The sequence below is a fragment of the Acomys russatus genome, chromosome 3 (genome assembly GCF_903995435.1).
Source record: "Acomys russatus chromosome 3, mAcoRus1.1, whole genome shotgun sequence".
NCBI lineage: Eukaryota > Metazoa > Chordata > Mammalia > Rodentia > Muridae > Acomys > Acomys russatus.
Genome location: NC_067139.1, coordinates 81,581,064 through 81,722,037, shown reverse-complemented (window position 1 = coordinate 81,722,037; position 140,974 = coordinate 81,581,064). Strand labels below are relative to the sequence as shown.

The 140,974-nt window shown below is 46.6% G+C and overlaps 5 protein-coding genes and 1 pseudogene across 24 annotated transcripts; 4 read left to right on the top strand and 2 right to left on the bottom strand.

Moving 5' to 3' along the window:
* The first annotated feature begins 15,954 nt into the window (after positions 1–15,954).
* Positions 15,955–37,174, top strand: Hnrnpc (heterogeneous nuclear ribonucleoprotein C). 8 transcript variants are annotated; one of them, XM_051143046.1, is made up of 8 exons: positions 15,955–16,810; positions 27,840–28,116; positions 30,527–30,641; positions 31,175–31,222; positions 34,308–34,468; positions 35,861–35,974; positions 36,219–36,376; positions 36,464–37,174. In XM_051143046.1, the coding sequence occupies exons 2-8, from the start codon at positions 27,876–27,878 to the stop codon at positions 36,545–36,547; spliced, it is 921 nt and encodes a 306-aa protein (XP_050999003.1). In that variant the 5' UTR covers positions 15,955–16,810; positions 27,840–27,875; the 3' UTR covers positions 36,548–37,174. The 8 variants fall into 8 exon arrangements, with proteins under 8 accessions (XP_050999003.1, XP_050999002.1, XP_050999006.1 ...); XM_051143045.1 differs by having other exon boundaries at positions 36,216–36,376; XM_051143049.1 differs by having other exon boundaries at positions 15,956–16,810; positions 30,527–30,602.
* An 11,370-nt stretch (positions 37,175–48,544) lies between these two features.
* On the top strand, positions 48,545–49,172 carry LOC127187152 (60S ribosomal protein L11-like; annotated as a pseudogene).
* A 17,237-nt stretch (positions 49,173–66,409) lies between these two features.
* LOC127187151 (olfactory receptor 5AU1) lies at positions 66,410–94,808 on the top strand. Its single transcript, XM_051143363.1, is given in 7 exon segments — positions 66,410–66,446; positions 66,449–66,733; positions 66,736–66,793; positions 66,795–67,206; positions 67,208–67,309; positions 72,907–72,944; positions 94,559–94,808. Coding segments are annotated over 7 exon segments (1,182 nt in total).
* Znf219 (zinc finger protein 219) lies at positions 93,878–107,930 on the top strand. 9 transcript variants are annotated; one of them, XM_051143033.1, is made up of 5 exons: positions 93,878–94,083; positions 104,428–104,516; positions 104,781–106,209; positions 106,496–106,627; positions 106,859–107,930. In XM_051143033.1, the coding sequence occupies exons 2-5, from the start codon at positions 104,511–104,513 to the stop codon at positions 107,470–107,472; spliced, it is 2,181 nt and encodes a 726-aa protein (XP_050998990.1). In that variant the 5' UTR covers positions 93,878–94,083; positions 104,428–104,510; the 3' UTR covers positions 107,473–107,930. The 9 variants fall into 9 exon arrangements, with proteins under 9 accessions (XP_050998990.1, XP_050998997.1, XP_050998995.1 ...); XM_051143038.1 differs by lacking the exon at positions 93,878–94,083 and adding an exon at positions 94,252–94,405; XM_051143036.1 differs by lacking the exon at positions 93,878–94,083 and adding an exon at positions 94,897–95,026.
* Tmem253 (transmembrane protein 253) lies at positions 95,022–97,292 on the bottom strand. Its single transcript, XM_051143041.1, has 6 exons — positions 97,185–97,292; positions 96,701–96,811; positions 96,550–96,606; positions 95,990–96,100; positions 95,745–95,891; positions 95,022–95,423 (listed from the first exon to the last, which is right to left on the bottom strand). The coding sequence occupies exons 1-6, from the start codon at positions 97,290–97,292 to the stop codon at positions 95,343–95,345; spliced, it is 615 nt and encodes a 204-aa protein (XP_050998998.1). The 3' UTR covers positions 95,022–95,342.
* A 532-nt stretch (positions 107,931–108,462) lies between the features above and the next one.
* On the bottom strand, positions 108,463–130,111 carry Arhgef40 (Rho guanine nucleotide exchange factor 40). 5 transcript variants are annotated; one of them, XM_051143030.1, is made up of 24 exons: positions 129,945–130,111; positions 127,368–127,565; positions 125,341–126,580; positions 125,051–125,218; positions 124,346–124,472; positions 123,512–123,608; positions 123,318–123,398; positions 123,078–123,194; positions 120,981–121,076; positions 120,772–120,887; positions 120,314–120,440; positions 118,593–118,715; positions 118,379–118,522; positions 117,415–118,025; positions 117,083–117,317; positions 116,697–116,783; positions 113,956–114,171; positions 112,684–112,854; positions 111,652–111,829; positions 110,322–110,426; positions 109,966–110,109; positions 109,330–109,460; positions 109,029–109,075; positions 108,463–108,890 (listed from the first exon to the last, which is right to left on the bottom strand). In XM_051143030.1, the coding sequence occupies exons 1-23, from the start codon at positions 129,945–129,947 to the stop codon at positions 109,034–109,036; spliced, it is 4,557 nt and encodes a 1,518-aa protein (XP_050998987.1). In that variant the 5' UTR covers positions 129,948–130,111; the 3' UTR covers positions 108,463–108,890; positions 109,029–109,033. The 5 variants fall into 5 exon arrangements, with proteins under 5 accessions (XP_050998987.1, XP_050998985.1, XP_050998984.1 ...); XM_051143028.1 differs by lacking the exons at positions 123,078–123,194; positions 123,318–123,398; positions 123,512–123,608; ... (3 more) ...; positions 127,368–127,565; positions 129,945–130,111 and having other exon boundaries at positions 108,463–108,954; positions 109,330–109,472; positions 120,981–121,133; XM_051143027.1 differs by lacking the exons at positions 123,078–123,194; positions 123,318–123,398; positions 123,512–123,608; ... (3 more) ...; positions 127,368–127,565; positions 129,945–130,111 and having other exon boundaries at positions 109,330–109,472; positions 120,981–121,132.
* Positions 130,112–140,974: the final 10,863 nt, after the last annotated feature.

The following is a 140,974-nucleotide window of genomic DNA, read 5'->3' as shown; positions in this document are numbered from 1 at the left end:
GAGAAGGTAAATTAAGCTAGGTTTCACAGCACATACTTCTAATCCCACTAGTTAAGAGGCCGAGGCAGGAGGACTGAAAAGTTTTTATGCCCTCTGGGCAACTCAGCCAGAAACTGTTTAAAAAAGAAAAGGATCTTGGCATAATAGCGCACGCCTTTAATCTTAGCACAAAGACTAGTTTAAACTCTTCCCTCTGCCTTCTTCTCCCTCCCACTCCTCTCTCCTTCTTATCTTAAATGTTGATTATATTTAATTTTATGTGTATGGATGCCTGCATATGAGTCCAGGGACCTGTGGAGGTTGAAAGAGGTGCAGATTCAGGGGCTGGAGAGACGGCTCAGTGGTTAAGAGCGCTGCCTGCTCTTCCAAAGGACCCAGGTTCAATTTCCAGCACCCACATGGCAGCTCACAACTGTCTGTAACGCCAAGATCTGACACCCTCACACCAATGCACATACATTAAAACTAAATAAAATATTAAAAAAAAAAGAGGTGCAGATTCCCTGGAACTGGAGTCAAAGACAGTTGTGAGCCTATGTGTGGGTGCTGGGAACCAAATAGAGGACCTCTACAAGAGCAGTAAGTGCTCTTAACCTGAGCCATCTCTCCAAAACCGCTTTCTTTCTCTTTCTCTCTCTCTCTCTTCTTTTAACTTGTTGACTTGCTTGCTTGCTTGTTTTTCAAGATAGGGTCTCTGTGTAGCTTTGGCTGTCCTGGAACTTGTTTTGTAGACCAGGCTGGCCTGGAACTCACAGAGATCCACCTGCCTCTGCCTCCCGAGTGCTGGGATCACAGGTGTGCACCACTACCCCCGGCACACATTCCTTTCTGTCCTGAATAGAGAAATCCTCTCTGTAAAATGTCTCATGCCTTGGTCAATACTCTGCCCTGGTTTTAGATACTGAGTACAAATATGCTGCTGCGTCCTAAATTAGGTCCCCAGGCTCAAGCCTCACAAGATACTTGATGTCTTTTAAACATCTTAACTTGCATGGCTCCTGGGTATCTCAAACTCAGCCTGACAGGCGGAACTCTTGTTTCTCTGATCTCTATTCCTGTCTCTATGTGTGGTGTCCACACCCCCAAAGCCTGGATACCTCCCTCCTTCCCCGCTCTACCCCTTCCAGTACCATGTTGTCTGGTCTCCTCCTCAAGTCACAGGTCACATTCTCTTCTGCTGTAAAGTCAGGAACCTGTGTGTGGTTCCTCAACTACCATGTTTTCAAATGCTGTCTTTCTCTCTAACCTCCATCAGTTCCCCCTAACATATAGTAACGCATATGCATAATGCTTAAAACTTCCCAGTGGGTTTTCGGTACCTTCATACAAAATTTGAACTTTCTGCCAAGGCCCTTAGGAGCCTGTACCAAATGGTGCCTTTCTCATACTGCCCCAGCCAGGCTTGTGCTTCCTCGGTCAGCTCACCACCCTGCTCTTTCCTGGTCCTCTCTGTGGCTCCAGCATCACTCTCCTTCTAGTCTCTATGGCTCTTGAACTTTACTGGACTGCTTTTTCCCTTGCTCTTTATCACCACCATCATCAACATCTTTATCATCAGCGCCATCATCATCATCATCTTTATTTTATTAATTTATTTTTGAGACAGGGTCTCTCTACAGAGCTCTGGCTGTCCTGGAACTAGCTATGTAGACCAGGCTGACTTTAAACTCAGAGATAACGCCTGCCTCTCTGCCTCCCGAGTGCTGGGATTAAAGGTGTGCACCACCACGTCTGGCCCTGCCATATTCTCAATATTCAAGTATCATTGCCACTTATTTATAGTTATTTGTCTGTGCTCTCTATCTAAGATCTAAGGGCTTTGAAGGAAGAGAATCAGCGTTGACTTGTTACACTTGTATACCCAGTACAGGTCCTAAAGCACTTCCTAGAAAACAATAGGAACCAAAAAGCATGTGCCAAATAAATGAGAGAGAGAAGATATCATGAAGGGGCCACGTCAAAACTCCTGACTTTTTCTTCTTCCTCTTCTTTGATTATTGTATTTGTTTTCTTGAGACAGGGTCTCGCTACATATCCCGGGATGGCCTGGAATGTTCTATGTAGATCAGCCTGGCCTGGAACTCATATTTCTTTGCCTCTCAAGTGCTGGGATTAACGGCTTGTACCATCCAGCCCGGCTATCTTACTTTTGTGAAACATGGTCTTCTGTGGCCTGGGTGGCTGCCCCTTCTGGAACACAAGAATGGACATGGCTGCCTTGCTTAGACTTGGAGGACATTTAGAAAGAGGCATTTCCCCATCCTTATTAGAGAGACACAGGAGGACAAGTCTGAGGCTAGTCTGGGCTACATAGTGAGGCACTGTTTCAAAAACTGATTAATTAAGCTGGCGATGGTGGTGCATGCCTTTAATCCCAGCACTCACTCAGGAGACAGAGGCAAACTGATCTCTTTTTTTCTTTTCCTTTTTCTTTTTCTTTTTTTTTTTATTTTTTATTATTAATTTATTCTTGTTTTCTTTTCTTTTTTTTGTTTTTTGTTTTGTTTTTGTTTTTTAAGACACGGTTTCTCTGCGTAGCCTTGACTGTCCTGGACTTGCTTTGTAGACCAGGCTGGCCTCGAACTCACAGCCTGCCTCTGCTTCCCCAGTGCTGGGATTAAAGGTGTGTGTGTCACCATGCCTAGCTGCAAACAGATTTCTAAGAATGAGGCCAGTCTGGTCTACATAGTGAATTCCAGGGCAGTCAGAGCTATTTAGAGACCCCGTGTAAAAAATCAACAACAAAAAACCACCACAACAAACCCCAAGAATTCCTCTCCTTTGAACAAAAGAGCAATAGAGGTAAAACTGTGGCATTTTGGGAAAATCTTCCGTTATTAGTAAGCTGGAGAGAATGGAGGAAAGCCTGGGTAGGATGGCATATTCCTGTAAAGCCAGCCCTCGGGAGGAGACAGGAGGATTACCACACATTCTAGCCTAACTTGGTCTACATAGTAGAGTCCAGGCTAGCCAGGGGTGCGTAGCAAGACCCATCTCCAAGAGTGAAAAGCAATCAAATAGTGAGTATGGAGGAGAGGACGGTGCTAGGGAAGCTAGGAAGGGTGGAGATCGGAGGACAAAAGAGCGGCATGCACGTAAGGATGGATGTGGGACAGACCTGGGAAAGTAGCACGATTAAAGGTGACTTGGTCTTTAATCCTAGCACTTGGGAGGCAGAGGCAGGCAAGTCTCTGTGAGTTCAAGGTCAGTCTGGTCTACACGTTAGTTCAGGACAGCCAGGGCTACATAGACAAACCCTGTCTCAAAAAAAAAAAAATTAAATTTAAAAAATAAAAATGTGACTTGATACCTCGGAGGCTGGTAATATGTTACAAAATGAATACATTTATTTTGCTCTCCTCAAAAGTATCAGGATAAAAAAAAAAAAAAAAGAAAGATTATAAATATATACTAGATATAAACTTACAGTATTGGCTCATTCCAGAGAATTCTGTGCAGTTCTTCCTCCTGGATCCCCTGCGGTCTCTAAGGCCCCTGCCTCCAATCGGCTTGTGTGGCTCCAGGGGACACTAATCCAGGCCTGTAACTGTTAACTCTTTGTAGGTCTGGTTTTTAGCTCGCTCTCCAGTGAAGACTGAACTTGTTCTTGATGTTGAACTCGGAGAAGACAGCAGCCAAAGCATTGCTTAACCCAGGAGCTTCTCCCTGAAACTAAAGCTGGAAAATACGCGTTTGGCTTAGGGTGAATAGGAAGGAGTTGGTATTGGGACGGTGACTTTTACATCTGTTGCTCAGGAGCCAGGTGCAGAGATGCCTGTCATCGCAGGACTGGGAAGCAGCCCCACGGAGTGCTCTAGGTTGGAGGTCAGTAGGGCTATGTAGTGAGTCTGTGGCTAGCTTGGGCTACATGGTAAGGTATTGTCTTAACAGACAAACAGTCACTGGAGGGCCCTCAGATCTCTTTGAGAAAAAAATGACCCTATGGGATCAGTATCTCTGACTGAATCTGTTGGACCCAGATGAATTCAGATAATGTAATATTCTCCCACTAAAGCTTAAGGTATTCCTCCATCTCTCTGCCTCGTTTATTCATTCTTGATTTTTTTTTTTTTTTTTTTTTTTTTGAGACAGGGTCTCTCTGTGTTAGCCTTGGCTGTCCTAGACTCATTATTGATTTTTGAGAGTGTCTCTGTATGTAGTCTGGCCTTCTCGGACCAGCCTGGTCTCAAACTCAGAAATCTGCCTGCTTCTGCCTCCTAAGTGCTGGGACTAAAGGTGTTTTAGACAGGATTTCACTATGCCACTCTGGCTGCCTAGAGCTGACTAAACTAGGCTGAGCAAACTCAGAGATTAAAGGCGTGCACAGCAAGACCTGCCTATGCTTTTTGTTTTGAGACAGGCTTTCTCTACATAGGCCTGGCCATCCTGGAACTCACTATGTAGACCAGGATAGCCATAGAGAATTAAGAAAATTCCCACAGACTTGCCTACAGCCCAATGTGATACACATTTCCTAAAGTAGAGTTCTCTCCTCCCAGATGACCCAGTTTATATCAAGTTGACAAAAACAAAACAGAAACAAAACAAAAAAGCAAACAAACAAAAAACCACCACCACAACAAAACTAACCTACACTAGCCATCTCAAAGTACAGACTGGAATGCCAGGAAGGCAGTGATTTACAGGTGGTCTGGTGATAACAAAATTGAAAATAAGCCCAAGGTTATAGGCAGGGGAGGCAGGTCTGAGTGAGAATAGGGGTGGAAAGGTGAGAGGTGGGGGGAGTGGGGGGAGCAGGCACCCCCTGTAGTATCTAGGCTCTTGTGACCAAGGACAGAGAGCTAGACTCCTATCTCTCTCATGTTTGGGGCTTTGCTTGAGAATGCTTTGTTCACTTGTGTGGCACCCAGGGAGGGATGGAGTCCAGTCTCTCTGCCAACAGGCTTTGGCTGTCCTGGACTCACTTTGTAGACCAGGCTGGCCTTGAACTCAGTGATCTGCCTGCCTCTGCCTGCTCCCCCCTCTGCCTCCCACTCAGTGCTGGGATTAAAGGCCTGTGTGCCACCATGCCCCGCCCTTATTTGGGTTTCTCATATGTCTTCCTCCCTTCTTCACCCCAATCCTTACCAACACCAGGGAGGAGAGAAAGAAGGTTAGCGAGGAGAGGGGATGTGGGGTTCTCCTTAGGTACTTCCTGCTGGTCAGGGGGGTCGGGGTCCTTGGGAGCAAGTCCAATCTTTGTTTCAGAAGATCTCCAACTTTTCATAGAACCTGTATCATCAGCAACCAGGAGCAGCAGGGAAAACACCAGCGCTCTTCCTTCTCTAGCCTCCCCATCTCTTTCTCTCTGTGGGGTCTGGCATTTTTTTCCCTCTCAGAGTCCTCAGAATTAAACTATCTGTAGCTGGCAAAGAGCACTCACCCTCTCCCAGGCCGCAGGAGGCAAATCGTTTGCTGCTGTGGACAATCTAAATCAGCCCCATGTCCCACACCTGAGGTTAAAGCAAAAAACATGTTTACAATAACAACTGAGTTGTTTGGTTTGGGTTTGAGTTTTCTGAGACAGGGTTTCTCTGTGTAGTCCTGACTGTCCTGGACTCACTTTGTAGATAAGGCTGTCCTCAAACTCACAGGATCTGCCTCCTTCTGCCTCCAAAATGCTGGGACTAAAAAGGCGTGTTTTGTCACCACACAACTGAGGTTTTAAAGACACCACTATACACCTGGAAGGGTCCAGACTGAACAGGATCATGAGAGGAGAGGGAGAGAGCAAAGGAGGAGGCCAAGAGGGCTAAGAGAGTGCGTGGGAACTAAGAGCCGAGAGGGACCAAAAGAACGAACTACCAAAATGGCTAAGTTACATACGGATCAGAAGTTGTGGGGAAGAGATGCAAGACCAGCCCCTGACTGGGGAGTTTGTTTGGGTTGGGGTGGAGTGGGGGGGCGGGGGCGAGAAGTGCTGGGAGGAAACACAGGGGCTGAGTGATGCTGACAGGGCCTGCACCTTTTTAAAATGTGTTATAATGTACCTCAGGTAGCCGCCATTTGTCCCGGGTTTCTTTGAGACCTTCCAGAAAGTTCAGGCCCAGGACCATCGTTTGGATTCCAGCTAGTACTCCTTGCTGTCCACAAACTGAACGTGATGGTGGGAGATGCTGGGAAGACCCCGTGGTACAGCTCCATGAGGCTGTCTCCATGGGGGTGGGGCGGGGCCGGGGGGGGGCCGGGGGGGCGGAGACAGGGGCGGGACCGCCGGTGGTGGAGCAAGCGGTGTGGGGTCACTCAGATTTCTGCTCTGTAAGCAAGCTCAATAAACTGGCAGGGAAACCAAGCTGGACTTGGGATCCTTGGTCTGTATCTTCCAAAACGACGGTTACAGCTGCTACAAAGCACTGGGGTCAATATGATCCTGTCTCAGCCGGGCGTGAGGCGTACACATGCAATCCCAGCACTCTGGGAGGCAAAGGCAGGTTGATCGCTGTAAATTTGAGGCCAGCCTGGTCTACAAAGTGAGTCCAGGACAGCCAGGACTACACAGAGAAAAGCCTGTCTCCTGGGGCTGGAGAGATGGCTCAAAGGTTAAGCAAACTGACTGCTCTTTCATAGGTCTTGAGTTCAATTCCCAGCAACCACTTGGTGGCTCACAACAATCTGTAATGAGATCTGGTGCCCTCTTCTGGCCTACAGGTGTACATGCAGGCAGAGCACTATATACATTTAAAAAAAAGAAGAAAAAAAACCCTGTCTCAAAAAAAAAAAAAAAAAAAAAAAAAAAAAAAAAGCCTCTGTGTGTCGATTTCATAATGGAAAACTAAGTAATTTTATATTAAGAGATATGAACCCCCAAAAGAGTTCATAGTATTTTTTAAAAATAACATTTAGATGTTTCCTCAAAAGTCAGCCTGGTCTACAAAGCGAGTCCAGGACTGTCAAGGTGACACAGAAAAACCCTGTCTTGAAAAACCAAAAATAAATAAATAATAATAATAAATAACTAAATAAAAAAAAAAGCACTTTTCAACCTGTGCAAAGATTAGTTACAAGAAAAACTGTCAGAGGATGAAGTGCTGTGCTTCGGAGCCAGAACAACAGATGGTGGCCGTGTTAAAGAAGGCTTAATCTTTAAGAAGCCAGATTTAGGTCATGGCTAGGATGAGGGAGAAGAACAAAGGAGACAAGGGAAGCATTTGAGAAAAACGTAGCATACAAGGAAAAAAAGAAAGCTGGGCATGGTGGTTTGACCCAGCACTCAGGGAGGCAGAGGCAGGCAGATCTCTGTGAGTTCGAGGCCAGCCTGGTCTACAGAGTGAGTCCAGGACAACTAAGGCTACACAAAGTGACCCTGTCTCAAAAGCAAACAAAACAAGACAAAAAACCCGTAGCTGATAATTAGCTGATAGCCCACTCCTTTAATCCCAACCCAGGGGGAAGAACTGGAGAATCTCTGAATTTAAGGGTAGCCTGGTCTACTGAATTTCAGGAAACCCTGTGGCAAAAGAGAAAAAAAATGAATTAGTAAATAAATAAATACATAAATAAATGCAGCTAGCCCTGCAAGGACCTAAATTCCATAAATTTCTCTCATTTTGTAAATTTCTTTTTTTTTTATTTTTGCTTTCTTTTGTTTTTGTTTTTTTCAAGACAGGGTTTCTCTGTGTAGCCCTGGCTGTCCTGGACTCACTCTGTAGACCAGGCTGGGCTTGAACTCACAGAGATCCGCCTGCCTCTGCCTCCCTAGTGCTGGGATTAAAGGTGTGCACCACCATACCTGGCACTTTGTAAATTTTTTAGGCAAATCTTTTAATCTCCTCTACTTGGTAAAACATTTGTTTACACAAATCTTCCCACCTTTGTCGTCCTGGAACCTGATGGCCTGAAGCCATGCCTGGGTTCAATACTCAAGATTAACTTGGTGTAAGGTGTCAACCACCTAGTGCAGGTTTTCTTTTGTTCCCGGTAAATGATCCACAGAGTGACCTCCAAAATAAATAAATAAGATGTAAAATAGGAGCTAGACATCGTGGCCCACACTTTAAATTCCAACACTCAGAGGCAGGCAGATCTCTGAGTTTGTTGTTTGTTTTTTTTAAGATTTACTATTAGTTAACTGCCAGGCGTGGTGGTGCACGTCTTTAGTCTCAGCACTCAGGAGGCAGAGGCAGGCGGATCACTGTGAGTTTGAGGCCAGCCTGGTCTACAAAGTGAATCCAGGGCAGTCAAGGCTACACAGAGAAACCCTGTCTCAAAGCATTAAAAAAAAAAAAAAAGCCGGGCGTGGTGGCGCACGCCTTTAATCTCAGCACTCCGGAGGCAGAGGCAGGCGGATCGCTGTGAGTTCGAGGTCAGCCTGGTCTACAAAGTGAGTCCAGGATGGCCAAGGCTACACAGAGAAACCCTGTCTCAAAAAAACCAAAAAAAGAAAAAAGAAAAAAAAAGATTTATTATTAGTTGGGCGTGGTTGCACACCCCTTTAATCCCAGCACTGGGGAGGCAGAGGCAGGAGGATCGCTGTGAGTTCCAGGCTAGCCTGGTCTACAGAGTGAGTCCAGGAAAGTAAGGGCTACACAGAGAGACCCTGTCTCGAAAAAAGAAAAACAAAACAAGACAAAAAAAGAAAAAATAGGATTTATTATTTATTTTTATCTTAAGTATACAAGTGCTCTACACCTGCACACCGGAAGAGGGCGTCCGATCTCATTATAGTGGCTCTTCCCCTAACACCGACATAGAAATCTCTACTCTTTCTCTGTTTCTGTCTGTCCCTTATTTTGTGGTGCATGTTCTGCAAGCTCCCTGTCACTGAGCCCAGCACTCAGTGTGTCTTTTTCAATTTGTAAAGTTTTTATGTGTATGTGTGTTTTGCCTGCAAGTATGTGTATCATGTGTGTGCCTGGTTCCCTGGGAGCGGAGGCCAAGAGACTGCTGGAACCACCTGGAAACTGGAGCTACACGGCCGGGGAGCTCCATGTGGGTGCTGTCAATTGACCCTGGGTCCTTTGTAAGAGGAGCATATGCTGTTAGCTGTGGTCATCTTTCTGGCTCCCCGTATGTATGTATGTATATATGTATGTATGCATCTAGTTATTGTTTTCTTCAAGGCTGAGTCTCTCTGTGTAGCCCTGGTTGTCCTCTCAATCTGTAGACTAGTCTGGCCTCTAACTCAAAAGATTCGCCTGCCTCTGTCTGCACAACCACTGCCTAGCTCCAAACTTTAAGAAACAAAACAAAACAAAAACCCTTAAAATTGGGAGCACATAAATTCACTGAAGTAAATACAAATAAACATAAATAAATCTTTTGAAAATGCCAAAGGTTGGGCTGGAGAGATGGCTCAGAGGTTTAAGAGCACTGGCTGCTCTTCCAAAGGTCGGGAGTTTGCTCTCTTCTGTCCTGCAGGTCCACATGCAGGTGTAACATTGTATACATAATAAATATCCGCGCCCCATCCCCCCGCAGGGGTTCTTTGTGTAGCCTTGGCTATACTGGAACTCGCTCTATAGACCAGGCTGGCTTCCAACTCACAGTGATCCACCTGCCTCTGGCTCCCAAGTGCTGGAATTAAAGGCATGAGCCACTACTGCTCGGCCTTAATATATAAATCTTAAAAAAAAAAAAGAAAGAAAGAAAGAAAAGGAAGAAAAAGAAAATGCCAAAGGTCCAAAAGTCTAAAAAAAAATTAATTTTTTAAAAATCGGGAGGTTGCCTTATCTCTGGGGTTCTTTGATCTTTTTCTCAGTAGGCTGTGCTGAGTGCTAGTTTCTATAGTTTCACTGGCTTTTACTGGCAGACCAGACCTGAGGAAATTAAGCAGTATTGGGCTATTGCGGGAAGTGGGAAATTTAGTGGCTGGCGATCCGGTTTGCAGACTGTGTGACGACTTGGGCCCAGGTAATTGCTCCCATAGGAGAGGCCCTGGGAAAGCAGAGGGTTTGGAGGGAGTCCCCCAGCACGAGGGACTGAGAAGGCCACGTCCTGCCCGCAGCTTATAGAATCTGGCAAGGAGAAGGGATCTGAATTTGAAAAAAAACAAAACCCTGCAGGACTGGCTAGTTATCTACACTTAAGGCGGCCAGGCATTCGCTTCCTCCCTACTCTAAGGCTTCTTTGGTGCTTTCCTTTTTCCAGGCCCGGGGCGAGGGTAGGGCCTTTGCACCCGCTACCAGACTCCACCCTGACTTTCCCACCCCCGCGCCGCGGAAATGCGGTCATCTTGGCCGGACCCAAGATCTCTAGAAAGTTCCGATAGGACGAGACGGCCGTCATTCAGATCCGCCGGATACCCGGATGAGAAGTTGTGCGCGATACAAAGGCAAAAACTCCACCCTGCTTTCCGTCGGGCACAGTGACCAATGACCGCCCGTCACACGCTAAATGACAGGAAGCCTAGCCAATTGCTAGCCAGCTTCTGCTACGCAGGTGGAAATTCTCTTAATCAGCCCAACCCACCTCTCACTGTGATTGGGTAGAATTGTGAGGAGCGGCTGTGTTATCAAATTAGGAGCGGGAGCGAGAAAAGTCACAGCCAATAGGAACGCCCCCGGGAGCGGGGCGGGGGCTGGACCTTCGCCTCGGCGGCCGAGGAGCTCGGGGGCCATTTTGTGAAGAGACGGCGAGCGGACGGTCGAGCACTTCCGAGCTTGCTGTGGCTTCGGCATCTCGGCGTGGGCCCGCGGTACGGGAGGCAGCCTCCTCTCTCTCTCTCCTTCTTCTTGGTAAGCCGAGGGGCTGAGTGCAGGGGAGGCCTGGGTCCCCGGGCCCCGCGAGGGGGTGTGGGGAGGGAACGGCCTCGCGGCGGGGACCGAGCCCGGACCGGGTCTGCCCGGTGCGTTGGGCTCAGCCCACGGGGCCTCGGCGCTGGCGCAGGCTCAGCGTGGTGACCTCCAGGCCGCGGGCGGCGCGGGCGGCAGCCTTGTCTGCGCGCTCGCCTTGTAACGGCCACTTTGATTTCCTTCGCCCATTAGGATTCCGTGGTGGGGGGTGGGGGGGGGGGGAGCGCGAAAGCGAAGGAGGAAACGCTTGTTAATATAATTGAAGCGAATGTCTTAACTGATTCCGTTATTGTCTCCTAAGTTAAACGTCGCGCGGGGGCGGGGGTTGGGGAGCGAAACCGTGGTGTGGTGTACTACTGGAAGCTTCTGAATTTCGGGCGGGCCACATGGCATCTGAACGGCGTTTTAACAATAGGTTGAGTAGCCATTACTTTCTTCCTCCAGGAGTAAACGGTAAAAGTCGAATGTTTTGTGTTTGGAAAAGGAAGTGCGGAAGATTAATTGCAATAATTACAGTTTACTTTTTATCTGCAGCTTACAAATCATTTGAAATATGTAAGTTAGTTGGAACTTTGCGCGTGAAGTAGGTACTGCTGTCTTAGAAGCGAGACGTAAGAGTGGTTGACACCACAGTACTAAATCAGTAGTCAAGCAACTAAAATATTTTTAGGCAGGTCAAGAATTTTCACTGAGTTACTGGAATAGAAAAATACAGTTAATCGCGGCAGAGGCAGGGGGATCTCAGGTTCAAGGACAGCCAAAGCTACACAGAGAAACCCTATCTCAAAAGCAAAAGAAAAGCAGTTTATATTATAGCTAAGTGTGGTAGTACAGGCCTGTAATCCTTGCACTATGCCCCCACCTTTTTAAAATTTATTTTTTATTTTTGGTTTTTCCAGACAGGGTTTCTTTGTAGCCTTGGCTGTCCTGGACTCACTTTGTAGACCATGTTGACCTCTCACAGCGATCCACCTGCCTCTGGCTCCCAAGTGCTGGGATTAAAGGTGTGCGCCACCACAGTACACCCTGCTACTATGCAGGGTCTTGAGACCGGATCAGTACCCATTGTAAGGCCACTCAAGACTACATAGTAAAACTGTGTTTAAAAACAAAACAGATAAGTTGAGGTCTGTAGGTATTGAGTTTCTGCTAAAGTAGCCCAGTGAAAGCCGGGCGTGGTGGTGCACGCCTTTAAATCCCAGCACTTGGGAGTTTGAGGCCAGCCAGGTCTACAAAATGAGTCTAGGACAGCTAAGGCTACATAGAGAAACCCTGTCTCGAAAAAACAAAACCAAAACCAAACCAGAAAAAAGTAGCCCAGTGATTGTTAGGGCTTAGAATTCAAGATGCCCTGGAGTCAAAAGCCCAGCATTAATAGTGTAGGGTTTGTGTGTGTGCGGTCGTGTGTGTCCTGTAAACTTAACTGACACTTGGTTTTAATGTCAGCACTTGGGAGGCATGTGGATGTCTTGAGTTTGAGGCTAGCCTGGTCCACCAAGTGAGTTCCAGGACAGCAAAGGAAATCTTGTCTCTTAAAAACAACAAAAAATTGGCTTGTTAATTCATGTTACTGAGCTTAGTTTAAACTAAACCACACAAATTTAACCCTTAAGCATAGTTGTTAGAATGTGGGATGCCTTCCCTACTCCTGTGATTTGAGCACTTTGGGCAATACAGGTAGGAAGAGAGTTCAAGGCCATCCTTGATGTATATACAGCAAGTTTAAGTCCAGTGTGATGTAGGTGAGACCCTGTCTTAAAAAGAAGCAGAGGCAAAACCAATCTTTAGCCTCCTACTTTTGGTTTTTCTGGACAGGGTTTCTCTGTGTAGCCTTGGCTGTCCCGGACTCACTTTGTAGACCAGGCTGGCCTCGAACTCACAGTGATCCACCTGCCTCTGCTTCCTACTTTTAAGGTGCAAACATACATGTGCCTAAGAGTAGATAGAGTTTTGCTTTAGTGAACAGTGAGAAATACAGTCAGGGGAATAACTACAAAGTCATCCATCACAAATAATTTTGTAAATAACTGTCAGAAGTTAGTATGCAAAATTAGTTGAAACTTACCTGCTGCTAGGAGTTAGAAATGAGCCAGACATGGCGGCGCACGCCTTTAATCCCAGTAGTAGGGCAGCAGAGTCAGTTGGATCTCTGAGTTCGAGGCCAGCCTGGTCTACAAAGTGAGTCCAGGACAGCCAGAGCTGTTACAGAGAAACCCTGTCTCAAAAAAAAAACAAAAAAACAAAACGTGTTAGAAATGTAGACAGAAGCCGGGCGTGGTGGCGCACGCCTTTAATCCCAGCACTCGGGAGGCAGAGGCAGGCGGATCGCTGTGAGTTCGAGGCCAGCCTGGTCTACAAAGCGAGTCCATGATGGCCAAGGCTACACAGAGAAACCCTGTCTCGAAAAACCAAAAAAAAAAAAAAAAAAGAAAAGAAAGAAATGTAGACAGGCCTAGTGGTGCACACCTTCAGTCCTGGCAAAGCAGGCTGACTGCTTGTAACTTTGAGGCCAGCCAGGCCTGTGAGACCATGTCTCCTCCCCCTTAGCCCCTTAAAAATGTAGATTCCTGAATATATCCTGGTTTAAATCTCCAAGTTAATATCTATTAGGTTTTTTCAGCCACAGACTGTTTGAAAGGGTTGTAGATGACTTCTCAACTAGATGAGCAGTGACAGCATTCTGACTTGACTAGAGAGGAAGGGGCTGTAATTGACTCAAGTTGCAAGTTTTGGATGTTCTCATTTGTCAAAGTTAAGCCATTTTCAGAAAAGCGTGGTACTGATTACCATTCCTTCTGTAGAGAAATATATCTTGTGCTTGCAATTTGATCTCTAGAGGAATTGGATTGTGATCTTGTAATGGATGGGCGTGGCTGTTACAAGCAAGCAAGGTTTGTATTCCTAATTAGTTTGTTGCTAAAGATGCTCTTTAATGGTGAGTTTTTACCTAGGGAGTATAACAGTTGAGAAATAATCTGGGCCTGAGTAAAAAAGTGTATTATGTTAATTGTAACCAGTATCCAGTAAATGACTTAAATGACCTAAACTACCTACTTTTAATTTATGTAGAAAAACTTGAATTCTCATTTAACCCTAGTCGTTGTTGAAAGAAGCTGACAAAATGCAAAAAGTTGTTCATTCTCTGGTTGCCTTAAAGTATCCCTGCCTGGCAGTGATTGCTGTACAGCCCAGCACTTGGGAGCAGAGGCAGGCAGATCTCTGAGTTGGAGGCCAGCTTGGACTAAATAGTCAGTTCCAGGCCAGCCAATGTTAGATGAGATCCCTTTAAAAAAAGTCAGTGGTACTGACTCGCTTAAAAACATGACCAACAGGGGTCAAGTAAACTTACTGCTTTTTGTTCTTACCATTAATTACTTATATCTCACACATTCAACTTTCATTGGAGGGATTATGTTTTTATTTTTTCTTTCTCTGTGTAGCCTTGGCTGTCCTAGACTCACTTTGTAAACTAGGCTGTCCTCGAACTCACTGCGATCCACCTGCATTGGCCTCCAAGAGTGCTGGCGTTAAAGATTTTGAAAAGCTACTGAGGAGTTTATAGTTAAATTTCAGTTCTCAAAAGACTGATAGAATCAGAGTTAAAACAGACTGCTGGACTCTTTACTACCAGTTTCTAATTTACTCCTGTGGTTTCCTAGACTTGAATAAGTACCAGGTGATGATTCTTGCCTTGATTCATTTGCAGTAACCTTTTAGAGGAGCGCATCCAAATCTTAATGTGCCTTTTGACAGTATAACCCAGAAATACTTTTTAAGGTTTTTATATTTACTTCTGTGTATGAGTGTTTGCATGTATGAATGTAGATAGAGTCCTTTGAAACTAATTAGGTTGTGAGCTACCATGGGGTGCTGGGAATCAAAGCTAAAACCCCTAGAAGTTCTTAACTGCTGAACCATCTCTCCAGCTTGTGTACACATTGCTCTTTATTGCTTTTTGTTTTTAATCCTTCTGGGATTAAAGAGGTATGTGCCACCAAGCCTCATTCAACATTTTGTTTTTCTTTTCTTTTCTTTTTTTTTTTTTTAATTTGAAATTTTAATTTTGTTTTTTGTTTTTGTTTTTGTTTTTTTTTTTAATTAAATTTAATTTTATTTTTTAGACAGAGTTTCTCTGTAGCCTTGGCTGTCCTGGACTCCCTTTGTAGACTAAGCTGGCATGGAACTCACAGCAATCCTGATCCTCCTGCCTCTGCCTCCCGAGTTCTGGGATATAAAGGCCTGTGCCACCATGCCTGCCTGGCTTTTTGGGGGGGGGGTGAGCGGGGAGCCCTCTTGAAGATTTTTGTACTGGGTTCAGGGTTAGTAGTACCAAATAAGAATTTTTCCTGAAATTAGCTCCAAAATACAGGTGACTTTAAACTTCTATTCATAAACTTATTCTGCAATGTTTTTGTTTTGTTGTTTTTATTTATTTATTTATTTTGGTTTGTTTTGGTATTTTTGAGACAGCGTTTCTCTGTATCCTTGGCTATCCTGAAAACTCAAAAAGATCCATTGCTCCTGTCTCCTGAGGGCTGGGATTAAAGGCACCTGGCTATTATATTTATATAAGCTTGTCTATTCGAAATTGACACTTAATCTTAAGAGTTTACATTTACAGTACTTGTTCTGTTGGTAGGCTTTGGTATTTTAAAATAAGGATTTGCTTGATTAATACTTTTTAAATGTTTAAAATTTAACTTGGGAGAATAAGGCTTCATGTCTTAATGAAGTTGGAATGCAACCAAGTCTTGTTTATTTGCACAATGAGTAGATACTAACTGCATTTCTTTTTCTTAGCTGATGAAACAACCAGTTTGTGTCATGTACATTATTTCAGTTTTACATTATGTGTCAGATTCTTCATACCTTGGAATCAGTTAGGTACATTAGATAAATGGGACACAAATCCATAAGGGCACAATTTTTATTACCTGTTTCATGATAGAACCTGTTCATGGACCCTCCATCTGGATGGTTTTTCACTAGTAATGACGAATAAAAAGGGCTGGCTCCTTTTTAAGGACATCTTTCACTCTGTAGACCCTTACCAGACAAAGTCTCATGCGGTCTTTTACTCTTTGTAATTGAGAATAGATGAATCACTTTTAGGGTATGTCTTTATGGTAAACATTCACTCACCTTCAGCCTGGGTTAGTCATAGGAGAAGACCACAAGGCCGTAGATTTGAAACTCATGAATTTGTTTGACCTGAGTTCACTTCATCTCCATTTGTTGGCCTAGTTTTCCTGTATTTTTGTTGCCCAAACTGCTGATTACAAAGCAAACATTCAAATGTATACTCCTATCAGTTCCTTTAAAAGGGGACACAGACCTTATTTTAGTTAACTTCAGCCACATACTGATGTTGGTGAGTTGTGGAAAAAACAGTCACTAATAGAAGTGATGATTCTCTAAAGGCTCTCTCCATCCCAGTGAAAATGTTAATGTTTTACCAAAATGTGTTAGATGCAAAAGACAGTTTTCTGTCTTGGGTTTAGGGCACATTTCTGAGGAACTATGACTCAATCTGTCCCTTCTCCTTTCACAGGGCAGCAAGGCGAACCCCATCCTTACTCACTGGAGCTCAGCTTTGATTTTTAACTTCCCTTCCCCACCCTTCCAGAACACACACATTCCCATTCCAAAATTGATTTTATAAAGACATTTTAAACATACTGATGCAACTTGGTGTGCACTACAGCAGATATACAGGTGTTTTTTTAAAATTATTTCCAAAAACAAAACAAGCAAACAAACGGGACCTGGATTTAAGATGTAATTTTTAAAATTTCTATTTCTATTTTTTCTGCAGCAGTTGGGTTAGAGGAGGAGCCTTTTAGCCTCATAAACTGACCTCTCTACTACCTCGTGTATTTTTAAGATTAACTGATGATGTGGAAAGGGCTTTGCTTGTCTGCTATTGAGAACATTACCCTTGCGGTTTTTGTGGAAACTGCTTTTGAAAAGAAAAGGAATGAACTTTACTGACTTGACATTTTTAGACCTCCCGTTTTTCTAATCTGGGCTATTTTTATTTTTGTTTTTTTACAGTGAGATTTTTTTGATCTTCAGCTACAGTAAGTTATTACAATTTTTTTTTTACATTTTTCCTGACTTTCGCTGGTTTCCTTTTTATTGTTGTTACTTACTAGTTATTATTATTACTATACTTATAATGGTGATGATGATGATGATAATGATGATTTTTAACCGGATTAAAGTGGAGTTTTTCTGAATGTTAAGATTTCTTCAGCCTCCTGATTGACTTTGGAGTTTTCCATCTTGGGAGAGAAAGTGAAGGTGTTAGCATTTTTAAGTAGTTCGGTCACATAAACCTTTTCTCTCCCAACCCCCACCCTTGCCCTCAACCCCTTCCCCACACTGGAAATAATTTTACTGGCTGTTAAGTCTTTGACCTTATTTTTCCTGATCTTTAACTTAACTGTTTTAGAGCATCTCTGGACGTCTGTATTTTTAATTTTTTTTATTTTTATTTTTTTTCTTTTTAATCTTTCATTTGTTAAATTTTTAAACTGTGCTGCAATAAAATGTGTGTGGTACTATTTAACACCTATAATGGTGATGGCATTTTCCCAAAAAGCCATCTTCCTACTGTTTCCCTTGAAATCCCATCCTGCTTTTCCTGTACACTACCCCTCACAAACCACAAGCCGCAGCAACATGGATGCCCAGCCTGGAGCAGCATCAGCCAGGATGACCTGAAGCCAGGGGGGCCTTCGGAACAGATGTACACCCTTCCTGGGTGATGGTAAGAGGTGTGAGGTCCACTTGGTTTCATTGCAGAGACTAGGAAATAGACATTTAAGTTTAGTTAGTGAGTCTGTAGAGACCCTGCGAGTGCCTCGATCTAGACAGTTCTTTCTCAGGTTCTCTGAGCTGTTTAGAATAATCTTTGGGATCTGGGCATATACTTAGTAGACAGAGTGCCTAGCATACATCAGGGCCCTGAGTTTTGATTCATGGCACTCCAAAACCTGGTCCTGGTGATAGCACATCTGTGATCTATGTAGGTGTATAAGCTCGAGGCCTTCCTTGGGTTACAGTTTGAGGCCAGCCTGGAATACATGACACGTTGCCTCAAAACAAAATGTAATTTCCGAGCCTGGCGTGGTTGGCACATGGTTTTAATCCTAGCACGAGGGAGGCAGAGGCAGACGGATCTCTGAGTTCAAGGACAGCCTGGTCTACAAGGTGTGGTTCACAGAGAAGCCATGTCTCAGGGGGAAAAAATGCAATTTCTGTATAGCTTTAGATTATATTTGTCTTAAAACTTCTATTTTTAAGATACTTACATGATGGCAGATGCCTATAATAACAATAGTTGAAACACTGGAAAAAAGCGCATGGAACCAATCATAAACACGTAATGTCTATAGCACCAAAATGCTGTGTCTCAGAAGGGTTTTTAAGGATTTAAGGAAAAGGTAGGCACTCGGGGCAGGTGGATTGCTGTGAGTTCGAGGCCAGCCTGGTCTACAAAGTGAGTACAGGACAGTCAAGGCTACACAGAGAAACCCTGTCTCAAAAAACAAAAAGCAATAACAACAAAAAATAGAGACAAAGCCTCTATAAAGCTCTCGCTGTCCTAGAATTAACTGTAAATCATGCTAGGCTGTCCCAGACTCTGTGTAGACCTGGCTGGCCTTGAACTCACAGAGATCCACCTGCCTCTGCCTGCCTGGTTCCCACGTGCTAGGATTAAAGATAAGCACCACCATATCTGGCCATTGGTAACCATTTTAGAGTTAGTCTACTAAGTTTCAACCTGAAAAGAGTGCTGTGACACTTGGGTATATCATATGCTCTCTCATATGTAAAAAGCAAAATCTAGGATAAATGAACACCATAAGCAGCATCAAGAAAATCTGAGGTCTAAAAAAATGAAATCTTTTAAATAATTGATGTTTCACATGAAAACTCTTATTTTTATTCTGTATTGTGTTACAACTTGGTATTAGGGTCAGTTTGATTTCTTGTTCTACAAGTTCATTTTTTAGGGTTAGGCTTTTCTTGTTTGGGGGATCTAGTACCTCATAGGAGCCTCAACCTATTCACTGGTGACAGATGGAGTGAGAAACGACGCCGTATGATAAGATTTATACACAGCTCTGTAGAAGAACGCGGTAGTGGAGGTACCAGGAGGCCAGTGACTTAAAAAGAAGTGAATTGAATCTTAGGATAAGGCCAGATAAAAAAATTTGAGTACTACATTCAGGAGTACATTTAAAAATAGTCAGTGAAGGGAAAAGTAGCAAGTGACGTGGAAGTTTCATTTTTAGAAATTAAAAAAAAATTGGGTTTTTGCATGTGTGTATGTCTGTGACCTGGTGCTCTTGGGAACCAGAAGGTGGCATTAGGTCACCCTAGAACTGCAGTTAGAGACAATTTGAAGTTGGCATGTGGGTGCTGGTAATTGAACCTGGGTCCTCTGCAAATGTTTGTGACTGCTGAGCCATCTATCCAGCCCCAGAAGCAAGCACTTTAAAAAATAAGTTTTACAGCCAGGCGTGGTGGCGCACGCCTTTAATCCCAGCACTCGGGAGGCAGAGGCAGGCGGATCGATGTGAGTTGAGGCCAGCCTGGTCTACAAAGCGAGTGCAGGACAGCCAAGGCTACACAGAGAAACCCTGTCTCAAAAAACAAACAAAAAGAAAAAGAAAAAATAATGGTCGAGATCTGTTTTACTAAATACAGTCTATTTCTCAGTCCTCACCTCGCTCGGCCTTTATCATCTAGCTGCCTCAGGCAGTGGTTCCCAGCCTTCCTAATGCTGCAGCCCTTTATACAGTTCCTTGTGTTGTGACCCGCAACCATTAAATTATTAGTTTTTTATTTCTATTATTTTTTTGATTTTCGAGACAGTTTCTCTGTATAGCCTTGGCTGTCCTGGACTCTGTGTAGACCTGGCTGCCCTTGAACTCACAGAGATCCACCTGCCTCTGCCTCCTGAGTGCTGGGATTAAAGACGTGCACCACCTTGCCTGCCCCCATTATTTTGTTGCTATTTCCTAACTATAATTTTGCTACTGTTTTAATGGAAAAAATTTTAAACGCTAAGATTTATTTATATATATACAGTGTTCTGCCTGCCAGAAGAGGGGAGCAGATCTCAAAGACCATTGTGTGCCACCATGTGGTTGCTGGGAATTGAACTTAGGACCTATGAGCCATCTTTCCAGCTTCCTATAATGGAAGTTTCTGATGTGCAGGACATCTGCTGTGGGTCAGGATCCCCACAGGGATTACATATCATTTTGGTTGAGAACCCTTGACCTAAGCCATTGTGAAGTCCCATCCCCCCACCCCCAACCCCCGGTTTTTTGAGACAGGGTTTCTCTGTGTAGCCCTGACTGTCCTGGACTCACTTCGTAGACCAGGCTGGCCTCGAACTCACAGCGATCCGCCTGCCTCTGCCTCCCAAGTGCTTAGATTAAAGGCGTGCGCCACCATGCCAGGCCCATTGTGAACTGTTCTTTAACTGTCACTCTCAGTTTGGCCTTCATTTTGTGCTCATTCCATAAGATGTTTTAGTCCTATGGCTTTTATATATAATCTGAAGTGATTGCTGTCAAATTTAAGTTATCAGCATCGACTTTTCACTTGTAGATTTGTATCTCTTCAGTGTCTCTTCAGTTACATACCCGGTAGGTTCACTTGAATATCATCCATACCAACTTGAAGCAGGTTATGTTGACTTATTTGCAATGCAGGACCAAAATTGTCACCTTGTTTCCAAGATCAGCCTGGTGGCCTGTGATGTGAGACTGTCTCAGAAAAGGAAAACAGTTACTTCAAAGACACTATGTAGACTGTTACTTCAAATTGGTTTGTTTTGATGTCCTCAGTTCATCGAAGTGCAGTTTTCTTGTCACTTAGGCCAAAGACTGGTTACTATCATGTCATCAGCTTTTCATTTAAAACCATTTACTGCCATCTTTATGTCAGTTCATTGTCTCTAGTGTATTGCAATAGACATCCATTTTTTTTCTTTCTCCACACTAGTCTACTCTGAAGTGGCAGCTACACTGATTGAGCTAAAATGTAGTGGTTGAAAACTGGGCTTGGTTGTCCTATGCCTATAATTCAACACTTGAGAGGGATGTGCAGCAGGATCACGAAAGAGTTTAAGGGTGTCTTAAGCTGTATATAGTTAAATGATCCAGAAGACAGGCAGCGGTGGTGGTGGCGGCGGCACACACTTTTAATCCCAGCACCTGGGAGGCTGAGGCAGGCAGATCTCCATTGAGTTCAAGGCCAGCCTGGACTACAAAGGAGTTCCAGGACAGCTAGAGCTGTTACACAGAGAAACCCTGTCTTCAAAAACCAAAAGAAATAAAAATCTAGAGTCTCAAAAACCTTTTAAAAATGCATTAGTTACAAGTTTTTGACACAGGGTTTCTATACTTCTCTATAGCTCTGGCTGTCATGAACTGGCTCTGTAGACCTCTGACTGAGAGCTGCCTCTGTAGTGCTGGATTAAAGACATGCCACCACACCCGGCACTTTACCATTTCTTTAATGCCCCTAAACGTAAAAACATTTCATAGTTGTCTATTTTTTGTACACATGGCCTTCTGGTGTTCCAAGTAGGGGGGTGGTTTTTGTTCTCTTTGTGAAGCTCTGTCTAGAAGCTCTGTAGACCAGGCTGCCCTCAGGGCTGATCATCTCGGGCACCCCTCCCACCCCCCAAATTCTGAGGCAATCAGGTCTTTGTACTTTAACTATATCTATAACCATCCCTGTTTATTTATTGAGTTTTAAAGACTATAGTCATTGGTTTGTGGTGTCAAATTGAGGGCCACAGTTGATGATATTCTATTATGTGAGATTGGCATTTTACTGTTAAATCTCAGTTTTAGATAGGCTATTTCCTTATTCAGGTACTTAAGTATCAAGAATATGGTAAGCTAGATGTTCATATTAAAAGTAACTTAGGTTTGCGTGTATTAGTGTTTTGCTTGCCTGTGTGTCTTCGAACCATGTGTACCTGGTGGGCTTGTACCTGGAATCCAGCGTAGGGTGTCATTCTCAAGAGCTGTGTGCTTTTCAAAAATTAGATGTGTGTGCTCTTGTGCCATGCCATAGGACAATCTGTGAGTTGGTTTTCTATTTACTCAATAAATTTATTTAAGTGTGCGTGCATGCCACATGTGAGGGATATGATTAAGGCATGTGTTAACCATGCCTGCTTTTTTTCCCAGTTTTATTTTTGTTTCATGTATATGGGTGTTTTCCCTGCATGTGTGCTTGGTGTCTGTGGAGGTTCATCTGGGGCTAGAATTGTAGAGTTGTGAGCTACCAAATGGAGGTAGGGAGTCAAACCCAGATCCTCTGGAAGATCATCCTTAGACTCTTAGCAACCATTCTCCCTGCCTCAGCAGTTTATAAATACATTAGTTAATAGTTAGCCTGGCGTGGTGTTGCATGCCTTTAATCCCAGCAGAGGCAGGTGGATCGGTGAGTCTAGGACAGACCAAGGCTACACAGAGAAACCCTGTCTCAGAAACCAAAAATAAATAAATAAACCATTTTCCTCTAAGCTGTGTGTGTGTGTGTGTGTATGTGTGTGTGTGTTCAGATAGAACCAAGAGTCTTATGCATGCTACACAAGTGTTCTGCTGAGATATAATTACAGTCCTTCAGTGTTTTAATTTTTATTTACTAGCATGTTAATTATACATGATATATTCATCTCCCATCACTTATCTTTATCCTTTCCCACTTTCCTGCTTCCCTTCCTCTTAACTGTCTTCTATTTCTTTGTGATCTGGTTATTCACAGTATCGATGCATCGCTGAGGGAAGTTTCTTAACTTCTCCGAGCAGACATTGCTGTAGGTCCTCAGGAAAGGGTGGGGCCCCGCTAGCTTCCCCTGAAGGTAATCAAAACTGCTTTGACTTAGGTCAAGACAGTGTAATGTCTGGAAAAGACCAGTTCTTCAACACTCAAACCTCATTTTCTGATACTTTCTGAGCATTCATGAGTTTTATTCTTACTGTGTTGACCAGAGTGCATTTATAAATATTTGACAGGTGCATCAGTAGCTTTTACCACTTGTCTATAGTTTCCCTAGTCTGCTCTTTTGGGCAGGTTGACAGTACAAGACTAGGAATGACCTCAAACCCAATGAGAATGTGTTTAGTTGCCCCCACAGCAGTCATGCCGTCATTACAGCAGTGGGCACATTGCCACTGCCAGTCAGTAGGATAATATAGCATGTAGGCAGATTCGTAGATGGGAGGGCTACTCTCCCACAGCAGTGTGCCCAACATCTTGTGTTACTGTAGAACTGTTCCAGTATGATAGTAGAACCTTCAAGCCTGATCTTTGTCTTGTACAACCAAAGTATTTATAGTAATTTTCAAAGAGATGAAGAAAGTATCTATACTGTTTTTCTAGAAGACCCAGGTTTAGCTCCCAGCACTCACATGGTGGCTTACTGGTGTCCTAGAGGATACAAAGCCCCTAGGTGGTGGGACTAGACATAGAAGTGGTGCAGTCGAAATATCCACATATTTTTTGTTTTTAAAGATGATTACTTTGAATGTCCCTGGCTGTTCTGGAATTGGCTATGTAGAGCAGGCTGGCCTCAAACTCAAGAGATCCTCTTGTGTCTGTCAAGTGCACTGGGATTAGGGGGTGTGTGCCACCCCACCTGACCTAAAAAGTGGTATTTTTTATGGATCTGGAATATTCTGTCACAGGGATTTAAGCAATTTATTGTTTCAAACAAAACATAGTATAACTTTAATTAAGCTGTTTAATTAACACGTTGAAGTACTTTTCCATTACTTTAGCTCAAGATTCGAACAGGTTCTAGCGCCAAGGCACAACTTCTTTTTCAAGTGACATAGAAGTGGAAGTCTGTATATTGTTTACCTAGCAGTGGACACACCAATTTTCTCTTGCTTTTTTTCAGTTATTCATTCTGGTAGCCCAGGCTAGCCTCATTTCATCTTCCTGCTTCAGCTACCCCAGCATAAGTTATAGGTGTGAGGCACTGAAATTGAGTTTTGTTGTTGTTTGTTTTTTAAACTTGCTTAGAACTGGGTCTCTTTGGTTTCCCTGTGTAGTCCTGCTGTCCTGCATTCACTTTGGACCATGCTGGCTTCAGATTCAGAGGAATGCCCCTGCCTTTCTGATTAAAGGCTTGTACCACCATACTCTGTTTAGAACAGGGTCTCTTAATATATAATCCTGCTTGTCCTGGAACTTACTGTGTACACCAGGCGGCCTCAAACTCCCAGAGATTTTGCCCACCAGTGCTCTATTAAAGCCTTTTGTCATCACATCCAGCCCAGTTTTGTGTTCTAAAGCTAGTTTGAACGTATTAAATCTACATAGCACTTTCCCTGTTAAAGCTTTTCTTTCTGTTAGGTAGGAATGCTAGGTTGCTGCTTGCTCACTACATTTTCTGCTGCTTCTAGAAGACCTTACTTTATAGGGACAGGTTACTGTCTACTGAGAATAAATGTAACACTACTACTAAAATACTGCCCAATTCCATAATACCATAGCTCGCCTAACATTCTAAAGTTCTGTAGTAGTCACAGAAATGCTATAGTATATTTTAGTAACCAGTCACAAGTTCCTACTTAGCTTTCCTGGGTGTTGGCCCAAATCTATAGTCCCAGGACTTGGGAAGGTAGAGGCAAGATGGATCTCTGCTCCCAGCTATGGTGTTGGAGGTTTATTTTAGGTAAGGGAGACTATAGCCAAAGGGCAGGGTCATCAGAGAAAGTCCAGAGTGAATATGACTCAGCTGGGCCACGTGAGAGGAAAAGAGGGAACCAGAGAGTGAAAAGTAGAAAAATCCCAGGAAACAAAGTGCCTGAAGAATATAGAGAAGGGCAGCTGGGGGACAGCATCCCAAATTCTGGACTGGATATGCCAGCCATAATCTGTACCAAGTGGAGACTGAGGGGATGCTGGGAGAACCTATTGGCATGTCTGCTTTGATATGTTAAGTAGACACCTGGGGTTGAGACCTAACATTGGAGAGAGTTAAAAAAAAAAAAAATGTGGTCACCAGGTAGGGTAGCATATGCCTTTAATCCCAGCACTCAAAAGAGACAGTGGCTTGTGGAGTTGGAGGCCAGCCTTGTCTACAAAGTGAGTTCCAGGACTGCAAGGGCTATTAGGCAGAAATAGTCTCCAAAAAGACCAAAAAAAGTTACCTTGTGTAATAATAGTGATGGGTTTTGTCAAGTCAGTTCAGGGTTAGGCTTTTGTTTTTAAACTAAATGGTTTAGTTGGTAACCTTCAGATCTGTACTCTTTTTCATGCCTGCCTAATTTTGAAACTGTAACCTCATATTTACAATGTATGTTTTGCACCATTTTAAAAACTGGTATTTAAAATTTTTGATTATGTGATGTGTGTTTATGTGAGTGCAGCCTCCTGATGTTGGATCCTTAGAGCTGAAAACTGAACTTTGGTTTTGGAAAAGCAGTGCCTACTTGTTTTTTTATTTTTCCCAACAGGGTTTCTCTATAGACCAGGCTGGCCTCAAACCCTCAGAGATCCAGCTGCCTCTGCCTCCTGAGTGCTGGGATTAAAGGTGTGTACCACCACTTCCCTGCCAGTTCCAACTTGTGTTATCCTCTCCTTATTCCTTCTCTCTTTCTCCCTTGGTAGGTTGAGTATCCATTACCTGTGGGAATAAAAGTGAACATTAACACATAGGCCAGTAACTGAGGCTTATATTAACAAAATTAAACTAACTGGCTTTTGGTCATCATATAGGCAGTTCACTGTTAGCCTGTGATGATAGAAAAAAGAGGGGCTGGAGAGACGGCTCAGGTAAAGAGCACTGACTGTTGTTCCTGTTCAGAGGTCCTGAGTTCAGTGGACCTGGAACTCTTACTAGATTCTAGTAATCAGAATTTCCCCCTTTTAATGTGAGTGTTGGGAATGGAATTCTGGTCCTTATAGGTCTTGGTTTTTCCGTGGCATATATACGTTTTACTGAACCCCACTGTCCCTGAGTGCATAAACATTTGAACCTCATTTATATACTTTGTTAACTTTTTTTTTTTATACTGGTGGTGGCTTCTGCTAGTGAGTAATCGTAAACCAAAGGGCCTTGCTTTTGCTGGTGAAGTTATGTATTGCTTAAGAAACTGTTTTCACGTACTTGTTTTATTATTACCAGCAGGGTTTAACCACATAGTCCTGGCTGTCCTGGAATGCACTGTGTAGACCGGGCTGGTTTTGAACTAACAGTGTCTAATTTTTGTTAAGGCTGCCAAGGCTTGAGTTAGACTGAAAGATCACAGACTAGATCTAAATGCTGAGGGACCACTGACTTAGCATGCCCCTACCACTGAGCCCTTCACATTTTCATTTGTAAGATGCCTTGGTAAAGGGGCATCGGTCCTTTACCTGGTAAGTAGAGGATTTATCTAGGCCAATGTGGCACACCCGTAATCTCAGTATTCAGAGAAAGGGGATAATGAATTTGACGCCAGCCTTATCTAACCCTTGTCAGACAGAGAAGGGGTGGAGTGTGCATAGTAAGAGCTAAAAAGGAAATAACAACCACAAAAAAAGAACTAAAAGGACATACCAAACATTTTATTAGACATATTGCCTAGGGGCAGTGTATTGAAATGATGGCTGGTGTTTTGTTTTTTTGAGACAGGGGTTCTCTGTGTGGCCTTGGCTGTCCTGGACTCTCATTGTAGAGCAGGCTGGCCTCGAACTCACAGCAATCCGCCTGCCTCTGCCTCCTGAGTGCTGGGATTAAAGGCGGGAGACACCACTGCCCGGTGACAGTTAGTTTTGTGTTTGCGCCTTTTTTTTTTTTTTTCCCTTGTTGTTTTGTTTTTTAAATTGTTTGCACCCTGGTCATCCTGAAATTTGCTCTGTAGACCAGGCTGGCCTCGGTCAGATTTGCCTGCCTTTTCTGTGTCTAGGATTGAGTCCCGTGCCACCACCAGTGATTAGCTATTTTAAAGGATGTTTAGTGTTTCCTTTTACTTCTTTTAAAGTCTGTAAGTAATGCTAGATAGTTGACTCCAGTTGACCATTTTGGAGTTCTGGTGGTGGTGATGACTGCCTAAAATTTAGACATATTTTATTTTGTATTCATCATAGGGTACTGATTATATTTCTTCACATTTTACCTGTCACTTACCTTACTCAAGAAGTAAGGTATAGGGTCAAGCAAGAAGATTTAGTGGGTAAGGTTGCTTACTTTCAATCCTGACTACTTTAGTTTGATTCCCCAGAACCCATATGGTGGAAAGAAAACTTTGTTTTGTTCTGTTTTTTGGCACTGGGGTGTGGGGGGCCGTGTTGACATCAGTAAAATATTTAATGACAGCAGACTATATCTGTTGTGCTCTTAGTTATTTGATGAAACATACAGAAAACTGAGAAATAGTTTGTCATGGTTGACATCAGGATAAGAAAGATGAAAAATACTAGACTCATTAAAGACTTCTGTTCTTTTCAAGAGGCATAGGGGTCTATAAGTTACTGTTATGATTTAAACTGTTGGATAGGATTTATATTGAGTGGAACTGTCTGAAAAAACCCAAAACTTAAGAAAATTGTGTTTATCTGTTCTGTGTTGTACTGGCTAGTTTATCATCATCACCATCTAATATTAATATTCCAGTTGTAAAAAGTGGTTTTAGAATAACTGTACCCTATGGAAAGAGGGCATATGCTAAATCCAAGTGAATACCTTAACTTAGTTGGAAGTTTTGCCTTTGTGTAATTATACTTGAAAGATAAAGATTTTTTTTTCAGGGTAGAATTTGGAGTTGGTCTGTTCAGAGAAAACTAAAGCTTAATATGTTAGACAGAACGAATTATAGAACTCTTATAATCATGAAGGCAAAAAAGGCTGAAAACTTTCGTAGTAAAGGTTTTAGGGAAAAAGAATTTGTTCAACTTTAAGAAGATCACTTGGAATTAATATATAGGAGAATTGTGCTGCTAGGACGTGAGAGGGATAAAAAGAGTATTACTATACTTTGAGATCCATTTAAGTTGAACGAAACTCTAGGTAGTCACATTGGTTCAAATGAAACATCATTAACATCTGTTAACCTGAATGCTTCTTTTTCATTCCAGTTTTCAGCTTTGTGAGATACCTTATCATCAAAGGAGATGGCTAGCAATGTTACCAACAAGACAGACCCTCGATCCATGAATTCCCGTGTATTCATTGGGAATCTCAACACTCTTGTGGTCAAGAAGTCTGATGTGGAGGCCATCTTTTCAAAGTATGGCAAAATCGTGGGTTGCTCTGTGCATAAGGGCTTTGCCTTCGTCCAGTATGTTAATGAAAGAAATGCCCGGGCTGCTGTAGCTGGAGAGGATGGCAGAATGATTGCTGGCCAGGTTTTAGGTGAGTTTATAGTTGATAAAATTCAATTCTGAGTTATTTCCTTTTTTTTTTTTTAAGGTAAACATACTATACTTGGCTTTTCTTTTACATCGCAATATTCTCTTTCTAACTTTGATCCTCAAGTCTGTAGAAATAGTCTTCAGATATTTGATGTTGTGGCTATAACAGCAACACAGTGGTTTTCTGTGCTATTTTTTTTTTTTTTTTTTTTTTTTTGTTTTTTGAGACAGGGTCTCTCTGTGTAGCCTTGGCTGTCCTGGACTCACTTTGTAGACCAGGCTGGCCTCGAACTCACAGCGATCCGCCTGCCTCTGCCTCCCGAGTGCTGGGATTAAAGGCGTGCGCCACCACGCCCGGCTTCTGTGCTATTTTTTAAAAGCAGAAACTGGTCAACCTTCAGTGATACTGAGTGAAGTGCAGCACATGATGATGGCATTTCTTACTGTGGAACTGTTACTCCGCTTTTGTAATCACAAAGCTATAGCTTAGTCTGTGGGGTGAAGGTTCCCTGGGATTTTTTTATCGCAACTTAACATGTGTTAAGGCAAAATGGAGTAGAAAAGTTTGTGAAGTCTCTTGTTTTGGAGGCAGGGTTTTTCTGTAGCCCTGTCCACCTCCTAAATGCTGGATTAAAGGTGTCTAGCAATATCCCTGGCTCTTTGTGTGTGTGAGGATTTCATTTTCGAGTAGATTATGTTGACCATGCTGACCTCAAGCTTCCATTGTATTGGAATTAAAGCTGTGTGCCCAAGCAAACAAGTTTGAATGTACTGAACCTATATAACAGCTTCCTTGTTGCAGCCTTTCTGGTTGGAACAGTGCTAGGTTTCTGGTCTTAACGTTAACTCTTCCTGGCCTTGAACTCCAACTCCCTTTGCTGGGGATTAAATGTAAGCTCCACCACAGCTAGCCTCTGGAATTTGAATTTTTTTTTTTTTTTTAGTGAATCTCTTGAGTTATTTTCATGAGACGTATTTAAAGAGTAGTCTTCCTTTGGCTTTGCTGCTGTTTAGTTGGCTTTAGGTCATGCTAATTGGCCTTGATCTCAACACTTTAGGGAAAAATAATGAATGAAAATTTATGAATTTGATATATGTACATACACAGTGAGTATTTTTATTCAGCTGTAGAGAAAAACAAATGGGCTCAATAGTTAAAAGCACTTTCTGCTCTTCCACAGGACCCAGGTTCAATTTCCAGCACCCACATGGTGGCTCACAACTGTCTTTAACTCTTAATTCCAGGGCATCTGACATTCACACAGACAAAAATTAATAATCTTAAAACTTCTTAAAAGAAAAACTTTGTGTAGGTCAGGAAAGTCCTGAGGTAAAAAGACAGTGTAATGTACATATCTTTGTATATAAATAGATGTACTAAGGATCAAGACTCAAAAAGCTAGAAAGGAAGTCAGGCAGTGGTAGCGCACACCTTTAATTGCAGCACCGGGGAGGCAGGGACAGGAGGATCTCTTGAGTTCGAGGCCAACCTGGTCTACAAAGTGAGTCCAGTACAGCCAGGGCTACACAGAGAAACCCTGGAAAAACAAAAACAAACAGACAACAACAACAAAAAAAAAAACAAAAAGCAAGAAAGGAGACCAAGAGGTAAAAAAAGGCTCTGGGTAAGGTCCTGGGGGTCAGTTTTAGCCGTTATACTTGGCCACTTATACCCTTGATAAATCTTGTTGGCCACTAATGTTGTGTCCTTAACTTAGAGAAAACTTTCTTTTGTTCTTTTGGATGTATAGGTATAGAGGTTGCTAATTCATTGTCTGAATAATGCTTTCTTAATTGGTTGTTTTGTGTGTGTGGTTTAGCTTACTTTAATAGCTATAAGAATTACTCATTGGGCCCAGTGGTGGTGGCACATGTCTTTAATCCCAGCACTCAGGAGGCAGAGGCAGGTGGATCCTTGTGAGTTCAAGGCTAGCCTGGACTACAAAGCGAGTCCAAGACAGCCAAGGCTACACAGAGAAACCCTGTTTTGAAACCCTCCTTCCAAAAAAAAAAACAAGAATTGTTCATTGGACACGATTGAAGGTATAACAGTAAAAGCAAATTAATTTAAATTGGCGTGATTACCATTGCATTTATGAATATGAGTTCTTTTTCTTTTGCAAATTTTAAATAGAGACAACAAGCTGTTGTTGTTGGGGGTAGGCAGAGCAAGTGGGTCTCTTTTAAGTGAGTCCAGGACAACCAAGGCTACACAGAAAAACTGCTGTCTAGAAAACAAAAACAAAAATTTAAAAAGAATTAATAAAAATAAAAAGAGCTTTTCTAAGTGAGAAGGAAAGTTAATAGTGTTTAGATTTTTCACTGGCTAATAGCAGTCTCAAGTAACCCAGTCTATTTGGTAAGAGGTTTTTTGTTAACTCCCTCTTTGGCTTTGTTTTCTTTTTCTCCAGATATTAACCTGGCTGCAGAGCCAAAAGTGAACCGAGGAAAAGCAGGTGTGAAACGATCTGCAGCGGAGATGTACGGGTCAGTACCAGAACACCCTTCTCCGTCCCCTCTACTCAGGTCCGGAACTTTATTATTTATAACTGCATTGTGTCCATCAGTGGGCATCTTCTCTGTGTTTTCTGGATGTGGGGAGGGTTAGTGCAATGTGTTTTCTATGTGCAAAAGTGTAATTCTTAGTAACTTGCTCTAGCATATTCCCTTTTACATCTGTTTCATAGCTCTGAGACTTTTGCTGTTTGAGAATAATTTTATGGGTGTATAGCATAAAACGAGTAATTTGTTAGTTTCTAGGAAGCTGGAAAATAAGAAAGGGGATTGTTTTATAACAACTATTGTATTCTCTGTGTTGTTGGTTTGGCTCATGAGTTATTTTGTTGAAACTTTCACCTGAATTACTAATTTAATCACTGCATGTCCAGTGGTCTAAGATAGCATTGAAGGCAAATGATTTGTTTGTATGAATGGGAATTGTTCCGTTGCTAATCTTACTGATCTATTTGTTGTGGTTTGTTTGGCCTGTTTTCACCCCGCCTGCTGTTTGAATTAGCAACAGCAGCTCCAAAATAATCTTTTTGGTATTTATTTTTCAGTTCTTCATTTGACTTGGACTATGACTTCCAACGGGATTATTATGACAGGTATGTGTAAGGTTTTCACTTCTGTAGGTGTTAGTTGAACTCATTTTCCTTGGCAAGTAATGAGTGACATGTTTCACAGTGCTGCATTCCACCCAGATAAAATTAACTAGTAGGGTGTTTTGGAATCCAGATAGGGGAGCCGGGGTGGTGGCGCACGCCTTTAATCCCAGTACTTGGGGAACAGAGGCAGGGGGATCGCTGTGAGTTGGAGGCCAGTCTGGTCTACATGGAGAGTCCAGGACAGCCAAGGCTACACAGAGATTCCCTGTCTAGAAAAACCAGCCAACCATACCAGGCCGGAAAGATGGCCTCGTTTAAGAGCACTGGCTACTTTTCCAGAGGTCCTGAGTTCGATTTCCTAGCAACCACAAGGTGGCTCATGGCCATCTGTACCCTCTAATGCCCTCTTCTGTTGTGAGGTGTTCATGTAGACAGATCTCTCATATAGTCATAAAAAAAAACCCGTATACACCGGGCAGGGGTGGCCCACTCCTTTAATCCCAGCCCTCGGGAGGCAGAGGCAAGTAGATCCCTGTGAGTTCAAGGCTAGCCTGGTCTACAATGTGAGTCCAGGACAGCCAAGGCTACACAGAGAAACCCTGTCTTGGAAAAACAAAACAAAACAAAAAATCCATATAGGCCTTCTATATGAGTAGTTTATATGACTATCTCCTTTATGTGTCGAGATAGTCTACAGTGCCTGGGAGAGGGTTTATCAGATTTGCTATTCCAGGCATGTGTGAGTTGCCAAACATTGGTTCTGAGATACTGAATATTCCCTGTGCCATCTTCAACTCCATAGGAAAGCATTTTTGTTGATTTATAAGAATATAATAGAAACTATCCTAACATTAAAAATTCTAGTCTCAGTCGGGCCGTGGTGGCACACACCTTTAATGCCAGCACTTGGGAGGCAGAGGCAGGTGGATCGCTGTGAGTTTGAGGCCAGCCTGGTTTACAAAGTGAGTCCAGGACAGCCAAAGCTACACAGAGAGACCCTGTCTTGAAAAACAAGAAACAAATACATAAAATTCTAGTCTCCTTTCAACATGTCTTAACAAAATAGGACACAGGAAGTCAGTGTATAATTAAGATTTTTAAAAGTATGTGAGGAGGTGTTCTGGAGTTCTAAAAGACAGGGCGATTTTTTTTTTTTAAAGATTTACTTATTTATGTATATAATGCTTTGCTTGCACGTACAACTGTAGGCCAGAAGAGGGCACCATATCTCATTAAAGATGCTTGTGAGCCAATATGTGGTTGCTGGGAATTGAACTCAGGACCTTTGGAAAAGGAGGCAGTGCTCTCAACCGCTGAGCCATCTCTCCAGCCCGATGGTGATTTCTTTCACCTTTTTTTTTAATATTTTTTCAAGATTTATTTATTTATTATGTATACAGTGCTTGCCTGCATGACAGAAAAGGGCATTAGATCACATTATAGATGGTTATGAGCCACCACGTGGTTGCTGGGAATTGAACTCAGGACCTCTGGATGAGCCATCAGCGCTCTTAACCTCTGAGCCATCTCTCCAGCCCCCTCTTTCACCTTTCAAATAGAATGAGTGCTTACAGGACAGCAGTGAGAAATGACTGCGTAGAGTTAGGTCATTTATGGCTTTGAATGATGTGTTCAAATAAACACTATATTAAGATAAACATTTAGGGGCTGGAGAGATGGCTCAGAGGTTAAGCTCACTTGTTGCTCTTCCAGAGGTCCTGAGTTCAGTTCCCAGCAACCACAGGGTGAGCCATCTAGTGAGATCTGGTACCCTCTTCTAGTGTGCAGGTGTACATGCAGGCAGAACACTATGTACATAATAAATCTTAAAAAGGTTTTAGGGAGTAAATTCTGGGAACATTCTGGTATATTCTTTTAAAATCTTTTTCTGTTTGCATTTGGAGACCCTAGGATCTCAAGGATTGTAGCTCTAAAGATCAAACAAAGACTCTTTCTGCCCATCTCTGACTCCAATATAAATTCTTAATAAGAAATCCCCAGGCCAGGGATTAGACAGAGGCAAGCTAAGTACCTTGAGTTTGAGGCCATCAGTTTCAGGCAGTGTTGGGATTACAGACATGAACTACATGCTGTGGTTTCTGCTTTTAAAAGAGCCAGTAATAAGGAATTTTGGACAAAAGACAAATATTTGGAATGAGTTAATGTAAGGGATCTGAATAAAGGAATCAAATCACATGAAAGCAAACACTTTATGAATACCATAATGGTTATGGTAAGAAGCCAGGAGCCCGATGAGCATGGTGGCACATGCCTTTAATCCCAGCACTTAGGCACAGGCAGGCTGTGAGTTTAAGGCCAGCAATTCATAGCCGGGCAGAGGTGGCACATGCCTTTAATCCCAGCACTCAGGAGGCAAGACAGATGGACTGCTGTAAGTTCCAGGCCAGCCTGGTCTACAAAGCAAGTCCGAGACAGCCAAGGCTACACAGAGAGACCCTATAAAAAGCCAAAAGCAAACAAACAAAAAGTAATTCAGTATAGATGACACTCTGTTGAATATTCCATAAAGTTGGAAACAGTCCGTTTTTTTAAATCTAGTCAAACCTATCATTTAGTTTGTGGAGATGTCTTTCTTCCCCTTGGAGTTTTTATAGTGTTTTCCACCAGGATCAAATTGTGGAATTTGGACCCCCCCCCCCCCCCCCCCCAAGGTTTATTTATTACCTATACATTGCTCTCCCTGCATGTACACTTGCAGGCCAGAAAGAGGGCATCATATCACATTATGGACGGGTGTGAGCCACCATGTGGTTGCTGGGAATTGAACTCAGGACCTTTGGAAGATCTTAACCTCTGAGCCATCTTTCCAACTCCTGAATGACATTTCTCTTTTTTTGGATTTTTTTCGAGACAGGGTCTCTGTGCTAGCCTTGGCTGTCCTGGACTTGCTTTGTAGACCAGGCTGGCCTCGAACTCACAGTGATCCGCCCGCCTCTGCCTCCCGAGTGCTGGGATTAAAGGCGTGCGCCACCACGCCTGGCCTGAATGACATTTCTTAGTACAAAGAAAAGACAAGTGACTCTGATTTGTATTTTTCATCTTGAATTATTATTTTATCCAATAGGATGTACAGTTACCCAGCACGTGTTCCTCCTCCTCCTCCTATTGCTCGAGCTGTGGTGCCTTCTAAACGCCAGCGTGTGTCAGGAAACACCTCACGAAGGGGCAAAAGTGGATTCAATTCAAAGAGTGGGCAACGAGGATCTTCTTCCAAGTCTGGAAAGTGTAAGTGGTTTTTGTTTTTATTTTGTCTTTGATTCTGGTTTCGTTTGCTTGTTTGTTTTTATGCAGTGCACCCCACCTCCAACTTCGGTTTTTATTTATATAGATGCATGAGTGGTAGAGGCAGGTTTTGATTCTTTTTTTTTTTTTTTTTTTTTTTTTGGTTTTTCGAGACAGGGTTTCTCTGTGTAGCCTTGGCCATCATGGACTCGCTTTGTAGACCAGGCTGGCCTCGAACTCACAGCGATCCGCCTGCCTCTGCCTCCCGAGTGCTGGGATTAAGGCATGCGGCCACCACGCCCGGCCCAGGTTTTGATTCTTCTGAAGCTACAGTTAGTGTGAAATGCCTGGCATGGGTGCCGAGAACTGAGCTCATAGGAATATCAAACCAACAAACTCAACTACTTAGCCATCTCTCCAGCCTATTGTTTGTTAGGTTTTTGTTGTTGATTTGGTTTGGTTTTTTAGTTAGAGAGTTGACAAAAACAGAAAATGTGAACTTAAAACAGTGTGATGATGGCTTCTGGAAGATGCTCAGTTGGTAAAGATCCTGCCCTTGAAGGGTAAGACCTGAGTGTAAATCCTGAGAATTCAGGTAAAGCTGAGTATCTTAGATAGACATCTTTATTTCTGTCCCTGGGGAGCCCGAGAGGGGAGGAGTCCTGTCCCTAAGCTTGTGAACTTAGTGAGCTCCCACTTTATTAAGAGATCCTAATCTCCACATTACGGAGGCAGAGACAGATCATGAGTACCTGTTGTTCCCTTTTTAAAACAAAAACACACATCCCCTGTAATAGAGAGCAATAACAGGTGACACTTGACGTTATCAATGGCCTGGCTTACCCATGAACACAAACCAGGGAGGAGAGAGTAATGTTGAAGGATTGCAGTGTGGGCTCCTCTGGCCTGCCTTCTCATTCTAACAGCTTCGTTAACTTATAAAATGTTTATTTGGTACTTTAAATGCAGCTAGCATATGTTCTTCTCAGTTTTCTCTATTGAAGTATGGTAGTAAACTATTGAAAGCTGAGGAGCAGAGTGGAAGTATCTTAATTCAAGTTCCCAGAGCTTAAGTAAAGCTGAGCTATGTCGGTGCCCTTCAGGGTAAATGGCAGGTGCTTGTCCTCTCCTGTGTCCGCACCTTGCGTGAGCATAGGAACACAATATGGTACTGTAAGGCATAGAGTTTGTAAAGTCATTTACTGACTAAAGATAAAGGTTCCCATTAACATTATTGGTTGGTACGTCTTCCATCCTTTTAGCTTTTTGTGGTAATAGAAAGTTTTTTCCTGTGGTTCTGAAGATCAACTCAAAGGCCCAGCTCGTAGAAAGAGAACATTTTCAGTAAGTGGTAAATTATAGTACATTCTATTTTAATGTTGTGTTCTGTTACAGTGAAAGGTGATGACCTTCAGGCTATTAAGAAGGAGCTGACTCAGATAAAACAAAAAGTGGATTCTCTTTTGGAAAGCCTGGAAAAAATAGAAAAAGAACAAAGTAAACAAGCAGGTAATGGTTGTTTTTTTTTTTGTTTTTTTTTTTTTTTTTTTTGGCTTGTTTCAAGTAAAATTATGTTATCTTCCTAAGGTGGTAGTTAATATATATATATATATATATGCAAATTGGGGCTGTGGGAGGGGCATTAATTTGTTTGGGGAACTTTGCTTTTGTTCTTTGATGATTAATGGGAATTGTCTATATCCTGTGGGCAACACCTGCCCCTGGACAGACTTGTCCTTCTCATCCCCAGTAGAGATGAAGAACGAAAAGTCTGAAGAAGAGCAGAGCAGCGCCTCTGTGAAGAAGGATGAGACTAATGTGAAGATGGAGTCTGAGGCAGGGGCAGATGACTCTGCTGAGGAGGGCGACCTGCTGGATGATGACGATAATGAGGATCGGGGGGATGACCAGGTGATGACCTTGGGGAAGGAAGGAAATTTGGGGAGCAGGGGTTGATAGAGGAGTACCTCTAACTCCTTACTTGTGTTTTTCTCATAGCTGGAGTTGATCAAGGATGATGAGAAAGAGGCTGAGGAAGGAGAGGATGACAGAGACAGCGCCAATGGCGAGGATGACTCTTAAGCGCACAGTGGAGTTTAGAGATCTTACCCCATTCTTCATTTACCTGGGCGCGTGTGAGAGATCAAAGTAACACCAGATCCTCCCCTAGTGTCGTCAGCGCATTCTCACCGCTGTCCCCCTCCTAGTTCTTCCCCCTGCCCATTAATTCATAACCCGCCCTGCGCCTAGCTCCATTTTCACTTCCTTTGATGCTCCTTAGTAGCTTTGTTAAGTCTTACCCTGTAAGTTTTGCTTTAATTTTGATACCTCTTTGACTTAACAATAAAAAGATGTATGGTTTTTATCAACTGTCTCCACAATAATCTCTTGTTATGCAGGGAGTACAGTTCTTCCCATATGATTTAGTAGTTGCTTCCCTAACTGCAGAGGCATCTCATTACTTGTAACCCTGAGAGCAGCTTTGCATTAGAGGTGTGTGTTTTCCCTCACATAAGCGGGGCTGTTCAACACGAATGTAACCATGTATTTTTGTGTCTGGGAGTTGGCATGTCAAATGCATCTTACAGGAAAATAGTGTAATAGTCTTAATATTTGTTTTCTAAAGTTAATACCATGGGTTATTTTTGTGAACAGCCTGATGTTTGGGATCTTTTTCTCAAAATAAACAATTCCTTATTAAACCAGGAATTTGAAGGAAAGAAAATCTGATTTTTTTTTTATTACAGTTATTTGCTTAATAGCAACATCCACAAATACTCTTAAATTGTATTAAAATACAATTTTCTTGAGCCATGGTCATCGTGTGTACCAATATATATGAATAAAAATCATTTAGAGATAAGTGTTAACTTTAAAATTTGACATGGAAGGGCTGATTATATCAGTTTCTGTTTAGAGCCCAGGTTGCTTTTCATTGGATTCATAACCTGTGCCTCAGAATGACTAAAAACAGGAAAGCATTTATCTTTACTCTTTTATGTAGTGTTTGCCTTCCTAAGAGCTGAGGATATAATGAAGGGTTGTAACTGTCCATGTGAAGTGCTCTAGTCATTTCGGACATTGTGTACCACACTAAGGCCCAACACTCTAAGGCTGCAGGTATGAACAGGCTTTGAGGCTTGTGTTACTTGCTTATTACCCTTTTATCTTTCTGCCTAGTAGGCCATAAAAAAAATGTGGTTCTTTTAATGCGCACACAGACACTATTTCTTTACAAAGACGATAGTCTATGCATATGTAGCATACAAGCTTTTTGCATCTTATTCACTGTAAACATTTTATAACATAAAGCTGGGCAGTGCTGGGCACGGTGGACATGACTGTAATGCCAGCACACTGGGAGGCAAAGACAGGTTGATCTCTGAATTTGAGGCCATCCTGGTCTACAAAGTGAGTCCAGGACAGCCACGGCTACACAGAGAAACCCTGGGGGGGGGCTGCCTGTAGAGGGTGAGTTGGGTTGCCTTTGGCTCCAGTATGCATAGTACATAACACAAAATGGCTTTTATTGTCTCTTCCCCTGCCCCCCTCCAGAATCTTGGTACGGTCTTGGGTTTTAATGTGAACTCTGATAAAACTGTTCAGTCTGAGCAACCAACTCCTGAGTACTGGCATTAAAGACATGCCACCACCACTACCTGACTGAGAGAAATGAAATGTAATCAAATCAGTTCAAAGTTTAATATTGGCAATCATGTGCTTGGTATGAAAGCACTGAATTTATTATCCTGGTTTGTTCATTATAATCAACATGTTTAATCCAGCATGGGAGACAATGGCTTGGCCATACTGTGTTTTTTTTTTCTCATTAGCTGACTTTAATATGAAGAAAATTCAGCTGTAGCAATGATGTGGAATTTGAATTTTTGACACTTAATTCATAATCCTATGACCAAGAAAACATTGAGTCTAAATGTAAACACTTCCAAGGTAAAGTGTCCTGATAACCAACTGAAAAAAAACTATTCAAAAGCCAGTAAATGCAAATAGGCTGTTTCTAGTCTAATGTGCCTTGCCCTCAGATCATTGTGCTTCACAGGTGACAAGAGCCATTGTAATACAATGTTCATTCTGAATAATAGCAAGTTGCAGGGTTTTAGTTTTTGGAAGAACATTGTGATTATTTTAAAAGCCAAGTTTTATCTACAATGCTGTAGTTTCATCTACCACAGTGGGTTGAGACCCCTTTGGGGTTAAAATGACCCTCACAGAGACCACCCAAGACCATTTGGGAAACACATATTTATACCATGATGCATAATAGCAAAATTACAGTTAGGAAGTAGCAAGGAAAATAACTTCATAGCTGGGGGTCACCACAGCACTATTAAACAGGTTGCAGCATTAGGTTGGGAATCGATCTACTATACTATAAGTGAAAAGGGTATTTGTCAACATAAACCTAAATGTGGGTAAATGCTTTCCAAATGTTTATAGAGAAAGACTAAAACTGAGAGCAATAAGTTTCACATTTGAATTTTCAGTATTGAAAGTCCCAAGAAAAGTGGAGGCCTGGTCAGGCTTTGAGACCTAACATGGTGAAAAGTCAAAGTCTTAAAGCTGGTTTCAAAGTTAGACTGTTGTGTATATGGGCACATGGTGGGGTGGGATACATAAAGAGAGAGAAATGCTGTCATTTTATTGTTTGGGGGGAGGCAGGTTATTTTACATATATGAATGTCTATTAACCATGTGTGTACATGTTGTCAGAAGAGGGCAGCAGATCCCTAAACTGTGGTTACAGATGGTTGTGAGCCGCCATGTTGGTGCTGGGAAACCACTGAGCTGTTGTCTCTGAAGCTGTGAGACTTGACACCAGCCACCAGTGGCCTCCTGTTTCTACCCCTTAGAGGGGCATGGCCCACGTAATGCTCTTATGTGAGTGCTAGAGATGCTGAACCACTGTCAGCACATTGAGATACAAGTCTGCTTTATAACTTTGGAATGGAGCACTTAGTGTAGGAGAGAATTGGAGCTTGGGTGTATAGAGGTGGGTGTTTTGCTCTTGTTTCTTGGGCATTTGTCAGGTTTTCAAAACGCATGGGGAGCCAGGCACAGTGGCAGAAGCCTTTAGTTCAGGTAGGCGGAGGCAGGTTTTTGTGAGTTTGAAGACACCTGAGTCTGTGAAAGCAGAGGAACCTTGTCTTGAAAAACCAAAAAGAGGGCGGGGGAATGTAGGGGTGTAATCCAGTGTTTACCCATGTTACTCCCCAATTCCATTCCAGCACTGTAAATCATGCACAAGTGGCTTAAGGAAAATGTAATGTCTATGGTTAGTAAAAATGGTTAAGTTGTTGGGTAGTTCTCCCTGGGTAACATCCACACTTGTTAAAGCAATGGTATATTCAAGTTGTAATTCCACATACCAGTGTAGCCATATCTCCCAACTGGGCAAAGCCAGCTTTGAAGAAAGACAGGTGAGTTATGGTCATAGGTCTAAGAAAGGACAGGACTTTCAGAGTTTTTGTCTTAAAGACTTGATTAGCTAGATAACTACTAGAATTCTGTATCCTGTAGCCACAGTGTGTAGAACAGGGAACAGTGTGGCAAATAACCTGTTTTGACAGCTGAGTAAAAGATATTTGCCTACCACTCTGATTTGAGGAAATCTTTGTGACAGTGGAAATAACTTCCATCAATTTGATAGCAACTAGTGCCAGTGTGAATCAGAATTTTGTGCGAAATTACTTCATGGTAACAGTGACAGCTGTTGATTTTGTGTGTGTGTGACTGGGTTCTTTGTAGTTCTAGACTGGCCTTGAACTCACCGAGAACATCTGCCTCTGCCTCCTGAGTGCTGGGAGTAAAGCTGTGTCCATTGCCAGGCCTGGCTGATTAATATTAACCCACACAGTGCCAGCATGTGAAAATCTCCCAAGACAACTACATAACTTTAGTATATGATGTTGACTCTGTTTCTTAGCAATTAAACTTTATTATACAACCCAACTAGCTTATACAAGAAGGAAAAAGGTTAAAGGGACAAAAGAGTGAACCTTCCGGTAGCCGTTCCACGGGACGGGTCCTTAGGTGTCTCTCTGGCCCGCGTGATGGTCTAGCTGGTCCGCTGCTCTGCAGGCTCGCTCTGCAGCCGACTTTGTTATTCTCTCTTCCCCAACTGCCTGAGTCACGTGGGAAGGACCTTCTCCTTCTCCCGGTGAGGGCCCATTAGAAAGACAATAGTCCAGGTGGGGTTCCCAGGTCTGCTTCCTGAATTCCAGACCCAGAATGGCTCCACTCAGTCTGTCATAAGGTATTCATGGGGTGCCCCAAGGGTAAAGCCCGCCAAGACTGCTCCCACCTGGGACGAGGCTTATTCTTCCCCACACTATGATAGTTTCCTAGACCCTAGAGAGCTCTTCTGACGATGTGTGTATCTCAGGGTATGAGAAGGCCCATGCTGCTCACGTGCACCAGCACTCCTACCCCCACCCCTAGACAGGGCTTCTCTAATCTGCCTCTGCCCTCCAAGTGATGGGACTATAGGCTTGCACCACCAGGTACTCACACCTTTAATGCCTTTTACAGAATAGACTCTGCTATTTGGTTTTTATTCTTGGAGTATTTTATATATTTTTGCCATTTCCCAGCTTGTCACTTAAAGTTTAAGGTAGAGCAGCTAACCAAACAACTTATGTTTCAAAACTGTAGGTAAATTAAGAGACTTAGTTCAAAGTCAAAATTTTGATCTATGGTCTGACTTGCCCATGGATTTTTCTTTTCTTTTGAGATAGTTTTTCTATGTTGCCTTGGATTTCCTGGAACTTGGATATACCACAGCTGAGATTTGTAAAGGCAGGCTCCACCAAGCCTGGCTGCCTATGGATTATCAGTCTTTTTTTTTTTTTTTTTAAAGAATTATTTATTACAAAATGAGAGAAGCATGGGAGAATAGCAAAGTAGAAGAATCCAGAGGGTCCTAGAAACCTACAAGTAGAACATTATGATAGGCAGATTTGGGCCCAGGGGTCCCACTCAAACTAAGGCACCAGCCAAGGACAATACAGGAGGTAAACTTTAAACCCCTACCCAGATCTAGCCAATGGTCAGAACATTCTCCACAGTGGAGTGGAGAGTGTGATATGACTTTCTCACGTACTCTGGTGCCTCACATTTGACCATGACCCCTGGAGGGGGAGACCTGGTGGCACTCAGAGGAACGACAGCAGGTTGCCAAGAAGAGACTTGATAACCCTATGAGCACATACAGGGGGAGGTAATCCCCCTCAGGAACAGTCATAGGGGAGGGGAATAATGGGAAAGTGGGAGGGAGGGAAGAATGGGAGGATACAAGGGATGGGATAAACATTGAGATGTAACAAGAATAAATTAATAAAAAAAAATTTTTTTTAATTATTATTTATACAGTATTCTACCTGCATGTGCCTACACACCAGAAGAGGGCATCAGATAACATTACAGATGTTATGAGCCACCATGTGGTTGCTGGGAATTGAACTCAGATCCTTTGGAAGAACAGACAGTGCTCTTAACCTCTGAGGCATCTCTCCAGCCTGGATTGTCAGTCTTAAAATAGGAAGGAAATGGTTTCTTAACTCAGTGACTGTTTTCCAACTAGGGAATAACCACATTTTTCTCCCAATACATGATTACAGTACTTAATAGACTTTACAGCTTCAGAAGTATTTAACTGGAGAATGACATTTCTTTATTTACATTAGGTTTTTCAAGACAATTTTTCTGTGTAACAGCCCTGGCTGTCCTGGACTCCCTTTGTAGACCAGGATGGCCTTGAACTCACAGCAATCCGCCTGTCTTTGCCTCTGAGTGCTGGGATTAAAGGTGTGTGCCACCAGGCCTGGCAGAAATGGCCCATTTTAAGAGCTCAATTTTACATTTTAGTACAGTTCCATGCTTCAGGATTATAAGAGCAGTATCTCATACCTAGCTATTCCCAAATCTGTCACCTTTTTGAAAACCATTTCTCGGTTATAATACTTTACATTCTGTGCTGGTCCTTGATGCCAGCATAGCTTTGATGAGCTTTCTGTGTGTCATAGGGATCATCTGAAAAACACATCTCACTTGAGTGGGCAAGAAGGTTCCACATGTAAAAGCATTTGCTGCTCTGGGAGCCTGGGACCTATATAAAAAGGTACAAGAAGAGAGCTGACTCTGGAGTTGTTTTCTCACCTTATGTGCACCATGACAAATGCACTTAGCCACACACATCACATAGACTCCCAAGGCACCTACAGATGTGATAGCTCAGTAGCCTTAAAATTTACACAAGCCTTAAGTGAAGCACATCAGCTATCCACTCAAGATGGCCAACCTAAAAAAAAAAAAAAAAAAAGATGGCCAACCTATGAATCCACTTCTCTAGTTAGTTTCTCTGTATAGCTCTGGCTGTCCTAGAATTCACTCTGTAGACCAGGCTGACCTCTTAACTCCTCCACCTGCCTTTCCCAGTGGCACCTCTGTAATCTCAACAGTCTGAGAGGGAGAGGCAGGTGGATATCTGAGTTCGAGGCCAGCCTGGTCTACACAGAGAAACCCTGTGTGTCTGGGGGTCGAGGGTGGACTAATAAAGATTTGTCTGCTTCTGCCTCCTGAGTGCTAGAATAAAGGCTTGTGCCACTGTTGCCCAGCTACTTCTCAGAGTTTTTTGTTTTGTTTTTTGAGACAAGAGTTTCTCTGTGTAGCCTTGACTATCCTGGACTCACTTTGTAGACCAGGCTGGCCTCAATCTCACAGCGATCCACCTGCCTCTGCCTCCCGAGTGCTGGGATTAAAGGTGTGCGCCACCAACGCCCAGTTTACAATCCAATTCCATCCATGTGGCACATGGCCTTTAATCCTAGCACTTGGGAGGCATAAGTAGGTGGATCTTACAATTCAAGGCCAGCCTGTTCTATGTAGTTCCAAAACAGCCAGAGCTATGCAAGGAAAGGAACCCTTGTCAAAAAAACAACCAAAAGAAAAAGGTATATCCCATCACTTGGAGGCAGAGGAGTTTGAGACCATCCTGGTCTACAGAGCAAGTCCCAGGGTAGTCAGGGCTACACAGAGAAACCTGTCTCTTGAAAAAGGAAAAGGTTTGAATGTCCTCATCAAAGCTTAGGAATATATGGCCTATGAAGTCTGGTCTGTCCTGTTTGGGCAATAAGGGTACAAGCGTCCCAGTGTACACTTGATTCTGTTAAGCTACTGTCCACAGGGCTTATTAACCTCTTTAGAGGGTCCGTAACTTACTTTATCCCCACTAAACCTGTCCTGTGCACAGCCCTGTTCACTTCCCACAGAGCTGCTTCCATAGCACTGGCTGTTTATTTCAAGGCTTCAGAAGGGTTTGGCTACCCCCACACTTTCTGCTTTTATGTGGCAGTAGCAGCTCTGCTCTGTCAGATCTCCCATCTTGGACTAGTTTCAGCTTCTGTGGGCTATTTTAGCGAATTGCCATTAGCTCCAGGAGGAACGACCTTTGGTGGGGTCTGATCCACCATGGGCGACCTAGCATCATTCCTATGTCAGGAACAGCCCCCCTACTCTGCTGTCCAACTGGGAATGCAGTCTCTCAGTGAGTGAATCAGGCGCGTGCCCGCACGTGTGTGTGTGTGTGTGTGTGTGTGTGTGTGTGTGTGTGTGTGTGTGTGTGTGATCCAGTGCAATACAAGAGCCATGACTTGCATGTGGAAGTCAGAGGACAATTTGTGCTGGTTTTGAGATCATTCGTTTGTTTCCACCATGTGAGTCCCAGGATTTGAACTCAGGTTATGAGACTTTATGGCAAGCATATCACCCTAACTTCTGTTGTGAACTATCAATTCTTCCACTGAGTACTTCCCTTGTCCTAAGAGCCGGCAGTCTTCATGTAAGCCTCAGCCTCCTTTTCCTTACATCTCCATACGTCTTGGAAAACAGCATCCTAGCTGCATTTAGCCAAATTTAGCAAACAATTTTTCCTTCTGGTCTGTAAGACTCTGGTATATCACTCCTTTATTGGTGCTTTCATACCCTTGTTTTCCCCCATTTTTCTTAGAACTTAATGACAATTCTCAGTTCTCAACAGTGTTTACCAGTTTCAGAATAGTTTTAGCATAATTCATACACAATATGGTTACACACCTTTTCTCTTAATTAGTTAGGCAAGCTAAATAACAGGCCATGTTTACTTTGCTCTGAGATTGACGTGTTGTGCTGTATCTATCTACTAGTACAGTGTCTTCTAAATACCTAAATCATTTTCTGTATCTTTTGCCATCACTATTGTCTACTCACAGGCACATGGATCCTTTCTAATTACATGTTCAGACAACACTCACATCCGTCTTTTCAAAACATAATTCTAGAAGTTCTTGCTTTAGAACTCTGGCTCTGCTTTTAGGGTAATGACAAAACAACCTGCACGGCTGGATGGGTGTGGTCTTGGCTGGCTGGCCAGCCTCCGCCCAGTGCTCTCAGCTGTCCATGTTCCCTCTACACTGGACTCCTTTCTCTCTCGTCAGGACTCCCCAGGTGCTTGTTGAACAGGTCAGGAAAGGGTCAGGTCTGTAATCCTCTCTTGGGTATGTGATGCTCCTTAAAGGATTGTGTGTGTGTGTGTGTGTGTCCCAGACCAGGGGAGGAGAAAACCCAGCTGAGAACCCACCTATTAAATTACTGGAGCATGTATTACAAATGCCAATGCTATGAAGGCTTACACTTTTTTTTTTTAATCTTTATTTTATACATGAGTGCTCTAAATGCACATACACCTGCATGTCAGCAGAGAGCATCAGATCACATTATAGATGGCTGTGAGCCACCATGTGGTTGCTGGGAATTGAACTCAGGACTTCTGGAAGAACAGACAGTACTTTTAACTGCTGAGCCATCTCTCCAGCCGCCCGGCTTACACGTTTTTATGCCTGTGAGTTTCCAGTTCTCTGGGGTAAATGTCATTGAGTGTAGTTATATATTTGCTGGTAGTACAGCAAATACATAAATAGTCAAACAATTTTCCAAAGTTGCTGTATCACTTTATATTCCTAACAACAATGTAGAAATCCAGTTGCTGGGGCTGGTGAAATGGCTCAGCAGGTAAAGGCACCTGCCACCAAGCCCAAAGGCCTGAGTTCAATGCCCAGATCCCACACAGTGGGAGAAGAGAACAGCTGTCTTCTGCATCCATGAGCATGAGCACACACTGCCTTCACACTGGAGCTGAGACTTGTATACATAATAAACCTTAAAAAACAACAACAACAAAACAAACAGAGGGACCATAAACAAGTAGTTAGGAGATGGAAAGATGGCCCAACAGTTAAAAGCACTAGCTGCTCTTCCAGAGGACCCAGATTCAAGTCCCCATACCTACGTGGCAGCTCACAACTGTCTGTAACTTTAGTTGTGGGGGATCTGACACCCTCACATAGACAGACATACATGCCAGCAAAACACCAATGTACATAGAAAGAAAGTAAAAAAAAAAAAAAAAAAAAGAAACAAATAGTTAAGAACATGCAGAAGTTTGTTAGGTAAGTTAAGCTGTCTGGTACCCTGGCTCTCACAGCAGCGTTATCTTACATTGTTGGGGTGAAGTGTTAGAGGGACATACTTTAGGGAGATATGGGAAGTTACTATTTTTGTTTTGGTTTGTTTGAGACAGAGTCTCACTATGTTAGCTTTGGCTTGCTATGTAGACCAGGCTGGCCTGAAACTCCCAGAGGTCTATTTGCCTCAACCTCCTGAGGGCTGGGAGTAAAACTATGACTCATGAGCCGGGCGTGGTGGCGCACGCCTTTAATCCCAGCACTCGGGAGGCAGAGGCAGGCGGATCGCTGTGAGTTCGAGGCCAGCCTGGTCTACAAAGTGAGTCCAGGATGGCCAAGGCTACACAGAGAAACCCTGTCTCGAAAAACCAAAAGAACAAACAAACAAACAAAAAAAACTAACTATGACTCACCATGGCTGGATCAAAGATACTATTTTAAAGTGCCTGAAACACCTGTCTTCCCGGCTTTTGGCTCGGAGGAGGCTATGATGGAACTTACTCTGGTCATTCTGAATCCAGGTTCATCTTCCACCAGGCCACCCAAGTTCGACCCCAATAAGGTCAAAGTCATGTGCTTGAGGTGCACTGGAGGGGAGCTTGGCACCACATCCACCTTGGTCCCCAAGATCTGTCCTCTGGGTCCGTATCCAAAAAACAAACAAAAAAGTCCTTGTGAACATGCAGAAAAACGTCAACAAAACATTTACAAACCAGCCAGTTGGTGGTGGCACATGCCTTTAATCCCAGCACTGGGGAGGCAGAGGCAGTTGGATCACTGTGAGTTCGAGACCAAACTGGTCTACAAAGTGAGTCCAGGACAGCCAAGGCAACACAGAGAAACCCTGTCTCAAAAAACAAAACAAAAACAAAAACAAAACAGTTTACAAACCTTATTCAGCCATGTACAAAAATACACCAAGAATAAATGGATTTAATTTTTGACAATGCAATGTTGGTTCAATATTTGGTAAGTATCCTAGCTTCAATTATGTTGCCGTAATTAAGTACACTGACAAAAGCAACCTAGGAGAACGTAGTGGTTAGTTGTGGTGTTTTGCTTTGTCAACTTGACATAAGCCAGGGTTATCTGGGAAGAGAGAACTTCAATAGAGAAAATGTCTCCAATCAGATTTGCTTACAAGCAAGTCTATGATCGGGGCATTTTCTTTCTTTCTTTTCTTTCTTTTTTTTTTTAAATTTATTTATTATTATGTATACAGTACTCTGCCTGCATATACACTCACAGGCCAGAAGGGGGCACCATATCACATTATAAGTGGTTGTGAGCCAGCATGTGGGTGCTGGGAATTGAACTCGGGACCTCTTGAAGAGCAGCTAGTGCTTTTAACCTCTGAGCCATCTTTCCAGCATTTTCTTTTTTTAAAAACTATTTTATTTAATTTTAATTTATGTCCGTTGGTATGGGAGCATCACATCTTGGAGTTACAGACAGTTGTGAGCTGCCATGTGGGTGCTGGGAATTGAACCCGGGTCCTTTGGAAGAGCAGGCAGTGCTCTCAACCACTGAGCCATCTCTCCAGCCCTCCAGCATTTTCTTGATTAGTGATTGTGGGAGGACCCAGCCCATGAAGGGTGTGCCATCCATGGGTAGGCGGTCCTACATAGTATGAGACAGCACGCTGAGCAAGCCATGAGGAGCCAGGCAGAAAGCAGCTCCTCCCTGGGCTTTGCTTCAGCTTGGGCCGCAAGGTTCCCGCCTAGGAGCTGAAATAAACCCTTTTGTCCCCAAGTAGATTTTGCTTGTGGTGTTTTTTTTATCACATCAGTGGAAACCCTAACGTAGACAGGGAGAAAGTATTTATTTTATCTAGTTCATACTTCCAAAGTAGAATTCATCCTTTCAGGGAGAGGACATCAGGAGCCTGAGAGCTGGTCACCCTGTTGCCATCCGTCTTACTTGGCTTCATTTTCTCTGCTGGTTAAAGAAAGACTTAAGCTGGCTGTGGTGATGCATGTCTTTAACCCCAGCACTCAGGAGGCAAAGGCAGGCAGGTCTCTGTAAGTTCCAGGCCACAGTCAGAGCTGCACAGAGAAATTTTGTCTGGGGTGGGGGCAGAACTAAAGGCTCTGATGCCCTCTTCTGGTGTACAGGCACACATGCAGGCGAAGCACTGTATACATAATAAATAAATCTTAAAAAGAAAAAAAAACCCTATGTTGGAAGACAGCTACTCCAGACTGTTGTAACCGCGCAGGATCACCTGGCCCTTCCTGCTCCCATGCTGTTACCCCCCACTGCCACCTCTCACGCGGCATCACTCCTCTACCCTATCACTACCTCAAGAGGCCAGCCCTGACATCTGCTATGGTCCACCCAGGGACAAAGCTGGAGCCAGCCAGTGCGGTTCCCTCATTGAGAGGTACCTAAGCCTGGCATGATGGCGCAGGCTTGTCGCAGTTCGGCTGTGCACTGTCCCGAGTTACTCCGTTCACAAGCAGCTTCTGACTCCATCTTGAGGGTGGAGGATGACTGTGCTCCTGGTTGGCAAGCAGACAGCACCGGCTGCCTGACACTGCCCATGAGACACGGAGTAACAAACGACTTGTTCCTGGGAGTAGAAAGAGTGCTACACTATAAACCGAGTAGGGAGAATTGAGACTGCGGGACACATGAACATACTAAAATCATGTCAGAGGCTCTCTCTTCTGTTCTCCATCGTGGCACAAGGTCAAGGTGAAAAGGGGAACCCCATGTGGGAACTTTACATATACAAGCCCTGCTTTCATAGCTGTGTCGGGGAGAGCGGAGACAGACGGACCCGGGCAGCCCAGGTGTTGGAGCAGCTCACGGGCCAGACACCTGTATATTCCAAAGCCGGATACACCGCCAGGTCCTTCGGCATCAGGAGAAATGAAAAGGTCGCTCTTCACTACACAGGGCGTGGAGCCAAGGCAGAAGAAATTCTGGAGAAAGGCCTGAAGGTGCTGAAGCACGAGTTACGGAAAAATAACTTCTCAGATTCTGGAAACTTTGGTTTTTAGATTCAAGAACACATCGATCTGGGCATCAAATACGACCGGAGCATTGGCGTCTACGGCCCGGACTTCACGGTGGTGCTGGGTAGGCCAGGTCTCAGCATCGCAGACAAGAAGCGCAGGACAGGCTGCACTGGGGCCAAACACAGGATCAGCAAAGAGGAGGCCATGCGCTGGTCCCAGCCGAAGTGAAATGAGATGGACCATCCTTCCTGGCAAATAAATTTTATCCAAAAAGCCAATAAAAAATTTCTCAGAAGCCGAGCGTGGTGGCGCACGCCTTTAATCCCAGCACTCGGGAGGCAGAGGCAGGCGGATCACTGTGAGTTCGAGGCCAGCCTGGTCTACGAAGTGAGTCCAGGATGGCCAAGGCTACACAGAGAAACCCTGTCTCGAAAAACAAAACAAACAAACAAAAAATCTCAGAAATGCAATAAATAAATAAATAAATAAATAAATAAATAAATAAATAAATAAATACAAACAGCCCTATCAGGGAGTTCTGGAGAGAGTGTTCAGCAGTTAGGAACACTTTTGGTGACTGACTGACAACCATCTGTAACTTCAATTCCAGGGAACACAACTCTCTCCTTTGACCTTCAGGGCACCAGGTATATACACGGTGAACAGACATACACGTATGCAAAACATTCATCCAAATAAAATAAATAAATATTTAGGTGAAAAATTGTAACTCTGGATGTGTTGGTGCACGCCTGTAGTCCCAGCACTCAGGAGGCCGAGGCAGGTGGATCTCTGTGAGTTTGAGGCCAGCTTGGTCTACAGAGCCAGTTTCAGGATAGCAAGGTCTACACAGAGAAACCTTGGCAGGCCTGTGAATCTTAGCCATGCCTATTCTATTTGCCTGCCCAGGTGTATGTCTTTTTATTGGCCAAACAGGAATAAGTTTTTAGGAAAGGTTACACAGCAATATTTGGGGTACATTAAAAGATAGCAAGCAGTAATTAGCATCACAATACATCAGACCAACCTCCAACAATGGGCCGCTCAGGTTACATGTGGGTCCACTAGTAAGGGGAGTGGAGTCTGTCTCTGATATGGACTCTTTTTTTGTTCTTTTGTTTTTCGTGATATGGGCTTTTGTTGCTTGTTTTTTATCACTTCCCCCTGACAGGCCACAGGGGAAAAGGACAAACTTAGTCCTGAGTGATTTGACTTGATGATTTAGGGTGGGTGGGTAGGAGGGCTCCCCTTTTCCAAGAAATAGGGAAGGAGAGAGGGGGAGGAAGGGTGGAACTGGGAAGAGAGAAAGGATGCAAAGTGAATACATTAGTAAATTAATTAAAAATTATAAAAAAGAGAAACCAAAATAAAAAATAAATAAAATTAAAATAAATAAATAAATAAAATATCAGGGAAACTGGGCCCAATAAGTTAAAGGATATGGCAGATCACAGAAATGGTATGACTCCCTCACTTGGACCCAGAAAGTGACAACATCCTGCACCCACTTGTTATTTTATACCTAGTGTGCTCATCAAAAACCAACAGGCAGAACACTCCTGATGGTCCCTTGGACTCACGTAAGCCTGGTCCTCTAGTGTTGACATGGCATATGTGACTACCATCTGCCCATCCATCTGCTCTCCTGTTTGGACCTGAACCGTCTGTTCTGCTCCAATTGTTCCAGCCTTGCAGAGGGACTCCTCCATGCACCATTGCTCTGGGCCTTGCCTCAGCCTTAACTGCAGCTTCTTGCCTGAGGCTGGTTGGGTTTGCTATCTTACCAATCCAGATGCCAGAGTGTTTCTATCAGCCCACTTCGGACCTCTTGAACGCTGCTCTAGCCTTGCTAGCCTGGATTAGTTCCGTAACTCAGATACATGCATCTATGGAGGGAGATTTACTATGTGTTATGTGATATGAGAGTTAATATTAGTAACTAAGGCTGAAATAAAATAACCTGGGACCATCTTGGCCAGACTGATAATGTGGGTGGGATTATCTGGCAAATTGCTGCCTGTGAAGCCACTTCATCTTGTCAACTTGCTGTTCGGTAATGAATGATGTTGTGGACAGAAAGGTGGGTTTACATAGATTTCTGCCATCTATTCTCCTAACACCTGTCAAAGCTGCAAAGGTGGAGGTAGGAAGATTAGAATTGCAAAGTCAACTTTGACTGCATAGCAAGTTCAAAGTCAGCCTGGGAGCCAGGCATGGTGGCGCACGCCTTTAATCCCAGCACTTGGGAGGCAGAGGCAGGCAGATTGCTATGAGTTTGAGGCCAGCCTGGTCTACAGAGTGAGTCCAGGACAGCCAAGGCTACACAGAGAGACCCTGTCTCAAAAACCAACCAACAAACCAACAACAACAACTAGCCTTGGTTACATTAGACACAGTTTTAAAGCAACAACCGAAAAAAGAGGTTCCTAATCGGGAAGGGATTCGCTAGCATGTATGTCCTCCTTCCTATGTCAGATCTGGGCTATGTAAGAAAACACACACACACACACTCACACAGACACACAACATACACACTGGAAACACACACACTCACACAGACACATACACACACACACTGGAAGCGCACACACACACTCAGACACACACACACATACTGGAAACACACACACAGGAATCACACACATACAGACACACACAGACACACACACACTGGAAATACACAGACACACACACACACACACACACACACACACACACACACACAGCACACCTGGCAGAGTTTCAGAAACCCTTGATCAGCTTAAGAATGCACTAATAGAAGTTAATTTCTCCTACTCTTTCCCTGGCGTGATGCAGAGACAGTCTTGGCTCATTGCTGCTTACCTAACAGGGAAGGAACTGACGCTGTCAGACACAAAGACACACAGACCCCCGGCGAGGACAGCAGGGTTGTGAGGGTCATGGGAAAGGAACAGGACATTCCTGGATCCAGAACTGAGAGTGGTCTCAGTGCACTGTCCGACTTAACTATGCTATGTGCTCTTTCGGTTTGTTAGTTTGTTCATGGTAATTGATAGGTATTCTCTGCAGGTGCCATGAGCTGCTGGTTGTGGTGGTGGCCAGTCCTGCAGATCCAAAGCTGCAGGATATCTGAGAGGAGTCCTGCTGAGCATCCAGTATTGACAGCGTGGCGCACACCTGTAATCCCAGCACTCGGCAGGGAGAGGCAGGCGGATCTCTATGAGTTCAAGGCCAGCCTGGTCCACAAAGTGAGTCCAGGACAGCCAAGGCTACACAGAGAGACCCTGTCTCAACAAACAGACAAAGTGTGGCAGGAGCTAGAGGCTTTGAACCGCGCTAATTAACACTTGCAGGTGAAGCTGTGTGGACAAAAGCGTGTCCAGTGTGGCACATTGCAGCTCCCACAGGGAGGTGTTTGTTTTATTACTTTTTTCCTTTAGGGTGAGGTTACAAAGGCAGAGGGTAGGTATGGAGGTTAGGGGAGATGAGTGGGATTGGGCACATAAGCTGAAATTTGCAAAGAATCAACTACAAAAAGATTTTAAAAAAACCAAAAGAAGTGCAAGGTGCTGTATATTATTTATAGGGGAGATGATGGCCAAGGTCACTGGAGAGCTAAGTCAGACAATGTTGGCAAAAAGAATTCTGGACACCTCAGACCCAGCTGCCTTAGCACTGATAACCATAGCCCTTCAGGGGAAAGCGGGGTTGCTAGGAACCAAAACCTTTACTCCTTTGAGGCCCTAGTCTCCGCTCCAAAGGCTCTGGACAAGGACACAGAACTGGGTCCCCTTTGTCCTTTCATCACGGCCTTTGGGAAAGCCTTGGGTCTGTCTGGCTCTCAACACTGAAAACACCAGCACCTTCCAGAATGTTTGCTGTGAGAGTGGGCACCTCAGTTTTCCAAGGTCACCTTTGTTTGTTTGGCTTTTGGTTTTTTGAGACAGGGTCTTTCTGTGTGGCCTTGGCTGTCCTAGACTTGCTTTGTAGACCAGGCTGGCCTCGAACTCACAGAGATCACCTGCCTCTGCCTCCTGAGTGCTGGGATTGCAGATTTGCGCCACCATGCCCAGCTGCAAAGTCACTTTTATCTCTCAGACCACCACAGAATAAAGGTATATATCATCAACAACAGGTGTGCTATTAAGTTGCTAGTATGAGATCTTTTCCTTTTAAAAAAAAATTTTTTTTTTAATGTAGGCACTTAATGCTATGAACTTTCCTCTTCAAACTACTTTCATTGTGTCCCATAAATTTGGGTTTGTTATATATTCATTTTCACTGAATTCTAGGAAGTCTTTATTTCTGCTTTGACCATTCGTTTTATGGGTCATAATTACTCTGATACCCAAATCATATAAAGACTCAACAAAGAAAGATAATTACAAACCAATTTCCCTTATGAACATAGTTGCAAAAATATTCAATAAAATACTTGCAAACTAAATCCAAGAACACATTTAAAAAAAAAAACTAGCCACCATAACTAAGTAAATTTAATCCAAGAAATGCAAGAATTGTTCAATATACAAAAATTAATAACATTTTACATATAACAATTTACATATAAGAATTAACATATAAATACACTGAAAATTAAAAAAAAAAAACCACATGATCATCTCATTAGATGTAGAAAAGCCTTTGACAAAATCCAACACCCCTTCATGATAAAAAGTCATGGAGAGATCAGGGATACAAGCAACAAACCTAAACATAATAAAGGCAATTTACAGCAAACCTATGGCCAACATCAAATTAAATGCAAAGAAATTCAAAGCAATTCCACTAAAATCAGGAACAAGACAAGGTTGTCTGAAGTGAAGTTCCTGTTTTGTTTGAAGACTCAGTTATGTAGTATAAATGTGTTTTGTTTTTGTTTTTGTTTTTGTTTTTTTGTCCCAAGTATGGGATGTGGGAGTGTTTTCCCACCATTGAAGACAGACTTGTGATCTTCGTTAGCTGAAGTCAGACTCGTGAGATGGCACGTGATGGTTTGGTGGGAGCTGTCTGGTGCAAGGGCGTGGGTTTTGCCAGCTGACAAACATCCTTGGGTGGGCTCTGAGGAAGGATAAATAGAAGCCAAGGACAACCAGACAACATTCTTGCATCATGTACTTTGCAACAGTTCACACTGCTTTGCTGGTCTTGCCATTTCTACTAAGTCATGCCTGGGCTGCTGTTGTTTGCTGTTTGCTGGTCTTCTGATATCTGGTATCCTGACAACAAAATCTGGACTTGCCCCAGGGAACTGCATCTAAAGAGGTCCACAACCCCCTTTCACACTAATTGTCTTTCTCCCTTACCTCAGGTCGCTGGGTTAGAATGGAGGCAGAAGTGTTTAAGAACCCCAGATGAAGTAAGTTTTTTGAAAAATCTAAGTCTACAGTTGTCCACTCTCTTCATATCTATTTAATATAGGGCTTAAAGTTTTATCTAGAGCAATAGGACAACTGAAGGAGAGCAAAGGGATACAAACTGGAAAGTAAGAAATCAAAGTATTCTTATTTGCAAATGATATGACAGTATACATAAGTGATCTTAAAAGTTCTGCGAGGGAACTCCTATAGCGGATAAACACCTTCAGTGAAGAATCTGGATACAAGATTAACTTTAATAATAAAAAAAACAAAACTCAGTAGCCCTCCTGTATACAAATAACATATGGACTGAGAGAGAAATCAGAGAAGCAACACCTTTCACCACAGCCTCTAATAATATAAAATATTTTGGCGTAACTCTAACCAAGCAAATAAAAGACTTGTATAATAAAAACTTCAAGTCTTTGAAGAATAAATTGAAAAAGATATCAAAAGATGGAAAGATGTCCCATGCTCATGGATCCGTAGGACTAACATAGTAAAGATGACCATCCTACCAAAAGCAATTTACAGATTCAATGTACTCCACATAAAAATTCTAACACAGTTCTTCACAGAGCTTGCAACAACAACCCTCAGCTTCATATGGATAGCTAAAACTATCCTGAATAAAAAAAGAACTTCAGAGCTGGGCGTGGTGGCGCACACCTTTAATCCCAGCACTCCGGAGGCAGAGGCAGGCAGATCGGCTGTGAGTTCGAGGCCAGCCTGGTCTACAAAGTGAGTCCAGGATGGCCAAGGCTACACAGAGAAACCCTGTCTCAAAAAATAAATAAATAAATAAAAAATAAAAATAAAAAAAAGAACTTCTGGAGGTATCACTATCTCTGATGTCAAACTGTACTACAGAGCTGTAGTAATAAAAACTGCATGGTACAGGCATAAAAACAGACAGGTTGATCAATGGCATGCAATTGAAAATAGAGATATAAATCCACACAATATGGGCACCTGATTTTTTATAAAGAAGCCAGAAATACACACTGGAAAAAAAGACAACAAATGGTGCTGGTCTAACTGGATGTCTGCTTGTAGAGGAGTGCAAATAGATCCATACTAATCACCCTGAACAAAACTCAAGTCCAAGTGGATCAAAGACCTCAACATAAAACCAGACACACTGAACCTAATCCACAAGAAAGTGGGAAACAGTTTTGAATGCATTGGCACAGAAGACAACTTTCTGAACAGTACAGGCACTAGGATAAAAAATTAATAAGCAGGACTTTGTGAAACTGAAAAGCTTCTGTATGTCAAAAGACACCATCATTTGGACAAAGCAGCTGCCTACATAATGAGAAAATATTTTTACTAACTGCATATCCAAAAGAGGACTGGTATCCAAAATATAAAAAGAACTCAAGACAAGAAACTCAAAAACCCAAACAACTCACTTTAAAAATAAAAGTACAGAAATAAACAGAGATTTCTCAATAGAGGAAACTCAAATGGCTGAGAAACACTAAGAAATGTCCAACGCCCTTAGCTGTCAGGGAACTAAAAAGCAAAACTACTTTGAGATTCCATCTTACATCTGTCAGAATGGCTAAGACCAGCAACACAAATGAGAGCTCAGGCTTGTGAGAATGAACATGCCCCTCCATTGCTGGTGGGCGTGCAAGTCTGTACAGCCACTATACACATCAATATGGCACTTTCTCAGAATGTTGGGAATCAATCTACCTCAAGACCCAGCTATACCACTCTTGGGCATCTACCCAAAGGACACTCCATTGTACTGCAGGGACAATTGCTTAGCCATTTTCATCGCGGCTTTATTCATAATAGCCAGAAACTGGAAACAACCTAGATGCCTCTCAACAGAATGGATTTTTTAAAAATTGTGGTACATTTACACAATGGAGTGTTACTCAGCTGTTGTTTTTAAAAAATGACATCATGAAAATTTCAGACAAATGGATGAAAGTTAAAAAAAAATCCTCCTGAGTGAGGTAACCCAGACTCAGAAAGAAAAATATGGTATGTATTTATGTACTTGCTTATAAGTAGATATTAGCCACTAAATAAGTGATAACCAAAACCATAACCACTGATTGGTTAATAAAGTGCTGAGCAGCCTATACCTAGGCAGGAGAATTAAGATGGGACTTCCGATCCCAGGAGGGGGCGTCCCAGGTGGAGGAGAGAGAAGACGGTTGTCATGAGGGAGTTGCCCTGAGGATGTGGATGAAGTAGGAGCAGGGAGGGCGAGACTAAGATGGCAGTAGTAGGTCACATAACCGGGAAGTAGGTTAGGGCAGCATAGTTGGGCTAGAATAGCTGAGTATCTGCCCAGCTATAGTGCCTGACGCTTTTTAATAAATAGAATAGATCTTCGGGGCTAGGGTAGGCATAGAAAAGCCTTAATTTTACAGATAGCAGGTTTAATAACTATCCGAATGATCTTCTGTGGTGGCTCTTTAATCCCAGCTCAGGAGGCAGAGGCAGGGGGACCTCTGTGAATTCAAGGCTAGCCCAGTTTGTACAGTGAGTTCTAGGACAGTCAGGGCTGTGTAGCAAGACCCTGTCTCAAACAAAGAAATAAAACACCACCCGCAAAACAAAATTACCCAAACCCTACATACGATTATGTAACGAAGTGAAGAGCAATTCTTCTTCGAGTCGGCCACAGTCACACCTGAGTCGAGGGGTGGGGTGGGGGGTTGCAGGGGCCTTCCCCAGTGCCTCTCTTTCTCAAGCTCGGGTGACTAGGGCGGGGCGGGGTGACTAGGGCGGGGCGGGGTGACTAGGGCGGGGCGGGGTGACGAGGGCGGGGCGGGGCGACCCTGTGGACAGCGCCCTCCTCTTACCATTTCTTCGTGGAGAGTAGCATATATCATCAATAGGAGTTTTATAGAATAAATTACAAAGTATTCGATGAAAACTGGATGAATTAAGCGAGCACATGAGGAAGACACGGCACAGACATGGCACAGGAATGAGGAGTGATTCCGCGGTCCGACTCGCCACCGCTGAGTTTGCCTCTAGAAGTAACACTGATGATGCCACATTGACTTGTGGGGGGTAGAAATCCTAACTTGACAACTCCAATTATGTCAAATCCAAAAGGTGTCAGAACACTTACACTAAGGCGTTCCAAGACTTTACCTAATTGCAGAGACAGCCTTGAGGCAAACGCTCGCCCACCTGTAGCATGCAGGCAGCCAGTAACAGACCTTCTGAACTACCTGGCACCCGTGGGAACCCTGGCCCCACGGAGTGCTGTTTACTCCTCCATGCCTCCTCCAGCGCCCAGCAAGGCGGGTTAGCATGCATGCTCAAGATCATTATGCAAAGGGCTCCAGTTAGGCGAGAGACCGTCCGTATCCTGAGTACATCTGACAAAATGGTGAGAAATACCGTTTTCAGCAAAGGCACTTTGGAGCATCAGTACCTAGATTCTGATGAAGCTCAAATTCAACTTCAGTTCCACCACAGTGGCCACTGCTGGGTCTCAATAGCACGTCTTGTTGATGTTGTTGTTGTTGTTGTTTTGTCTTTTTGCTTTTTCGAGACTGGGTTTCTCTGTATGATAGTCCGGGTTGTCCTGGACTTTGTAGATCACGCTGGCCTTGAACTCACAGAGATCTGCCTTCCTCTGCCTCCCAAGTACTGGGACTAAAGGTGTGTGCCACCACTGCCCAGCTCAGTTTTTAAGGTATTTTGTTTTCTTTCTTTCTTTCTTTCTTTCTTTCTTTCTTTCTTCTTCTTCTTTTTTTTTGGGGGGGGGCAGGGTTTCTCTGTGTAGCCTTGACTGTTCTGTACTCACTTTGTAGACCAGGCTGGCCTTGAACTCACAGCGATCTGCCTGCCTCTGCCTCTCGAGTGCTGGGATTAAAGGCGTGTGCCACCATGCCCGGCTTCTTCTTCTTCTTCTTCTTCTTCTTCTTCTTCTTCTTCTTCTTCTTCTTCTTCTTCTTCTTCCATTTGTTTATTTCATGTGCTGGGTGAGTGAGTGTTTCACAGCATGTATGTAAAGGTTAAGGACAACATAAGAGCCAATTTTCTCCTTCCAGAACATGGGGACTAAATTCAGGTTTTCAGAATTGGCAGCAAGTGCTTTTCTCACTAAACTATTTGCTGGCCTATGACACAAGATTTTGAATCTTTTGAACACCTGACACCTCTGCCAGGACCACCACCACTATCCTGAGATGGAGGACAAAATCTGAGACACAGTTCACCCTCATAAGCCTGAGCTAGGGGCTGGAGAGATGGCTCAGCGGTTGGGAGCACTGTCTGCTTTTCTGGAGGTCCTGGGTTCAGTTTCCAGCAGCCACATGGTGGCTCACAACCATCTATGGTGAGATCTGGTGCCCTCTTCTGGCACGCAGGTGTACATCCAGGCAAAACACCGATATGTAGAATAAATAAATCTTAAAAAAAAAAAAAAAGAAAAGAAAAAGAAAAAGAAAGAAAGAAAAGAAATCTTAGCTAGAGGGCAGGCAGGAGCTTGGGCATCTATCTCTTTGAGGAGGAACGTCTGAATTCTGATAAGATGGTGTTGAAGAAAGATGCGCCAGTTACAGTTTGACTACTTCCCACTCCTTAATCTCAATTTTTAGCCGTCAACAAATGGGGTGACACGAATCATTTTGTGCTATAAAATATTTTCCTGGAATATTCTGAAAAGTTTTACCTAAACGTCAATAACTGGGTGTTGCAGACATGTCACAAATGTGCTCTGTTTATGTTACTCTGTCTGACACAGCTGACAGGGCCTGCTCAGAAAATGAACCTTTGGTGTGTGGGATGATCCTCTTCTGAATAAGTGGCTTGCAGCCTCATGAATTTCCAATTTTTGTTCAGTATGTACTGCCAATGTGTATGTTTTCAAACACACAATACCGTGGACCCATGTTGCCAAGTTGTGTTTCTATGGTGACTACGGAGTGGCTGCTTTTGTGAGAAACCTAGGACCTGCGCTCTCACTCTTTGCTTTGTTGGCAGTCAGCTTGCAGCGACTTGATTAGTCTTTTGTTGAGTCTGGGTCGTCCCTGGCTGTTTCCCTGCCACAGTTTAAGGCAGATAATCGTCTCCCATCCTGTTGGAATTCTATGAGGATTTGTCCCTCTTTGCTTTATTTTGATTTCTTTTTGGCAACCTCTGTCATTTAGGGGAAATAGTCGGGAGGGCTTGCCCAGGTTCTATTTGTTTTTGTTTTTGTTTTTTTAAGATTTATTTATTTTTTATTATTTATAGAGCACTCTGCCTGCATGTACATCTGCAGGCAGAGGAGGACATCAGATCACATTATAGATGGTTATGAGCCACCATGTGGTTGCTGGGAATTGAACTCATGACCTCTGGAAGAGCAGACAGTGCTCTTAACTGCTGAGCCATCTCTCCAGCCCCCCCAGGTTCTATTTGTATACACATATATTAAACCTTTTAAGCACTGTGTGCAGTGTACAAAACACACGCTGGCTCTTGAAAAAACATTTTCCAACCTGCTGTTTCAGTTGTAGAGTTGTCTGGGGTAGACTGAAGACTTTAATTTGCTAATTACCTTTTCCCTTCCCTTTTCCCTGCCTGCTGTCAGGGCTCAGAAAGCACAGGCAGCTTTCATAGATTCCCCTCCTCACCCCCTCCTCTCACAGTGGAACCCAAAAGTGTGTGTGTGGGGGCAACCCTAAAGTGGGGGGTCAGCCACCCCTAAAGTGTGTATGTGTGTGTGCGCGCGCAACCCTAAAGTCGGGGGGTGGGGCAAGCTGCCCCTAAAGTAGTGTGTTACAGAGTGTGTGAATAGAGCGGACACATGGTGGATGGTTTCTGAGCATTGAAACACTGTCTTTGAAGTGGGCGCCCCCTCCTGGTGTATATTGGGATTTCTGAGATGGAACTAAACAGGAAGTGAGGTTTCTGCGCAATCTCTGAGTCCCGTGACTTTAGCCATACAGTACTTATGGCTCTTACTGTTGTAAAACAAACAAACAAGAGCCGGAGGAAAGAACACCACTGCTTAGAGTCAAGGGTAGTGGCAATCGCCACGGCCGTGACTGGGAAAATTCTGGTTAGAGGGCAGGAAGTTTCCTTCAGTGATAGCTGTATACTCACACCTGCTTTGAGGATTGCTGTGCCTAAGAAGCTATCAAAGACTCAACAAGGCGAGACTCTTGGTAACGGACTCTTACTGCACCCCAGAAAAATAAAGGAACAAAAATATCCAGCCCCTGTCAGGTTCCAATGGACAATATCTGGCAACCCAACAAATTATTAGGCTTGTAAAGAGACAGGAAAATCTGGCCACTAAAGAGGAAATTAGTCAAACACCGAGGCAAGCCGGACCCGACACGTTAGAGTTAGCTCACAAGCATGTGGAAACAGCCGCTCTCAGTAAAGAAAAAGCACAAAAACTGAGCAAAGAAACAGAAACCAGTGGAAGATGCAATCAATATGTAGAAATGAAATCGACAGCGTCCAAGTGAAAAGGTACATTGCATAGTCACAGAATAGACACTGCGGAAGAAAAGATGAATGAACTAGGAAGATACCAGTAAGATGTACCTGAAAGAAAAATCCAGAAAGAATGAAATAAGTACGCAACTGGAACACCGTTCTCCTTGGATTTCAGATAGCTCAGCCTACAAGTAACTGCTACTCCTAAGACAAAGGGAGACGCATGGGAGTGTGTCTAAGGAGCGTGTAACATTTCAAAACATGTTAGAGCAACGCACCTACAGACTTAATAAATGCAACAAACCCCAAGTACAAGAAAGATGAAGAAACCCAATCGAACTGTTCAAAACTTTTGGCAAAGCAGCTAAAGAAAATGGCTTGTTAGGCCATGGAGAAACAGAGACAGAAGCCGACTTCTCACTGGGTTCCATGGCAGCAGGAAGACGCTGAAGCACGTGCTTGCAGGCTCTGAGCTATGTCTGCAGCCTCGGTGAGTGCTTTTGAGTCTAGATGTCTTAGTTTATCAAGAGCAAAGAACAATCAAGCAAGCACCTTTAAGGAGACTTCAGAATACAGTAGACAGGGGCTGGAGAAATGGCTCAGTGGTTAAGAGCCCTGTCTGCTTTTCCAAAGGTCCTGAGTTCAAGTCCCAGCAACCACATGGTGGCTCACAACCACCTATACTGAGGTCTGGTGCCCTCTTCTGGTGTGCAATCTCACAAACCACTGTATACACTGTATACAACAACTGTATAAAAAATCTTAAAAAAAAAAAGAATACAGTAGACAGAAACTGAAATAAATTCATGATTGCCAGGAATGGTGGCACACATCCTTAATCCTAACATTGAGGAGACAAAGTTAAGCTGTTCTTTATGAGTTTGAGACTGTCCTGACCTACATAGGATATTCTGGGCCACATATGGAGGTCCTGTGTCAAAAGAAAAACATCCATTATTATAAAAATTTCAACATACTGCCTTTCAATGATTAATAGAAGGGGAGTGTAAAAACTGAATGAATAAGCCGGGCATGGTGGCACACACCTTTAATCCCAGCACTTGGGAGGCAGAGACAGTCGGATCACTGTGAGTTCAAGGCCAGTCTGGTCTACAAAGCGAGTCCAGGACAGCCAAGGCTACACAGAGAGACCCTGTCTCAAAAACCAAACCAAAACAAAACCAACAATAACAAAAATCTGAATAGATATATTTTAATTAAACGATGCTATAGACCACCTTGACCTAATTGATACTCTACTCCAGAACAAAGGAGAATGTACTCTTTCCAAAAGGACGTGAAACAGCCACCAACATAGGTTGTATTTCACTCAATGATTTTCAGAAATATTCAGGCGATACAAAGCCTTTTCCCTGACTAGCTGCTATTAAATTGGAAACCAATAACCAAAGTTCCCCTAGAAAATTCCCAAATATTTGGAAGGTAAGTAGCCTAGCTCTAATTTGTACTATTAATACAACCATGAAGGACAGAGGCTTGTGTTTTGGTCTAATTTAAAGCACAGATGTAGGGCTGGAGAGATGGCTCAGTGGTTAAGAGCATTGTCTGCTCTTTCAAAGGACTCTAGTTCAATTCCCAGCACCCACATGGTGGCTCACAACTGTCTGTAATTCCAGTACCAAGGGATCTGACATCCTCACACCAAAGCATAAAATAAAATAAAATAATATATAAAAAACATATTTAATATATTATATTTAATATAAAATACTATATATATATATAATAAAGCACAGATGTATACTGGTTAACTGACATGGAAACCTAGTTTTCTGTTGTAGAGTAAACATAGTGATCTCTCACCCTGAGTTTAGATAAGGTCAAACACTTCTTTGAGGTAATAAGCCCTAGGTTGCCAGGGGTCTGGTGGGGTTTATTCCCCTCACCCCAGCTTTTGAGTCACCTGACTCCTCAGGGGCAAAGACTCTTGGAGCCAACAAACATTTTAATGGGTCTTTATGGGACTAATTAGCCCCCTTCCTCACCTGCTTTCTAAAATCCCTTCGTGAGCACTTCTTCCCTAGTTGTGAACTGCCCAGAGGGAAAGATGGCTCTAGGGAGTCTCTTGTTCACACAAGACTGGTGGGGAGGGGTTCACAGGGAAGGCGCTGCCTCACTCTTTATTTACCCTGTGAGGTCTCCAGAGTTGGTCGATGGACACAAAGCCTGCCTTTGCCTTCATTGTCCTCTCTGTGAAGGCTTGTGGGCGGAGCTCCAGAGCAAAGCCATCAAGCCATGTGCTAGGGCTGGGCTTACAGAACATCTCAGCTGGTGTTTGATGACCACCAGGTAGACCAGATGCCTGAGAGTGGTTACCTACTGGCATATCTTCAGGAGGGAAGAGGCCATTCAGGACAGCCATTCTACTGATATCTAGGACACAAAGAATTCTAGCAAGTTAGGAAAGACTATGTGGCTTAGGCAGGTCTGTGTCCTCATGTGAACACCCCGTGGTCTAATGTTTCATTTGTTTTGTTTTTCAAGACAGGGTTTCTCTGTGTAGCCCTGGCTGTCCTGGCCTTGATTTGTAGACCATGCTGGCCTTGAAGTCACAAAGATCCACCTGCCTCTGCCTCCCTGAGTGCCGGGATTACAGGCGTGCACCACCACACCCAGCAGTTTAGTGTTTCTTAAAGTTCAGAGATTGCCTATTGTAAAACCATCAGACTTTTTGCTTCATCCATCGACCAATTGGATCAGAATTTATGCAGTTGAAACTTGAAATCTGAATCGCAGCACTTGAGAGGCAGAGGCAGGCAGATCACTGTTCGAGGCCAACCTGGTCTACAAAGTTGGTCCAGGACAGTCAAGGCTACACAGAGAAACCTTGTCTCAAAAAACAAAAACAAACAAACAAACAAACAAACAAAGAAACTTGGAATCTGCACATATAGTAAGGCTATCTAGTGACCCCTGTTTAAACACCGTTTGAGGACCACCACTGCTTAAGAATCCTAAAGATCACTGGCTGTTTTGCTGGCTGGTGTCTTTTCTTTCACTTTTTTGTTAAGGGGGACAGCTTGGAGTCGGGTATAAAAGATCCCTCCCAGCTCCTTCATCTGCTCAATGCTCCACCCCTACTTGTTTATATTTTTATTTATTGTGTGTGGATGTTTCACCTGAGTGTATATCTGTGTACCACTCTTGTGTCCAAGGAAGCTAGAAAAAAGGCATTGGATGTGCTGGAACTGGACTTACAGATGGGTGTGAGCTGTCCTGTAGGGTCTGGTACTCAAGCTGGGGTCCTCCCTGAACCACTGAGCCATCTCTCCAGCTCCTCCTCCTCCTCCTTTTAAAAAATAAAGCTGATTTCGAGTTTTCTTCTTCCAAGGCACAAACTGCCATCCACAGAATCGTGGGTATTTCAAAACATGCTGGATACCAGCTTCTCTAATTATTTGTATACTAAGGGATTTTTAATTTAGTGCAGATTGGAGAAGAGTGGTAAGTAAAAAAACATGGGAGGTGGAGAGGGAGAGAGAGACACCTGCCCCAGTGGAGGGCCCCCTCATCTGTGCTACCCCATTCCTAGTTTTTTCCTTATTTCTGGTTTCGTCTATTTTTTTCTAACCAGAAAAATACTTACAGGCCTAGTAGTACCTAAACTAAAAGAGTTTCTGAGGAAAGAAGCTGCCGAGTTGGATGTTGACAAGGTCTACTCTGCTCTTAAGGGTCAGCTGCTGACATTCTGGACGCTCTCCTAAGGTATTTCCACCCTGGAGTTTCACGGTTATTTGTCTCAAGTCCTGTAATTTGTCTTTGAGTTAAGGTGACTTTTGACCTCAACGGGGCTGTCGACAGTAGCAGCTCAACTCTAGAAACCCGGGTTCTGCAGTACTGGAGTACGAAGTAGCCTCTGTTGGGCTTAATACTACACCATAGTGACTTAAAATAAGTTGACATATTGGGCCCCACCTGCTCCAGATGCTCTGTACTCAGCTGTGCCCTGTTTTCAGTGCTTGCTTTACCTGAGCGTGTAGTCTTTGGGCGCTACCCAAAGTGGCTTCCGTTGTGACGGTTATTTTATTTATACGCCTGCATGTTTTTCTGTGCGCATGCGTGCGGCTTTTGTACCCGGAAGCCAGAAGAGGCTATTGGTTCCCCCGAAACTACAGTTACAGGTGGTTGTGAACTGTCTGAAGTGGGTTCTCAGAACCAAACCCAGATTCTCTGGGACTCAGCACTCTTAAACGCTGAGCCATCTCTCCAGGCCCCCCAAATGCTTTTCTTATCATCACGCACAGCACTCCATCGGTAGAGATGGTCCTTACCGTTACCCACATCACACACAGCTAAGTCCAGCTATCTATGTATCTAGACTATTCTGTCCTGGTACTTCCAAGCTCCTGGGAATTCTGGTAATGGGATTAACTGAAGTGTTGATGTTCTCGGTACAACCCTGGATGCCCCTGAATCCTCCAGACATCTTTAACAGACGCGTCCCTTGTTCCCTGCAAGGCAGGGAGAGGAGCTCACGTTTACTGCTTTTGTCCTACCTAGTCACGCCTGTTGGCTTCAGAGTCTGCAAAACCAAGTCCTTAGCAGAGCACTCTAGGACCCAGAAGGAATTCCAGAGGAACTAAAAGACCAGGGAGAGAGTGGTGTCTGCAGCACACACTCCCTAAGTAGGAAAGACATTTTCACAGACGCCAGCCTTAGAGGGGGCCTGACCTTGTCCACCAACAGCTCCTGAGTCCAGGGTGACTTTGTTTACCAACAATGATGGATACTTTCATAAACACCAGTGAGGGTTTCCCCTTGTTGGATGAACCCTAGTCCTCTGAGTCAGTTTGCTCCTTACACCACCCCCATCTCCCACACCCTCAGCCACCATCATCTTTATCAACCACAGTAACTAGAACCAGACAATGCTGTGCCCACAGATGCAGGTCAGCTGGGCCACTGAACCACCTTCAGCTTCCCTGAAAGCCTGCTCAGTCACTGCTGTTAGCAAGCGTTTCTAGCTATACCAGGGCGACACAGCACTTGTTATATTTCGTTATTGTTTTAGCCCATGTATTTACACAATAGGTCTGTCTACCCTGTGAGAACCAGCCATTGCAAGCACCCCTTGGGTTTTTCTCAGGGTGCCCGTCTGTGTTCAGATGATTTGCATTTCGCTTACTGAGTTCTCGTGATACTTTAAGATAACTGCTGCTCTTACTCTAGAAACGAGAAACTGAAACTCAGAGACGTTAAGTCCATCCCATGGGCAACCCGTGGCTAGCGACGGAGACCCTACTAACTTCTTGCTTACACCGAACACAGAGCATATGAACTCCCTCCATGTCACCAGGCACTCCCGACTTTCTTAGGAGGGGGAACACAGAGTTATGTAGACAGAAAACTAAATGTGGATTCCAAGAGTGGATGTCTCGTTACTTAGAATTTTTATGATCTCAAAGAGGACGGTTTCAAACAGTTGTTATATTTCCTGTTGCATCTCAAGGAAATGCCTACCAATCAACTGGCCGGTGGAGCAGAGAAGGACTTCTATGACAGTCCCGTCTACCAAACTAGATCTCATCAAAAGACCCTAATGCCAAGGATGCCATTCTTAAAGCAGGAGCAGACTGGGAGCGCCCCCTGAGTGTTCAGTCTCACTTCTGTAGTCTGTCTGTCTGTCTGTCTGTCTGTCTGTCTGTCTGTCTGTCTGTCTGTACCCCAGAGCAATGAACAAATATGGAAAAGAGAAACCTGAGCCGAGAGATGGAGTTTGAGCCCCGGCTCTCACCAGTGACCCCCAGCGGCAAAGGCTGCTGTTTGTGGCGTTCCTGGCCGCGTGCTCCATCACTGTGCTCGGGAACCTGCTCATGTTCTTTCTAATCCACGTTAGCGTCGCTCTGCACACACCCACGTACGGCCTCCTCAAGAACCTCTCGTTCCTGGATTTCTGCTACTCTTTTACGGTGGTCCCTCAGACCTTGATGAACTTCCTGGTTAAGAGAAAAGTCATCTCTTATTTTGGCTGCCTGGCTCAGATGTTCTTTTACGCAGGCTTTGCCACAGCGAGTGCCACCTCATTGCCGCGATGGCCTACGACCGATACGTGGCTGTTTGCAACCCATCCAGCCATCATGTCTCCTAACGTTTGCGCCTCTCTCATTGGGGGCTCCTACAGCCCAGGCTTTCTCAATTCTCTCATCGCCCCGAGCTGCATCTTCAGTCTGAACTTCTGCGGTGGTCACGTGGTCACTCACTTCTTCTGCGACGGGCCACCCATCCTGTCCCTGTCCTGCGTGGACACTTCGCTCTGTGAGATCCTGCTTTTCATCTTTGCGGGTTTCAACCTTCTGAGCCGCACCCTCACCATCCTGGTCTCCTGCTCCTTAATCCTCATCACGATCCTGCAGATGAGTTCAACCCACAGCAGGTTCAAGGCCTTGTCCACCTGCACGTGCCACCTCACTGCTGTGTGCTTCTTTTTTGGCACCAAACTTTTCACGTACCTGCGCCCTAGGTCCAGCTACTCCTTGGCCTCAGGACCGCACAGTTGCCGTTATCCACACAGTGGTGATCCCAATGCCGAACCCCTTAATCTACTCTCTGAGAAACAAGGATGTGAAGGAAGCTCTAAGGAAGGTTTGTGGGCTGGAAGTCAAAGAGATGGTCTTATTGGCTCACGTGTCTTTAGGAAGCCAAGAGAGCCGTGCCGCGCCAAGCACGCTCTCAAGCTCACCCTGCGGATTGTGGCCGTGCCCTCTGCCCTGAAGGCGCTTTTGCCGCTGCCCACTGGAAGGATCGCAGGTTTCATAGAGACTAAGAACCTAAAATGACCTTCTGCTCTTGCTTAACTGGACTCACTAGCCGAGGCTAGTTATGACTTTGTTCTAATCCTTTATCCATAGTTTGAAATTTTGTGAATATTTTCCCATTAGAAACAGGCTTTTTGTTTGTTTGTTTGTTTGTTTGTTTGTTCTTCACATTAAGGCCACTCCCAGCAGGGCATAGTGACTCCTACTTCTGATCCCAGCCCTTGGAAGGAGGAACAAGTTCAAGGCCAGCCTCAGCTACACAGCGAGGCTCCCTGCAACTGGAGATCATCAGCTTAAGCAAAGTGAGTCAGATGAAGACAAACAAATGTTCCATGATTCCTTTCATTCATAGATCCCAGACTCTATGTAGATATATCGAACCACACTCATGCACATGGACACACACAGACACACACAGACAGACACACACACACAGACACATACACAGACACACACACACACACACAGACACACACACGCACAGACACACACACACACACAGACACGGACAAACACACACACACAGACACACACACACACAGACAGACACACACAGACACAGACAAACACACACACACAGACACACAGACACAGACACAGACAAACACACACACACATACACAGACACACACAGACAGACAGACACACACAGACACACACACACACACACACAGACACAGACAAACACACACAGACACACACAGACACACACACACAGACACACACAGACACGGACAAACACACACAGACAGACACACACAGACACAGACACACACACACAGGCACACACAGACATACACACAGACACACACACACAGACACAGACAAACACACACAGATGCGGACACACACGGATACACACACACACACGGACACACATGGATGGACACACACAGACATGGACACACATGGACAAACACACACACACAGATTCGGACACACACGGACATACGCGCATACATGGACACACATGGACAGGCACACATGCACACATACACACACGGACACACATGGACACACACACACACAGACGTGGAGACACATGAACATACGCACACACATGGACATACATGAGCTCACACACACACATGGACACACATGGATACACACACATGCACGCATGTACACATACACACACATGGGCACACACAGATGCACACGGAGACACACCCACAGACACATGCGTGCACACACACATGGAAGGAAGACAGGAAGTAGAAACAGGATTGTCTGGGGGGAATGAATAGAATAGAGGGAGGGAAACAGGAAGAAGGGAAGGTGGAGAATGGGTATGGTCAAAACATGTGATCTACTTGTATTAACATTACACACACCATAGCTATAATGAATATAAGCCAATAAAATGTATATAAAATAAAAAACACATGCAAAACATTATTCTCTTAACTAACTTCAGAACCATGCCTCCTGAGGGGAATTCTGGTTCTTTACAGTTTCCTCCTTCTAAAAGCTTTGGCTTTCTGACTAAAACACTTTTAAAAGACGACTAACGTGAATGATACTGTTAACAACACCTTTAGAAGTTCTTGCGTAGCCATGTCCTCAGCCTTCCTGTCTTCCTCTTGCATGGACGCTGCTCCCCTCTGCCCCAGGCTGCCCTCTTAAGACTGCGCATCATGCCTTCAATCAGGCTGCCGAGTTCTAAAGAAACATTTACAGGTGTTCAGGAACTTGACGAAATCTGTGACTATCAAGACCTTGTTGGAAGATTTGGGAATGGATGTTTTAGGACGTGGCTACCAGCTCACTCTGCCAAATGTCGGTAACAATATTTTAAAAGGCAAGTCAGGCTGGGCGGTGGTGGCACTCGCCTTTAATCCCAGCACTCGGGAGGCAGAGGCAGGTGAATCACTGTGAGTTCGAGGCCAGCCTGGTCTACAAAGTGAGTCCAGGACAGCCAGGGCTACACAGAGAGACCCTGTCTCGGGGGGGGGGGGGCAGGGAGGTATTCACTGGGTGTGGTGGTACACACAAACATTTTTTAAAAAGATTTTATTTATTTATTTTATGCATGAGCGCTCTATCTGCATGTACACCTGTGTGCCAGAAGAGGACATCAGATCACACCATAGATGGTTATGAGCCACCATATGGTTGCTGGGAATTGAACTCAGGACCTCTGGAAGAGCAGACAGTGCTCTCAACATCTGAGCCATCTCTCCAGCCCCACACAAACAGTTTTTGAATTGGGATGTGGAGGAAGAGAAATAGGAATTTAAGGTCAGCCTCACCTACATAAACAGTTCAAGGCCAGCCTGGGCTTTTCTCAAAACAGAACAGAACAGAACCCAACATTCTATTCCAGGTTGCATCTGCAACAAGGATGGCCCTGAGGATGATGAGAACAAAGGAAAGTGGACAGATGTCAACCTCATGTGAGCCCAATCATGCCTGAAAACTGAGCAAGGACACCTTTTAATGTTTCTCAGACTACAAACCATGTACACATCAAGGATGGATGCTGCCGCTGAGACAAAGAGGAAAGCCCTGAGATTCACAGAAACCCATGAAATAAAATGACCTCACTGGACCAGTGGGAGGCTGGGTGCTCAGAGTGCTCGGTTGTGCCAGGCCTGTCCCCAACACAGGCTACACTGCTGGTGTACAACTGTTGCTGTCAGACATGCAGATTGCTGCAGTTTCAGTCAGTTGCCAGCATGACACCGTTTCTATGCTAGGGCCAGTGCAGAGTCCACACTGTTGCTCATTTATGTGTGTGTGCTGTGTGTTTGCATGCATGCTATGCATGTTTGTGTGTGTGCATGTGTGCTATGTGTGTTGTGTGCTATGTGTGTTGCATGTTTGTGTGTGTGTGTGTTTAAGATTGCTTTTATGTGTATGAGTCCCTGATGCCCAATGAAGTCAGATCCCTTGGAACTGGAGTTGCAGACAGTTGTGAGCCACCGTATGGGTGCTGGGAACCATGTCTGGGTCCTCTGCAAGAGCAAGTGTTCTTCACTGCTGAGCCAGCTCTCCATCTCCAGTTGTTTGCTTTTTGAGACAACGTCTTATTGTGTATCCCCAACTGACCTCAAAACCTTCATCATCTGGACCCGGCATCCCCAGAGCTAGGATCACGGGTTCACCAGGACTAGCTTGTGGAGTGGGACCCTCTTAATTGAGTCTGAGGATGTCCACCCCAATTTTTAAACTTTTTTTGAGTTTAAACATGTTACTTATAGATTCAGTTACTACGCAGTCTGTGGTTTGAGTTGAAGAAATAAACTAGAACATTTGTTAGCTTCTCAATTTAAAAAGTGACTTCCAAAAAAAGTCAATTGGTTGTCATTAAACTGGGTAAATTGGTCCAGTTATTTTCCGAGTCAGAGAGACCCAATCTGTATATATATATTATATATACACGTATTTATGTATATAAATACATATATAATTTATTTATGTATGTGTTGTGGGTGGGGCACACAAGTCTTGGTGTGTAAGTAGAAGTCAAAAGACAACTTGTAGGAGGAGTTGGTTCTTTCCACCATGGGGGTTCTAGAGTGTTCTCTAGAGGTTGGTCAACTTGGTGGCAAGCTCCTTTACCTATTTTCTCTAAAAGAGATATATTTTTACTTATGTGTCTGTGTACTGGTATGTACACATGAGTGCTGGTACCCATGGAGGCCAGAAGACAGCACTGGATCTCCCAAGGCTGGAGTTACAGGCAGTGGTGAGCTGCATGCTGTGGGTTCTGGGATCTAAATCAGCAAATGGTTGTGACAGCTGGACCGCTCTTCACCTTCATACCAGTTTTGGTCCATTCCTCACCCTCCCCTTACTGCTTTTGACCATCCTCCCAGTGTCTATGGTGAAAAGCTGCTGTCCATAGTTTTGTTTTGCATTTGCCAACTTCCAAGTTGGATTAACTACATTGACTGCTTTATTTATGTCTTTTTAAAATATTTATTTTTGTTTTTATTTATGTGTACCTGTCACACGTGTGAGTGCCCACAGAGGCCAGAAGAGGGTGTTGAATTTCCTGGAGTCACAGGGTCCTCTGGAGGAGCAGTATGTGCGGTTACCTGACGAACCACCTCTCCAGCCCCATGTTGACTATTTTTAAATAAGATGAGTTATCCAATGGGAACCCAATCAGGCATGATATTCTTGGGCTGAATCCCTTTATTCACTGTCCCTGGAGAGTGACATTTTATAGTTAATGGAGGAAGAGCTAGTGTACCTTTCTTGGCCTTTTTTTTGCGGGGGTGGGGAGTTTCGAGACAGGGTCTCCATGTGTAGCCTTGGCTGTTCTGGAACTCACTTTGTAGACCAAGCTGGCCTTGAACTCACAGGAATCCACCTGCCTCTGCCTCCCGAGTGCTGGGATTAAAGGCGTGCGCCACCACGCCTGACTTTTTGGTCTTTCTTGATCCACTGTCACTATGGCTAAGTCAGTGGAGACTGCGTGAGTCTGCCGTTTAGCCTGATCCAGCCAGCAACCTTTCCAGTCACGCAACTGACGCTGTGCTCCCCTCTACCCACCGTCTGTCCTCTCTATGTCACCCAGAGTCAGGGGGCCAAGGACAGTGAAACACACAGGCAGAAGGATCACAACACAATTGTACCTGGGTTTTAATTGGAATTCATCCTCTAGTTAAGCTCACTGTTGGCCTTTAGTGTTTGTGTTGACCATATTTGTGCATAGTGACTTCCCCTTTAGTTCTAGTCAGAGATTTCTTTCTTTTTTTTTTTTAAATATTTTAATTTAATTTTAATTTATGTGCATTGGAGTGAGGGTGTCAGATCTTGGAGTTACAGACAGTTGTGAGATACCATGTAGGTGCTGGGAATTGAACCCGGGACCTTTGGCAGAGCAGATAGTGCTCTTAACCCCTGAGCCAACTCTCCAGCCCTCAGAGATTTCATCAGAGAAAATTTAGCGTCACTGCCCTGTGTGACACTAAAACCACGTCACCTTGGCTCCATCTGAGATGTTATTTCCTGTCAATGTGGTTATTTACCACTCACAGCTTTTGTAGTAGGGTATGTGTCTTTCCTCCCGGGCCCAAGCTCCCAGAATAATGACTCATGAGACTCAAAATACACTTACGGATGTCTAGACCATATAGCTAGGCCCTTGGCTGACTAGCTCGTAACTGAAAATAACCCATTTGTACTAATCTACATTCTGCCACGTGGCTGGTTACCTCTGCTCAGGTACCATGTGTCTGTCCTCACACCTTCCCAGATGAATCTCCAAGCCTGGCTCTATCCCAGAATCCTTTCTGCCTCCCAGATGGTCCTCCTTCTATTCTACCCTTTCCTATAGGCCATAGTTTTGTTTTTTTTTAATTGACAGGTATTGCATCCATACAATACACAAGATATTCTCTCTACAAGCTTTAGTTTTCTCTTTTTATAACAAGAATAAGAACAACAAAAACAAAATAATTATGTAGCTAGGTATGGGGGTACAAGGCTTTACTCCCAGCATCTGGGAGGCAGAGATGGTCAGGTTTCTGTGAGTGTGAGGCCAGCCCTGATCTACATAGCGAGTTCCAGTACAGCCAGGGCTATCGTGAGACTCTGTTTAAGGGGGGCGAATAAAGCCAGGCGTGACGGTGCACACCTGTAATCCCAGCACTCGGGAGGCAGAGGGAGGCAGATCGCTGTGAGTTTGAGGCCAGCCTGGTCTACAAAGCAGTCTAGGACAGCCAAGGCTACACAGAGAGACCCTGTCTTAAAAAACAAAACAAAACAAAAGACATGAAGTTGGGTTTTTTTGAGGGGGAGGTGGAGTTTAAGGAGGGACACGAAGGTTGAGTATGATCATATTTCATTATACATATATACGAAATTATTTAAAAATAAGTGAAATGGGAGCCGGGCGTGGTGGCGCACGCCTTTAATCCCAGCACTCAGGAGGCAGAGGCAGGCGGATCGTTGTGAGTTCGAGGCCAGCCTGGTCTACAAAGTGAGTCCAGGATGGTCAAGGCTACACAGAGAAACTCTGTCTCGAAAAACCAAAAAAAAAAAAAAAAAAAAGTGAAATGAGTTTGAGGGTACTCTCTCCTCTTTCATGTTGCTCGCTTGAGAAGGGTTTGTATTCACTCTCCTTTGAGGGGTCAGGAAAGTTCAGCGGCAAAACTGTCACACTTTAGGTTCCTACACAGAAGGAGCCTCATTACTCCATCAGTCTCATCTTAGCTGGCTCTCAGTCAATGGAATAAAACACTATCACCAAAGGCAACGTGGCAAGGGAAGGGTTTATTGGCTTACAAATCCTAATTAAAGTCCATCGGGAAGGGAGGCCAGGGCTGGAGCTTAGGGCAGAGACCTGGAAGCAGAAACTGAAGCAGAGCCTGGCTGCAGTGGCACATAAGCCAAGTCATTTTGCCTTTACTATGGCGTAGCTCGAGGTCACCCGGCTGACTGCTCTGCCTTGGGGCGTAAAGCAAAGACCACAGACCTCTCCTGAGCAACTCACCTTATAATAGACAGAAACCTTCTATTCTTTAGCATTTAAAAAGATTATTATTATTATTATTATTATTATTATTATTATTATTATTATTATTATTATTATTATTATTATTATTATTATTATTATTATACAGTGCTCTGCCTGTGTGTACATCTGCAGGCCAGAAGGGGGCATCAGATCACATTGTAGATGGTTGTTAATCACCACGTGGTTGGTGAAATTGAACTAAAGACCTCCAGAAGAGCGGTCAGTGCTCTTAACCTCTGAGCCATCTTTCCAACCCTCTTTAGCATTCTTAATCTACGTAAGCTTTTATTTATTTTTTTTTAAAGATTTATTTGGGCTGGAGAGATGGCTCAGAGGTTAAGAGCACTGGCTGCTCTTTCAGAGGTCCTGAGTTCAATTCCCAGCAACCACATGGTGGCTCACAACTATCTATAATGAGATGTGATGCCCTCTTCTGGCAAACAGGTGAACATGGAGGCAGAGTACTGTATACATAATAATAAATAAATAAACCTTTTTCAAAAAGAGATTTATTTATTTATGTACATAATCACTCTATTGAATGTATGCTTGCATGACAAAAGAGAACATCAGATAGAAGAGGGAATCAGATCACATTATAGAAGGTTGTGAGCCACCATGTGGTTGCTGGGAATTGAACTCAGGACCTTTGGATGAGCAGTCACTGCTCTTAACCACTGAGCCATCTCTCCAGCCCCTACATAGGCTTTTAGAGGCATGCCCTAACTGCATCTGACAAACACAGTATCTATTGAGGCTTTTACAATTTTGTCAACCATTAGGTTTTCTATGTACAATAATCAAATATCCTGTAACACTCATGTACATATATGTGTGCATGAGCATATGCCACGTATGTGTGGGTCCCTTCAGAGGCCACGTATGTGTGGGTCCCTGCAGAGGCCACGTATGTGTGGATCCCTGCAGAGGCCACGTATGTGTGGGTCCCTGCAGAGGCCACGTATGTGTGGGTCCCTGCAGAGGCCACGTATGTGTGGGTCCCTGCAGAGGCCACGTATGTGTGGGTCCCTGCAGAGGCCACGTATGTGTGGGTCCCCGCAGAGGCCAAAGGGGTCAGATCCCCTGGAGCTAGACTCATAGGTGGTTCTGAACCACCTGACATGGGTGCTGAAAACTGAACTGGAGTCCTCTAGAAGCATAGTACACACCCTTAACCCCCAGCCGTCTCTCCAGCCCCCTAGCGGTTTAATCTCGGTAGGTAGTGTTTATAAGAGTTCATTCATTCACTCTTTGTAGGTTATTGGGGCCTTCGCTCTTTCTCTAGTGCTGGGCTTACAGGTATTGCTGCCACTTCTGCCTCCCAAGTTCCATACGCAATTGCTCAGGACTCACTCTGCGATAACAGAGTCTTTACTACGAAGTGTGAGCTTTCTGTGCCTAGTTTCTTCGGGGCTCTTTAATCCCAACAATCGGGAGGCAGAGGCAGGTGGATCGCTGTGAGTTTGAGGCCAGCCTGGTCTACAAAATGAGTCCAGGACAGCCTGGGTTATACAGAGAAACCCTATATCGAAAAAACAAGAACAAAACCAAAAACACCAAACAAACAAACAAACAAAGAAACGCCAAACAAACAAAAGATATCCGTTTTTATTTATGTGTCTCTGTGACTTTTATTATGTCATGTGCATGCACAGATATCCATGGAGACCAAAAAAAGATGTCAGATCCCCTGGAGACAGAGTTACAGGTGGTTGCAGCCACCTGATGTGGGTTCTAGGAACTGAACGTGGGTCCCCTGGGAGACAAGGATGTGTGTGCCCTTAACATCTGAGTCATCTCTCTAGGTACAGATGCTGAGTTTTTACAGGAAAATAAATTTTTTTTTAACCTTGAACTCATAGTGATCTGTCTGCCTCTGCCTCCCAAGTGGTAGAATTTTTTGTTTGTTTGCTTGTCTTTGTTTTTTCGAGACACGGTCTCTCTGTGTAGCCTTGGCTATCTTGGACTTGATTTGTAGACCAGGCTGGCCTTGAACTCACAGCGATATGCCTACCTCTGTCCCCCGAGTGCTGGGATTAAAGGCATAAGGCACCATGCCCAGCTAAGAATTTTTAAAAAACATTTATGCCAAAGGGCTTATCTTTGACAAACACACACACACACACACACACATACACACACACACACACACACACACATACACAATGCATCCTGATCATAACCACCTCCAATTCCCCAAGGACACCCTTAAACACACGCCTCTCCTACTTCAAGTCTTCTCGTTTCAGGGGGTGTACTTTGTTTCCTTTTGTAACCCACTGAGTCCAATTAGTACCACTTGCTGGAATGTTGAGTGTCGGGGATGGCTTGATCTTTTGCTGGTAACCATAGGTGCAGTGAGTTTCCGAGTCCACATCATACCAGGAAGACAGCGTCTCCCAGCATCCTTGCCGTCCTCCAGCTCCTAAATTCCGTGTGTGTGTGTGTGTGTGTGTGTAGGGGGTGGTGTTTCGGGACAACAGGGTTTCTCTGTGAAGTCATGGCTGTCCTGGAACTTGCTCTCATATTCTTTCTCCTGCTCTGCCGTGATGCTTCCTACGTCCTGACTGAGTGGATGCAGATGTCCCATCTAGGGCGGAGCATGCTGCAGCCACTCTCAACACTCTCTCTGCATTAACTGTTGTCCACTGCACAAGGAAGCACCCTGGCCGAGGCTGAGCGCAGCAGTGGCCTATGGGCTGAGATGTCCAGACAGTTCAACAACACGCCAATTCAGCCAAACAACAGCAACTTCTGGAGGAGCTTGCTCGTCTTGCATGTTTCTTATGTTACTGAGTTGGGGATTTATGCGCCTGGTGTTGTTTCCTTGCTCGGTTTCTTTTTTAAGAAATCAGCTATATTATTTCAGTTGAAGTCATGGGATTTGGATGTGGCTGAGTTGAACAGTGCCTGGCATAAGTTCTATATTATTCCCTGAGTAGGTTGCTAATGGAAAGAGCGACTGTGGCTGCTGGATTTTCCCACTACACAATGGGATTGCATCCAGTTAGCAACAGTGGCCCCTTTGGCCTCAGCAACTGCTGGAAGGTTAAACAACTAAGGCTAGTAAGGACTATGCTTCCATTTAGGTTGATAAAATTAAAAGCAGGAGGAATGTAAGGTCGGTAAAGATAAGGATTAAGTGTTATATTAATATTGGAAAGAAAAAATTACAGACTGTTAAAGCGAAAGAAAGAAAGAAAGAAAGAAAGAAAGAAAGAAAGAAATTGGTTGGGGGAGGAGAGGGATTTTGGTGCATGATGTGTAAATCATAGATATTCAATAAAAGTAAAAAGAAAAAAAAAAGAAAAAGAAAAAAACAAAAGAAATTGGGCTGGAGAGATGGCTCAGAGGTTAAGAACACTGCCTGTTCATCCAAAGGTCCTGAGTTCAATTCCCAGCAACCACATGGTGGCTCACAACCATTTATAGTGAGATCTGGTGCCCTCTTCTGTCATGCAGGCAAATCACTGTATACTTAATAAATAAATAAATCTTGGAAAAGAGAGAGAAAGAGATTTTTAAAGCTATGGGAGCTTATAGTTAGGAAGTAAAAGAGGCCTGGTCTGGTGGCACACTCCTTTCATGTTAGCAATAGGGAGGCAGAAGCAAGAGGATTTCTGTGAGTTCAAGGCCAGTCTAGTTTACATAGTGAGTTTCAGGACAGTTGGAGCTATGTAGAGACACTTTGTCTCCAAAAATAAAAAAAAGTTAGAATGTTAGAGGGGGCCTCAGGTATAGTTAGGAACGCTGGCTGGGCCTGGAGAGATGGCTGGGACATTAAGAGCACTGTCAGTTCTTCTGAAGGTCCTGAGTTCAATTCCCAGCAACCACATGGTGGCTCACAACCATCTATAGTGAGATATGGTGCACTCTTCTGGCCTGCAGGCACACCTAGGAGCAGAATACTGTATAAATAATAAATACATAAATCCTAAAAAAAAAAAAAAAAAAAAAAAAAAAAAGAACACAGATTGTTCTTCCAGAAGACCTGGGTTCGATTCCCAGGACCCATATGGAGGCTCACAACCATCTGTAACTCCAATTCCAGCTGTTTTAGTTACTTTCCCATTGCTGTGATAGAAACCATGACTGAGCTGGGCGGTGGTGGCGTACCCCTTTCATCCCAGCACTTGGGAGGCAGAGGCAGGAGGATCGCTGTGAGTTTGAGGCCAGCCTGGTCTACAAAGAGAGTCCAAGACAGCCAAGGCTACACAGAGAAACCCTGTCTCGAAAAACAAACAAACAAACAAACAAAGAAAAAGAAAAAAGAAAAGAAACCATGACTGTGAAGCAATATATAAAAGGAAATGTTTAATTTGGGGCTCATGGTTTCAGAGGTGGCAGCAGGCAGGCCTAGCACTAGAGCAGGAGCCCAGGGCTTACATCTGAGCCACAAGCAGGAGGCGGAGAGCTAATTGGGAGCTGCGTGAATCTCTTGACACTTAGAGCCACCCCCAGTGACACACGCCCTGTGACAAGGCCACACCTCCTAATCCTTTTCAAACAGTTCTACCAACTGGACTAAATACTCAGTACTCAAACGTATAAGCTTACGGGGCCGTTCCCATTCGCAGGGCATCCAACACTCTTTTCTGGCTTCCGCAGGCATTGCGTGCACACAGCACATAAACGTACATGCAGGCAAACACATACATAAAATAAAATGTAAAAATATTTAAAACATAAAAAGGAGGAAGCTTTAAGGGTGAAGGAGGACAAGACAGAGTAATAAGAAAAGTATGAGAATGAAGTGTAAGAAGAGCATTAAAGGGAGCCGGGCGTGGTGGCGCACGCCTTTAATCCCAGCACTCGGGAGGCAGAGGCAGGCGGATCACTGTGAGTTCGAGGCCAGCCTGGTCTACAAAGTGAGTCCAGGACGGCCAAGGCTACACAGAGAAACCCTGTCTCAAAAAACCAAAAAACAACAACAAAAAAAAAAAAAAAAAAAAAAAAAAGAAGAGCATTAAAGGGGCTGGAGAGATGGCTCAAGGGGTTAAGAGCACTTGCTGTTCTTCCAAAGGTCCTGAGTTCAGTTCCCAGCAACCACATGGTGGCTCATAACTATGTGATCTGATGCCCTCTTCTGGCATGCAGGTGTACATGCAGAGAGAATACTGTATGCATAATAAGTAAATGAATTAAAAAAAAAAAAAAAGAACAGCATTAAAGGATATGGGTAGAAGATATAGTAAAAAATGACTTGTTTAGGCTGGGTGAAGACACATACGCAGCATTCCTAAAACCCGACTGAGCAGCACAAAAAGAAAATGAAAAGCAGCCTAAGACATATGTGCAAATGTGGAAATGAAATAGCCAAAAATAAGAAATTAAAAGAATGCTCATGGGTCAGATTGCTCAGCTGTGCAGAGTTGAAAGGTTGAGTTCTCAGATCTCTTTGGCTCTAGGAGGCTTGCATGGTGCTGTGACGGGGAGGGGTGAGTTCCCTGCAGTCTCTGTGTTCCTGGAGCTGTGGTCTACAGGGGGAGGGGAGGCTGCAAGTTCTTTCCCAGTAGCTCCCAGGGAGTGTGGGTGTGTGGGAAGCGCAGCCAGCTCTCTCCTGGGCAGCTTTATTCAGCAAGAGCTGCATTGGAGGTTAGTCCTGCCATGCCTAACTCAGCCATTTGACTCTTGACAAAGGAGCCAGAAATATACATTGGTAAAGGTCAACATCTTTAACAAATGATGCTGAGGAAACTGGATATGCACATACGAAAGAGCTAAAACAGGCCCCTCTTGCCCTGTACAAACATAAATTCAATACTTAGCAAAGCCCCTAAGGTGGGAACTGGGACTTTGGAATACTAGGGGAGAGTTGCTTCAAGTCCTAGGCGCAGGCAGGGTTGTGAATGGAGCTCCAAGTCCCAGGCACAGGCACCGTTGTGAATGGAGCTCCAAGTCCTAGGCACAGGCAGGGTTATGAATGGAGCTCGAATAGTTTCCGAGATAGTCAGCACAAAAATTGACAGAGGGCACTACATCAAATGTAAGAGATTTCTGTAACAAAGAAAACCATCACAGATAGAAGACAGACTACAGAATGAGAGGAAATTTTTGTCAGCTCTCCAATGTATAAGAACTGGAAACAACCCGATGGCACACACCTTTAATCCCAGTACTCGGGAGGCAGAGGCAGGTGGGTCTCTGAGTTCGAGGCCAGCCTGGTCTACAGAGTGAGTCCATGACAGCCAGGGCTACACAGAGAGACCCTGTCTGGAAAAAAACCAACCAACCAACCAACTAATTAAAGCCAAGTGTTGGTGGCACACACTTTTAATCCCAACACTAGGGAGGCAGAGGCAGGAGGATCTCTGTGAGTTCTAGGACACCCAAGGCTACACAAAGAAACCCTGCCTGGGAAAAACAAAACAAAACAAAAACCCAAGACCCAAAAATCCAGCACCTACCTAGCACGCACTAGGTTGAAGCTCTAACACAAACACACAAAAGATACGGTCAAAGACAAACTGTTGTATATGTCTTATGAGCTTGGTGGTCAGTTGGTCAGTTTGTTTCATTAAAATGTCTATTAGAACCTTTGTTCTTCTTCTTTCTATTTCTTTTTGGGTTTTGAAGACAGGGTTTCTCTGTGTAACAAGCCCTGGGTTGTCCTGGAACTCACTTTGTAGACCAGGATGTCCTGGAACTCAGAGATTTCCTGCCTCTGACTCATGAATATTGGGGTTACAGGTGTGCATCAACACTGCTGGGCTTTTTTTTTTTTTTAAATACTTTCAAGAGCCGGGCGTGGTGGTGCACGCCTTTAATCTCAGCACTCAGGAGGCAGAGCCAGGTGGATCGCTGTAAGTCCGAGGCCAGCCTGGTCTACAAAGTGAGTCCAGGACAGCCAAGGCTACACAGAGAAATCTTGTCTTGAAAAATCAAAATAAATAAATAAATAAATACTTTCAGGAAGACAACAAGTAGGTGCATCCATAATAAAAACTAATTTAACAACATATGCCTACAATTTAAGAGATGTAGTTTGGGGGCCTGGAGAGATGGCTGAGAGGTTAAGGGCATTTTCTGCTCTTCCAGAGGATCTGAGTTCAATTCCCAGCAACCACACAGTGGCTCACAACCCTCTGTGATGGGATCTGATGCCCTCTTCTGGCATGTAGGTGTACATGCAGATAGAGCACCCATATACATAAAATAAATAAATCTTATAAAAGAAAGAAATGTACTTTGTTCCTAGGCATGGAAGTACAAACCTATATCTAGCATTAGGAAGGCTGAAACAAGAGTTTGCGGCCAATCTGGGTTACATAGTGAATTACAGGGTAGCCTTAAATACATAGCAAAATCTTGTCTCAAAAACAAAACCCAGCGGCAGAGAAGATGGCTCCGTTTATAAAGTGGTTGCCACACAAGCTACCACTCCCAGTGCCCTTTGTTTACTTTCAAATTGGATGGAAAACGTTTTAAAAAAAGATTTATTATTTATTATTTTTACAGTATTCTGCTTGCATGTGTGCCTGCACATCAGAAGAGGGCACCATATCTCATTTTAGATGGTTGTGAGCCACCATGTGGTTGCTGGGAATTGAACCCAGGACCTTTGGAAGAACAGCAGTGCTCTTAACCTCTGAGCCGTCTCTCCAGCCTCTTTTTTTTTTTTTTTTTTTTTTAATGAAAATATTTTGGAATGTATGACGCATGCGTGCAAGCAAGGCTTGTGAGTGTAGGGTGCATCCGTGCCGAGGTCACTATGTGGGATGCCCTTGGATACTGGTCCTCGCTTCCCACCTTGTTTAAGGCAGAATCCATTTATTGTTTGTCTGCTGCCTGCACTGGGTGGGCTGCATACACTGCGTTAGCTTGTCCCCAAGCTTCTGGGTTTTCCTCTGTCTCCGCCTCTGTCTCACTGTAGGGCACTAGAGAAGATGAACACTGTGTTCTCACGTTGCAGAAGCAAAAACAAAGAGAAAAAGGGCTGCAGAGACAGCTATTGGTTTAGGACCTACACGGAGGCTCACAACTTCTCTGTACCTTGTTCCAGGGAATCTAATACCTGTTGTAGTAAATATAAACATATCTAATAAAATTTATTATAAAATTACCTATAATTTTTACAGTGGTATACTAATCTATTATCATAATTAATAAAGACACAGACACCTATTGTATTTTAGGCTAGCCTCATTTTTTTTTCAAGACAGGGTTACTCTGTGTAGCCTTGGCTGTCCTGGACTCACTTTGTAGATCAGGCTGGCCTCGAACTCACAGATCCACCTGCCTCTGCCTCTGAGTGCTGGGATTAAAGGGCGTGCGCCACCACGCCCAGCTAGACTAGCCTCATTTTACCTGGGACTGGGCAGATGTTAACCCTTTAAACTATCCCTATCACTTCCCAGGCCCCTTCCCAGGCCACCTGACTTCATCATTCCTATCGGGGCTATTTCCCATCCATATCTGAAAACACTTGTTAATGTTCTCCATCTGGGCTGCTTTCCTCCATCCACGCCGATCTGGCCATGTGCTTCTCTCCACGCTAACCCATTGCAACCTCCTCTTCCTGGTTTTTCCTCCTGTCCTCTTTCCCTGTCCCAAGATCTCCAAAGCCACGAACCTTAGCCACGCCCACCTTCTGCCCTGCCCAGGTGTAGGCCTTTTATTGGTCGAGCAGGACTCAAGGTTTACACAAGGACAAGTGTAAGTACATGAGACTGTACTTGTCTGGGCGGCAACCTGCTCTTGGGGGCCAGTGATTAGCATCAGACCAGACCAACCTCCAACAAATACCCTCTCTGGCCTCTTTGGGCAGCAGGCACACACACGGCACACTTACACACACGCAATCAAAGCACGCATACATACACAGTATTGCCATTGCTCTTGGTTATGCTCCGGACCATGACGGTAAGACCCTATTGCAGAAGATATCACGTACTGGAGTCCTTGTAGAGAAAGCAAGCTGGTACCAACCTGGAAACATCACTTCCCCTGGCTAGCTTCCATAGTGCTGCAAGGTGCTACCACACTACTGGAGGAAAACAGGCAATATGATGTGAACCCTGGACAAGAGTGGGTATGGTAAAACATCCACTGGTGTAATAGTGGCATGAACATTAATCAGATTTAAGTCCTATTCCATAAGAGGAATCACATACCTGTCACCACTACTGGGACTAAGAACCCAGAGCTAGACAGGTCATAGGCCACAGTGGAGAACCTACTATGATTACAGGGCTAAACAGACAAAGTATTAAACTGATTCCTAATTCTTTTTTTTAAAGATTTATTTATTTTATTTATTTATTATGTATACAGTGCACATTAGATCACAGGTTGTGAGCCACCCTGTGGTTACTGGCAATTGAACTCAGGCTCTCTGGAAAAGCAGTTAGTGCTCTTAACCACTGAGCCATCTCTCCAGCCCCTAATTCCTAATTCTTGTCATTGTGCCCATAGATGAATGCATCTCTTACCTGAGAAGCTTCCATTTGCTATGTACAGTGATTAACACAGAGACACACCAGGTGCAGAGAATAAGAGACTGCAGACTCCTCAGTCCTAAATGGAACACACACCTCGTGCCCGCCCCACCGCCCCCAAGGCTCAGGGATCGTTGCAGAAAGAGTGTAAGAGCCAGGTGGGTGGAGAACTATGAGGAAACATTTGCTCAATACAGCAGGGCAGCTGCACATGTAAACACACACAGCACTTTCGACAGCATGTTCAAAACCTGTGCAAGCCCAAGCGAAAAGAAACACCAACAAGAATAGGGGTAGTTGGACAGGCACGCGTGACCACTCCCAGCCATTGTGCTATAAGCAATTATTAGCTGCTGAGAAAGGGAAGGACAGTTTTCTCTAAGCATACAGCCCCTGGTAAGTTGACCACTCTCCAGCAGAAGAGCACACACAAGAATATTTGCTGGGGCTGGAGAGATGGCTCAGAGGTTAAGAGCACTGGCTGGTCTTCCAGAGGTCCTGGGTTCAATCCCCAGCAACCATGTGGTGGCTCACAACCATCTGTAATGTGATCTAATGCACTTTTCTGGTGTACAGGTGTACATGGAGGCAGAGCACTATATACATAATAATAAATGCATCTTTTTAAAAAAAGATGTATTTATTTATTTTTAAATATTTATTTACTTATTATGTATACAGATCTCATTATAGATGGTTGTGAGCCAATATGCAAATGCTGGGAATTGAACTTGTGATCTTTGGAAGAGCAGTCAGTACCCTTAACCTCTGAACCATCTCTCCAGCCCAAGATGTATTTATTTTATTTATTGCATATGAGTGCTTTATCTGCAGAAGAGGGTATCAGATTACATTATAGATGGTTGTGAACCACCATGTGGTTGCTGGGAATTGAACTCAGGACCTCTGGAAGAGAAGGCGGTGCTCTTAACCACTGAGCCATCTCTCCAGCCCCAAATACATCTTTAAAAAGAAAAGAAAAGAAAAGAAAAAAGAATATTTTCCCTGCACAAATTGGTCTTGATGGGTAAAGAGAGAAAAAAAGAGGACTCAAATGTGAGTAGAGAAGGGGTTAGATCTGAGAAGAGTTGGGGAAGAGGCGTGAACGCCATCAAAACATGAGCAAAACGCTCAAAGAACAAATAAAGCAAGAAATAAAAGGCAAGCCGGCCCAGGATTCGGGAGGCAGAGGCAGGAGGATCGCTGTGAGTTTGAGGCCAGCCTGGTCTACAGAGAGAGTTCCAGGACAGCCAGGGCTACATAGAGAAGCCTTGTCTCATAAAACCCAAACTAAATAAAAATAAAAGGTAAGCAGCATGTTCAAGCCAGCCTGAGCTACACAGGAGTCCCTGTCTCAAAATAAACAAAACTGTTTTTTCTGCCAGTACATACAGGTTATCTTAGTAAAATGTAAGTTTAGAACTGTGTTCAGAACACCAAGGGGCTTGAGCAACATGATCGCGGTGGCACAAGAGGCCGAGGGAGCTTCCCAAAGCAGATGAGCGCTGAACAGATGGCGTCTTGAGGGTGGAAACAGCAACTGCTAACTGGCTAGGACTGGATACAACAGCTTGAGTAAGACTTGGAAGTAAACATATATGCAAAGTGAGAATTTTTGAGTCAGCTATTTTGACATGATTTGACTTCCCACCAGCATTTTGTTTTAACATCTCAGTAATATATGCAACCAAACAGTCCTGACCCTACACCAGCCCATGGCTGAGTCACTGCTGTCTTCATTGTCATTGGGCTAATCAAAAAGGGATGGAGATCAGGTAGAGGCATTTGGCATACACACACACAAACACACACACACACATATATATACACACATATGTGTGTATACATATATAGGTATATATAACATTTTAATGGTTTTTTTTTCAATTGTGTCCATTTGTGTGTTTGTGTGTAGGTGCATGCATGAGTGAGTGGCGTGACCCTACAGAAATCACAAGTGGTTGATACATCCCCTGGAGCTGGAATTACAGGCCGTTGTGAGCTACTATGTAGGTGCTGGGAATTGGACCCAGCTCCTACGGAAGAACAGTCAATGCTCTTAACCACTGAGCCATCTCTCCAGCCCCCCCCCCCCAATAGTTTGAAATGATTTAAGGTTCTACATTAGTGCTAATTCTTCAAGCCAGCAGACAGTGACGTGCAAGGAAAGGGACGTGAAAGAGGACAGTGGAGGCTGGGTGTGACCCGGATCACAAAAGGCAGAGAGCCTCGTTCTAAAGGGTTGGACTTGACCTTCTGGATGAGAGAGAGGACTGAAGGGCTTTTGGGCATGGTCACACTTACTTGGTGACACAATAGAATCAGAACTGGTTCAGAATTTGTAATGCTGCTGGGGGGGGAAAAAAGACTGCTTCTACAGCAAGAGGAAATTCTATAAAACGTGGTTGTTGGTGGATTATGGAAACGAAGGCCAAGTGTGTAGCACTGAGCAGTGCGACTAAGTTGTAACTGAAGTCAGGGGGAAAAAAAAAAAAGCCGGGCATGGTGGCGCACGCCTTTAATTCCAGCACTCGGGAGGCAGAGGCAGGCGGATCGCTGTGAGTTCGAGGCCAGCATGGTCTACAAAGTGAGTCCAGGATGGCCAAGGCTACACAGAGAAACCCTGTCTCGAAAAACCAAAAAAAAAAAAACCAAAACCAAAACCAAAAACAAAAAACCTAAAACAAAAAAACAAAAGAAATAACAACAACAACAACACCAGGAGGAGGCTCTGGAGCGATGCCTCCGTAGTTAAGAGCATTCGCTGCTCCTGCAGAGGACTAGATTTGAATCCTGGTGTCCACCAGTCTATCACTTCAGCTGCAGGAGAGCCCGTGCCCTCTTCCATCCTCAAAGAGCACCAGACTGGCATGCAGTGCAGATACATATATGTAGGCAAAGCCACCCACACATATAAATAAATCTTAATAGGGGGTGGGTGGGTGGAGAGCTGGAGAGTGGCTAAGAAAACCTGCTGCTCGTCCAGAGGACCCAGATTCAATTTCTATCACCCAAACGGCAGCTCTCTATTGTCTATAGCTCCAGTTCCAGGAGACCTGACGTCTTCTGCCCTCTGTGGGGATTTCAGGAATGTGGTACACTTTCAAAATACTCAGACACATAAAAACATGTAGAATGGCAGGGCAGGGCAGTAGTGGTGCACGCCTTTAATCCCAGCACTTGGGAGGCAGAGGCAGGTGGATCTCTGTAAGTTCGAAGCCAGCCTGGTCTACAAAGAGAGTCTTGGAAAGCCAAGGGTACACAGAGAAACCCTGTATGGAAAAAACAACAAAACATAGCAACCCCCCAAAAAAACTAAACCAAAACAAAAATGTAGAATGGTTATTAATAGTTAATATTGATTCTCATAATTATTAAAGTGGCAGTTACTCCTTAGCTCACTATTATATAAATAAAAGACACAGAAACTGTTAGATTTTTAAAAAGGTTTATTTATTATGTATACAGTGTTCTGCCTGCATGTATACCTGCCCAGCAGAACAAATAGATGGTTGTGAGCCACCATGTGGTTGCTGGGAATTGAACTCAGGACCTTTGGAGTTTTAATTATGCCTTAAGCGCAGGGACCGGGCAGATTGTAGCCCTCTGAGCTATTTTGCTATCTCCCAGCTACACGGACCAAGTTACTGGCCACTAAGTGGTCCTATCTGGACTGAATCCGCTCCGTCGCTCTGTCCTCATGGCCACACGCCCACGCTCCACTCTCCTCACAGCGACGTTTCTCTCTTTAGCTTCCTATCCTGCTCCTACCTCTGCTCCTTCCCCTCTGGTCGTCAGCGTCTCCTGACCCCTAAGTCCAGGAACCTAAACCCCACCTACCTCTCTTCTGCCCAGTCACAGGCTTCAGCATCTTTTTATTATTATTATTATTATTATTATTATTTTTTTTTTTGGTTTTTCGAGACAGGGTTTCTTTGTGTAGCCTTGGCTACCCTGGACTCACTTTGTAGACCAGGCTGGCCTCGAACTCACAGCGATCCGCCTGCCTCTGCCTCCCGAGTGCTGGAATTAAAGGCGTGCGCCACCACGCTTGGCTTTCAGCATTTTGATTAGCCAACCAGGGATACCTGGGGAGCACTGGATCACATGGATACAAGAAATGGTTCACTCATAACAATGCCCGTGGCAGTGCGGTAACCAGATCGCAGGGCACTGAAATCAGCATCTGAAAACAGCACACAAGACCTTCTTTCAACAAAGACAAGTGAGGAAATTTTAATTAAAAACAAACAAACAAAAAGCTTGCCAGAGGCAAAGGAGGAAAGGCAGGCAGCAAAAGCCAGAGGAGAAATGCAGACATGTGAATATGCAGTCTGCTCTTGCAGGCCTTTTGTATGTCTCTTTACATACAAGGATCTTGAGAATGCTGACATGCAACCCTCATACCCCACCCCCCTATGTCCCCCACCCCTGAGACAGGCTTTCTTTTGTATTCCTTACCGTCCTGGACTCGCTGGTAGACCAGGCTGTCCTTGAACATTGAACCGCCTGCCTCTGCCTCCCGAGTGCTGGGATCAAAGGCGTGCGCCACCACCGCCCGGCTGCGACGTCTTTCTTATATCCTTCTGTGCCGTTACATTTCAAGGCAAGGCAGAGTAATTTTGTTCCTTTGGGGGCTACCTAGCAAAAACTGGAAACACTTTTGGTTGTCACAGTAGTGGGGAGGCCAGGTAGGTAGGTAGGGCCAGTGATGATGCCAGGACAAAGCCGTCCTCCACAACAGAGACCCACATGATCCAAATACCAACACTGCCAAAATGAGAAGCTCTGTTTTTAGGAACACCAGCCACCTTTCCAGTTTGGCCCAGGGCCAGTCATTCCGAATGGAGAGTGTGGGTGTATCAACTAAAAATGTGGATCTGGAAAGATGACTCAGCAGCTAAGAGCGCTTGTTACTCTCGCAGAGGACCCAGCCTCAGTCCTCAGTTCCTACAATCATCCACACAGTAGTTCGCAGACATCCATAATTCCAATTCCAGAAGGCTCTAAAGCGCTCTTCTGACCTCCTCAGGCACGAGGCACACACAGGGTACACATACATGTTGCAGGCACGCAGGCACGCACGCAGGCAGGCATGCACGCACGCATCAGGGGCTGCCGAGGTGGTTCAGATTGAGAGTGCTTGCTGTTCTTGGGGAGGGTCTGAGGCACAGGCAGGTGCACACCTGCGAGTTTGAGGACAGCCTGGTCTACATAGACAGTTCCAGGCACACTTGTAATTCCAGCACTCAGGAGACAGAGACAGGAGGATTGTTGTGAGTTTGAGGATAGCCTGGTCTTCAGAGTAAGTTCTGGGCCAGCCTTTCTTAAAAACTTTAAAAGTGAAAATTAAACACTACTGAGAAACCAGTGGAACTTGAGTGTTGAAAGAGAAATGAAAAGTCATCTAGTTCTGCCAGTGACTGTGAATATTTGCTTTAACAACTTGTCAATGCACAAGAAAGTGCTTTGTACAAACCCTGCACAGCCATGTATAAGAGTCCAGTTTCAAATAGCTCCTCTTTGGAAACTGGTTCAGTGTCTTCCTTTTTTTTGATTTAATATAAATAAGCCTCTCTCTAGGTTACAAAAGACAGTTTCTCTTCATGATAATTTGAGATTTATAAAGGCAAAAATCTTGTTTCTTTTATGCCACTATGCTTAGTATTCTTATTGACACTTAGAAGTAGGCACATTACATTGTACACAAAAGGAGGCATAATTATGAAGCTGCAAAACAAATTACACCATGATATAAGAATCAACAAATAAACTTTATTACCGATGTGCAGAAGTAAGGTGGGTGATGGAATAGAGAATGAAGGAAAACAAAAGAACTAGATGATGCCCATCTATTTGATATGTATATATATATATTTATTAAATGCTATGTCTGCATGTATGCCTGCAGGCCAGAAGAGGGCACTAGATCTCAGTATAGATGGTTGTGAGCCACCATGTGGTTGCTGGGAATTGAACTCAGGACCTTTGGAATAACATGCAGTATTCTTAACCTCTGAGCCATCTCTCCAGCCCCCTGGGTATATTATTTTTAATGTGTTCTTATACTAACATTATATATATATATATATATATATATATATATATATATATATATATATATATATATATATATATTTTTTTTTTTTTTTTTTTTTTTTTTTTTTTTTTTTTTTTTTTTTTTTTGAGACAGGGTTTCTCTGTGTAGTCTTGGCTGTCCTAGACTCACTTTGTAGACCAGGCTGACCTCGAACTAACAGTGATCTGCCTGCCTCTGCCTCCCGAGTGCTGGGATTAAAGGCGTGCGCCACCACGCCTGGCTTATATATTTTTTTGAGACAGGGTTTCTTGGTGTAACAACCTTGGCTGACCTGGAACCGCTTTGAATACCAGGTTGGCGTTGAACTCACAGAGATCTGCCCGCCTTTGCCTCCTAAGTGATCAAAGGCATGCACCACCACACATAGCTAGTATTTTCTTAAAATGTGTTTTTTGTTTTGTTTTATTGTTTCAAGATAGAGATTCTCTTTAAAGCCCTGGCTACCTGGCTGGAGAGATGGCTCAGCAGTTCAGAGCACTATCTATTCTTCCAGAGATCCTGAGTTCAATTCCCAGCAACTACATGGCGACTTACAATGGTTAATAATGAGATCTGGTGCCCTCTTCTGGCCTACTGGCACACATGCTGGCAGAATACTATGTAAATAATAATTTAAAAAGAAAAAAAAAATCCTAGTCTGTCCTATAGACCAGGCCTCAAACTCAGAGATCCAGTATTGGAGATTCCCCCTGTCTCGGCCTCCCAAGAGGGATTAGAAGTGTAGGCCACCACTGCTCAGCCTCTATCTTATTAAATAGCAGGACAACAAAGAAAAAGTTCATCATAAATTATCTCCAGCTGTGGCCACCAAGCAAGTCTTTTCCTCTCAATTATAAGGAGCAAACAGGTTAACAGACACCTGTGCACACCCTCCTGCTTATACAGCCCAGCCCAGGTTTCAATTTAAGGTCCTTCTATCTTAGGCTCCTGAGTGTTGGGCCACAGTTAGATCTTTTAGTTTAAGGCTGAGTTTGGGAGTTATGGGGGATGGGCCGTAAGAGAAGCCACTAGGGGACAGTTCTCAGTTTGTGTAGTAATGTCTTTCAGTTTATCTTTTATGTCTGTGTGTATGAGCTTGCCAGAGTATGTATGTACCATGTGCATGCACTGCCCGCAGAAAACAGAAGAGGGCGTCAGCTCCCCTGGAACCAAAGTTACAGGCAGTTGTAAGCCACCGTGTGTGCAAGCAGATGAAGCCAGGTCCTCTTACAGAGCAGGAAGCACCGAGTCCTAGCTACAGTCTCAGCAACTGGGTTTTAAACCATAGATATTATATGAATACAATTATAATATAGATATTATAATGAAAACAAAAATAGCACCAACTGAAAATGTTTTCCCGCATTCAAATTGCACAACTGTCCTGCAGTCCAGCTTAGGGCTGACAGACTTTAATCACCAGTTTGCAGATCCCTTAAAACATCTATCTATCTATCATGTATACAGCACTCTGTCTGCATGTACACCTGCAGGCCAGAAGAGGGCATCAGATCACATTGTAGATGGTTGTGAGCCACCACGTGGTTGCTGGGAATTGAACTCAGGACCTCTGGAAGAGCAGTCAGTGTTCTTAACCTCTGCGCCGTCTCTCCAGCCCTTGCAGATGCCTTGTAGTAATTAGCACTATGGGACCACACCATTGCTCTCCTGCTCAGGAATCTATAACAGACTGGAGGCGCAGTAAGAGCTAATGCCTCTTGTACTGACCCCTGTTGAGGCCAGAATTCCACGCTATGGGGAGTGGGGATGGTGAGGTCTAGTGTGGACAGGAGTCTTTGCTCCAACTAAACCACTTTCTACTGCCATTTCTAGAAGGAAGACACTCTGCGAGACCTCAACCCGGGCAACAAGAGGCCACGAGGTGGCAGCAAAGGACTCAGCCTAATACTTGAAACCCGAGCCAAAAAACAGGCCGAGAAACGGAAGACAATTAATTCACTTGGGAAATAGCGTCAGTTGTATTCAATGTATTCAAAGTCAAAATAAACGAGTGAATTTCAAAGAAATAAGAGTAACATTCACCAGAATGGATTTCCCTCCCCGGCTCTCACAGGCTTCGGGTGCACAGGAAGCCATCCAATGAGAACTGTCTCTTCAATGGGTAAAACCAAGAGAATGGGGCGGGGGGGGGGGGGGGGGGTCGTGACCTTTAAAAACTGACGTCAGCAGGAGCATTGTCACAATCTCTTTTTGTTAAGTTCTAATTCAAATAAAGTGGGTGACCTCCATAGAGGCTTCCGGATTGGTGCAGCATGGGGCAGTCGGAGTGGTCATTAGGAGTGGTCACTCGGGGGCATGGTAGCAATGCAGAATGCTGTTTGGGAGCAGCCAGGGGCTCTGGCCAGTCAAAGTGGAGGGGAAGTCATGGGAAACTCAGAAGACTCAGTTTTGGTTTACATCAGGCAATAGGTACCAGCAGGAAGAGGAGCACTAGTAGTGATCTCCTGATTTATATGCTAATGAGCCCGCCACTACCCGGTCCCTTACCCCCCCCCACCCCCCCACCCCTGCGCTTTGACCATCAAAAATCTCTTCCCATATTGCAAAATATCCCCAGTAGGCAAAATGACCCTTTCCTGTCTAGATGGGTAACTTCATGTCTAACCTGGCCAACACAGCTGCACTTTCACAAGACCTATGCAAACCATATTGTACTCCCCAAACTAGAATTCTACTTGGTTGCTTTGCTGTTGTTTGTTTTTTGTTTTTCAAGCCAAGGTTTTCTTGTGTAGCCCTGGCTATCCTAGAACTAGCTCTGTAGACCAGGCTGGCCTCCAACTCAGTGATCCTCCTGCCTCTGCCTCCTGATAGCTAGGATTCAACCCAAATTCGTGCAATATATTTGCATTTAATAGACATTTAAATCTACAGAAGTATAGGCTGATTTTGATCCTTGAATTTAATTTTTTTCACTATTATTTTAAAATCAGAGTCTTTTAAATTTCTGATTTCTATTAAAAATGAAAGTCATGGTCCTACCAGATCTGCAGCCACAAGCGGCCGTCACTGAATACAGACCCTATTTACCCCTCAACTTCATACTGCTGACTTCCCACCAGTCCTGTTATCTCACATGCTATGTACTTTGCATATTTACATTATTCTCAGCCTTGTTTGACAATTTATTTTTGATCTTGCAAGTGCCTCATTATTTTGTTTTGTTTTTCAAGACAGGCTTTCTCTGTGTAGCCTCAGCTGTCCTGGACTCACTCTCTAGACTAGGCTGGCCTTGAACTCACAAGGATCCACCTGCCCCTGCCTCCCTGAGTGTTGGGATTGAAAGTATGCAGCACCACGCCCAACCTTTAAAGTTCTTTTCCTGTGTGACTCTGTTAGCCTCAGTAAGATAAACAGGAAAAATAAGATGTTCGGCTATGTGCACGGAGTACAATTCAGATGGATTGTACGTGCCTAAGCAACAGATACAGAATCTAGGTTTTCTGATAAGCAGCATTGTTATTTCTCCCAGTAATAATTTCACACGGAAGTTCACTGAAATAATGAAGTAGAAACGGGCACACGCTAAAAGACAACTTCCAACTACTGAGCAATTCGAGATTCACCACAAATTCCCAACATTTTCCTCAAGTTATTTCCGCTCCCCTCATCCTCCACATCACCTTTCCCATGAAACGGTGTGCAGCGTTTTCACTTAATTTGGCCAGTGACTTGTGATGGAAGGTAACATGCAGGTATTTGGGGAGGAGCGCTGCAGAATTCACGGACAATTCTTCATACTTATTGCACACTGGGGGGTGGGGTGGTGGAGGATGACAAACTTCATGGTGACACAGAATGGCTCTCATATGGTAAGGCTCTGTCAGGCAGACATGGTGGCACATGCCTTTAATTCCAGCACTCACAAAGCATGTGGAGCAAAAGGAAGTCAAGGTCAGCCTGGTCTACATGGCAAGTTCCAAGCAGCCAAAGGTGCACACTGAGACTGTCTTTAAGAAAAGAAAAGAAAAGGGAAAAAAAGTGAGCCTCAGCATCTTAGGAGTCTTAATAATTTACAAAGAGCAAAGCTCCTTGCCCGTTATTCTGGACACGCAGTAATGACAAATAAAATCAGAGTGTTTGGCCCTGAACATTGCTAAGAGACCCATTTGCAGAGTCGCTGAGCTTCTCTTAAGATCCAGAATGCAACATCCAGGTTTCTGATCACAACAGAAAAAGCTGAAGGGCAGCTTCGTTGGCCACTAAGTCCTGACTTTGAAGAAAAATATTCTTTTCTCGGAGCCCTTCACACTTCCTGCAGTTTGATTGGGGGAAGAGAAGAAATGGAGGAGGCCCAGACCGCGTTCTCTCCATTCCAGAGCCTGATCCCAGAACTGTCTCCACCCACTAATACTCACACGTAACTTTGTCATAGGGCGACTATTACCACTCCCAAGGTGTCACAAACAGAAAGGATCTGCAGCTGGCGCCACTGCAATGTCAGGGCAAGCCAGCCAGGCTGCGCTCTAGCTTTACTGGTACCTGGGCTTGCCTGAGCCCGGAGAAGCAGCATTCTCTAGGGAAAGAAGCCTTCTCAAGTGGGAACAAAAATGATGTGAGCCGAACACCCATCCCGGGCACTATGTGAATTTGGGGTGAGTTCTCTTAGGCCTGGTCAATTTCTACTTTTCAGCAGCTACTAAGCTGCCCCCTGGTGTTACTGGGATCCACCGTTTTTCTGGGTTTTTCCCCCCGAAACCGCCCGAGCCTGTCATCTTTGTACACTTGCAGAGGTCATTAAGTGGTGTGGGCTCAGTGCAAGCAGAGCTCCAGCGACCGTGCCGCTGCAGGGATCAAAGGCCCGCCGGGGGCGGCCGAGAGACTGAGCCTGCGCAGTCTTGCTCCCGCCTTGGAAAGGGTGGCGGCCACGCGGGCTCGGTCCACCAGCGTGCTTGCTAGAGGCGGGAAAAGTCTTAGGTCTGTACCCCCCCACCCTCCCCCCGCCGCCTGCCCAGCCAGCCAGCCAGCCTGCCCTCTCCAGCGCCCGGCCCGGGGGGGAGGGGGCGAGGAGGGCCGGCGCCTCTGACTCATCATCTCCAACCCCCTTCTCGCGCGCGCTCCAAGTCTCAGGACTTTGAACCTGGGCGCTCGAGCGAGGGGCGCGGCGGCAGCACCTGGGCCAGCGCGGCTTGGCCACGCGCCGGCCCCCAGCCTCTGCCTGTATCAGCAGCTGCAGGCAAGAGCGCTGGAGACCCACAGCTCGCTGCGGTTGCCTGGCCGCGGTGGCGGCGCCCCTGTGCGCGACGGCCCTCCCTGCTCCTCCCCCGCACGCGGGGCCAGTGGTCGCGTCCGAGGAAACTCGGCTAGGCCCTGCTCCTAGCGCCTCGCGTCACTCAGCAGATGCACAGCGCCCCCGCCGCCGAGGGAAGGCTCTTTATTTTCCAGTAGGTCACGGGGTATAGCGGGGCATCCTGGGATTTGTAGTCTTTGGTAAATTAGGCAAGGACCCGGATCCAAGGGAGACCTGGAAGACAACCGACGCCGATTCTGGGTTGGCCCGTGCAGCAACCGGGCTCGGAGTGGATGAGATTGTGAAAGGTGAATAGACGAAAACAGTGAGACGAGGCAGATTTAAAGCTGGGATGGAGAGGCAGGGAGCAAGAAGGCGAAGAATGCAAGGGAAGAAGCAGCTTGGAAGGAGTGAGGTGAGGGAGGTCACTCGTCAGATACTCTCTTCCTCCAGTGGGGAAGAGAAGAGAAACGGGCCTGGCTTGAGGGGAAACTGAGGGCACTCCTCCGGGCTTCATGCACATCTTAGGGGAGTCCAGTTACAGTCCGAGGGAGGGGCACGATGCAGAAGTGGCTGGCGAAAGCCCCCTTGGCGTAGGCGTACAGTGGCACCTGTCTTGCCCACTCACTCATCTGTTCTATTTCCTGTGCTAGCCACCGTGGGACCGTCCTCCAAACCAGAAACCTCCTCCACCTCAGAGAGGCCCTGAAAACAGATGGGAGCAAATTTTAGGGTCAAGAAAGGAGAGACCCCAGGTAGAAGGAGACCCCCTCCCAGATTTCCCGGTCTTTCCAATAATACATCACAGCAGCTTCTTAATGTTTACGCACGCGGGTGTATAGCCCCAATGCATCTTTAGATACCCATTTCCTTCACAACCATCATTAGGGGTGCCAGAAAGCCAATCAGTTTCAACCCTTCGTTTCTGTACCGCCCCACTACTGGCAAGTGGCGCAGACTAGGACAGCCAGGAGACAAATAAGCTGGAAGCTAGCAGCGTCGTGTCTGCCTCTCAGCACCCACTACCTCCTGTAGCTCCTGGTAGTGCAGACTTGACGTCTTGAAGCATCCTGGCTTCCTCTGGCTCAGCAAGAACAGGGCGTACGTTGAGGCCAGCACTCCCCCAAGGGTGAAGGCCTCGGCACTGAGTTCTAGCACCAGCAACCCTGTCAACTGCAAGGTAGCAGGGTGAGGGTGCTTTTGTGGGTACAGTCCCTATTCTCTTCTGCCCTTTCTCCCTCCCCTGCTCCTTTCTCCTCCTTCACCAGTACCTGGGAGGGGTCAGAAGAGGCATGCCCCAAGGCTGTCTTCGTCACCTCTGTCACCACCGAGATGAATCCCAAAAGCAGGTTGAAGGTGTTGGATAACATCATGGCCCGTACCTACCAGTGAGCCAGCTCAGCCCCCACCAGCCTAGGGGACTGACTCACTTCATCCCAAGCTCAGACTCTACCTACAACCTAGCTGGAGACAAAACTCAGACGGGGGAGGCTGAGGCAGGAGGATCAAAAGTTCCAAGGCCTGACTGGGCTACAGAAGACCACCCTGGCTAACTTACTGGTGGGGGGGGGGGAGAAGAGATCTGGAGCTATAGGTCAGGAGTAGTGTCTGCCTGTTGTGCGTATGGCTCTAGGTTCAATCCCCAGCACCACGCGCAAACACACGCGCGCGCACACACACACACACAATTCTGCTCCTATTTTCCTTCCTTCAAATAGGATCATTCATCCTCAAACGTTCTCACTTGCTTCAGACAGGGATAAATGTCTTTGTTTTGAGGGGTGCGTGAGAGAGAGAAGTGGGAGGACAGGCCTGCACTCCCTTGGCTCACCTTCCAGATGCGAGGTGCTCTCCGGAGCTCAAGGGTGATAACCCCAGTGAGGAGACCCTAAATGGCGAGCATGGCAAATTGTGAACCCTAGTTTCATTAGAGAGGGGCTCGCAGGCCCTTCCTTTCCATCTTCCCTTATGGTGGGTCTTACCGAAGCTCCGGGCCAAAGTGGCAGTGTTGTGGCCATGTGACAAGCAGGGATGAAGCAGGCAGTGGAGACAGCGAAGGGTACCATGGCTATTGCCAGCCATAGCTGGCTCACCTGGAGGCCAGAGTGTGGCAGTTAGAGGGGACTGTCAGAGAGTTTCTTTCCTTTTCACGATGTTTTCATCTTTTAGACACCAGTGCTTGGGGTAAATGTAAGGCAGAGGGAGTAAGTATTCCTAGGGCAGCTAAAAGAGTGAGATTTAAAAAGTAGACTCCATTTTTTCCCCCTTCTGCCTCATTTTGTAGTTTCCGTACCCCTGTGTTTCCCCCAAAGGTAAAAAGGCAAGCCACTTGGAAATGATGGCTTTTGCTTTGTTCCCCCCCCCCTCCCAGCACAGTTTCTGGCACACGGTACAGGATCCCTGAACATTGGTAGAGCTGAACTGGTGCCATCAGCCGACACCTGAGGCAGGGCAACTTGGCCTCACCGCCAGCACCAGTAGGCTTCCGCTTTGCCTGTGTCTTGCCCAGTGCTGTAGCTTTTCCAGACGAACACTGGGTCCCTCCTGTCTTGGCTGATCAGCATTTCGATCCATTTGTTCCCTTGACTATAAGAGCGTTGCTTCCTGGATTGGAAAAATTTCATTACGGGACCTTTTGGGGAAAGGGTGCAAGCAACATCCTTCATTTACCCCTCTGCCCACTCCCACGTCAGAGTGGAGGCCCGGAACCTTACACCTACCCAGTCTGAAGCAGTCTCTCCAATGGATTGGAACTCCGCTGAGACACAGTATGTCTTAGCGGCCTGGTAGCCCAGAGCAGACAATCTTTTACCTGGCACATAGTCTGTCAGAGCTGAGGTGTGGTGGGGCAAAGGTCACAGCGAGGGCCTGAAGAGCCAGGGAGTGGCCTCCTGTAGACATCGGCCTCAGTTCAGGCCATAAGCCACCCAGGCCTGCCTCAGGATTTCCACTTACTGTCGCCCTATTTCTACCCATTTTCCTCGGGTTCACTTACTGCATCCCTATGAACAAAATCAGCCTAGACCTCAAGTCTCCTCTTGTTTCCATTCAGCCTTTCTTCTTTGGCTCCCCCCTCAAATTCTGTGTTACTGTCAGGATTGCCCCGCGAGAACCCTACTTCCAGACCAGTCTGCAGTCACCTAGCTTTTCAGGGCAGTGTCTTCCTCTTCCTCACCTCTTTTTCTAAGAGTGGCCCTGGGGATCCATCCCAGGGCTTTGTGAGTGCTAAGCAAGCATCTGCCACTGAGCTAAATCTCCAGCCCTTTCTCCTTTCTTCCTTGAAGGATTCTCCCCCTCACTCCCCGCCCCTCACCCTCGCCCCCTTTGAATTGGACTTTGACTGATTAAATGGAGGGAAAGCCCTGTAGCTTGGAGAATCTCAGTTGTGCCACTTTTCCAGGCTGGTGACGTTGGCTACCTTATTGTAACGTTATTTTATTTACGTGAGCTTCATTTTATTCCCTGGTAAACAGAATTAACAACAATATGCCCCCCCCCGAAGGGTAGTTGATTCCAGTGTTGTGAGCACAGGGCCACTGATGAAGCTGAGCAGGTCTGTGTGGTCAGATGCGCTGGCTGTCCGTTCACCACAGGGCTTGCTCACAAGCTATGGCGAGAACTCATTTCTGCACTTCAGAAAGAGTGCCCGCCGGGCTGAGTGTATACTTTAGAGGTCTGGAGGTGACACTACCTGTGCTTGTTTGTGTCCCTGATCTGTCTGTCTGACCTCAGTCAAGTTGCTTGATGTCTTTCTGTAACTTTAAAGGGAAATTAACAGCACCAGTCTCGGGGTGGCCTTGAGCACGAAGAGAAAATGCATACGGATTAGTTTAGCCCAGGACACACCACATAAGGAGGTGGCTATTACTATTTATAACTACTGAAAATAAAAGAAACTGAGCCAGGCGATCCCTGGGACTTTGAGGCCCAACAGAAAGGGAAGGAAAGTGCCTCTTCTCACGAGCCACTTCTGCCCTACTCACTGTTGAGCCAACATCATTGGAGCACTGTATCCATGCTGATTTCCTGGGCACGGGAATTGCAGTTTAAAGGGAACCAGATAGCTGTTGGTGTCTGGTTCCTCTCTTTCCAATCATTAAGAGAGTTGACTTTATTTAATGACAAGGTTGAGATGCAGGCCTTTCCAGGCGATGCCTGGATTTGCAAGTCGTCCTTTTCCTTACCTGTAAATGGGAGCTTATATTAGAGGATTACTGGAAAGATCTCATGCTGCTAAATACTTGAACAAGCATCGAGTAAATATTGACTAAATCTGAGTATGCCACTGAGGAGTGTGCAGCTACTGTTTGGGCTATAATCGAGTAAAGAGAAAGTATCACATCCCCCACTCCTCCCTGCATCCGCCCCCCCCCCCCCCCCAGTGTTGAGCACAGCGCCGGTGCTCAGTAAGCATTCAGTAAATATTGTTGCGTTGAAGAGCCATTAAAGTGTCTCAAAGAATGGAAAATAGGATTCGTGAAGCCGGAGCGAGAAGTGTTTATCAAGAACTGCAAAGGCGGAAGAGTAACTTTAATAATGTTTCTTGTACGGCAGACATTAACTATCTCTATAATCGCCCCTCCTCCTCTCCCAAAAGAGAGACAAATTGTAAGGGAGAGGCTTTGAGATAAAACCCCAGGAAGAACTTCCCGAGCCTGTGCATGTTGGGGCAGAAGCAGCGGCAGAGCCAACTCCTTCCCTGGTATGTCCGGGTCTAGGGTGGGAGGGGCAGCCTGCTTGGAGGCTGGGGGAAGGACAAGATGACCTTTCACAATCTCCTCCAGTCCCCTCGAGGAACGGTCTGCGCGCCCCACCCCCGCCCCCTCCTCCTCGCGCGACACCCCCCGGACCCCCCAAGGCCCGCACCCCCTGGCGGCCGCCTCTTGCCGCTTCAGGGGTCCCCGGCCACGGAGCCCGAGCGCGCAGCCCGCCGCGCCGCCCCCCGCATGCTAATGGCCGGGCCGCCTCCCGCCGCACACAATGCGGGCCGGGCCGGGGGCGGAGGGCCGGGGAGGGGCGGGGGCCGGGCCGGGGGCGGGGGGGCCGGGGCCCGGCGCATCTCCCCCGGCCCCACGTAACGCTGACGCCCGCGCCGCCGGCCCGCCGCCGCCGCCGCCCGCGCCGCCGCCCGCCGGGGCTCGTGAGTAGCCGCTCCCCCCGCGCCCCCCCGCCGCCGCCCTCCCCGCCCCTCCCGGAGGGGGCGCGCGCGGAGCAGGTGCAGGGGGCGGGGGCGGGGGAGGGGCGCCGCGCGGCCCCGGCAAACTTCGCCCGCAGCTTCGGGGGGCGGGATGGGGGCGGCGGGGCCGGCGTGAGAGTTGGGGGGGTGCCCGGGGAAGGGGGCCAGGTGGGAGAGCCGGGAGCCCCGCACGGAGGGGAGGGCCGGGGCGCGGGGCGGGGGCGCGCGGCTTTGTAGGGGCCGTGAGGCCGGCCGCCGCGGCCTGGGGTGCACGGGGGTCTTGGGGGTGCGTGTTGGGAGAGCCGGGAGCGTAGTGGAGGTGCGCCCCCAGTCCAGCCCAGGTGCAGCCAGTGGGGGTGGGGGAAGGAGCCCTAACTCTCGGAGACAAGGCAGGGCACGGGTCGGGGGGGGGAGGGGAGAGGATGGGGGTGCTTTTCTCTGTGTCCCAAACAAAGTGTCACAAAGAGCTCGGCCCGCGGCAGCCGCGGAGGCGGCTGTTTCTCCGCTTTTGTTCTCCTGGCCCGGGGTAGCTTGAGCTCTGGCCTCCCTATCTCCCAACCCTGCCCCCATGATCCTCCTGGACTGTTTTCCGCGGGTGGAGTGTGCTGGTGGAGTCCCTCGTGTGAGATCACAGGTCGTGCTCTGCTTGCCTACCAGTTTTTGAGAAGGGTATTTTCCCAGAGGGGGGTCTCCTTCTCACCTCCCAGCATGAGAACGGAGGCACACACAGGCACTAATCCTGACTTTCAGGGCCAGCTCCAGTTAAAGGGACTTAAAAGCTGTATGTATGTCCTCCTTACCCCCCAATCCCAGGCTCCTCAGAACTTTCAGAATCGGGGTCAAGTTAGGACATGCTAGAACATGGATATAGGCTAAGATTGTGTGTGTGTGTGTGTGTGTGTGCGCGCACGCGTGCCTGTTTTGGGGGGGGAGGTGTTGTACCTCCCTCTCACCTCTTTATAGTTATTTGGGAGCCAACGATTGCAATTTCTTGCCCCCGCCTCTCCCCCCAGTCCTTTTACAAGAACTCACACTTAAAAGGTCCAGGTGCAGTTCAGTGTGGATTTTCTGAAGCATCATCTCTCAGAGCAGTGAGGTTCCGAGAGCCGTGGAGAGGCCATAAGAGTGAATGGTCATGTTCTCCAGGTGGTCTTGATCTGAGCTGTCTAATAAACCCCCCTTCCGTTTAATCTCATCTAGTGCTGTGCTTCATATTTGTTAGCAGATTTAGGAGAGAGGAGATTGCCAACAGGGGGAAAAATCATGTGTTAGGGATGACCAGAGGCGGAGGCCTAATTACTGCTAGGCCCCCAGAGACCCTGATCCATTGCTACTGAACTCTGGACCTTAAAAAAGTGTCTTTGAATGACAAGATTTGGGGTGGGAGGGGCAGTCTTTTTGGTCCTTTATTTAGCTGGTTCTTCGGTAACCCCTTTTATCATCCCCTGTAAGATTTGGTGGTCCACCCCGCTTCTGCACCAGCGCTCCTAGCATGTAAAAGTAATTGGCCTGTTGCTTTGGAAATATTTCTGATTTGTAACGCTGGTCCTGCATCCCTACAAAAGAGAGACAGGAGCACGGTAACCCCTGATTCCCACTGGGTGTGGAAAGTAGGTCAGTGCAGTTCTCCGGCCAAGGCTCAGGGGTAGTGTTTAAGCCTTGAGGATAGAAAAATGTGAGGATTGTCCACCGGCAATGCATGTCTGACTTAGGCTCCAGACCAGCTCACGGGCTTACTCTGTTGTCTCTCTCCCCTACTGAGAGCAGTTTATGAGATCTGGTGCCTGACACCTGGTTTGATGTGGAGATGGCGGAAGCCATCTTGACTGGGCCTGGGAGGGCTCGGTGGATTTTTACTGATTTCAGGCCACCTTCTGGGAAACTTCCCCTGAGGAGAAGTTCATCTTTCCGTTTGTGCCTTCATACGTGTCACTGCTTTCCACCCTGGACACATGCAGAAGGGTGGCATTTCTTCTTGTGTGTGGGAGGAAGCCTTGCCTTGTTTCTCCTCTTTTTGCCTCAGATATTAGGCCATTTTCCTATGAGACATTTTGCTTGGCGTTTAACAGGCAATTTTAGAGGCCCTAGAATCTTCTCAGAGTATGTGCCCATAGGTTAGTCAGCTATGACCATGCAGTATTCATACACACACACACACACACACACACACACACACACACCCCCAGCCATCTGCTTCCTCTGAATATACCAGATTGGCTGTACACCAGGATGTTCCGGGAATCCCCAGGAAAGCAACAGAATGTGATGGACTCAAATACGATGATGCCTCAGTAACTCATTCCAGGATGTACAGACTGTAACTGTTATGGCATTCTGTAAATTTTCTAAAGCTTTTCTAGGTATGTGTATTTCCTATTCTATTTTCAATGACATCCAAAGGCTAAAGTAATTCCTCATAGTTTCTCTGATAGCCTTCCATAGTTTGCAAATAGGGTTCTTTTTTTTTCTTCAGTTTTTTGTTTGTTTGTTTGTTTGTTGTTGTTGTTGTTTTTAATGGTCTTTTGAGACAGGGTTTCTCTGGGTGTAGCCCTGGCTGTCCTAGAACTAACTCTGTAGACCAGTCTGTCCTCGAACTCACAGAGATCCACCTGCCTCTGCCTCTCGAGTGCTGGAATTAAAGATGTGTGCCACCACCATGCCTGGCTCTTCCTTCAGTTTTTAATCCATTAGTTTCTGGGTTCTCTGGTTCTAAAATGGCCTATGTGGCCTCTCTAGCACTTCCTAGCCCTTATCTGTGATACTGAGGTAGCCAAAGTGGCCTCTCTAGTAGCCCATTGCACTCTCCATGGTACTGAAGGAATGGCCATTTGTTTTAACATCTCTTTGGTGGTCACCACCCCCCCACCCCCGCAGAAGAGTCCCCAGGGACTACAAATATAAATTTAGTATAACTCATTTCACAGAAGGTAAACTGAGAGATGAAGTGAGTCACCGAAGGCTGTAAGAGAAAAGCTTACAATAGCCTTGTACTCTACAGTTCTATTCTGAGGCCCCAGTGAAGGGTTTATTTGGAGGATTACCTAGGACAGGAATAGGTGCCTGAATTTGGATCCACAGAAACACATTAACTGTCAGTGGTTGTCTAGTGGTGCTGCTTGGGCAGGACATTTTGTTAGTGTATCTGTTAATGCTCTCAAAAGTGAGACTCTGCATGTGTCAGGCGTCTGCCCGTTCAGTCTTGTCACATCCACTCAATGTTGAAAATTAAACTTTAGACACCCCCCCCCCCCAATCTTTTCTTTGCTCTGATAAGCAGGGCTCACTCCTGGCCTAGTTCTCTCCAATTAAACATTTGTAAGTAAAGTAATGCTTGAGTCCTCCTCTTCTTTCTTGGAAACCCTTTTCAGTTTCATAATTCACATTGTAAATATGATGTCTGAGGTTAGAAAAAAAAAAGCTAGGCCCAAGTTCACCTAGTCTGAACAAGATACGGTGCTATGTGAAAGGAGGAAGGTAGGTTGGATGGCCATCCACCGAAGCCCACATTCCATGCCCTTGTCAGCAGTTAAATACCGGGAAAAACCTCCCATCACCTTCCTCTTCCTCGGCTCTCTTCTTCCCAGCCCGGTGCAGCACTTGTCAGGGCTAGGGAATTTTAGATGGAGAATTTTAACCCCTTCCTGCCCAGAGCATGTGTGGATCCCCTATCTGTGCAGATGGCAAGGCCCCGCCCCCCGTCCCTCACTCCAGCCTCTTGAGCTCAGAGCCAGTGTAATCCTCCTCTTGTGTGAGGAAGCCTCTCCCCTGCAGAGAGGAGGAAAGCCTGCTTCGGAACAGCTCTGGACAAAGGGGCTGAGATGCCCCATCAAACCACAGCCTCCAAGGTTTGAAACGGGGTGAAACCTAAATGGGGGTGTGCAGTTTTTAAGCCCCTTCCCTAGGCTGGTAGTGCCCCTTAACTTCCACGCCTCCCCCAACTCTCCTCGTTGCCTCTGTAGCTGGCTCTCCCTCATGCCCCTCCCCCTCTGTCTCCAGACTCTGCTGCGGGGAGGTGTTTCTCTCCCATGCATGAATGAGTCTCTGTAATGAATGGAAATGAATGGATCAGGAATCCAGGCGGGGGAGGGGGAGGAGCGGCGACCAGAAGACTGGGTGCTGGCAGCAGGAGGAACCTGGAGGGATTCTGGCTGACTGGCCCTGGGTCTGAGAGGAGCTGATACCACTTGGATAACAGGAGGATGGCTAGCACTCCACATTTGTTTATCCAGTGGCACAGCCCAACGAGAGCGGGAGAGGGGTATACCATGATGGCCTCCCACGTGTGTGTGTGTGTGTGTGTGTGTCTATGGTGGCTCTGAACTAGGCATTTAAGACATCTTTTAGGGGAGGAAGTTTTATCATGCAAGCTGGCAGATCAAGGGGTGCAAGTTTTGAGGACAACAAGCATGTCTAACCTCAAGATCCAACCAGGAAGACGGGATGGGTTTTAAGAGTACAGGCTGCTAAGTGGGATGACTTTACTGCTGAAAGCCAGGGCTCATCTTTCCTCCAATCACTCTGTCTTGTTTTTAGCACCTCCGCACCTGTTGCCTTCATTAGCAGCTTTTCTTCCTCCTCCTTCCAATCCTCAGAACCAAAGAATGTGAACGGGGTCCATGGAGGTGAGTGAAGTTCTGTCCAAGGCGTTCTCTCCTGCCTACTTATTTATTTTTTTCCTATTATGGTCACATATGTTACTACCTTGGCCCCAGTATCTAACTTCCACACATCCCACAACTGGAGGTGAGAGGTGCTAGCGTACCCAGGTCAGGCCCTACCCAACCTACATACACTCTCTTCTTTCTGTTCGCCGTGCCCTTGATGCCTTTGCATTTTCTACGGATCGGCCTTTTCCACCTCTCCTCTACGTGCATCTTTCCCCACAGGGCTCACGTCCCCGCATCCTGGTCGGCCACCTAGAGCCTTCCCCACCAGCCTTCGACGGCGAGCTGGATCTGCAGCGCTACTCCAACGGACCAGGTGTGAGCGCCGGGTCGCCTGGGATGGGAGCAGTGGCCTGGTCTGAGACTCGTACAGGCGAACGACGCTTCCCTTGTCCTGTGTGCGGAAAGCGCTTCCGATTCAATTCCATTCTGGCTTTGCACTTGCGAGCCCACCCGGGCGCCCAAGCCTTCCAGTGTCCACATTGCGGCCACCGTGCAACTCAGCGGGCTCTGCTGCGCTCACATCTCCGAACGCATCAGCCGGAGCGTCCACGCAGCCCTGCTGCACGGCTGTTGCTGGAGTTGGAGGAACGCGCCCTGCTACGTGAAGCCCGACTGGGGAGAGCCAGAAGCTCAGGGGGTATGCAGTCTAGCCCTGCCACAGAGGGCCTGGCGCGCCCTCAGGCTCCTTCTTCATCTGCCTTCCGTTGCCCTTTCTGCAAAGGCAAGTTTCGCACCTCAGCGGAGCGAGAACGCCACCTGCATATCCTGCACAGGCCCTGGAAATGCAGTTTGTGCAGTTTTGGCTCCAGCCAGGAGGAGGAGTTGCTACACCACAGTCTGACGGCCCACGGGGCTCCCGAGCGCCCCCTGGCGGCTACTTCTACGCCTGAACCCCAGCCTCCACCCCAGCCCGAACCCAGATCTGCCCTTGAGCCTGAGCCTGAGCCTGAATCTGAACCTAGGCCAGAGCCTGAACGTGAGGTGAACCCGGCCCCGACTCCTGCAGCTCCGGAGGAGCCCCCTGCGCCACCTGAGTTCCGTTGCCAGGTGTGCGGCCAGAGCTTTACACAGTCCTGGTTTCTCAAGGGTCACATGCGTAAGCACAAGGCCTCCTTTGATCATGCATGCCCTGTATGTGGCCGCTGCTTCAAGGAGCCCTGGTTCCTTAAGAACCACATGAAGGTGCACACCAGCAAGCTGGGTCCTTTACGTACCCCAGGGCCTGGCTCGGTGCCTGCCAGGGCCCCTCAGCCTCCTGACCTGAGCCTGCTGGCTTATGAGCCACTGGGCCCTGCGCTTCTCCTGGCCCCAGCACCCACCCCGGCTGAGCGCCGAGAGCCCCCGAGCCTCTTAGGCTACCTGAGTGTACGAGCCGGGGAAGTACGGCCCAATGGTGAGGGTGCCGACCCTGGAGGTGGCCGGAGCTATGGAGGATTCCGCCCACTGCCTTCAGCTCCTCCCAACCGGGCTCGGCGACAGCGTACAGAAGAGCCAGAGGAAGAAGAAGAAGTCGGAGAGACAGAAGAGGACAGCTGGGCCCGAGGCAGGTCGATGGGCTCTCTGACTTCCCTGCACCCCCACCCAGGTGAGGGGTCAGGACAGTCTGCACCTGCCATGGGGGCCCAGGCAAGATCTACAGCCACGCAAGGTATGTAACGCTATTTCCTCTCCGGGTTGCCTGCATTTGGTCCCAACACTTTGTCCAGCGCTCCTGTGGTTTCCTTTTCAGAGGACCGGTCTTTGATTTCTCTTGGGCTGCTGGCCTCCCTTCCCCCCTTTTCCCTGCTGGAAGCTTTGTGGCTTCCTAAGGGTATTGACAAATCTATGTTCCTGTCAAAGCCCCTTCCTCTTGTGCCCGGGGGATGGAGGGTATATTGGGTACCTGACATGGACAAGGCAGGGATGCCCTATAACTTCCTTTTAACGTGTTGCAGAAGAAAACGGGCTACTGGTTGGAGGGGCCCGATCCGAAGCCGGCCGAGGGGCCACTGGCAAGGACTGCCCCTTCTGTGGAAAATCTTTCCGCTCGGCGCATCACCTGAAAGTGCATCTTCGAGTGCACACAGGTGAGGGAGGCCTTCCTCATGGGGGAGGGTCTGGGAGCAACGAAAAGGCTGGAGGACATGCTGGGCACCTTCCAGATCTGCCAGGAAAGATCATCTAAATCACCTAGTGGGGAGGCAGCATTTGTCCCTGGTCCTTGAGATGAAGTTTGCATATTGAGCAAAATACCAATGTGGGTGTGCAAGTGATAGTGACCCCGTGACCCACCTACTCACTCTACCCACTCTTCCCAGGTGAGCGTCCCTACAAGTGTCCACACTGCGACTATGCAGGGACCCAGTCGGGCTCGCTCAAATATCACCTTCAGCGTCACCATCGAGAGCAGAGGAGCAGTGCAGGTCCCGGACCACCTCCAGAACCCCCGCCCCCTTCCCAGCGGGGCTCAGCCTCACTGCAGGCGCAGTCGGGAGCTAAGTCAACTCAGGCTTCCGTCACCTGGGTAGAGGGCACTGCAAATACCCGGCCTCCTTCAAGCAGCAGCGGACCAGGGTCCCGCAGGAAGCCTGCCAGCCCTGGGAGGACCCTGCGCAACGGGCGAGGTGGTGAGGCCGAACCCCTGGACCTGTCCTTACGGGCGGGCCCGGGAGGTGAGGCCGGGTCAGGGGGTGCCCTTCACCGCTGCCTCTTCTGCCCTTTTGCCACTGGAGCTCCTGAGCTCATGGCCTTGCATCTGCAAGTACACCACAGCCGTAGGGCTCGGGGCCGCCGGCAGCCCCGAGCTGACACATCTCCACCCTATGTCCGAGCACCATCAGGAGAGACCCCTCCCAGTCCTCCACTAGAAGAGGAGGGCAGCCCAGGGCTGTCTAGATCTGGAGAGGCAGGTCTTGGGGGCCAAGAGCGGTAGGAAGCCCTCTTAGGAGTGATTAGCTTAGCAAGCTTACCCCGCAGGAGCGGGGAAGTGCTAGAGGTAGTTGGGTAGAGCAGCCAGCAGGGAGCAGTGTGGGACCCGTATCCCAGCCCAAGGTGGACCAAGAGGTAAAAGTGGGCAGTGGGTGAAGGAGGGTCGGCAAGCGATACCCACCCAGCCCAGGGGAGTCACAGTGCCTTAGAAGTGGCAGAGGTGAGGGTCAAAGAACGGGGTCCTAGGGCTGGTAGAGGATGTGTTCCTGTTGAGGAGCCACTCTGCCAGTTTCTGCTGGTCCATAGGCATGAGAGTTTATTTTTGTATAAGGGGTGGGGGTGGGGGCACTGTACCCTTCTAGGCCTGTCAGGGGCCCTGTAGACGTTGCTATTTTTGGTACGATTCCTGTCATCCCTGTTGAAGAGTCATGTCCCCAATAAACAGGTGTCTTGAGGCACAAGGCCCTGTGTGTGTCCACCTGTGTCTTTGCTCTCCCTAGGCACTTCACTCTCAAGGTGCTTGATAAGGATGCAGAACTTTGCTTTACCACCCTCCCCATCCCCCCACAGACTTCAGATCCAGTAACTCTGCACGGTCCCTAACAGTCAGCATTCGTAACAAGTAGCCCAAGGGGTTCTCATGCGCACTGTGGCCTGAAGACATCACTAGACAGCGATTGGGCTGTGATGGGCCATCCGACCTCAAGAATGGAGGAGGAACTTCAGAGAGTTCACGGAGGCTCTGAGGAGGAGGCTGTTTCTCCCACACTCAGGCACTATCAGTGTTGGCCACTGAGGGATAGAACAGTTACTTCCTGGCCTTGGTTTTGTTTACTGAATCCTACTTAGTGATTATAGGGAAAAACTGAAGTCAGCTCGAACACCTCAACCCAAGAGGCCCACTCTGGCTCCCGGGAGGCAAAGTGAGAGTAAATACATTTAATATAACAATAGTATAATAACAGTAATTACATATATAAAGTCCGCGATGCCCACCCCATCTCCTCCAATGGCTTCTAACACTTCACTTCCTATGATACCCCAAAATGGAATTCCATTCAACCTGGCAGAGATGAATCTTCTGGGAGAGTCGGGATCAGAAGCCAGCTGTCAGCAGAGCAGACTCCTGGGGGTGTGCAGTCGCACAGGGTGGGGGTGGGGGAACTGGAAGAGGGCTATTTCTCTGTCCCTGGGGCATAAAGGCAAGCAAACAGCACCACTTGGGTTCCTGCAGCAGAAGGCACCAAGCAGGGGAGAGCTAGAGAGAGCAGTGGTGGGGGAAGCTCTGGTCCTTGCCTTCCTCTCTGTCCAGGAAGCAGAGGGAGGAGGATTGAGAGCTTTAGTCCTTTGTTTATGTCCATTGGCATCCCAGCCTAAAATGTGCTGAGAAGGAAGGGGATGCAGCCAAGTTCTGGGTCTCCTCTGCAAGCCGGGAGAGAAGAAGGAGATGGGTTGGGGACAGGCGAGAAACTGACATCCCAAACACCTGAGGTCAGGAAGGAAGGTCCTTAAAACGGGAAGGCATGCTGGATGTGGGGGGGAAAGGGGTTGCTGACTTACCTAGGTCACAGAGGCGTGGTGGGGTCACTCAGGGCTCGGGAATGACTCTGAGGACACAGAAATTGCAGTGTGTTTAGACATAGTCTCTATTGTGTGTGTCTCTTCCCCGCTTCTCAAGGTTCTTTTTGACATCTGACCTTGATGCCTCTCAGCCAGGCCTAGGGGAGAGGAGATAGGCAGACTGGATAACAAATCCAATCTGTAGCATCAGCTGAGAGGCGAATATCTGCATTCGCTACTCCCCAATTTATCAAATGATCAGGAGAGACCACCTGCTCCCAGCTTTACTGCAGGGACTCACCTGCCGGGATAGGCCTAAGATCCCTCCACTGGCCAGAGTGGGGGTGCTGCTCCCAGGGTGGGGAGGCTGCAGGTCGGGGCTGTTTCTTGGTCCTGGGGACACATCTCCAGGAGAGTCACGTGTTTCTGAAGCTGAAGGGGAAGCTAGGGTGAGAGGAAGGTATAAACCCTTCCCAAGAATTACCTTACCAAGCTCCTCTGGCAAGGAAGAAAAAGCTCCATAGCAGCAGGAAGCTGTGAGTCACCATAGCGATCCAATTGCAAGAGAACCCCCCCCCCCCCCCCCGACCAAGAGGCAGGAAATTGTCAGCAGCATCATTAGAGCAACCAGGAAAGAAGCGACAGGAAACTAAGAATTGCCGTGGTGAACCAGGAGGGTACAACAGGAAGCTGAGGCAGTTTCCATAGAAACTCAAGGAGTGCTAGAGAGAAAGGTACAGAAGTGCTTCTTAGCAAGAGGCTGCTGTAAGCATCTCCCTAGCAACCAGATGGAAGGCTCTTTTAGCAACGGGGAAGCTGTATGTAGTTGTCATGGCAACTGGGCTACTTGGCTAGAAAAAGGAATTGCTCAGCAATAGGCAGCCTGAACATCACTATGACCCAGCGGTTGGGGGCCACCCCTTGAGAGGTGCCTCACCCAGGGAAATCTGCTTGACGTCCAGATCCCAGGCCTCCTCCTCGACGCGGGCAGGCAGGGAGCAGGCTCCCGGTGAGAGGCCGGGAAGGGACGGGCCAGCGTGCTCAAAGGATGACACAGCTACGGAGGCCCGGGTGCGGGCGGCTGCAGAGAGTGGGGAGTTGGGGTGCTGGTGTGGAAAAGCCCTCCTGGCTCCCTGGAATAGCTCACAGAGGCCTTCCCAGGGAGTCCCACGGTTTGGAAAGAGATGCCCGCTCACAACTCTGTGTCCTTCCTGACATCTCCCCATTGTTTTGATATCATTTGCAAGGTCTGACTTCTGGGAGCACCCCACCCCCCAGCACCCTGGGCCTCACCTCTTCCAGTGAGCAGGGCACTCAGCGTCCGCTCCCCGAGGGCTTTAATGTCCAGGAAAGGTTTATTTCCAATGCCCATGGACACCATCTGCTGCACCCGGAGTTCTAGGAGAAAGAGACTCTTTGTAACCTTGTCTTGGCTCTCCTGCCTTAGTGTTAGCACATCCCCGTTGCCTCTCTGCTCTTCCCAGCTCTTGCCCACCTCCCTCTTTTCTTCTTGTATCTCCCCTTGCTTGACTCACGGCACGTACCTCACACTTGCTCTCTTCTATATAGTTAGTTCCTCCTGCCCATTTGGCCTCCTAACCACCCTACATGCGTGTGTGCACTTGATGTGTGTGTTTGCACATTTAGATGTGAATGTAGGCATTGGTGGCCAGAGGACACATCAGATGTTGGTTGATCCACCATATTGTCAGGCTGATGCTCTTAGTTGTTTTGGTGTGTATACGCCAGGCTGGCTGTCCAGCAAGCTTCTGGGGGAATATTCCTGTCAGCCTCCCATCTCCTTGGTAGGAGGGATGGGTTTACAGATGCTCTTGTTATCTCCTGCATCTGTAGTACTGCTGCTGGCTTTCATGTAGGTGCTGGGGATTTGAACTCAGGTCCTCACACTTGCACACTTTTACCCAGTGAGCCATCTTTCTGGCCCCTGACTTTTCATGCAGTGTTCAGCTTCCCTTCATCAGGGACACTAAAGAGCAAATGTCGTGCTTTTACACAGCTTTGTGGCTTGTAAAGTGCTTCCGTACGTGCCCGCCTAATCAGTCCTCCCTATTACAGAGAAGAAAGTACTATGCTTTCTTCAGACTCATGGAACGATTCGGAGATTTACAACAACAACAAAAACCCCAAATCAAGACCCAACGACAAAGAAAAGATATTAATCCAGGTCACACAGCAGGTGAGTGGCACCAGTTCTTAGCCCCAGGACAGTATGCAGTTCTGCCCTTTTTTTTTTTTGTGGAGACATTTGCTCTTGTTCATTGGACATTTCTAGCTTTCTCTTTCATCACAGCTAATTTCTGTCTCAGTGATATCTTTTAAACCAGACTTTCTCTGCCCCCTCTCTCCTTCTCCCATTCCCACTCCTTTCTCTTTGGTTTTTTCAAGACAAAAGTTTCTCTGTGTAGCCCTGGCTGACCTAGAACTCTCTTTGTAGACCAGGCTAGCCTCGAACTCACAGAGATCTGCCTGCCTCTGCCTCCTGGCTGGGATTAACAGCACGCACCACCACCACTAAGCTTTTCTTAAGGTGGCCTGTCTTTTATACAGTGTCCCAAGCCATCGCCACACTCTGCAGAAAACCTTTTCCTGTTCTGCCCATTACCCTTGTTGTGGGCCGCCTGTCTCCACAGCAGCTGGGCAATAGAACTTGTCCACTTGACTTTGGTCTCTGGTGAGCTCGCTTGCAACGTGTAAGCTTCTCGCGCACGCCGCCGCCGAAACCAGAGTTCAAAACAGAGTCCGCTGTCTCCGATGTTTTCTGTCAGCCCCATGTCAGCGGTCTGAGGAAGGGCACAAGAGAGAGACTGGGCTGAAGATGGAGATGTTCCCCCATTAGGTGGCAGCACACAGGCGAGCGCTGCATTGAGCTTGATCTATGTTCGGTACGAATTTGCCCACCATCTGTCAGGTACTCCACAGTGTCTGCATAGCTGGCCTAATTTACAGAAAGGAGGAGGAGGCTCACTCTGAGACACCAAGCAACTTTCTCAAGAGCTTATTAGAGTATTAGGATCCAACTGCTTGTGCTATTCCAAACACAGACCCTTTTCACTGTCCTACCTCTGAAGAGTTGAAAAGAATACAAGGACAGCTTGAAAACCTTTGGTGCCATTCTACCTGCCTGATCCAGGACCATGGGTTGCTGCAGATGTTTATACCTGGCTAGATGCCGGAAGCAAGGCCTGCCTCTTGGGTTCTATTTAGTTCAGTGAAACTGAGGTGTGTGTTGGGGGTGGGCTGGGCTGTCCTTTCCCCTCATATACCAGGGACCACACCTCTAACTCAAAAGACATGTCTATTCGACATTTCTCTTTTTCCAAGACAGGGTTTCTCTGTGTAGCCTTGCCTGTCCTAGAACTCACTCTGTAGACCACGCTGGCCTCAAACTCACTCTGTAGACCAGGCTGGCCTTGAACTCACTCTGTAGGCCAGGCTGGCCTCAAACTCACTCTGTAGACCAGGCTGGCCTTGAACTCACTCTGTAGGCCAGGCTGGCCTCAAACTCACTCTGTAGACCAGGCTGGCCTTGAACTCACTCTGTAGACCAGGCTTGGTTTGACATTGAACTTAACAGAACATTCTGAGTTCTCAAGAAGAACTTGGCCTAACATCCCCGACTCCATGCGGCATATACCTTGAAAGCCTGCTTATAAACGAAGGTCTCAGATCCTCCCTCCGAGCCCTTGAACTTGCTGAACAAGAGCAGGTCCTCAAAGAGAAAGACATGGCGGAGGCACTTTTTCCGACCACAGATGACCGTGAAAGGGTCCCGATGCAAGAGCTGTCCCTGCTCCTTCAGATCTATCTGGAGAAAGGAGGAGGAAAAGTCAGTCCAGGGGGCGTCTGTGTGACGTTATGGGACATGAGATTTAGAGGGAAAGGGGCTGGATGGACCCGCTGCCGGCACAGTCAGGAAGCCAGGGAGCACCTCACTCTAGACCCTGCCCACTGCTGCTCATGCACATGTGTCTAGTAGCAGAGTCATTTGTCCGAAGAGAAAAGATGCTCTGTATAGTGGTACCCAGCCTGCTGTGGGGAAGCCTTTGCACACTGGAGATGCAGAAAGAGAGCTAGCACGCGTAGGCCTGTCTAGAGCAGCCGTTCTCAATCTTCCTAATGTAATGTAAATGTCTGTGTTTCCTGATTGTCTTTTTTGTTTGTTTCGAGACAGGGTTTCTCTGTGTAGCCTTGGCTGGCCTGGACTCCTCTGTAGATCAGGCTGGCCTTGAGCTCACAGCGACCCAGCTGCCTCTGCCTCCCAGAGGGCTGGGGTTACAGGTGTGTGCTGCCGCACCCGGCTTTTCTGATGGTCTTAAGGCAACCCCTGGCTTTCTACCCCCAAAGGGTCGCGACCCACATGTTGAGAACTGCTCACCTAGAAGGAGTACCATTCCAGCCTGATCCAGAACCAGTGTGGGAAACAGATTAGGTTGTGGAAAATATGGTAGGACAGAAAAAGGTAGAGCAGACAGGGCTTAAGAAGAATTAGGAAAGGGGGGCTGGAGAGATGGCTCAGAGGTTAAGGGCACTGACTGTTCCTCCAGAGGTCCTGAGTTCAATTCCCAGCAACCACATGGTGGCTCACAGCCATCTATAATGTGACCTGGTGTCCTCTTCTGGCCTGCAGGTGTAACATGCAGACAGAGCACTGTGTTCATAATAATAAATAAATGGTTTTTTTTTTTGTTTTTTGTTTTTTTTTAAAGGAATTAGGAAAGGGACAGAAGAGCATGAGGCAGATGTAGGAAGAACAGAGGACGCTGGGCATTTCTAGATGAGGCAACAGAAGGGCCAAGAAAAGGGCCCTAGACCTCAGGTCTGCTTCTATGGTCACCAGCCCACGCTGTTTCTAAGGCCACCGAGTTAACACAGTTTGAGCAAGAGTCAGTGGAGCCCAGGACCTTACCTCACAGCCTCGCACAGCTTCCACAGCCAGCAGATCTCTGCCTCTGGCCTCTTGTTCCTGGAGCAACTGTATAGCAGCCCTGAGGGCCTGGCGTTCGGAGCTCAGCTCAGGCCCAGCCTCCCTCAGGAGCTCCTCCAGCAGCTGTGCATAGCGAGCTAGCTGCTCCAGGGGTTGCTGCAGGGCCCGGGGCACGCAAGGGCTGCTCTCCAGAGAACCCTAGGATGGAACCATAGTGGGGGATGAGAAGAGGGGCTGAGGATGGTAGGGGCCAAGTCAAGGACAGGAGTGTGAGCTGGCTCAGTGGGTAAAGGTGCTGTCTACTATGCCTGACAGCCTGAGTGTCATCCCCATGACCCACATGGCAAAAAGAGAGAAGTGACCTCCACGTGGGCACCACTGCATATTATATGTATGTATGTACTCATGTATGTACGTATATATATGCACATGTGCACACGCACACACACACCCCAATAATAAAAATGTAAAAAAAAAAAAAAAGTGTTTTTTTTTTTTTAAGTAAAGAGAAAAAAAAGTAGACGTCAGAGAGATAGTCCCAGAAGCCCAGAAGCCCAAGGAACTTGCCACCAAGCCTGGGAATCAAGTTCCATCCCTGGGATGCAGGTGATGGAAAGACGGAACCTGCTGGAGTGATGTCTTTGTCTGATTTCTGTACCCAGAGAGTCGAGCACAGGCCAGCACAGGCACTGTAATTTTTATGAAGCATTTCCTGTCTCAATGTTTTGTAAACATTGTTCTTCATCACCTTCTGACTGATTTTTTAAAAAAAGACTAATTTATTTTATGTATATGAGTGCTCTATCTGCATGTATACCTGGACCCCAGAAGAGGGCATCAGAGCCCTGTAAAGATAGATGGCTGTGAGCCACCATGTGGTTGCTGGGAATTGAACTCAGGACCTCTGGAAGAGTAAACAGTACGCTTAACTTGGAGCCATCTCTCCAGCCCCTGACTGATTTTAATTAAAGAAACAAAAGCAAAATGCTGATGGCCAATAAACTGAGGCAGGATTAGGAGGTGGAACTTCCCAGAGGAGAGAGAGAGGTTCCCCAGGTGGGGACCAGAAAGAGAAGGAGAGTTGTCATGGAGACACAGAAGGAGCTGGACATATGAAACTGAGCAGAGGTAAAGAACCACTTGACAGAACACAGGTTCAACATAGATAAAGATAAATGGGTTAGCTAGTCCGAAAGAACAGCCTAGTTTAAGGCCTAAAACTATTAAAAAAAAAAAAAAGATTTATTTATTTATTACATATACAGTGTTCTGCTTGCATGTACACCTGAAGGTCAGAAGAGGGCACCAAAACTCATTATAGATAGTTGTGAGCCACCATGTGGTTGCTGCAAATTGAACTCAGGACCATGTCATTATTCAGAGCTAGGATAGGCATAGAAAACCATAAGGTTGCCAGACATAGTGGTGCATGCCTTTAATCCCAGCATCGGGAGGTAGAGGCAGGAGGATCGCTGTGAGTTCAAGACCAGCCTGGTCTACAAAGAGACTCCAGGACAGCCAAGGCTAACACTGAGAGACCCTGTCTTGAAAAAAAAAAAAAAGAAAAAAAAAAAAAAAAAAAAAAAAAAAAAAAAAAAAAAAAAAAAAAAAAAAAAAAAAAAAAAAAAAAAAAAAAAAGAAAAAGAAAGAAAGAAAGAAAGAAAGAAAGAGAAAGAAAACCATAAGGTTACAAGAACCAACTCCTGTGAATTGCCCTATAACTGCCCCATACATACTCGATGAACACGCCTAACTTAAAAACAAACAAACAAAAAAGCAGGCCGGGGTTCTCTCACAGGTTTGCAGCTCTCCTGTGCTGGAGAGGAACCCAGGTAATCATAACTTAGGCCCTCTGGCTTCTACAGTCACTTTCACAGGGGCTGATGACATGGCTCAGCCGTAAGAGCGCTTACTGCTCTTGCAGAGAAGCTGGGCTCAGTTCCCAGCACCCACATAGTGGCTCACGAGCAGCTGTGACGCCAGTTTCAGGTCATCTGATACCCTCTTCTGGCCTCCTTGTGCACTAGGCACAGTCGCAGTACACGTACACACCGCAGGCAAACAGTTCACTCATAAAGTAAAAGTAAGTAAATCTTAACAAAACAAAGCAAGCAAGCAGATAAACAAACACACACACAAACAAGCAAAACAAAAAAACAGAGGCCCAAGAATCAAGTGTTTTGCCCAGATTCCCTCAGGTGGGGGATCTGGGTAAGAGCGCAGCCTCTCTGCCTCTCAGTATCTTGCTAAGAGAGCCTGCTGGTTCCCAGACAGCAGCCTGGGAGGTTAATGTAGATTTCTGGTGCATGTCCCTGGGTACATCCATGGAAGATTGTTTTCCCTGAGAGCTCAAAATGGGGCAAGTTCTTAGGTCTTTCTGATCCTTTCTCTTAAAAAACATTTTCTCATTCTGCTTAAGAAAGAGAGAGGGGGAGAGAGAGAGAGAGAGAGAGAGAGCCAGAGAGCAGAGAGTGGGAGAGAGAGTGAGAGAGTGAGAAAGAGAGAGCGAGCGCTCAAGAGAGAGAGAGAACGAGAGCGCGCAGCCAGGGTGTGTATATAGTCATTATGGGTGCCGAAGACAACTAACTAGTTATTTTTGTTGTTGTTGTTTGTTTTGTTTTGCCATGTTGCTTCTGGGATGGGACTCAATCTTGGTGGCACATGTCCATACCTGCTCAGCCATCTCACTGACCCACTTTTCTGAGAGTTGAAGAAAAGTTTACCTTGGCCAAGGGCGTGAGTGCAGCCAGACCACTCTCCAATTTATGCCTCTGCTTCACGAACTGTGCATAGAGGTTGAACTGGTCCCCCTGTGCCAGTAAGGAAGAGGTAGTGAGGGTCCCAGGTGAGCCAGATTTCCTCTCCCATCCCCTCAGCCCAAGGTGGGAAAAGCAGAGGGCACTCTGCCTGCCAGAGATTATAAAGGCTCTTTGGGGAGACCCTGACGTCCGCACAACACTTGAAGACAAGTAACGCAAGAGCTAAAGGTGAGGTACAGGGACCTCAGGAGGAGAGGAGAGGGAGGTTGGGGAGCAGCAGCAGTGGGGGAGGGCAGGGCAGATCATGGGAACGGAGAGGACTGGGGCTAGGGGGGTGGTGGCCTGCTCACATGACGAAGGAAGCAGGCCCCGATGCGCAGCGGGTGGGTGCTGCAGCCCTGAAGCTCTTGTAGAAAGTGTGTGCCGTGGAAGCTGCGAAGCCTCTCTCGAGTACTCAGGGCCGCGGCCCAAGTGCCTCGGAGCTCAGGCGTCAGCTCAGGCCCTGGTGGCGGCACTGGCTCATTCAGAGTGGTTATGTATTCCTGTTCACAGGCAATCAGTTCAGACACTAGACGCTGCTGCGCACTGTAGGTACAAGCAGAGTGGTGTCACGGGAAGGAGTCACCAGCCTCAACAGCACAACGTCCTTCCGGCTTGCTTATTAGACAACACGAACTCTCACCTGATGCTTCGTTTGCGCTCCATCCGAGGCGTACCTATTCCCCAGGGCCCATCTGGCCCTCCAGCCCGGCCTAACAGCACGTGCTCTCGCGGCGAACACGTTCTGTCTACCACTTCAGTACTGGTGACTTCCAGGCCTCGGATCAGCACAGCCCTCGGGGGTCTTCCCTCTCCTTCTGGAGCTAGCTCAAGGCCTTCTTCCTCATAGTCCTCCCCACACGGGGTCAGAGAGCAATGTGATGGGGCTGCCCGTGGCCCGGGGCTGCTGGGAAGCAGCAGGGAGCTGAGGCTGGGTGAAGGGCTATGGGCTCCATGTTGGGCGCCTGCGCTGCTGGCGCTATCCGCCCTTCGTCGTCGGTGGCCTCGAGGACTGGCCTCCTCGCCCAGCTGCTGCTGAATCCTCCGTTCCAGCTCTTGGCAGCGTGCCCGGCATCGGCCCCATTCTCGAAGGGCTGCGGGGCTGCCCAGGTCCAGGGCCAGGGCTCGCATCTCCTGGAAGGTGCCTGCACTGGGCTCCGGGGCTCTCCGTAGGGCTAGGGCTGCCAGCACAGCTTCACGACCCGGCCCAGCTCCGGCCAGCCGAGCAGAGCCCTCATCTACCCATTCATGTGCCTACAAAAGCCGAACAGGTTAGAGATGAAGAAAAACGGTGAAGACACATACTCCCAAACACATCCATTGCCCATGTCTCCTCGGGGGCCATCACCTCCCCATCCATCCTCCCTCTGCTCCAGTGTAAGCCTGTTATTCACAGACGGCACGGGCACAGAGGAGCTAGTACTTTCACAGCCGACGTGTAAATGTCTTCAGAGGACCTACTTTCAGGGCCCAGGTCCTTCAGCCCGAGCAAGCTAAAAGTCAAAGCTGAGGAGATGGGCTTCCAAGGTACCATTCTTCACAACCGCCTGACCAACCTTCCCAGGTGGAAGAGAGAAAATCAGCTCAGAAGGATGCTTGGTACCTACCTGCTGGAAGAAGCGCTGTAGCCGCAGGGCCCGATGGAGGCCACTCTCAACCTGCTCCAGCCGCTGTTCGAAGATATCCAGAACTTTCTGGGAGGTGGCGTCCTCCTCCAGAGCCAAAGCTTCCCGGGCCTGTACTAGGCGCTCCTGGAGAAAGGGGTCTGTGCTCAGATTCTCTGCCACTGAGCCCCGCCCCCCATCTCCTCCCGGCACTTACCTGCACCTCCGTGCTGAAAGCCCGGAACCGCAGTTCTGTCTCTTGCAAGGCTGACAGTGAGTTCCCAGGCATGGTGAAGCTAGCCAGCTGCTCTTCCCCTGGGCCAGAGAGCCACTGCATCACCTGAGGCAGAGGAAAAGGATGTGAAGAAAGGCGAGGCTGCGAAGCGGCCAGGCTCAGAGCCACTCAGCTGCCGTCACCATCACCCCAGTGTACAGAACCTTGGTCATCCCATCTTAACTCTCTGGTACCGTGGGACTGATAACAATGACTGATAACTGTTCCCTCCAGGATTAAATGAGCAACTGGTTATGTCATCTTTGGTACAGTGCCATATGAAGCAGAGCTGGCAGGAGACACAGGTTAGTGTGCCAGGGTAAGACCAGGATGAGGAAAGAGATAAAACTGATAGGAACCAAAGACAGGAGGATGAAGGTTACTTGGATAACAGGACTAGAAGGAATTCCACATCTACTGTGCCCTGCTGGGTAGTGGGCAGGAAACTCAGGCACCAAGCCTGCAGGATGACCCTGGAAATGGTGTGTGTGTGTGTGTGTGTGTGTGTTTGTGTGTGTGTGTGTGTGTGTGTGTGTGTGTGTGTGTGTGGCCAGCCCTACTGTAGAGCCGGACGGGATTTCCTACGTGTTCTGAAACGTTTGCCGAATTTTTTCCTCTGAAGAAAGTCTGGAAGCTGGGGTGGAGCGACCGGAAAATGCGAAGTTGCAGACAGCTACCCCCGTGCCAATAGTAGCCACTTCTAGTCCTTCGCTGAGTCCCCTTCTCCTCCTGCCCTCCTGGGTACTGTACTGTTTGTTGCACCCCAGCAGCAATACCTCACACCTAGCCGAGCTATACCCCAAAGCTAAGCGTTGAAACTCCAAATTCTCTTCTCAAAATGGGGTCTTATAGGGGTGTGGGCATCTAATCAATAGAGACACCCTCCCCTGCCCCATAGAACAGCAGAAACTAACAGGCAACAGCCTCGGAACACAAAGCCCTGCCTCTCCTTCAGCACAGGCAGGTTCATGGGATATTTATTCACAGTACTGGGAGCTGAGGAGAAACGACCAGGTTTGAAAACTTCTTCTCCCCGCAGGGGATTCTCTCAAGTCCAGAAGAGAAGAAGTGAGGTTCAGAGAAGCCACTCTTATTTTTGGATCTTAAGGGGCCTGTGGTTCCTCTCAGCGGCTGCCAATGTGTTCTCCTTCCAAAGGGTGAGGGGAGACAGGACCTGCTCCCCGTCCATTTTGGGGGATGATCATGCATGGGAAGTCGTGGCACAATGTGGAGTCGACAGCTGTGTCGATCCAGATGTGTCATTTCATGGGTCAGGCCTGCGACCCCAGCACTTTGGAGGTGAAGGCAGAAGCATCAAGAGTTTCACAGCCAGCACCGGCTACAGAGTGAGTTAGGTCAAGGCCAACCTGAGCTACACCAGGCCCTGTCTCAAAACACTCCCCCAAACGAAAGCATTTATTACCTGTACACTAAAGAGGCAGAACCCCGATCCCAACCCTGCTCCCAGAGTTCCCTTTGGGTGGTGAACACTTGCCACAACAATATCTAGTGATCCTGACCAACGACAAACAGAAGGTTGACAACGTGGCTTTTCTCCTTTTGCTAGTGCTGAGAGATGTCCCTGCCCTCTGTGACCAACTGGAGGAACAGCGTTCAGGCTTAGGATGAACAGAGATGCCAGTACGCAGAGGCTAGGCTCCCACCTGCTGGAGTTGACGCAGGCGTTGGCGCTGTTCCTGCTGCTGCACGCGTAGGTTGGACAGACGCACAAGTTGGTGAATGGCTTCATCTACCTCCTGGTAGAGTTCAGCTGGGCCTGGACCCTCTAGCCTGGGGGAAGAGAGGTGACACTGAGCCTCTGGCCCAGTCGAGCTTTTCAGTTCTGTCTTTGTATCTTCAGGGATGCAGACACCAGAGGTATCACGGCACCGGGAACCAGATTCGCACTGTAACTCCCCTTAGCTTGGCTGAGATATTTAGCATCTCTCCTCCTGAGTCGTCCTTTGCAATCATAACTAGCACACGGGGGTGTTGTGGAAGTTATCAGTGTAAAATCATGGTATTGTGTCCAGAGTAAGACTTATCTGCCACTTGAGGCTTAGGACAGCTCTCTGCTATCTACGCCCCCTGCCACTTGCCTCCGCACACCCATCTCGCATACTTGCTGCTATGGGTGGAGCGCAGTCGCATCAGGATGGCTCCTCCGTTCCTCTGTAGTGCTGTCAGCCGAGGGTCTGCCAGCACCTTGTGCAGGGGCTCAGGCATTCCCACTGCGTCCTTGAGACAATGAAATATTTTGAGCTCCACAGGAGAGTACCAACCCGGGTCCCATCCCTTCCACACCTGCTGTTATCCCACCTCATTCTGTACCTCTTCCTTCGGTTCTGCCGCTCCCTCTAGCTCCTCGATGGCCTGCCGTACAGAGGTCAACACACCTTGGCACAGGGTGCCCAGCCTTGCCACCTCCTGAAACCCAAATACAGAGATGGAGTAAAGAGCCAGGGCTTAGGATAAGAAATAGGCCAGGGGTGGTGGTGCACGCCTTTAATCCTAGCACTCGGGAGGCAGAGGCAGGTGGATCTCTGTGAGTGTCTACAGAGTGAGGTCCAGGACAGCGAGGGCTATGAAGAGAGACCCTGTTGCAAAAACAAATAACCAAGTGGAAGAAGGAAAGAAAGAAAGAGAAATAGGAAGAAAGAAAGGCCACAGGATGGAGACAGGACTCCTGAAGACTTTTGTTGAAATATTGCTGGGTTCCCTTTCTGACTTTGTTGCAAGCCCACAAAGCCTAAAACTCATTTTACTCAATAGTAAAGCTAGAATAAAAGCCTGGCACCAAGCGTGCTTGTGGAGGCACAGCTTAGGACGTGAGTTTCCTTTCCTTGCTTGCCTCTGGTCTGCACTCTGCCAAAGTCCCGCCTCCAGCTCATCTGTTTTCCCTCTGATACACACAGCCATGCTACGAAGTCCTGTTTGCATTCAGCTGCGGTCACGTTGATGCCCCTGTTCGTAAGCACTCACCACACTTAAGAGTCACAGAAGCATGGCGGTCAGGGGTGGAAGCTACCTGAGACCGTGCACAACGTGTACAGTTGATGGTAAAAGATTGCGCACTTTGTGCAGACTGGTGTAGGGAGCAGGTCCAGAAAGGGCACCATCCCCAGAAGAGAGGTGAAGTAACTTGCCAGGCCATGTGGAACCAACTTCTCAAGTCTCAGAACTTTCTAGAAACCCAAGGAACTATTACAAGCACTTCTCTACTGGCTTTATGAGCTCTTAATATCTCCTACTAGAAAGTATACATTACTTAATGTCATATTAAAAATCTGACAATCTTGGGGGGCAGGAGAGATGGCTCAGTGGTTAGGATTATGTATTGAGCTGGGTGTGGTGACACACACCTTTAATCCCAGCACTTGGGAGGCAGAGGCAGGCGGATCGCTGTGAGTTCCAGAACAGCCTGGTCTACACAGTGAGTCCAGGACAGCCAAGGCTACACAGAGAGACCCTGTCTTGAAAAACAAACAAACAAACAAAACAAAAAACAAACCAACCGAAGAAGAAGAAGAAGAAGAAGAAGAAGAAGAAGAAGAAGAAGAAGAAGAAAAAGGAGAAAAAGGAGAAGAAGAAGAAAGATGATGATCATGTATTGGTCTCTAGAGGACCCAAGTTTAGTCCTCTGCACTCACAAGTAGCTCATAACTGCCTGTAACTCCAAATTCAGGGGTTCTGATGCCTTTGGCCTCTAAGAACAACCACACACATTTATTCACATACACACACACAGAGACATATATACATGGCTAAAAGATAAAGTAAATCTTTAAAAAGAGTTTTAAGAATTGGGTGGTGACTGGCAAGATGGTTCACAGATTAAGAGCCCTTGTTGCAGCTGGGCGTGGTGGCGCACACCTCTAACTGCAGCCCTCGGCAGGCAGAGGCAGGCGGAGCTTTGTGAGTCTGAGGCAGCCTGCTTTACAGAGTGAGTTCTGGAACAGGCTACACAAAGAAACCCTGCTTCAAAAACAAACACCCCCCGCCCCCGCCTCTGGAACCAAACAAACAACCACTACCACCACCACCACCACCAAAAAAGAGCACTGCTGCTCTTTTGCAGAGGACTGGGGTTCAGTTCCCAGCCCCCACATAGTGTCTTACAGCCTTCTGTCCTTCCAGGGGATCTGATGCACCCTTCTGCCTTTGAAGGCAATGGACACAAGTATGGAGCACATACATACATGCAGACAAAACATTCATACACACAAGTAAATTAAAAAAAAAAGAATTTAACAAACTCCTCCCATCTTCCCAATGGCCAACAGTATTTGCTCAAGGTTCAGGAGTAGCCTATTTTCTGAGCTGGATGGAGCGGCATCTTCCCAGCCTCACGTCTCTCTTTTCTCCTAGACTGCACTTAGCTGGATCGTCTCCAGCCCCAGGGTCCTCGGTGCTGCTGAAGGAGTTTACCTGATGAATCTCTACCCATTGGTTGGGGGAGAGGTCCCTGTGACCTCCCACGTCCCACTGTAACTCCTCTGGCTTGGCCACTCGTTTCAGGTCCTTCTCTGACAGCAACTCAGCTCCCTGTAGACGTATAAAAACAGGAGTTTTCTGCACGGGCACCCTGTGATTCTAACCAATGGGAAAGGTCAGCAAGCATCCTCTCCCCTCTCTGGTACTGACAGGGGATGAGGTGGGCGAACCAACCTGAACTCCACAGAGTTCCTCGGGGGGGTCTTCGTGGATGAGGACTACCAGCCGCTGAATGAGTGGAGGGTCGCCTGAGTCCTAAGTGCAAAGGAAAAACATCCCTACGCTTTGGACAGTTGGATGGCCCGCAGTGGCTGTCCTGGAGAAAAGTGAGGATCTGCGAGACACGCCCATCTCAAGAAGACGATTACCTGAAGCTGACTCAAGGCAGGAATAAGTGCTGGAGGCAGTGGAGGTGCCTTCCGAAGGTCAAGCAGGATGGTCAGCCCCAGGAACTGCAGGTCGGGCCTGTGGAGGCAAGGAGAGCCAAATGTGTTTGCGTGTATGTGCATGTGTGTGCATGTATGCATGTGTGCATGTATGCATGTGCGCGCGTACATGCGTGTATGTATGCACACATGGGTATGTGAGTATGCGAGCACATGGACGTGTGTGTGCATGCGTGTATGTGCATGTATGCATATGTGTGCACAGTGTATGTGTGTGCGGGTGTGTGTGGGCATGTGCATGTGTGTGCACACGTGGGTGTGTGAGTGTGTGTGTTGGGGAGACAGCAAAGAGAAGACAAAGAAGAACACAGACCTGGTTTAGTGCTGACAGTCTTTGAAAGTTAGTACTACTATATGTGGGAAGCAATGAGGAAATGGTCAGTGTCTGGGGCATGTGCCCAGTAAGCAACAATTTAACAACCAGAAACCTACATCGACACGGCTCCTGGGCCAGAGGACTAGAACGCTATGTGCTACAATGGTGTAAATTCAAGCCGTTTGTCTAGTAGGTACTCAGTGCTCACAGAGTATTTGCTGGATGACTGAATCTATGTACTGATAATCTGGGCACTGTCACGGAGCCCTGAGAGAGTCAGCAGTGTTGATTTTGAAGAACATGAAGCTATCCTGGAAGCCAGAATTGTTACGGTCAAGGTCGACGGCTTGAAAATCCAAGGGTTGAAGCAGTAGGCCAGTGCCTCGAGAAGGAAAGCAGGTCCTCCTGACCCCCGGGGTGCTGAAGCGTGCCACGCTTACCTGAGCAGCGAGTGGAGGTAGCGAAGGGTAGTGCTCAGGGTCTCTTGGGAGGGTGAGGGCTCCTCAGGAAGGCATGGAGGCAGCGGTGTAATCGTCAGCAAAGCTCTCCCAGTCTGATCTACCCCGCCTGAAGACAGAAAATGGCCAGGCTGTCCTGGCTGGGAGCAATCTTTGACTACCTCCCCTCCGCCTTTTTTTTTCTCTCTCAAAGCCAGTTATCACCCACCCCGTGTGTTTAACATGTACTTGTATGTGCGTGCGTACACATGTATACATGGATTTGGAGGCCAGGATCAACGTAAGGTTTCTTTCTCAATCATTTTCCTGTTTTTGTTTTTTGAGACAAGGTAGCTTTGGCTGTCCTGGAACTCACTCTGTATACTAGGCTGGTCCTGGATTCACAGTGCTTGGAAGTGGGTCACTATTGCCCAGCTAGCACTTAAAAACAAAACAAAAACAAAACACAACCAGGGTGTCTCAGTGGATCTGGGGAATCTCTGGTCCAGCTAGGCTGGCTGCCCTGTGAATGCAAGACATTCGCCTGCCTCAGCTTTTCCCTTTTTCCCCAGCACCAGGGTCACACGTCTATGCCACGCCCAGCTCTTGTGCAGCCACTGGGGATTTGAACTCAGTCCTCGAGCTTGCGAAGCAGGCTCTTTACTGACTGAGCCGTCTCCCCAGCCCCTTCCTTTGATGCCCACTGACCAGTCAGAATGAAGAATCCGGATGCCATCAAGTCCCAAGCTACAAGTGGGTCATCCAAAATGGAAACTGGGGGGCTTTTTCCTGGGATGCTGTCTCCTTTTATGTCTTGCACAGTCTCCAGAGGCTGTGTTGGGGGGTCAGGTGGGAACCACTCTGGACCTGTGGAGCCTGTGTGGACAGATGCAGAGTTACTCTACTCCACTGCCAGTGTAACCATAGCTTCCCCTCCAGTCCCTTCCCTGGGCCCAACCTGCCTTGGCCCTCACCCCGGAACATCACTGTCATCTCACCTGCCACACACACCGGGACCAACCCTTCTTGCTCACTCTCTCTGATCCCCTCTTCTGGTGACCCACAGTCTTCTGGGGGTGCAGGTTCTTTTTCATCCGCTGGCTTGAGTTCTTCTTTTGAATCCGACTCTGGCTTTTCAGAACCCTCTCTCTCCTTAACCAGGCTGCACGCGGCAGGCTCCTGCTCACTGGGGGAGGGCAGACTGAAGAGGTCTTCCTGCTGCCTAGCCTCTTCCTTGTACTTGGGGCTGAGTGGGGTACTCTCCCCTCCCCGGCTAACGGCACCTCTGCCAGCAGCTCGCTTCTTTCTTCTGTTTCCTTTGCCTGTTCTTCGAGGGGTACCAGGTGGTCCTTCAGCCCCTTGGCCCACTCCTCCCCCAGCCTCCCCCGACAGGTGGCAGGATTCAGAGGCCTCCGCAGGAGCCTCTGCTGGGGGCTCAGATGCTGGCGGCGGCACCATGGCATCTGGGTCTGCCTCAGCCCCTGGGGGTGAGTCAGAGGAAGCTGCAGTGCTACTCCCTTCCCCAGGTGGGCGTGCCCCATCCTGGTCCCGAGACCCCAGGCCTTTCTGGTGCATCCATGCCCGGTGTCTCCGGTGCCGGCCCTTCCCTCCAGTACTCTTACGAGTGGGTACTGTGCGGGTCCTGGAGAGGCCTGAGGCCTCAGCATCTACGGGGCTTCCCCTCACAGGCAGCGTCACCTCCAACAGCTCTACATATTCACCCTCGGGACCTTCTGCAGGAGCGTTGTGTCCATCCCCAGGACTCCGGGTACCCAGCACCTCCTCAGGGAGTGGAGAGCTGGGAAGCCCTGGAGGGCCGGTGGGCAGTTCTGGAGGCAGTGTGCTTGGCTGATGTCCAACCATGAGGCCCTCTTTGTGCACAAATCTTGGGCAAATGAGCTCAGCCCAGGGCAGCCGCTGAATCCCAGAGGGTGCGGACAGAAGGCAGGTGCTGAGGCGCCCGGTTGGCCGGTCCTTGTTAATGCCTTGTAGCCACTCGGGTGTGAATAGGTAGGCACAAGCTTCATTGGGCACTGGCAGCTCCTGTACCCGCCCACCGCCTGGGGCCAGACATTTCAGCGCCAGGCGGGGTGCTTGAGCTGCGGAAGGCACAATCTGCAGGTAGAAGTCTCCCGGACGCAGCAGCTGCCAAGGAAGGGCCGCCAACTGTACAACTACCTGCTCATGCAAGCAGAGCGGCCAGCCCTCGTGGAAGAAGAGGAATCCACTGTACTGGGCCTGGAGAGACAAGAGGCTATACTCAAGGCCTCTGCTGAAGAAACCGGCAGGAGGGGGCTGTGAGAATGAGTTCACACTAGCCTTAAGGACTAGCCTTAAGTCTGGTGGGTTAAACCCCCCCCCCCCGCAGGGGACAAGAAAAAGGAGGTCACGGTGTCAGAGGAAAGAACGGAAACTATTGATGTTTTGGTGGAAGTACGCTTTCCTGGAAAGCTAGTTGCCTAAGTGGGAAGGTAAGGACCCAGCCTTTGCAGATCATCTCAACAGATGCCATCATCTTAGAGGACTCAAAGACGCTTAGTCTTTTATATCTGGAGAAATAGAGAATCTATTCTGGGGGAGTGAGTTGTTGTTGTTATTGAGTTTTTTGTTTTTGTTTTCGAGACAGGATTTCTCTGTGCAGCCTTGGCTGTCCTAGACTTGCTTTGTAGACCAGGGTAGCCACCTGCCTCTGCCTCCTGAGCGCTGGGATTAAAGGCGTGCGCCACCACGCCCGGCTTTGAGGGAGTGTTTTAAGACATTCGTGAAGAGGTAATATTTAAAACTTGTTCTGGAAAGGTCAGCTTTTTTTTTTTTTTTTTTTTAAGGGGGGAGTCAATATTTGTTAAGAGTCAATATCTAAGGAAAATGGAGATCCCTGCGTATGTGTTAGTATTTGAGTAGAGTCACAATCAGTGGGAGATTAGCAAGTGAGATCTAAGGGTGCCTGTGGAGAATAGTTTTGGGAAGACAGTGTCTCTAAGTGAGAGGAAATTAGCCTGACAGAAAAGGGTAGACAGCCACTCACACAGGCTTCCTGCTGGACCTTGGCAAGCAGGTGCTTAGCAGGTACTAGGAAGTCCAGCGTGTACCTCAGCGCATCCTCCTGGTATGTCCTCTCCACCACCTGGAATACTTGGCCCAAGAGGGTTGGGGCTGTGGCTTCAAAAGGTGGGTACAAGGCAGCAAGTGTGCTCTGTACACAGTCCTCCACCGGCTCGGGCTCCTGGGAGAGATAATACCAAGCTGTAGATATCTGGAGATTATGCAAACATGGCTCCTTGGGAGTTGGCTGGTCTGCTATCCTCTATCATACATATGCACAGTGAGTAATCAGAAAATGCTGAGGGATAGGAGGGGCCTGGCCAGTCAGTGCACACACAGGCTTTTCATGGCTTCATGGGTAAACTCTGAGTCCTTGCCTTTAGTGATCCAGGGAGGATTTGTTACAAATGACTCCTCTGACTAGGATTGCTCCAGCCACTTGTAAATTGAGGTGACTGCATAGGTTCACCCCAGGAGAAAAGAGGGCAGGCTGGGCCACTGATGGTTAAGAATGCTGGTGGATGGGGGTGGGGCATGCCAATAGATCCCCCCCCCCCGCAGGTCACTATCCAAATACCTTTTAGTGTAAGTGGATGTGTGCCCACTCACAAACCACCGCACCCCAGAGATGGTTGGTTGATATGTGGGAGAAAAAGAAGACAAGAAGCCTGTGGCTATCGCAGGTCTCGTAGCATCCCTTTCTAACATTTCCAGAGCCCGTGGGATTGGCTACAGTGAGTTGGGATGAGGCATTTGAAGGAAGACTTAGATGAAACTCTTGGGGAAGACAGGAGGAGCTCCTGATGCCCTGCATTCAGCTGATGTTTTTGTTTTTTTCCTTCTGCTTTCAGGGGGTTCCATCTGGCAACCCAGGCTCACTGTCTCAAAGCCTAAGCTGTGCCCCACTCTGACTCACCTCCCTACGTGAATCATTGGGCCACCTTTCTTCACCTCGTCCATGAACAACAGCCCTTGCGTCTATTTCTTTGCAAGACCATATTTCCTTCAAGATGGCTTTTTCAGTTCCTTTTTATCAGATGTCTTTGTTATAAGTAAGGAAAGTACTCTGCAGTATTTACCCAGCTCTCTACTTATTGCAGACAGTCTTGCTGTCACCCCAAGACAAAAAAAAAAAAAGTTCTTATTTTACTCCTAAATCTCTCTAGCCAGAGTTGCTTAATCCAGGCTGTTTGGGAAGATTAGGGTATCCAGTCACCCCCATAGACCAGTATTCTATGTTATCAGTGCACAAACTGGGCACCGAGGTGTGGGCGAGCAGACAGACCCTTAGTGTTCTCGGAACTGTGTACGTGGGTGGGAAGAAGGGTAGGGGTGAAGTTGAGTGGGCCCCCGGCTCAGAAGTTAGGATCCGGGGAGCTAGTGCTTGAGCAGCGAAGCAGCTGCAACCCATTAGGGGCGGTGAGCTCATGGCTGAACAAGAGTCGCAGCCACAGGAAACGGCCTCGGCAGGAGGGGAGGAGGGGTCTGGAGCAGGCGGAGGTGGGCAGGAGCCCAAGACACCAGGCCTCTGGTCGGCTAGGACCAAAAAACACAGCGAGACTGAGTCAGCTCTCACTGGCCTAGTTCCTGTCTTGCTCCAACCCCCTGTGCACGGAGGTGCTTCCCGGGTTCTCTCCGTAGACATCGCCCCGGCAGGGCCTCTCCCCCTCCTCCACTCTGCAGTGAGCGACGTAGGCTGCACCCTCCAGCGCAGTGGGCACCCTCGCTAGCAGAGCCCACTCCTGCCATAGTTCTTCAGACTACTTCTGGCCGGAAAGTTCCCGGCTCGGTGTTCAGTCCCGTTGACAAAGGCTTCTGGTACCCTTAGTTGTTGCTCTCGGAGCCACTACCCGGTGCACAGGGGTCCATCCAGCTCCCTCCCTGCAGCAGGAGTGCCCTGAAGCAGGCTTCTGTTCCCTGCAGCGGCGTATGCCTGGGGGGAACTTTGTCCCCAAAACTCTGGTTTTGGCTCTGGCAACGCCACGCCCACTGGTACCGCGGAACACCCCCTACCCACCCTCAAACAGCCCCCTTTCTGTGAGGGAATTTCCCTTTGGACATGCCCTTTGGCCCTGGCCCAGACACAGCTGTGGCTAGTCCCTCAGGGCCGGATGGGTGGGCCCATCTCACCGGGTTGGGGACAGGGATGGAAAATGGTGGTTCCAGGCAGGTCAGTTCTCATGACCCGAGACAGTACCCTTTCCAGGGCTGTTGCCAGACCAACTCGCAGAGGGTCTCCAGGAGTGAAAAACTGGGCTAGGGAGGGGGAGGGAAAAGCCAGCGAAAGAAGACTGGGCAGGACCGAGAAGGCCGAGGGTGGGATGTGTGCAAAGACCACGGAAGGATGGGGAGGCGGCAGAGAAGAAAGGGTCACGGCAATACTCGGTGGGGACTGGACAGGCAGCGGGCCGGCCGATCGAAGAAAAGAAAGGGGGATGGGAGGGTGGAGAGTCTCCGAAGCTCCTACCAGCGCTAGGCGGGCACTGGAGGCACTGGGCTGGGGGCCCGAAGCGGGCTGCGCGAAGGCCGAAGGGACACTGGGGTGCTACGCTGGACTCACCATGGCTCGCCGTCGGGAGGTGTCGGACTCTGGGGCGGGCGGGGCGCGTCAGCCACCGCCTCCCTCCCGGCGCTCAGTCTCGCTGGGTCTAGCAGCAGGACAGCTCGCCGGGACCGCGGCTCTGCCCGCTTGCTGGGGCGCCCAGGCCGCGGGGCCCCGCCAGGGAGGGCCGAGACGGCCGCCTGCACCGCTCCGCCCAGCACGGGACCCCAGCCGAGACAACCCCCCACCCCCCTCGTCGCAAGCCTCGCCTCCGCTCCCCTAGAAGTGTGCAGCCAGCCCGCCCCGCCCCCTCCGAGAACCGCCCAGCAGAGGACGCCCCGGGTTTCCCGCGTCTTCTTGCTCTGCGGGATCAATTCAGCCTCAGCTCGGGGACCCTGGGCCCGCCTAGGACCAAGGTGGCCCGGTGGCCAGGAGCCTTCTTCCACCTCTAAGGCTCATGAAGCTTCTCCCATCGGTGGCCAGGCTTGGCAAGGTCCTGGGGCCCAGATCGACCCACACGCTTTGGTTCCCTTTAGGTAGAGCTGAAAGCCGGGGAAATTAGGGTATTCCCCCAAGCTTTGGGCGTTTGCCCGCCCTTCTTCCCTTTCCACCTTCTTGGGTCTCCAGCCTTCAGGCGACTACAAAGGGCTCCTGTGTGCTGCCTGGGGAGGGCGGAGGATGAGGGGAATTGCGGAGAAGTAAAGGCTTGGAGTTGGGGTGAGGGCGTCATGGCTGAGGGGCTTGGGCCCCCGGGGTCAGGATCCCTCTCTAGGGTTCTGGGGACGCGTTTGGAGTTGCTCCTCGCTGCCTTTCTCTGTACGGTATACCCTTGTTGCTCTTCCGATAGAGGAGGGGAGGCCGCAGCTCCCGGATTAGACCCCAGGCTTTGCTACTGATGCTAGCTAGATCTTTCCTTCTTGTTGCAGAGCGATAGTGGCCCACATGTTAGGGTTCTGAGAGGTGACTATTATCCTACTTTACAGACAAAAGGGGCTAGGTTCCTTTAAAACATTTCTAGCCTCACCCCTTCTGCCCCATAGACAAACTGCAATCATCTCTTCTGTATAGAAAATGAAGGCCGGGTGGGGTCTCCCAGAAGGGCTTGAGCGACTTAGCACAGCAAGGGGCTGCTGCCTGGCACCGCTTCTGAGTCACAGCGGACTGGTCCAAAAGGTGGGCATTTGGGGAGGCGGTCTGAAAGCTACCCAGTTTCCAGGAATGGTGTGAAGGCGTTGCCATTGCCGTTTATAGGGTGGAGTTGTGTTTAGAAGACGCGTGGTGTAGGATACCGGTTGCTGAGGTTGCAACAGCAGGGGGAGAGGGAAGACCCCCACGACCACCTCCCCACCCTTCCACCTCCCCACCCCCACTCCCTGCGACAGACTCTTCTCACCCCAGAACGCTAAACTCTACCCTTTCTCCCGTGGGTCTGGAGAAGGGCGAAACTTAATTCATAGGGATAAGAAGAGTCCTCTGGTTCATAGGGTCAAAACAGAATCCCGGGGCGGGGAGACCCTTTGACCGACTGACCGGCTAGGACCCTGGAGTTATTTCCAACCTACCAATTAAGCTAGACTCTCCTGTTGTAATTAGTGACCAGAAGGCAAGAGAGTGAGATGTTGCTACCCCCTGGTGTCTGCCCGGTTAATACTGCCCAGTAGCAGACCTTCTTGGGGAATTTTTTCAGAGGGCGGTCTATGAACCTTACTGGTCATTGCTTCAAGTCTAGTTCACCTGTTCTCGGGCCGGAGCGATGAACTCTTCCTTTACTGGAATTTAACATCCCTTATAGTCAACGATTTGGTAGAATCCAGGGTTCCCCACAGCCAGGCAATGGGATATAATCACAGACGATGGAATAAAGATCCACTAAAAAGGATTTGAACTGGTGAGGAGAAGGAGTTTTGATTGAGGTTCTGGAATACAAGTTACTCCTTCTTTCCAGGAGTTCCGGTCCATGGTATATGTGCATAGCATCTCTTACGTACGGGTGTATGTACAATGTAATCTGAGTTGGTGTGTGTGCTCTTTGATAGGTGCTTTGAAAGATAAAGTCAGAGAGAGATAGGGACTGTACCAGGCTGGCAGGCCCTCTCCTGCGTTACAGATACAGTTCACGGAATCTGTATGTATCCGCTGTATCTCTATGTATTTATGGTTCTTTGGGGGCCTAGCAAATTCCTACTATTTCATAGAAGAAGAAATGTCACTTGACTGAAATGATGTAACTTTCCATATGCTGTACAGTGCATGGGAAAGCCAAGGCTTGCACCCGGCTGTCTGACCCCAGGCTCCACTCTTAACTAAGTTGTAAGTTATAAGTTGTAAGTTGTAAATTATAGACCACCTTTAACACCATCTCACTGTCCAGTTAATACACACACACACACAGTGGCGCGTGGTGGCACATGCCTGTAATCCTAGCCCTCTGGGAGGCAGAGGCAGGCGGATTTTTGTGAGTCAGAGGCCAGCCTGTTCTACAAAACAAGTCCAGGACAGCCAAGACTACACAGAGAAACCCTGTTTTCAAAACAAAACAACTTTGCTTTTGCAGTTGTCGTTGCTGAGTGTCTAAAGAGATGAATGGCTATGTGTCTGTGGATCGGAGGAGAAAGTCTACTTCCATCTAGACTTGGTATGGAATAAAAGCTACAGCAATTCCTATGATGTTTTCTGTATGGTTCCAATGGAGAAGTGATGCTGGGCATAGTGTTATCCTAACGTGGGGGGAAGGAAGAAGAAACAGCTGTGTCTGTAATGTTTACTGCCTACCCAGCTCATGAGCTGCAAACACACAGCCATGCTATAGAGGATTAGCGTTAAGCTGCTCACTAACACTTAGGCACCTGGAGAGAGGCTGTGGTTAGGGTCCTGCCTCAGTGCTGTACCTCATGTCAAGAGGAAACTGAAGGACCATAAATGGTAATTTTAGGATCAGATGTGAAATAATCTGTTCTTGTTAGCAGGGCCTTCCTAGGAAACTGGGTGCCAATTCTATTTATTTATTTATTTATTGTTTTTCGAGACAGGGTTTCTCTGTGTAGCCTTGGCTGTCCTGGACTCACTTTGTAGACCGGGCTGGCCTCGAACTCACAGTGATTCACCTGCCTCTGCCTCCTGAGTTCTGGGATTAAAGGTGTGTGCCACTACACCTGGCTGATGCCAATTCTTAGTTGTTTTAGGCCAAGAATAAATAAATATTATATCAGTTCTGTTTTGGTGTGACTTTCCATTACTTTTGGTTTTACTTGATCAATAACATTTCTTGCAGTGGACCTGGATTCAGTTCCCAGAAGCAATATGTCTGAAATCCTGAATCACAACTGTAGCTCTAGTTTGATCTATTATCCTCTTCTGGCTTTGATGGGCTCCAAGCGAAGAGGTGGTACACACACACACTGGCAAAACACTCATACACTTAAAATAAATAAATGTATTATAACTTTTTTTTTTTGACTTAGGTGTCATTGAAACTGTACCACAAACTAATGCCAGTACATCGGTTCTTTACTGGCCTACTGCCTCTGCTTTGACCTCCTGATAAGTCACTCTCTGCACCGTGTGAGGCCTTTTAAAATATGAAGCAGCGCAGGTGATGTGGCTCCATCAGCAAAGGTGTTTGCTGCCAAGCCTGGCAACTTGAGCTCTGTCTCCCAGGCACACCAGCTTCAAGCAATCAACCCCTCCGAGCTCTCCTCTGACCTCCACATGTGCACCACGGTGCGTGCACACAAATAAGTAAATAAAGGTAATAAGATGGGACCGGAGAGATGGCTCAGAGGTCTAGAGCACTGGCTGCTCTTCCAGAAGTCCTGAGTTCAATTCCCAGCAACCACATGGTGGCTTACAACCATCTGTAATGTGATCTGATGCCCTCTTCTGGCCTGCAGTTGTACATGCAGGCACAACATTGTATACATAATGTATAAATAAATCTTTTTAAAGAAAGTAATAAAATATAAAAATGTGAAGCAGAGGGCTGGAGATGAAACTCGGTGGTAGAACAATTGCCTGGCATGCACAAAGCCCTGAATCTTATCCCATTTGACAGAAAATAATTAAGTGAAAGTCAGATTTTGTTCTAAGAGCCCCCTGAATAGTTGGTAATTTGTTTACAACCTCTCCACCCTCTCTCTTCTCTACCCACGCCCCACTGCGACCCTCCACAGTCACTCTCCAGGTCTTTAAGTACACTTGCTCTCCTTTCCTTCTGCTGGGAGCCTCGTTTTCAATTTTTCAGTGGTCGGCTCTCATCCTTTGGGCTGTATTAAAGTGTTGATACCTCAAAGATCTTCCCTGACTAGCCAATCAGACATGGTCTCTCACTCTGTTTTATTATTCACACTATTCATTTCTATCTTACTATATATTTGTCTGTTTATTCTCTGTCTTTTGCTGTAGACCAGTCCTGTATCACATGTAATATAAAAATAAACTTTTCCTCCTAGAAAAGGGTTTCTCTGTGTAACATCTCTAGCTTTCCTGGACTCACTCTGTAGACCAGGCTGGCCTGGAACTCACAGAGATCCACCTACCTCTGCCTCCCAAGTGCTGGGATTAAAGGCGTGTGCCACCACACCTGAAAAATAAACTTTTTTGTTTGTTTGTTTTTAAATTTTTTTATTAATTTATTCTTGTTACATCTCAATGTTTATTCCATCCCTTGTATCCTCCCATTCCTCCCTCCCCCCCCCCCCCGTTTTCCCATTTTTCCCCTCCCCTATGACTGTTCCTGAGGGGGATTACCTCCCCCTGTATATGCTCATAGGGTATCAAGTCTCTTCTTGGCAACCTGCTGTCCTTCCTCTGAGTGCCACCAGGTCTCCCCCTCCAGGGGACATGGTCAAGAAAAATAAACTTCTTGACATTAGGAATCATATCTGTTTTTCACTCATCCTTCCTACCTAGTGTCTAATCAGCCCTTCAAAGATACCGTCAGCCCAGGTGCACATTGTAAGGGGAGGAAAAGTCCCACGGCACAGGGATGAAGGGAAGAACACGGCAGGTAGAGACTAGTTGGGAGTTGGAGGCCTGGAGTCGGTTACAGATCTTTCCCACACTCCTGAATTTGACCCTCACTATTTTGTCCTCTTGATGTTATTTGCAAAGAAAAGATACCCAGGACAGAATTAAAAACAAAAGGGTGCATCTGTGGGCCAGATGTAAGTTCATCGTCTTATAAGGGTTGGAGAAGGCGTGGCTTGAAGGCTTGCCTTGAGCTCAGAGATCCATCCTCCTGCTTCTGTCTCAGGGATGGGATTAAATGGGTGTGCCACCATTGCCCAGCTGAAGAAAGGGTTCTGAAAAGACTGTAGATTTAGTAGTTATGGACTTGATTAATATATGAGCACCCTTTTATATAGTTGATATAGTTGTGCTCCATTTAGAAGTATAACTTGGTTTTGTTTATTTTTCTGGAGACAGGGTTTCTCTGTGCAGCCCTGGCTGTTCTGGACTCGCTTTTGTAGACCAGGCTGGCCTCGAACTCACAGAGCTCTGTCTGCTTCTGTCTTCTGCGTGCTGGGATTAAAGTCGTGCGCCAGCATAATAAATCCCCCTGTAATATGTGCACGCGCGCTAGCAGTTCTCTTCCTCCGGAGAACCCTGACGGATAGTTGCTTTATTGCCAAATGTTATAAGGCAACATTTGGAGGTCAGGGGCCACGAGAAATCTTAAGACATTAAAAGGTTGGCTATGAGGAGCAAGACGTATTCTGAGTGGCCCAAAGTGGCAGTGCATCCGCGAATTGTTGCAGTTAAGAAGAGTTGATTGGGTCCCACTTAAAGGAGCTGTTACCATGTAGAAATGTCTGAAATGTGACGGGATCTCCTCGAGTGGCAATTTCCCTTCGATGAAAACTTCTATGCACAGTGAAACAGTTTTGAGAGAAACTTTTTCGTAAGCTTTCCAGGTTTGTGATTCATATATTTTCCTAGTCTGATCCTTTTGTTCCAAGAATAAATTTTGTTAAATGAGCATATATTAAAATGGAAAAAGCATCTAGGCACGAGGACAAATACCTTTAATCCCAGCACTCTGGTGGCTCTGTGAGTTCGAGACCAGCCTGTCCACATAGTTCCAGGTCAGGTAAATAGACCAGTGGTAGGTAGCAGCATCCTCAAGCGCTCACTGCAGACTAGAGTCCGACTCTCCTGGGCAGGCAGGCAGGAAATTAGGGCAGCAAGAAGCAGCCAACCCCCATCCTCAGAACTGCCAAACAAGTAGGTTTTTATCTTTTTCTTTCTTTTTCTGAGACACAGCCTGTGTGTATCTAAATACACAGCCCAGCATGACTTTTGAATCATGGTTTTCCCTCCACTTCCAGACAGTCTCGGAGATTAGGAGTGTCCTGCAGGACCTGGCAAAGACGGGAGGAGGCATGCATTACTCTGAAGTCTTGTTCCTCACAGCCAAACTTTTAATAGTTTAATAGTTCTCTTGACTCCTGACCTCTAAATGTTGCCTTATTTGACAATAAGACAACTATCCATCAGGGTTCTCCGGAGGAAGAGAACTGGCAGGAGTGCACACATTACAGGGGGATTTACTAAGCTGGCCCACAGGAAGTGGTCCTGGCAGTCCAGCGATGGCTGTCTCACACTAGAGAAGCTGAGAATCCCAGAGTTGCTCAGTCACCAAAGCTTTAAGAGGTATATATATTTTTTCATCTTTGAGGATGTTCATTCATTCCTTTGAAGATGTTAGATTACTGCTATTCTGTTTGAGACAGGAAAGCATGATATACCCCAATATGCTTGGTACTCAGTGTAGAACCTCAGGTAGCCTCAAGCTTATGGCTTCCGCCTCCCAAGTGCTGGGATTCTCCAGTCCCTGATGCAGCCTTTTCTGTGTTTGCTGCCTACCTCCACGTCTGTCTTAGTTACTTTTCTATTGCTGTGACAAAACACCATGACCAAGGCAACTTATAAAAGAAAGCATTTAATTTGGAGGCTCAGGGTTCCAGAAGGTTAAAGTTCATGACTAGCATAGCAAGGAGCATGGCAGCAGGCAGGCAGCAGGCAGGCAGAGAGCAGGCAGGTAGGCAGGCAGCAGGCAGGCAAGCAGGCAGGCAGGCAGCAGAAAGCAAGCAGGCAGGCAGGGAGCAGGCAGGCAGCAGGGAGGCAGGCAGCAGGCAAGCAGGTAGGCAGCAGGCAAGCAGGCAGCAGGCAAGCAGGCAGGCAGCAGGCAGACAGGCAGGCAGCAGGCAGGCAGCAGGGAGGCAGGCAGTAGGCAGGCAGGTAGGCAGGCAGGCAGGCAGGCAGCAGGCAGGCAGAGAGCAGGCAGGTAGGCAGGCAGCAGGAAAGCAGCAGGCAGCAGACAGGCAGTCAGCAGAGAGCAGGCAGACAGGGAGCAGGCAGCAGGCAGGCAGCAGAGAGCAGGCAGGCAGCAGGCAGCAAGAGAGCAGGCAGGTAGGCAGGCAGCAGGAAAGCAGCAGGCAGGCAGCAAGCAGGCAGGCAGGCAGGCAGCAGGGAGGCAGGTAGGGAGCAGGCAGCAAGCAGGCAGGCAGAGACCAGGCAGCAGGCAGGGAGCAGGCAGGCAGGCAGCAAGAAAGGAGCAGGCAGGCAGGCAGGCAGGCAGCAGGCAGGCAGAGAACAGGTAGGCAGGCAGGCAGCAGGCAGGCAGGCAGGCAGCAGGCAGGCAGGCATGCAGGCAAGCAGGCATGGCACTAGCTCAGTAGCTGAAAGCTTACATGTGATCCCTAAGCATGAGGTGGGGGAGGGAAACTTGGAATGGCCCCAATGACAAGCCTCCTCCAATAAGACCACATATCCTGATCCTTCCCAAACATGTCTGCCAACTGGGAGCCAAGCAATTAAATGCACGCGTCTATGGGGACCGTTCTCATCCCGAGCACCACAAGGGTCTCTGTCATGTGCTTTCTACAAAGACCTTTATTATAAGGCTCCTTTATTCTAAAGCTGCGCCATGCTGCCAGTTGCTCCAAAGCCCACACCAGCACCGAAGTGGTCAATCCCAAGGACTGTTACATTATGTTGTTTGTTTGTTTGTTTGTTTTGCCAAAAGGCATTTGCATTTGGGAAGCAGAGGAGAGTAGACCTCTGTGAGGATGAGACCAGCCTGGTCTACATAGTGAGTTCTAAGCGAGCCAGGACTACATTGTAAAACCCTGTCTCAGTTAAAAAAAGAAAAATCCTCAGCCTGACTAGATGGTTCACAGGGTGAAGAACCTAATTACTGAATTGAAGTCCTAGATACCACTGTGGGTAAAAAGATCCAAATCCAGAAAGTTGCCTGACCTGCCATGGCATGCACACACACACACACACACACACACACACACACACACACACACACACACACTAAATGAAGGAATGAATGAATAAATAAATAAATAAATAAATGAATAAATAGATTCTTAATATTAAAGGGGCAAATCAATCAGAAAGCTGGTTTTCTTTTTTGTGTTTATGTCTAACTTTCAAATTACTCTAAAATTATTATAAAGAACAGTGTTTGATGACCATTTATTTTTCCATTTAGAAAAATAGTTAATGAAAGCTTAATGAAACATTAAAAGTATATTTTTAAACACTATTTTCTAAAGATTTATTTTATCTTAATTATGGGTATGTGTGCCTGGTGTCCTGAGGCCAGAAGAGAACATCAGATAGCCTGGAGCTGGAGTTACAGGTGCTTTTGGGCCTCTAGATGTGGGTGCTGGGCACTCCAGTCCACTGCAAGCAAAAATAGCAAATCAGGCTGGAGGGATGGCTCAGAGCTTAAGAGCACTCACTGTCTGTTCTTCCAAACGTCCTGAGTTCAATTCCCAGCAACTACATGGTGGCTCACGACCACCTATAGCGAGACCTGGTGCCCTCTTCCGGCCTGCAGGTAGTCATGCGGGTAGAACACTACAAATAAATAAATAAGTAAATAAATAATAAATCTAAAAAAATAGCAAATCATTATGGAAGTTGTTGTTCTTAGAGACTGGTGTCTGTTGTAAGCTCTGGATAAGAAGCAGCCCAAATCTCTGGGTTATCTCTAGCTAGAGTAAATGGAGCTGAGTTTAATTTAAAACAATATATTTTTTTGTTTTTTTCAACTTATACTGAATAAAAGAATATATATGTGTATATATTTATAAAGACAATGAAAAACTTGAATACTTCAAACACTAGTTTTGAGTAAAGCAGGGATTTAGGGTAAACAAATAGTCATAACAAAAAGGTATGATCAAGTGAAAGGACATAATATTTTCATTTTTAACTTTATTAAAACCAAAATTAATAGTATTTTATTGGCCAGGTGGTCGAAATACACACTTTTAATTTCAACACTCAGAAAGTAGAGGCAGGCAGATCTCTGAGTTCTATGCCAGCCTGATCTACAAAGTGAGTTCCAGGACAGCCAGGACTACACAGAGAAATTCTTTCTCAACAAACTCAAAAACCAAACCAAAACCAAAAACACACACAAAAAAAGACCCAAAACCCAACAAACAAAAAACCCAGAACCCAACCAACCAAACAAAAAACCCTATCATTTAGAAATGTATCATTAGATATCATAAATAAATTTTAGCATCTAATCACAAAAATATTTAAGAAACATAACCAGTGAGAGAAACATTTAGTTACTGGGGTACTCATCTGTTGGTGGTGTTGAAGATACGTGTCAGCCAGCATTTTCCAAGTCCGGACGAATGAGCTCTCAGGTGACATAAGAAAGTTCAGCATCTCCTAAGAATGAGTTTGAAGAACCCGGAGACACCTGATCTTTAAATCAGAATGAAGTCACTGATATGATGTCTTTATTATTTTAGTAGAAATCATCTGAAGAAGACCATGTAACTAATTTGTTGTTGTTGTTGTTGTTTTTTATTTTTTGTTTTTGAGACAGGGTCTCTTTGTGTAACTAATTTTAAATTTACAGCTAAAAGTCTTTTACAATACCATGTGTTTATTTACTTACTTATTTATTTAATGTATGAGTGCCCCATCTGCATGTACACGAGCAGGCCAGAGGAAGGCACCAGATCTCATTACAGATGGTTGTGAGCCACATGTGGTTTCTGGGAATTGAACTCAGGACCTCTGGAAGAGCAGCCAGTGCTCTTAACCTCTGAGCCATCTCTCTAGCCCCAGGTCGTTGTCTTCTTCTTCTTCTTCTTCTTCTTCTTCTTCTTCTTCTTAAGTTAAAGCAATGACTGGCGATCTAAAAAACAAAACTTCGTTCAATGGAAAAACATAAGAGACTATAAAATTCAATCATAATTTAAATATTTATTTAGTAAAAGGATACCGAGAACAGATCAATTTTAAAGAAAATATTGTAGAAAGCTGGGCAGTAGTGGTGCATGCCTTTAGTCCCAGTACTTGGTAGGCAGGGGTAGGCAGATCTCTGAGTTGGAGGCCAGCTTGGTCTACAGAGCAAGTTCCAGGACAGCCAAGGCTTCACAGAGAAATCTTGTCTCAAAAACCAAATAACCAACCAACCAAACAAAAAAAATATAATAATTGGGGCTGGAGAGATGGCTCAGTGGTTAAGAGCACCGCCTGCTCTTCCAAAGGTCCTGAGTTCAATTCCCAGCAACCACATGGTGGCTCACAACCATCTATAATGTAACCTGATGCCCTCTTCTGGCTTGCGGGTGTACAAGCAGACAACACTGTATACATAATAATAAATAAATCTAAAAAAAAAAAAGAAATAAAAATAAAAATTAAAAAAATAAAAAAAAAAAAGGAAAAAAAAAAATAAAAAATAAAAAATAATATAAAAAAAAAATAAATAAATTTAAAAAAATAATTTAAAAAAATCAAGCATTAATTTTATCTCCATGTATAGAATTAACCTTAAAAAAAGCCTTTGTAGTATTTTATTAACCTTATAACCTTATAGTATTTTATAAAATTATAAGTATAAATAACCTCTATATTATCTTAAATTAATTATAACCATATTTTTAATAAATGTTTACAACATACTTTAATCTTAACATTATCATTCTTATTACAAAATTTAGGAAACAATTTTAATGAAGTAATTTAATTTTTTAAACTTTTTATTGGTTCTATGTGAA

Coding starts and splice junctions, on each gene's coding strand:
- Arhgef40 (XM_051143030.1), bottom strand. Junction 120,888..120,980: donor CGGCAGAACCGAAGGAAGAG/GTACAGAATGAG, acceptor CATTGTCTCAAG/GACGCAGTGGGAATGCCTGA. Junction 112,855..113,955: donor AAGCTGTGCGAGGCTGTGAG/GTAAGGTCCTGG, acceptor TCCTTTCTCCAG/ATAGATCTGAAGGAGCAGGG.
- Hnrnpc (XM_051143042.1), top strand. CDS start 27,876: ATGGCTAGCAATGTTACCAACAAGACAGACCCTCGATCCATGAATTCC. Junction 30,642..31,174: donor TCTCCGTCCCCTCTACTCAG/GTCCGGAACTTT, acceptor TTTATTTTTCAG/TTCTTCATTTGACTTGGACT. Junction 35,975..36,194: donor AGAACAAAGTAAACAAGCAG/GTAATGGTTGTT, acceptor GCCCCTGGACAG/ACTTGTCCTTCTCATCCCCA.
- Tmem253 (XM_051143041.1), bottom strand. CDS start 97,292: ATGGATCGAAATGCTGATCAGCCAAGACAGGAGGGACCCAGTGTTCGT. Junction 96,812..97,184: donor GAAGCCTACTGGTGCTGGCG/GTGAGGCCAAGT, acceptor TCTGGCCTCCAG/GTGAGCCAGCTATGGCTGGC. Junction 95,424..95,744: donor ACTACCAGGAGCTACAGGAG/GTAGTGGGTGCT, acceptor ATCTGTTTTCAG/GGCCTCTCTGAGGTGGAGGA.
- Znf219 (XM_051143033.1), top strand. Junction 106,210..106,495: donor AAGATCTACAGCCACGCAAG/GTATGTAACGCT, acceptor AACGTGTTGCAG/AAGAAAACGGGCTACTGGTT. Junction 106,628..106,858: donor GCATCTTCGAGTGCACACAG/GTGAGGGAGGCC, acceptor CACTCTTCCCAG/GTGAGCGTCCCTACAAGTGT.